The sequence below is a fragment of the Microchirus variegatus genome (genome assembly GCF_963457635.1).
Source record: "Microchirus variegatus genome assembly, chromosome: 5".
Taxonomy (NCBI): Eukaryota; Metazoa; Chordata; class Actinopteri; order Pleuronectiformes; family Soleidae; genus Microchirus; species Microchirus variegatus.
The window spans coordinates 23,383,402-23,496,624 of NC_139806.1; the positions used below are offsets into that span (position 1 = coordinate 23,383,402).

A 113,223-nucleotide genomic window follows, 5' to 3' on the forward strand; every position below is an offset into this window, starting at 1 on the left:
TTACCGTGATAATGAGATAATTTTTCTCCTTGTTATCGTGATAATGAGATAATTAAAGGTGCATTATGTAATAAATCTAAAGCAACTGGCCATAAAATCCTCCTAATATGTCACAGAGACTCAGGAATAATGTTCATATAACAAACTGAACTCACCAATTACAGCCAAAATATTTGCATTAAAAAAATATTTTGCAGACTGCAGATCATGTTTATGTTTTGAAATCATGTTTTGGCATGTGGCGCCACCTACCGCTGTCTACCAATCATTGCAGTCAATAGTCTCAGCTGCCGAGCAACCACGGGTTGCCAGTTACGTCTGAGCTACAATGGCGGAGAAAACAAAACCCAAAAGATCTCAGTATGTAGAATTATTGGCCACATTCTTACATGTGGCACCTTTAATTTGAGAGATAATTAATTAAATGAAACGTGATAGGAGTCATCACTGTACGGCTGCAAGAAACTGCCGTGACTTTGTGTGACACACAAACAAGTGACATGTAAAGCAGTTCTTTTCAGTGCAACTTTCTCGAGATCTTGAAATAATTCAACTCGTTATCATGGCAAAACTGAGGGAAATTATCTCGTTTTCACAAGAAAACGGAGGAAATAAAATGTAGCTATGTACTGTATGTTTCCAAAAAGCGACTAGCGATTATTCTAGTGATTCTAGAATTCTATTTCTGTGATCAACCTAGATACTTTATGAGAATGCACAATTCTGCCGCACGGCTCCTCTGTTTCTACTTGTTGTACCGTGTTTCACCTTTGGGTGTGCTGCTGAGTCATTTTACACCACTTGTAAGTATTCCCTAAGTATTCCCCCTATTTTATAAAAAAACAATTCTGATTGTTTTCACTGTTAAGTGCCTCAAAATGTGATTCTCACACCACTGTGTGAGTGCTCGGGCCCTGACTAATACAAATTAAGTCTTAAAACAAGATTAAAACAGAAACCTCTGCCAGGCCTCTGACATAAGATGGATGTTCAGCTCCAGAGGTACAACACAGCAAAAACAAAGCTCAACATCTATACAGCCACAAGATGGAGCCATAACATTATAATGTCCCATGTTCTCTGCAAAGGTTAACAGATACTGTAAGGAAATTATTCTAGCAAAAGAGCGCAGCCAGTCATGACGGATTAGTTGTGAATAATTGATGATTTTCAGAGTCACCTGCGTACATACTAAAGCTTCCACTCACTACTGCAGATCCCTCCTTTGTTATTTCTACAGCTTGAGTATTATGAGATGCGTCATTGATACTTATAGATATAGATTAGTCTTTTACAGTGAACATATGTTGAAATATTAGTCACATTTACGTACCATTACTTGTACAGTGGGCATACAGGACCTAACTTTGAACTGGCACAACCATCTCTAGGGTTCTTAATGTTGGTTCTCATGGTGAATGAGAATTGTTGATGACCAGACTTGGATAAAATGACAGAAAGGCAACCGTAGCTCAAATAAACACTTGTAACAACCAAGATATGCAGATGAGCGTCCCTCAACACCTATTTATTAGGTGACCTGTGTCCTCAATTAAGTGGCCAGTGAGTGTACATTCATACTTTGCTGAGATTGTTTCCCAACTTATCATGCTATTGCTGCACAAAAAAAAAAAAATGGCTTCAGGTTCCTCTCAAAGAGAATCAATGAAAGACACACATTCACTACAATAGAGCTGTGGACAATTTTACAAGATTTAATTTATTAACTATTATACAGTTCACATAAGGCCTTCATCTTCAAACACTATTTGCAGTCAGACAAATTCCATGGTTTGCTCTTGGTGTACAGTACATAAACGTTCATGTTTCAGCTATTTCACTTCAGTATTTGTTTCATTCTTGTACTGATTTCATGTTTTAAAACAGGAAGAGGTTTTCATCCATCTCCTTGGTGTCTTTTTAAATCATGCACTAAACTTAAGTGGCCTTGAACCATTCACAAAAATTGTAAAAATGGACTTTCAATCATTGAAATACACACTAGAAATGTTTTCTACCATTGACTAAAGGGTGTTGTTCCCCAACATACAAATAAACAACCATAATAGAGTAGTATGCACTCACTTTTTGCGTGTTGAATGGCAGATTTGCCCAGTTTGTATCAGAAGTCTGGTGAATCATTTAAGGAGTTGTGTTATAGTGGGACAGCTGCTTTGTCGGCTCTGTGCCGGTCTTAATGTTTACAGCTCTGAGCAATAAGAGAGGAGCCCTCGGTTAAGTCAGCCAAACGTACAGAATGACTGACATCCAACAGCAATTTGATTCCAAAAGTACCAGAAGTGATGACCTCAAATATTAACACAACCGATGATCCATCTAGTCTGGTCACAAATTCAGCCAAGAACCACAACAGAGCAACACACATCCTGAACTTCAGTGTCTGCTGTTCTACTCTTCAGTCCCATTGTAAGGACAGTGCTTCATCCTGTAAGTCTGATGATTTAAAATGATCAGATCTTCATTAACAGCACTGCCACTGAACATGTGCTGCTTGTTTCTGTGACAATAGAAGACAGTATGTCAGCAAAACAAACAAAAAAAAGAGAGCAGGTAAACGGCCAGAGGTGCTACCTGAAAATTTAACTTCTACTGGTCATTGTATTGTAAAGCAGGACTAGCAGTAACAGTGCGTTGAGAATACTAAACCTTTCAAGTTAAAGGTCCTTAATATTAGATGAATACAAAGAGCTTGGTTTGATAGACAGCCATGGTAACACATCCAGCAACCTATCATGTTTCAAGCATTTGGTTTCCATGGACACCAGATGGCGATGTAGGAGTTTTATGGCATGACTAGGTTACACATTCAAAATTGCAAAATTTCTCCTTCACTTGACTGATCGCTGATATGATGATGGTCAAATTAAATTCAAACTTCCCTAAACATCCACTCTAATCTACTAACAGCTAGAGAGAGGACAAACTCTTGGAAAAAAAAAAAGATTCACATGGCTGGATGAAGGAGGAATATAAGCAGATTCAGATTTCCCACCAATCTCTGAGACCTCTGGATCAACTTAAACAACACAAGTTTTTACAAAAGGATCTTGTTTCACAAGCCCGCGCTGACGCCACATTCAACCACGTAACAAACATCATCGACAATTATAATCGAGGTGGCATTTCTTCAAATGTAACACTACACTATTAAAAAGTGCTTCAGATACGTTTGTGGATACAAAAACAAGTTCGATGTAAACAAAGTTTGATCTGCCAGAGCTCTGAAGAGGCAATGGGTATGGCTGTTTTGAGCTGTGAACTTCAAATAAATGCATGATAACAGTATGTCAACCCAACAAAAAGTAAAAGAAACCCTCCTGAGGGAAAAACAACAGTGATCGTTAAAGTGCATCCCTGGATGTGTACCTACCCCTTCCCTTCCCTAACCCCCGTAGAGTCAATGAGAGAAACCCCGAAGGCAGACAGAGGACCTCTGTGTGCTGTGTGGAGCACACTGAGGAACAGTCCATTAATCCAGTGGCAGTACTTTCATGAGAAAAGAACAGGAAAAAACTAAAACAGTTATACACAGATAAAAACATGGTGGTCACAAATCATCCTTCCAGCTTGGCATAGAAATTTTTTTTAGTTTCTTGGTAGAGTAGGGTAAGTGTTGGCTGTTGACAGAAGAAAGGCTCCTCCACTCATGCCCAAATGTTGATTTCCAGGCGGGATGCGGGGTGGGGTCACTACTACATGTAGCCACTGCAGCTCTGAAGCACATGAGTATGGATACAGATGGCAGGTTGGAGAAGTTCTTCAGACACTTCCTTTCTCTGCTCCTCCATAACCTAGTTTGTCCATGATCAGAAATGTAGTGTGCAAGTGCACAATCATTAATGGGTTTTTTTTTTATTATTTATTTTTTAGCGCGTGTTGGTGATAAGGTCCAGCATCGTCATGGGCACACGTGGTTTCATATCGTCTCTCACAGTGTCTCTTGTTCGGCAGGTGAATGGTGGGAGTGGGGGTGTTGGTGGAGGGGAGGGAGCAGCGACTGCAGGGGGGACTGGGGGGTGGTGGGGGGTGACTGCTGCAGCGGGCTGAAGTGTGCAGTGGTGTGGGGTGGAGAGGAGCGGTAACAGGAGTAGGCAGAGCTCCCACTGAGGGTGGTGGTGGGTGAGGCCGGGAGGCCTGCTAGGCCGGTGGGCGAGTCGATGAGGGGCTGGTTGTAAAAGAAGAATGCACACTGGTGGATGAAGGTCTCGATGATTGTCTGGTAGGTGCGAGTGGCAGTCAGGGCATCCATTGTGGTGAAGTCTGGCCTCATGAGAGTGGGCCAGAAGCAGATGGACAAATTTTCACTGGTCATCAAGTTTAACCGATGCAGCTGGCTCACCCTGAGAAACAAATTAGACACCAGTTTATTCATTCTCATCATACAGTGCAGGAACACAGATGGGGTTTACCGCAGTACACTACCACATCCATGAACTTGATTTAAGTGTCCAGTGTGCAACATTGCTTTACTATTTACTAGAGGTGGGAATCTCTTGGCACCTCACGATTCGATTTGATTACGAATCAGAGGTCAACGATTCGATTCTAAACCTATTATCGATGCATCTCGATGCAACAATTTTTTACTTTAATACTTTGCTACTCATTTAAAAGTAAGATAAAGCAACATAAATATAAATGTGGTAGTGCCCCCTCATCTGGCTCATCTGGTGCAGACAGCCCTTTTATTTCTGCGCACGCCCCTGCGCTGTTCTCTTCTCCCTCTCCTGCGCCGTTCGTCGCTCCTGCGGCTCCAAGCGCTCATTTGATTTTGATTTGATCTAAAGCAGACTGGATCATTTCTCTACGTGTTTTATCCCCACATAAGAATAATGATCATTATGACGAGGATGGAGTACAGTCGTGATGAAGTGCAGGTGATCTGAGTGAAACGCTGGTGACAGACTCTGAAGAGCAGAGAGCACTTTTCATCGTTTTCACTCCGTGGTCTTAATCTTTGTGAAAGAAGACGCTTTAACGCTGTTATTAAGGGAATAACCGATGCATCAGATGAGCTGATGTCTTTAGTTAACTGCTCAAAGAGAGAGAATGTTCTCTGCTGTGAAGTCAATGTCACGGGGAGTTCATAATCTGTGCCGCACGCAGCCAAGTTTCACTTTTGCGCAGAGACTTTCCAGCGTTTAACAGCTGTTCCACTGTGAACTCGCTGTGTTTCGACCGCCGAATTATCGCTGCATCCCTAAATATAATATCTTTATTGACAAGAACGATGTAACCGTAATAATGACGCACTTGATAGTGTGACTTGGGTTTCAATCGGCACCTGGACAAGCGTGCGCTGCACGGATTACATGGGGGAACGTGCGCCCTTGTTCCCCGGTATAGAAAAAGCTGAGGTGTATAAAAAAAATCTATTTTAAATAAATAAACAAGCAACACAAAGCCTGGCGGCCCGCTAGGCTTATAATACATTGGGGGAAACCCTTTTTTTTTTTTTTATTCCGATTATTAACTTATCCGCATCGATTCAGAATCGTTCTAGAGAGAATCACGATGCATCGAAGAATCGATTATTTTTCCCACCCCTACTATTTACTAGGGTTTATTGTCAGAAATGTAATACCGGTATAGTATGTATTGTGTAGGGATGTTATTCCAATCTCAAGTATCGGCTGTTTTTTTTTTCTTTTTAATTGAAGATTGACACTACCCTGATAATTTCCTCCAGTGGTTTTTATTTCATAATAGCTTTGTTTTATATAATTAGTCATATTTTAATACAATTTTGAAGCAGAAGTTACCAAACAAACCAAGAACAACATCCTTTTTCTGGTTTGTGCAATCCCCTGACACGCTTGGAAAAGGGGTGGGTGAGTGGAGGAGTCATCCATTCATCGCGTTCTACAGTCTTACCATTCAGTCACTAATTCTTACACAGTGGATCCTTAAACAGCAGACGGGGAACTTACTTGTGTAAGTGGCTCACAACATATTTGAAGACATCATAATTCTCTCTGGGGAACCTCCTCAGGACATCCTTCATAGTATATAGCCTCTGTTCTCTATCGTTTATTCCTGAAAACACAGAAAGAAGTTACCATTTAATATTCAAAAATGAATATAACACCTAAAATAGAGCAAAGCTCCCCTTCTTTCCTGAAGAAATAGTCTCTCAATCTTGTGGAAACAACCCTCCCAACACAGCAGTGTTTACTTACTAAAAGCATCCAATAGGTCCACCTGCAGAGGACAGGGCACCAGGGGATCAGGCAGCTCAGAGAAGAAGCTTTTGAGGCCTCCAGCCACAGTGTTGATGGAATAGTCTTTCTCCACTAGGTCTATTCCATGGTCTACACACGGAGGATTAGAGCGTTAAAAGGGATCAGAGAAAATAAGTCTGTCAGTAGGCGCTGTCATCGGGACTGAACAATTAGTCGCATGTCACTTTCCTTTAGTAACCGTTAGTGTTTTGATTAGGCAGCCACATAATTACATGTCAAACAGCTGGTTGAAACAAGTCTGATGAGCCACTCACCCTGTTCAAACTGCCTCTGCATGGTTTCCATCTCTGACTTGTTGCCACTTACACGGTACAAACCCTCTGTGTTCAAGCCTGAGGAAAAAAGGGGGGGAGACGTGTGGGGAGCGCACAGCGGGAAACAACCAAAGCACAAACACTTCATTAGCCCATCAGCAAATAGACATGAAAATACAGATGCTGGCAGCTTCTGGAGGAACATTAAACTAAAACTGAAACTTCATCCAAAAGCATACATTTAAGCATAAAATTACATTCATTTTGCAATGTTTAAAAAGGGAATATTCACTACTCAAGGACTTTCACCTTCCCTAAAATGCAGAAGTTTGGAAACAATGATGCACTCGACCACATGTACTTCCTGTTTTATCAGTCACAACTCAAACGAGCAGTAAGCACAAAGCGTTAACACTTATTTAGTGTTTGTCATAGTTCTACCTTCTCATCAGTCCAACATATGGTGAAAAAATAAAGTACCTGTTGTCTCAATGAAGCGAACACACTTCTCGATGAAGAGTGGGATAGGTCTGTCTGGTGATACCACGTTTGCAAGGGGGACCCCAAAGTAACAGCTCTCTATGGGTTTGGGAATAGCTGGACGGGGCTTTGATCGTGTTTTCTGTGGAAAAAAATAATAATACAACAGTTAAGAATATTAAACGTCCTAATTGAAATATAATGATTTCAGCATTAATCTCACCTTGGCTGTACGTCGCAGGCTCTTCAGAATGTTCCTCTTTTTTGGGTCCTCGCTCTCCTCATTGACGAGACTTTCACCTTTCAGGGTGCCGTAGTCGTCTTCCTTAGTCTTGGGCAGAGCTCCCATCTCATCATCACTGCTGATGAAGCTTGTGCGGAAGCTGCTGAACTTTCCAAGCCGCTTGGAGCGGTCACGGTAGAGACGAGGCTTCACCCCCACAGCAGAGAACTTCCTCCTGCGCTCAAGCGAGCTGCTGTCTGCTTCACTGTCTGAGCCATTTCCATTCGAGTGCATCCTGTTGGAGTTGCGGATGGTGATGATTTTGCCTTGTGTGCTATCATGTGGCACTGAGTAGATGATCTCTTCGTTGCTAGGGCGTGGTTTTGAAACAGCATCCATAGGTTCGGCATAGTCTGAGGGATCATATCCCACATCTCCACCTGGAACCCAGGTAACAGCAGAAGGCAGGGAGCGACGATGTCCCAGTGTATCAATATACGGGTTACGGCTGACCTTCCTGAAGTCAAAAGTGACGCCCGGTTTAACTCTCACATGAGGGGGTACTTTGTTGTTGAGTTTGTTCTCAAAGTCTCGGATATCAGAGATGACAGAGATGTCACTGGAATCTAAATCAGGCAGGTTGAAGCCCCCACTGTGAGAAGTGAGTGTACCATCATAATATGGAGGTGATGGCTCCACATCATCCTCTGAATCCAGGAACATAGTGACAGTACTGGGAGAACTGCAGCGTGGAGAGTACACGTTTTCATTGATGCATGCTTCAGCAACATTATCATACATGTGTGTGGCCTCTACGATGTTGCGCTTCTCCACCACCTCCATCAGAAAAGAATGGAACATTTCTATCCTGTGCAGGCCTCCAACCACACCCCCGGATCCACAAACCACAGTATTAAAACGTCCTTCAATTTCATGGGCTAGCTCCTCCCCCTGAATCAGCTGTTCACACGCGTAGTCGCTGTCGGTGAGTTCTGCCTGGCTGTCTCCCACTGCCAACAGCTGAACTGGTATGATGTCTTGAACTTCACATAAGAATGCACACAGAGTCTCCAGGGAGGCTTTTCGGGAGACGGAGTACACTGCAATGTAGCCGTGTACTAACCTGCTCTTTCGCAAAGTGAAGGATGCATGGTATGACAACAGAGACAGCTCTATTGCCAGCTTGTGCCCAGCAACTGTCTGCTCAAGCAACACAGATGTGCCACAGTTGGACATGGGCCTGCAGTGTTGATGCATTATAAAAGGGGCCAGAAGCTGCTCAATGTCATAGGAGTCACCACACATTAAACACATGACGATGCGAAGGTCTGCCTCTGGTGCCGGCTGATGAGGAGAGTCTCTTAGACCTTGAGGTTCAGGGAGGAGTGGAGGGGAACTGCTACTAAAGGATGTACTCCTCCTAATATCCAGGAGGCTCCTCAGCACCTGGTTGATTTGACTCTCGTTGACATTATGACCATAGCCAACACCAGGTGATGCAGGGTCTAAAAAGCTGCATTGTAGCCTCCTTGAAACCTGTTGTCCCTGTGTTATTAGGTTTAAGGCAGTTTCGCCACCTATATCCACGTATGAGCCTACACCTCTTTTTGTGACTAGAAGCAGTGATGTTTGCAACTGTGCCAGCTGGCTATCCCGTCGACCTAAAGTTGATTCCCTCAGTCGTTCCAGGCTTTCAACCACATACGAAAGGGACTCTTTTGAATTGTACAGACACAAACATCCGTGAGGTGTAAAAGTGGGTGTGTGAAAGGAGTTTACAGGAAGACGTACATTTCCCTCAATAGGCCGCAGTGTCAATTCATACATCTTCCCATCCAGCACATACCAGTCATCATTCGTGCAGAGAGCTCTAATCTCATTGGCAAATTCTCTGGCCAGTCCGTCCTTCCCTAGTATGACCAGGTTAATCCTGTCAGCCTTGGTGTCTCCAAAATGAGCTTTCACATCAAAAAAGGGATAACATGAAGGGAAACGTGAAGCTAATTGATGTTCAATCTTTGAGTCTACACAGTGAGGACTGCTCGGGCAGGTCTCCTTAGTAGGGTGATAGACAAAGTGGATATGCTTTAGTACCAGAGCATCTCTTTCAGCTGGAAGCTTTTGTAATGCCTTGAACCTCTGCTCCTCCCCTAAAACTTCCTGAATTGCCCCCATCTTCTCCTTGCTTGGCTTGGCATCCACCTCAAGTTCATAGAAGAGCTCCGAGTACTCCAGTAACAGCTCCTGAAAGTCTTCTTTAGCACGGTCAATGATCTCCTTCTGATGGCGGTTGTATAGGTCCAGGTATTCCATCTCCTCAAGCCACTGGTAGAATTCTTCATTCATGATAAAGCTGCGGGCCTCTTCCCATGGTTTACCAGGTGTGACAAACGGAGAGGACACCAACTTTTGTTTAAACTCCATCCTCATTTCTGCTCGCCTGCACTCGTTACGCAGGTGTTCCAGATGGGCATTAAATATGTCCTCTGCTTCAGCCGTCTCCAGGAGATCTGACGGAATTCGCTCATCTTCCATGTTATCAATGTGTGTTGTATCCTCCCAGGGTGAGTCCTCCAAAACAACAAACCAGTGGGCAAAGTGCTGCTTGGACTCTAGAACCTTCTGTACCCCAGACCAGCTCAGCTGATCTATCTCATCCAGGTCAGGCACCAAAGAACTAAGTGCTAAGGGAAGAGTGCTTAAGTATATTTTACGACGCCTCTCAATATGTTCCTGCTTCAGGCGGTAGACATGCTGCTGAAAAAGCTTCTTGCACTTGGCTGTTCCCTCCAAAAAGACATATTCTTTGTACTCTGGGGAGGCGTTCATGCGTCGACTTGTGTTTAACCAGGTTTCATTATGATTCTTTACTATACGGTTGATTAACCATTCATAGCGATCCTTGGCTGAAGCTATCTGCTGACTCTGTTGTTTCAGGGCTTCAAAATAAGGAATGATCTTGGGCTTGCCCCTACCCTTATCAATAAGCTGAACCAAAGTGAGGAAGGCAAGGTCAACATTTATATTTGAGCGCGCAGATGTCTCAACTACAGGTAGACTCTTTTTTGTGATAGCAAAGGTATGAGCATCTTTGATGTAGCGTTCAACTCCTTCATCACACTTGGTGAGGACAATCACAATGGGCTTCTTGGTCTTGCTGAGCTGCCCATACAGGTTTGTGACAAACTTCAGCTGGTCATCAAAGTTGCGGTTCATGCCCCGGCTGACATCAACACAAAGCAGGAAGCCGTCCACCTGCAGTTTTCCCTCAGGCATTTGTTTTTGCTCAAAGTCTTGCTCCAGACCCAGCTGATCTGTACAGAAGTACATGAGCTTCTCTGCTGAGGCCAGCTTTGTTGCAGCTGCCCGTTTGATATAGGGCTGCATTGCAGTGCTACGATGTGGCTGAAATGTCTGGTCATCAATGAACTCAGTTTGCTCCACGACATGCATCCTGCACTCAGGCCCCTCTTCCAGAAGGCGCGACACCTCCCCCCAAAACAGAAAGTGATCATTGTTAACCACTCGACCCCCAAAGTCACTGGTGCTCAACACTGATGTGTGGTCCAAGTAGAAGTCATCAGCACTCGGTCTCACAAACCTATTACACAAACAGGACTTCCCAACCCCACATTGCCCTTTCTCTTTCTCTGTTCCAGACAAACCCACCACAATGAGGTTGTAAATGGGCGATCGGGCATCTTGCTTTTTCGCCATCATAGTCTGCCGACGTTCATCCTGCCATAAACAGGCACTGTATAAAGGGGTTCACTTTGATGTTTGTCCATAAAGCTGCTGATCCACAGGGGCAATCAGATTTCAATTTCTTCTGTTGATTTTAATAAATAGCAGTGCAGTGATATGTGCAGAGGGCTCTTTATTCATCCCTTACGTGAATCTCATCCTGTCAAAAAAAGAAAGGGAAAAAAAACAAGAAATCAGACAAAACCAACATTTGAATTTAAGAAAAAAGGAAGACAAAACCTTTACCTTAAGGTATATTAGGTGACGATGTTAAAAGTCAAAGCACATCATTAATTGAGAATACTGCTTTATGTGGTAGAGAGGTGGTGTAATTGACAGTATATGTATTTATTAGGCTCCAACTATCCATGGTCTTAAGCATGTATTGTGTCTGATTGTTTGTCAAAAGTAATTGAATGTAAATTCACTGCATTATCATCTCCAAACACACCGAGCTGTGATCAGTTTGTTTTTTCCCCATCATATTCAACCACCAAAACTATAATGAACACAGTGAAACAGTCATGAGTTCTCCTGACAGGGGTCATAGATTTTAGCTCTAAGAATAATTGCCAAAATACAGTAAACTCAAATGAGGAAGTGGGTTTTTGCAACTTTCATTAACTTGTCAGGCAGATTTATTGTCCACTCCTTGGCTGCAGCTTGTATTCACATAGCTCAATTTATCTGCTGAGCATTTTATCTGACCACTTAGTATAAAAATGCCAAAACTGCCCATTACATATTCCATCTGACATTTTCATATTGCTCCTGAATCGGGCAAAACCCCAAGGGTATTAAATTTAATATCACAAGAATCTAGGCTGGCAAATATTCACATATGAGCAATGGTATGTTTCGCTTGAAAACCTGCTCACGTTGATAATCAAAAGTTTGGCCTGTTGAACTTCAGTTATTTCAGCATAAATCCAAATGATTGCATTAATTGAAGGAGACAATGATGATCAGTGAGAAGGGTGATGTTTCCACATGTCTCCATTTTTCTGCTTAGCACAATGAATGAATGAACACTGCAGTTACTCATCCTGTTGACATAATGCAAATACTATAGCACTGATCGATGCTTCCAGTATAATAGTAATAATGCAGCATTGATACACCGACTCACCTCAGATATTCCTATAGAAAATATGACATTTGTCACACAAAGTCATCACACATCACAAACAGCCCATGGTCAGAAGCAGCCAGGCAGTACAGCCACGTAAAGTTTCTTTTCGGCAGGGGAAGATACAAAAATCTGCTATTACAATCACCCCAAACAAAGATAACTGACGAGTTCGATACTTGGTGGTGGACATGAAATTCACTCACTCCTGTTACAAGCAACTCTAAAAACGCTAAAACCCTAAAAACACAGCCTAGAAGCACATCACACCATCTGAAACATCTACCACATTGAATACTGCCTTTGGTCCACTTTGAATGCCCTCTTGGCTCATCAGAAAATCTAAACTGTCCTACTGGCAGAAGACTCACAAGAACAAACAACAAAAAATTGGCGTGCCAACGTATTTCTGGTTCTGTACCGCAGATGGCAAAGTAACAAGCAAACTGCTGTTGAGGTGGCAGAGATGAGCAGAGTGCTCAGCCTCACATGACAAAAAGTAGGAATTTAATAAATAATGTTGTCATGTTTAAGTGTGTATTTGGGTCAAGGGGATTTATCGTGACACATAATATTCCTTAGAGATTGATTTTAGGAAAAAGTTACAGTCCTAGTCTGAGCAGACCTTTCGGAACGGGTCATATATTCCGCTTCGCATCAGTCTAGCATTCCATGCATGCATACTCACATTTTACTAAAAGAGTGGCGATTTCTTTCCAGGAGTTCATTTTGAATGTCTGGAGTTACCCTAAAGTATAGTTATACCCTATGTCTACAAGTTAACCTCGTTTCCTGGTGTCCTAATGAACATGTCTGACATGCTTTGGTCAAAATACCTCAAGGATAAAGCACCACAGCAGTCCAATCAGCGTCACTGAAGCCCAATTTACTGCACGAAATATTTTTTTAAGTGTCCGTCACTCCGTCACTCCGTCAAGGGACAACGGAGACGGCAAGAGCTGCGATTGGTCCTCAGGACAGGCCGAGATAACGCTGCTCTGTGCCGGCTCACAGTGCGCACCGAGCGTCCAGAGGCGGAGCTGATCACCACCGTCAACGTCGCTGCCAAACTATAAATACGTCATATCTTAATACACACAGCACATGTTTAGACTAAATTACCAATTTCTCGCCTCAAATTATCTTAAAACTGCCTTCCGTGACACAGAAAAGTGCAACAACAACAGTCTTCCTCTTGCTTTCTCTCTCGGACGCCATTGCTCACAACAACCTTGCGCAGCGACCCCTACTGATCGGGTGGGAAATTGCAGTGCAGAAGTATGAAGGCTCGAGGGGTCTCCGTGGTTACGCAGTCGGATAACGCATTATGCAGTCGGATAAGTTTAATGTGGCCTTAAGGCTCCAGCAACTAACAGCAGTTAGCATTTGGAAAAGTGATAATTTGCAGACTTTACCCTGCACATTGCCGTCATATGTAAATTGTATCCACTGGACATGTCAATCCTCTGAGGCTGGAAGTGTGTGTAGAACTCTGTGCTGCACTGTGCAGCCAAGAATAGAACACTTGGCAGACTACTGTTCTTCTAGATACTACTAACTATATATATATGATATAAAAAATTATTTAAATGTTGATTTTGCATAGCATGTCTCCTTTAAAACAAAAATCGCTCTTCCAAGCCAGGGTTTACATTAGCTGAGATATGCCGGCTTTTGGCGATTGTCACGTGAATTTGGCTGGCAAAAAAAAGAATTTTACCGGCCAAAAATGCCAAATAATTAAATCAGTGATTAAGAGGCCGTCCACACTCACATTCAGGGATCGGAAGTGGAAAAAAAGCGGATCGTGCATCCCTAATAACAAGTTCATATTTTGTGTTGGTATCACAATCACCTCAAATCTGATGATTGTTGAGAAATTTTGTGTTGTGCGATTTTGACTAAAATAGCTACAACGGCAGTGCGTGGGGCATAGCATTATGTCGAGACAAATGAGTATTTTGAAAAACACTGAAGGCTTGAGACATCCTTATAGTGGACACCAGTGCAAGGTTCCACCTTTATTTAAGTGGACATGTGAAAGGGAGCTGCATACAACAGCATTCTGCAATTGACTGTTAAGGGAAGACAACTCCCGGTAAAGTACTGGCTTCATAAACAGTCTTCTATAGAATCTGTCTTTACACTTACAAAGTTATGGACACGTCGGTTTGTCTGTAGGAACCCTCTCTAAAGTAAGATGTTGTGTTGAGCCTTAAAAATACCAATTCCTAATGCTATGCCACTGTAGCTCTTTTAGTCATATCAGAAAAAAACAGAATTCCTCAATAATCAGCTGATTGACGCGATCGTGAAACCAACACAAAATATGAACTTATTATCCTAAAATAGACCTAGAATATCTGTAACTCTGAACTTCCTCATATGAGCACATTTTCATCGAGAGCCAAGACTTGGCCAGATCAAGAACTGTCTGAAAACAGAACAAAATTGTACCCACTTGTAATATCTCAATAGTCAAAATGCACACATTTGTATACTTTGTGTAGTACATCAGATGGACTTTATGTCCATTATGTCACACTGCATTGTCCCTGATAAATAAAGATGAACTGAATTGAATATACAAAAAGCTGAAATAATTGTGCATCGATGCTGGCCATGAAAGCTGGCCATTATTTTTTATCGGCATAAACTTTCCCATCTCTAACCATCACCACACATTTTCAATGCATTTTATTTGAATAACCTGCGTGCTCAGGCGTAAACATGAAATGTTAAATTGTGGCCCAAAAAAAGGATTAAAAGTGAGCACACAGTGGTGCACAGAGTGAGGCTGACCACGCCAGGCCTGCTGCTGCTGTTTGTCTACAGAATGAAATTAGAGCTGAAATCAGGGGCAGGACCAGACCTTCTCCCGGCGTGTTAAAAAGGGAATTTATTTACCCAGGTGTCTGTGGGTGTAGGCGCAGACACAGCTACACCGGGAAAACGCCCATAAAGAGGGGAAGGGAGAGCATGAAGGGTTCGTACATATATAAATATACACACATATATATATATATATATATATATATATATATACACACACATACATACCGTGGCATTTCTCACCTTCTCCTGCTGCATCTGTCAGGCCAGCGCTGCCGCAGCCCGTGCTTCAGACATAAAAGCCGCAGAATTCACTATAGTCTGGTTCGACCCGATGATCGCAGATGATACCGATAATACTGCGACTACTGCGATGAGGTAATGTTATTTCAATATCAAATAGCCACGGCCAGACTCTTCCTATTTAGCATTACTGTCACAAGGTTGCAATGTAACACGGAGGAGGGGGGTAAAGAGGAATTAAATGTGCCAAATCATGAAACAATCCGATGTCTTTGTTGCAGGAGGGGGTTTTGTTTGACAAGAAATCCGGGCGTGTAAAAAAACAAAAAAAAAATCCCTCAGTCCTCTTCCTCTCGGTTCACCACGTTGCTTTTTTTCTCCTCCTCAATAACGATTCTGTCCATTGTTGTGCCTACATAAAGCTGGGCCGGCCGCGCACACAAACACCACGGCGAGCAGAGTTTGTTGCGATCTTCGTGTCGCTTTGTGTCAAATGTGCCTCTGCTGCGACACGGATCCTTCATGTGCTGCTGGATTTTGGGAGCAGATTGCGTGCGTGAAAGTGATATTTCTGCCAGCTTTTCCGATAATGGCGGCGGCGGCGGCCCTCCCTCTCCTCCTCCTCTTGCTGCTGCCCGGACCTAGCAGCTCGCCTCTTCTTTTCTTTGGGTAAAGGGAGCTGTGGAGACGGAGGCAGTGGAGAGAGGGACTCACCCAGCGGCGTCCTCACACTACTGCAGCAGCAGCTGCTGCGTTTCTCTGTCTGCTGCTGATGCCTGCAACACAAGTATCCACTATTCTGCTTCTGCTGCGGCTGCGTTACTCCAAAGTAATCCATTACTCTCACCTCTATGGAAAAAAAAAATCCAAATATTTATTACTAACTCATAATTATGAGAAAGTATCTCACTATTATGATTTGAGTCATCGTAGAAATTATAAGGTCGTAAGTAATAATTATGACAAAGTATCTTCTTATTGAGATAGTAAGTCATAATTATGAGGAAGTGTCTCATTATTATGAGATGGTAAGTCATAATTGTGAGAATGTATCTCACTATTATGACATAATGAGTCATAAATATGAGATGGTAAGTCATTGTGAGAAAATATCTCACTAATATGATTTCAGTCATAGTTGTACTAATTATGGCAAAGTATCTCCTCCATTGAGATAATGAGTCATAATTATGAGACAATATCTCATTATTATGAGATAGTACGTCATAATTATGAGAGAGTATCTCGTTATGATGAGGTAAGTATGAGATGTTACTAATGTGTAAGATGGTTAGTAATAATTATGAGCACATTTCTCATTATTATGATATAGTAAGTTGTAATTATGAGAAAATATCTTATTATTATGACAAAGTAGGTCATAATTATGAGATAGTAAGTCATAATTATGAGAGAGCATCTCGTTATTATGAAATGAGTCATAATTATCTGAAAGTATCTCATTATTATGAGAAGTCATAAATATAAGATAATAACTCATAATGATGGCTCATTTACTACACATGTTGGCCTTTATCTATTGCACATTAAACATATGTAATCGATATTCATTTTATCTTCTGATTGTTTGTCTTGGTCCACATATTTGATCGTTTATTGTCACCTCTGTTTGTGTTTGCATGTTTTGCAGCATGTTGTAACTTTAGAAATGTCGCCCTCTAGCGGATTTATAGACACAGTTCCTTCTCGAATAGTCTCACCTGAAAGACTGTGTTTAATACAGTCCATTTAAAAATAATACAACATATTTTAACCTTTTTTTTAATATGAGTTTGGGAGAATATAGTAAGTTAGTAAGTTAGTTAGTAAGTTATCTGTTGTGTTTAGAAGAGGCTGACATTACACTGCTGCTGTCGGTGTGCAGGGTGAGGAGCTTCAGCTACAGTCTGTGACAGTGGCTACAACCACATTACTGCTGCTGCTGCTGCTGCTGGGGGTGAAGATACACTCATCATTACCCAGTTTCTGTGAGGTTATGCTCTGAATAGGTAGGTTGTTGCTTGTTGTGTTGTTGTTGTTGTTGTTTAATGTGCATGAATTTCCTGTCATGTTTGCTGCTGTGTTTCAGTTCAAACAATGAGGTTGGAAGAAATGGAAGTTGAAATGGTTAAGTACAACATGCACTGTGAGGGGGGAAACATGCATGCAAATTAGAGTTGTTTTGCAAGTAACCTGATGAAAATGTAGATAATTACATTTCCATGTGTTTTGGATAGTTGAAGAAAGTCAAACAGTAGGCAAAGTCATTAGCATGCAGACTCTGGGGGATAAAATTTAATCACAACCCATCAAGCTGAGTAACAGGAGCCAGTTCAGTGTAATTGATATTATTACCACTAGGAAGAGCCCTAAGCCTTTCTGTATCTCAGAAAATGAAGAGGAGTGGATATATTTCTTTTGCAAATGCTTGTTACCCCAGTAGTGCTGTAAAGGAAGTTTACTGACATTTTATCATTTTTTTGTTGTTGTTGTTTTTTAAACAGACCCAGTTTTACCAGTTTGTTTATGTTCTCCTTCTAAGTATCCAAATATATACAAATGCACATCAACAGTTAGTCGATTTACGGGGATTTGTTTTACACTTTCAATTTGTCAAGTGGTGTAATGAGGATCTGGGAGATGAGAGGTGGTTGAGGTGGTTGGGGTGAGAGCGAGGTGAAAGGAACAGCAGATGGCTGCTGAAGCAGCTCTTCGCAGGTGGACAATAGGAGGGAAATGGTATCTTATAGCGATGGTATATAATGAACAGAAGGGAAATCGGCAGGTGAGTTGACATTTGAATGTGAACTGTATGTCATAACGAGCCAGCAAAGAAAGGGATTGATGGATGATGTGAAGTGTGTGCATGTATTTCTGTCATTCTTCTCAACCTGTTATTGACTTCAATGGGTTTCTTGATGGTTAATGGTGAGACTTGGATATAGAAACAAATGGAGGACTCCTCCACTCCACTTTGTCCATTTAGGCTGCTGTAGAAACACAGATATTATGCTTATACAAGCATATATTTATGGATATTATCTTCAATTTCTGTCATTTAACCATCCTAAGTGTCACACACTGGACCTTTAAGATCCGGTTTTAGGGTTAGTGTGAGAATGAGGTTGGCATTTGGCATTTAGTTGACATGGGTAACTTCAGGGCGGGTCTCTCTCTCTTTCTCTCTGCAGTGCCTTCAGAGGAAAAGCATCTGTGTGTGTGCATTTAGTATTCCTTATGTTGTGAGGACCTAAATCTGTTTACACAGTCACATTATGGGGACTTGTCTTCTGTATGGGGACACAAATCAAGTCCCTGTAACGTGGGTTATTACATTTTATGGTGACAACATGCTTTAAAGTTAGGCTAAGGTCAGGGTTAGATTAAGGTTAGGCTTTGGCCAGTCGTTATTATGATTCAGGTTAGAGTAAGTCTGCAGGAGTCAATGCTATGTCCTCTAAAGTCATGGAAACCAGTGTGTGTGTGAGAGAGAGAGTAGGAGCAACCCATTTTCCACCCCACCCAAATAAGTCACCATTCCTCTGTGCTTCATTGCACTAAATTAGAAAACCATAGCCATTTAAACACAAAATGAGGAAAACCCGTCATTATAGCACACTGATGAATACTGTGCACACACAGGCAGACAGTTTATGACAGAAGGGCTATGCCAGGATCTCTTCCAAATCACTTCACATGCTCAGAATTAGTTTTGGAGTTTTAATGTAATTATATGAAATTGAAATCAGGCAGAGAAAGAAAAGGGACAGGCTTTACTTGCATCTCTTGCTTTTGAAAAAAACTAAATCCTGAGTAGATGTTAGCTGAAATAAATCAGCTGAGCTGCCATACACATTTCAATATTAGTTTCACGTGCGGTATGTTGTAGAATCCATTTAATTAAACACAGCACACTGACTTTCCTGCATGCATACTTACAGTTACAGACTGAACCCAAGAATGTCAGGTATACAGTATGTCAGATAAGAATCAAGTTCCAGCAAATGCTCATGAATGAAGATCCTGAACAATCAGGAAATGGCTAGGAAGGAAATCTTTCTTACAGGAACTGCTAAACAAAGATAGGAACACCAATTGGAAAAACAAGACTCGGCTTGGAAATAATGCAGCTTAGATAAAGAAGATGGCCTTAACAGTGAAACTGTATTATCTTTCTTAGTTTTTGCTGGGTTTTGCCAGATGCTGTTATGCGTAGTATGTACAGACTATGGGACCCAGATGAGCACCTTCCACATGCATGTGGTTGCACATGGTACGCCTTGGATACCCTTCAAAAGTAAATCAAAAAGTCCTGCCTGCATCTGAGACACCTGTGTATGGTTATGACTCCAGTAAATTTGCATTCCATCTTTCTGATGAATTCAAAAGACTCAGTAGGACGGTGTTGGTTTAGAGGAAGAGCAAGTTACCTTACAAATTGAAAAGCTAGGGGGTTTGATCTCTGGCTCCGATGTATCCCTGGGCACTACGGTTAACCCCAATTTTCCCATTATATACAACCACTGTGGATACATAATGAATCCTAAGCACTGATTAGTGAAAAGGTTGTGTTAGGAAGGGTATCGGGTGAAAAAACACACATCAAATCAAAGGAAACTAGAAATACTTTTACACTACAGTTCCAGCACGGCTCGTTTATTTGCTTTTCCATTAGGGGTAGTACATAGTACCTGGTCCTTTTTTAGTAACCTGCTATGGTGAGGTTCCAAGCGAGCACTTGACCAGTCATGAGCGTGATGTCTTACACGGGAATCAAACTGAACAATGCTGAACTGTACATCAATTAAAAAGACTTGAAGGTCGCATGTAATGCAAAATCAACATTTTAATCATTTAAATCCTTATATTTGGGACTCTGGAGGCCCTACCAGTCGCCAAAGTGTGAAAAAAGATGACTTACTCATCAGTCACCTCCTCAGTCTAAGTACAGGAGATGAAACACGCAATGTTGACCTCCGTGCTCCTCGGGACGTCACAAGACTCTAAATTCCTGGAATTGTTGTCTCGAAGAGCTCAGCTTTGTCCTTAAAACACGCGAGAGTCCTGGCGAGGGCAACAGCACACCGGAAGTCCACTTAAAGTTCTATTCTTGGCTCCACAGTGCAGCACAGAGTTCTACACAAACTTCCAACCTCAGAGGATTTATCTGTCCAGTGGATACATGTTATGACGGCAATGTGCCTGCTAGAGCCTGCAAATGATCACTTTTCCAAATGCTAACTGCTGTTAGCTCCCAGTAGCCTCTGCAGCTTATTTCATTTCTTGTCCCTTAAGTTTTGTTTTACTTTTTTGTGTCACAGACATGTTCACTAAGACAGTAGGGAACATGTTTAACTTGGAGAAATAGGATATAATATGGGACCTTTAAAAACCCAGAAAACATCTGTCTGGTCTGGTGTATTAAGCGACAGCTGATGGAGTCTATGCTCCGGTCATGCAGGATGTACTGAACGGATCTTTTTAATTAACCGATCTTAATGGTTCAGTACAACGAAAATGCGCATATGTGTATCGCATATAAAATGTCGTCACAGCAGTTCCATGCAGTCATGCTATGATGACTCTGCTCATGTTGAAGTGGAAGTTGAAGCTATTTTGTAATAGAAATTGATACGAAACTGATTAGGGAGCCAAGCCGAGTCGAGTTGTGCTGGTACTGTATAGTGGAAAAGCACCAAAGTGGACCAGTGATTCCAACAATAGGCATAATCATCGGAAGTATTTGGAAACATTCTGTATTGAAACAGAGAATGCACTGCATCTCGAGGTGTCATCTATAGGCCACATAAACTTTTGTCCACAAAATGTCCCTTATGCATTGTTTGGCTTTGATTCTGCTGCAGTCAACTGTTAAGTGCCAACTAAATGATGGACTTGCATTTCATTGAATTAGTTTCTTTTGATTTGTACCCTCTATTCAAAACTGGCTTTTAATTTTACTGATCAAGGTCATGGAGGAAGTAAAGATTTGTGAAGGGGGAGGACATTGAAATGAGTGACTCGTCCACAGTGACAGTGTCTCTTCTCTGTCTGTTTACAAAACACACATGCAAGAGTGATAAGGAGGGAACAGGAAAAAAAAGAATTCTCCTTCCCTTGGGCAGCATTGTGACAGCCAGAGATTGAGAAAATAGAGCAAGAAGCTTTCTCCATCTGGGTAGCATTATTCAGATTCCTCAGTATTGAATGTTTGGTGATGCTGGCAAGGGAACGCAAGAGAGGCGAGGAGACTGAGTGGGAGAAATGGGGTGAGAGGAAAATTAAGAGATGGAAAAACAGAGGAGGGCGCTGTGCTTTCCCAGAGATGCAGTGGCCTTGTCTGCACTCATTAAAAATGCCTGGAATGAGAGGAAAATATAAGAAACTTTGTGAAGACAACGCATTCTAATTTAAATTGTTGTCTCTTTGGAAACCAACACTATGAGATCTAATTATGAAACATCTTGTTTAATGCCCGTACAATGAATTGCATCCACAGTGGCTGAGGGTAAACAGTCTTGCTCGTGCAACACTTCCATAACTCACATCCCCTGAGAATCTGTCTCAGCTTGTGGGAGAAAAGGGAGGGAGCAAACTAAAAAAAAGGGAGGGATCGAAAGAAAGAATGTACTTGGATCTCATCATGTGATTTTTTTTTTTCCTTTTATATAGCTGTTGCATGATTACAGGTTTGTAGATTGAGGCTCTTAGCAAGTTTTTCCAAACCCTCCTAGCTCTGTTTTCCTGGCTCTTATTTTTTCTAACGGCATACTTTCCCTTGCTTCTTTTTTTTTTTCTTCACTCCAGTTGTATGACGTGTGAGTGGAGTTCCTGCCCTTGTTTCATGCAGTATAGATGAGAGGGAAGGAAAAAGGCTTGTGGAGAGGCAGACATTTATTGTGAGCTGTCAAAGCAAAGATGAATTGAAGGTATAAAGAAGATTGGTGTTTTGGCCTGAGTGTGTTTGTGTGTTTGTCCTCACAGGAGAGTCGGACGAGGAGGAGGGAAGACGTGGAGAGAAGAGGCTGAGAGAAAGTGACTGAAAGTTGCCTTCATCTGTCGCCCATGGGCAAAAGGTGGATGAGAAGTCACAGTTGAGGAGTCTCTCTGACACGGGAGGGGCGGCACCAGTCAAAAGGGGGATCACAAGTTGAGTCTTTTTGCAGCAACAGCAGGACAGGATGAGGTACCAAGGCAGGGTAAGATCACGGCTGCTGTGATGCTATTTGTTTTGTTGTGTTTTGTGAAACGTGTGTGTATAATCAGTACAGTAAAGCACAGTTCTTTGTCTCTCTCATGGAGAGAGAAGCTAAACAATGAGTCACTTTGAGATCCTTTTTTTTCCATTTTCCTGTGGCCGTGTGAGTCGGGGAGTATTTTGGTTTTTGTGTAAGCTTTAACTCCAGCAGTACAAAGAAGAGTAAACTTGGTAGTTTTCCACCATGTTCATTACAGGGACATCAGTGGTAGAGAGCCAGCTGTGGTACCGTTGCAGTTCGCCCTGGGACAGAGTGGTAGGGCTCGCCATATAAGGAAGACAATCCGAATAGAGTCGGCCCAGTGCAGCTTAGTCATGGGGGCCTGGAGCCAAGTCCCACTGTTAGTTTTGTCTCCTCGCTGGTTGTCATTGCAGCTGCTCCTTCAGACCTGAAGCTTTAACTGGATCTACCTTGTACTTGGTGCCAAAATCCACCTAAAGCTGACAAGCATGGTGCCAGTCCTGCTGAAATGAGTTAGCCTCGGGTCAGAGAAACTGTAACACTGCACTGTGGTTAAATCACAATCCAAGATCTGTCGCCCTAAGGATATCTCTGCAAAGATGTCTCTCAAAAGTGTTTTATTTCAAACTCAAACCCAGCAACAGCAGTGTTTACTTCTTTTGCTGTTTTGGAAGATGCCTGTACTTGCTATGGTGATAAAATTCCTGGGATAATAGTGAAAAATGAGACACATGACTGACTGAGATGAAAAACAGTGTTCGCTGTGTTTTTGCAGTCATGAGAAGAAACAGTGTTTTGTTGTTTGGAAAGTCCAACTGTGTTTTTGGTGCACAATTGATGCTGCTTTTCTTACTCTGAAAAACAAGTTAGCATAACAAGATCATTACTCAAATTGGAAATGTTTCAGACACTGTCAACACAGCTGCCCCAGTAATACCATTAACAGATGAACACAGGAGATGTGAGATGGAATGAAAGATTCAGACCAAAGGAGTCTAATAAACCTCTGTGTCATCTACCAGGAAAGGTTCATGTTTATGCTGTAAACACATGGAGGTATTTTCTCAGCTACACAATAATGTGTAAGCCCACCTTCAGCTATATGACAGTATATATGTTAAAGGGGACATATTATGCTAAATCAACTTTTTAATCATTTAAATCCTTATATTTGGGACTCTATGAGTTGGCAAAGTGTGAAAATGATGACTCACTCATGTTTTTGTGGCCCTCCTCAGTCTAAGTATAGGAGATAAAACACGCAATGTTGACTTCCACACTCACTGGGACGTCACAATGAGCTAAATTCCTGGAATTGTTGTCTCACGGAGCTCCACTTTGTCCGTAAAACACGCGAGAGTGCTGGCGAGGGCAACGGTATCCGAAAACCGGAAGTCTGCAAAGTCACAAAGGTCCAGCAAAACGTTCTATTCTTGCAGGGTTAGTGTAGCACAGAGTTCTACACAAACGTCCAGCCTCAGAGGATTTATCTGTCCAGTGGATACATGTTATATATGACGGCAATATGCTAACTGCTGTTAGCTCCCATTAGCCTCTGCGGCTGATGTCATTTCCTGTCCCTTAAGTTTCGTTTGACTTTTTTTTAAGGTGGACTTAAAGAGATACTACTAAACCGTGCGTTCTGAATAGGGCTGTTTTGGCAGGGTGATTGAACTGCTGTGGTGCTTCATCCTTATGGTATATTGACATAATTCATTAGGACACCAGGGAACTAGTTTAACTTGGAGAATTACGGTATAATATGACCCCTTTAACACTGACTTTGCCGAGTGTGGCGCCAGAACAGAATAAAAACAAAAGGCTCACCTAATAAAAACCTTTTGTCTACAGTATCCAAAGAATAAGTCTGCTACTTTATCTCTTCATTCGACAGACATTTCTTGCAGGAAACTGAAGTCACTCACTCACTCTCCTGCATCAAAGTGCACGGCAACAGAGGAGCTGCCGGTGTACTGCTGCAGCGTTTGTTAAATGTGTCTCATTCCAAAATCCAAACAAAGGATTTCAAACAGCAAAGATACCACACCGGAACTGACTGATGGAGGCAATTGTGAGTTAACAATGATGGTGTTAGATCACTGATATTCTCTGTGGAATTCAGTTTTGGGAACGCTTGTTTAATGGTGAGATAAAGTGGTCGATATATTCTTAGGATAGTAATGAACCAAGTAGGTGTTAATTGTGATAGGTGAGCCTTTAGTTACAGTATAGTGAGAGTGAGCACTCTGTACCACCTAGTGGACTGAAACTTTTTCCCTCCACCCCTAGCGTCCGGGTCCAAGAAATGGTGGTGTTCTCTGTTGATGTGTCATTACCTCATAAAATCACACTTCACAAAACTTGAACTGCCCCTTTAAGAATAGAAATGGGTGGTCCCCTGAACACCTGCCCCATATCTGACCCTCACATTTCTGTGTAGTGTCCTTTGGAAAATGTGACTGTAAAGTGTCATGACTGTGTGTTGAAAGGCCACCTGCAGGAGTGGGAGAACAATACTCCGAGGTGAAGCACGAGAATCCAGAGACTTTCCTTTGCTCTCACTCTCCTCTTGGCTGTCGTCCACTGTTGTCCTCTTTTGAAGGGGTTTCCTGCACCTAGTGCTCGGAGATAATGGCCTTCTGTTGGTGTTAACCAGCCAAATGAGGCCCTTGAGACATCCCTGCATTCAAGAATAACAGAAGTCCTGTGGAAGTTTGGCCCCTTTGTTCCACTTCTTGCATGTTGTTTTACGGATGTGTAAACCAACATAGCAAAGGGTTTTCTCATATTTGCATGGAGAGATGGTGCAGATGGTTTAGCTGGCCTTGATTTTGTGATATTTATTACCAGTGAGAACTGACGACTAAAATCGTTCAGGTTTACCTTCGGTAACATCAGTGAATTTCCTAGCAATGCAGCGGTTAAGCCTGAGCTGTGTGTACTGTGCATACGCTCTTCATAATTCACCATCTCACGACTCTATCGTGTCTGTTTATCATTTGGAAGCCTGAAATGTCTCCATTGTTTTATCTTGGCAGGACTTGGTGGAACTGTTCTTACTTTGTGTTTTTACAGTGGGCTGTTGTGCTCGTGTGCTCAGATCATTTTCTAGCACATATTTGTGCTGCTCCATAAATACATCCTGTCTTGTACGTTTTATGTCTCATTTATTGTAATCCGAAACATCAGATGCCTATTTTTTTCCGCCAAAACTGGGTGAGTAAGAATGTGCGTCAGTGAAATTAGGAGTATAGAACGTTTGCACCCCCTGCTTGTCAGATGTGTAGCTACATTAATTTGAGTCTCAGACTTGTCTGTTGTTTTATTGATCAAATTCTGTATAATGTATTTCTACTCAGAGACATAATGTATGTTTATTCAGTCACTTTCTGATTGTTCACCAAACAAACTCTTAGAAAACAGCCTGTTGGTGCAGAACTGTTGATGATGCCTCATCTTCTCTGTCTTCCCATAGGAGGTGGAGGTTCAGGGGAGAGTGCGTCTGGTGATGGAGAGCGCCCTGACTGCTCGGGACAGAGTTGGGGTGCAGGACTTTGTCTTGCTGGAGAATTACAACAGCGAGGCCGCCTTCATAGAGAACCTTCGACGGCGCTTCAAAGAAAACCTCATCTATGTAATGAAGCCTCAGAATTCCCCAGAACTTCAGCTGGTATGGTGAGACACATTTGAACGTATCGACTGCTCTTATATTTTGGCACAGACGTACATTGGCTCAGTGTTGGTGTCAGTGAATCCATACAAAGAGCTGGAGATTTACTCCAGGCCGCAGATGGAACGCTACAGAGGCGTCAGCTTCTACGAAATATCCCCTCACATGTAAGTTTCTTTGATGTCCTCGGACATTTGAGTCCATACTCTGCTGTCACCTGCCATGATGTGGAAGCTGTATATAACTAAACGGATATAATGAATGTATAGAAATGTATTGTTTTGTTTTTTTGCATCAATTTATCAAAATTGATCTCATAGAAATAATGTCATGTGTTTGTACATCAGAAATGCAAATTCTTAATGGCTAATTTATGCAAGTGATTATGTACAAAGTATGTCAAATATAAATGTCAAATTTTGGAAATTTCTTTGGACTTTTTTGGGTCAAATTTTTGTCAAAAAAAATGTTGAACTTATTTTCGTCAAATTTTGGACGACATATTGTAGTATGACTTTTTGGCAAATTTTGGACACATTTTTTAAAACTTTTTTTGTCAGATTTTGGACGACATACTATAGTATGAATTTTTAGGCAAATTTTAGGTATTTTAGTAGTAATTGATAGTTTACATGAAACTGGCACCCATGTGTTCATCAATGCACAGTACATATTTCTCTTTTTAAAGAGATAAGCCGAGGATTTTGAGCATGTGATGCTTTTCTACTTATTGTTTGGAGACATGCACATACACTAGATCGGAAATATGCACCAAAGCGACTGAGAAGGTTTTTCAACTCACTGACTCATCTGCACGTTGAACTCCTTTGCCTCAGCTACGCTTTGTCAGACAACACGTATCGAGCGATGCGGACCGAGAGGAAAGACCAGTGTATTCTCATATCAGGAGAGAGTGGAGCAGGTAAAACAGAGGCCTCCAAGAAGATTCTGCTTTACTATGCCGTCACCTGCCCCACCAATGATCGCATGGCTGCACTTGGTGATCGTTTGCTGCAATCCAACCCTGTTCTGGAGGTATTTATCCTTTCAAACTAGAAAACCGCAAGTAACTTAAAGGGTCTAGTGTGAAACGGTTAAGATGGTTTATTGGCAGAAATTGAATACACTACCGTTAAGTATTTTGGTATAAGGGTCACCTTAAAATAAATGTAGTTTGGTTTTCTTAGCTTTTAGATTAAGTCTATTGTATCGATTTCATTTATTTAAACAAGAGCCTTTATTGTTTTGAAGGAGTAGCTTACTATGCCAACAAAGAAGAACTACATCCAATGTGGTCTGCAAAGGCCACCGTAGTTGCATGATGCACTTGGGAAAGGAAGGGAGTGAGAGATCTTCACCTTAAATGATCTTGTCACAATGTAATGTATGCTGTTATCTGACTGTATTGAAAAATGATTTATCCTCATTGTTTGATTAAGTCATTTTCCCTTTATTTTACTTCCTCTTTGAAATATTGTGGGTCCTCTTCTTCATAATAGGCGTTTGGCAACGCCAAAACACTGAGGAACGACAACTCCAGTCGCTTTGGGAAATACATGGATGTCCAGTTTGACTTTAGGGTAAACACCTACTTTTCTCACAATATTAATCATAGAAGGATGTCAGACATGCTTTTACATCTTCTCCTATCTTTTTCTGTAATCCCTCCAAGGGGGCGCCAGTGGGTGGTCACATCCTGAATTACCTGCTGGAGAAATCTCGTGTAGTTCACCAGAACCACGGTGAAAGGAACTTCCACATCTTCTATCAGCTTCTGGATGGAGGGGATGACGACCTGCTCAACGAACTGGACCTGGAAAGAAACCCACAGAACTACCACTATCTGGTGAAGGTACGTGTGCGTACTTATATTATTATATATATATTATATTTTTCTGAGGTTCCAAAAAGTCTATCTTTTGTGAGGACATTATGCCTGGGCCCTACAACTTTAAAGTCCCTTTTCAGGGTTAAGATCTGGTTTAAGTACAAAATTCGTGTATCTGTACTTTACTAAATTTATATTTCTAGCAAATTTTACTCCACTACATGTCCTCTAACTATCTATGTTACTTGTTACTACAAAATAAAATCAAAAGAAGAAGATTTGGTAATGGTCTGTATTTATATAGAGCTTTTCTAGTCTTGATGAGCTATTTTACACTATAGTTTTGCCAGTCACCTATTCACATACTTCCACATGGGGTTAAGTGTCTAGTATGTTTAGATACTTTATGCAAGACTGTGGGTTAGAATTGGGTTTAAGCACTAATTTGTGATGGTTACAGTTAGGGTAAAGGAATAGTGCATGCATGATATCAATGATGGGTCCTCAATAAGATATAAAAACAAGTTTATGTGTTTGCATGTGGTTTGTTGTTTAAAGTCGTTTGTAGGTTCTTGCATTATTTGATTTTCGTGTTCAGGGCAACTGTCCCAGAGTCAGCTCCATTAGCGACAAGAATAATTGGAAAGTCGTGATGAAGGCCCTGTCTGTTATTGGCTTCACTGACGAAGAAGTGCAGGTCAGTAACAATCACAGCCATGTATATATTATATGTGAATATATGTGTGTGTGTGTGCGTGTGTGTGTGTGTGTGTGTGTGTGTGTGTGTATGTATGTGTGTGTGTGTATATGTATGTATGTATGTATGTGTGTGTGTGTATATGTATGTATAAATTGTGTGTGTGTGTATATGTATGTATGTATGTGTGTGTGTGTATATGTATGTATGTATGTATGTGTGTGTGTGTATATGTATGTATAAATTGTGTGTGTGTGTGTATATGTATGTATGTATGTGTGTGTGTGTATATGTATGTATAAATTGTGGTTGTGTGTGTGTGTGTGTGTGTGTGTGTGTGTGTAATTTTCAAAAAATAAGTAAAAATAAGTAATTCCATTTATTAATTTTTAATTCTGACACTATTTAATCCAGTTTTTAATAGTCTAACAGAGTTTCTTGGCTTAAAATCCTGAATTGTTTACACTAACTGTTCAGGTTTTATGTCCTTTCTTATCCAGACTATTTTGCTGAAGTTTACTTTTTTAATATCATCATTGTGTTTATATATTATATTTTCATTAATGATCACATTCTCAGCAACTCCTGTAATAACTTCCAGACTTTTATGGACTTAACAAGACACATTCGTTTATGAGGTCGATGTTTACTTTTGTTTATTGGGTCTGAACTTAGAAATTGCTGAATATCACCGCCGGCGTTCTCCATCTGGGAAACACTCAGTTTGGAGAAGGGGAGGAAGGAGAAACGTATATCACCACTGAGACCGAGATAAACAATCTTGCAAAGGTCAGAACAGTCCCACTGGTATTTCTACGTGCTCAAATGTGCACAAACAGCCACATTAAGGCATTAGCTCGTCACAGATGTGCTGGTGTTTTTGTTGTTTTCCAGCTGCTGGGTGTCAATGGCTCGGCTCTGGGGGACGCACTCACTCACAAGAAACTCACAGCCAAAGGAGAGGAGGTGACCATGTTTTTGTCCCTGTTTCATGTGTTTACAGCTGGTTTTGGTGCTCTTTTTTTTTGTTATTATACATGACATCAAGTAATGATATTATCATCAAACCAGATAAGGAGAGATAGACAAATAAAAAGGTAAAGAAAGAAATATGAATTGACATCATTACAAAAGCACCTACACTCTCCTCTGTCACAGTACTCCTATACAGGCTGGGTGTACTTGTATGTGAACTTTTTAAGATTAAAAATGAGAAATAATAATGATGAAACATACATGCACAGTATATGCTCTTTGGTTATCATTTATTATAATCATGTGTTGTTCATGCCTTTGTGCATTACAGATGATCACCCCGCTGAGTTTTGAGCAGGCGGTGTCTGCCCGTGACGCCTTAGCCAAAGCCGTGTATGGTCGGACGTTCACTTGGTTGGTGGAGAAGATCAACCAGTCGCTGGCTCTGAAGGTGCAGAAGCAGCTCAGTTTATTTTCAATTTAAAGCCAAGGATGCTAAGGATGAAGGACGTAGATGCTTTCAATAAAAGAAGAACAAACCTTAATATTGTATTTAAGGTCCATACAGTCACTGCTGGACTTTTTTTTTCTACAATAGCATCAGTAATTTCACTCTATCTCAGGCAGTCATCACATGTGTGTTTCATGTTATTTAGGATGAAATCTACCACAGCAATAAGGCTTCCTCAGTTATAGGACTCCTTGATATATACGGCTTTGAAGTCCTACAACACAATAGGTATGTTGATTTTTATTTTTATTTTTTGTGGCTTTTCCTCATTACTCTGAAATGCATTTGATTTGATCTCCCTCTCATTTTTCTTCCCTAAGCTTTGAGCAGTTCTGCATCAACTACTGCAACGAGAAGCTGCAGCAGCTCTTCATTGAGCTCACCCTGAGGTCTGAGCAGGAAGAGTACGAGACGGAAGGAATTGAAGTGAGTTTGCATTATCATTGGCTTGTTTATTGTTATTTAGGTTTTCAACATCATACAATCATACAATTCTTCCTTCTGATGTTTCCAGTGGGAAACGGTGCAGTATTTTGACAACAAGATCATTTGTGACCTTATCGAAGAGAAACACAAAGGCATCATCTCCATTCTGGTACATATGACAGCCTGTCGTTTATATTTGTCTCCGTATGTGATTCTTTATGTAATTTGTGTTAAACACTGTCTCGGTCTTTCAGGATGAGGAGTGTCTGAGACCTGGAGAGACTTGTGACGTCTCCTTTTTGGAGAAACTGGAGGACACACTGGGCGGTCATCCCCATTTTGTCACGTAAGCATCATCTTATGATACTATGTGACCTAGATCTCCTACACAATAGCTCCTAAATAATAATAATAATGATGATATTGACACTACTACCAATACCACAGCTTATTTCATCTTAAATACAAATAAACAATTAAACAGAAAAAAAACAAAAAAACAACTTTTGGCATTATAAATGAAAAAACAAAAGCAGATCACAGTATAATAAAAGAAAAAACCCAACAGAGCCATATTGAAAACATATGTACCAGACAATAAATACTGTATAATGTTTACAGAACTGTGTACAGTTGCACATCTCAATAAGTGTCTATGTTTTTTAGTCACAAGTTGGCAAATGGGAAAACTCGCAGGGTGATGAGTCGGGAGGAATTCCGGCTGCTGCATTATGCTGGAGAGGTCAACTACAATGTCAATGGTGAGCTGTAAAGTCAACCAGCTTAGCTGCGTGTCATATAAAGAGGTGACGTGTGTGACAGAGCACGACCCATAACCCCCTAATGTTCCTTTAGTGACGACTGTCTCATGTGTTACTTTCAGGTTTCCTGGAGAAAAACAACGATTTGCTGAACAGGAACCTGAAAGAGGTGGAGTGGATAAAGTCTCACATCTGTGTTTCTTGTCAAATGGGTAGCGGTGTGATAACACGTGACTGTGCGGTTTGGTTTCTGTTCAGGTCATGTGCCAGTCAGACAACCAGATACTGAGACAGTGCTTCCGCAAAGAGGAGGTGATGGACCAGAAACGTCCCGAGATGGTACGACACAAGATTTCTGTTATGAGGGAATAAAAATGTAACACATGCTTTGAGAATGTTTCAGGGTTAGCACTTGACAGCACCGTACAATAAGGAATTGTTTAAGTGTAATATATGTTTTAATATGGAGGTAATATTGTGGTACCATCTTGTTTCTACCACCTTAATACCTTCATAATAAAGTGTTTCGGAATCAAAATGACAAAAAAAATTTTAAAAAAGAGAAAAACTCCCTTATATCACATATCTATCTATTGCAAGCCGTTTTAACATTTTAATCGCTAAATCACCAGAATGTTCATTCTAGATATCAAGAATGACATTGTGGATATCTGAAATGTTCTTTTTGATGAGGAAGAATCGAATTACAGATATCTGTAATACATATCCAGTCTCGCGATTAAATGTTAAAACGGCCACTTTTTACATTTTTAGATATCTTAAATGTAGTTTTGACTAGTACAATCAAAGTTGTAGATATCTTGAAATAACATTTCTATTGTCAGCTACATTTTGAAGTCAGAAATATTACTGTGGTTTACAGATAGTGTAAATAAAAAATAGAGCCCAGTATAAAACCTTTCTTCATAATGAATGTCCACCCCCTGTTTTCTCTCTCACTTCCTCTCAAAAAAAATCAACACGTACACAAACCTTTTCAGAAAAACCTTATTTGCTTGTTTGTTTGTTTTTATTGCTCACACAGGCTGCCACACAGTTTAAAAACAGCTTGATGAAGCTGATGGAGATCCTCATGTCCAAAGAGCCGTCCTACGTGCGCTGCATTAAACCTAACGATGTCAAGCAGTCAGGTTCGCTGAATTCATTTGTTGTACTGTGTGTTACAGTCTTTTTACGATCAAGAGCTTCTTTTTATGTTCATGCCCAGATGCTAAATAAAGAGCAAGGAATAAAAGGGGAAATACTTCAGCAATTATAATAAAACTTGTTCACACATTTATGAGTAAAACTTAGTCACACTATATTGAACACTGCATAATTACATCCATTTAAAAGAAGTTACTTATAAATGAATTTAAGTGAGTTCTACTTGAATGATAATAATACTGTCTGGGGTTTATCTTCCTGTTAATAAGGCTCAACATTTCCTAAAGATGTTTTAACAACTGCTTCCAGTGGAAGAATAAATCATGCCACCTTTTATGTTAAATACATTAAGAAATGTGTTTGTTTGCATTGAAAAGACAGCAACACCAAATACACACTCGGAAAACAAGATGAGAAAGTTTGTAACAAAGAATTAGATAAAACAAGGTCAAGATCATTTATAAATATATAATAAATGTAGGTAGGCCTCAGTAGGGCTGAACCATTTTGAAGAAATATCTCATTGCCATTATTGTCTGTGGTATAAAATCTCTTCAATTTGCTCTGGGATAATAAAAGTATTCTGATTCTGATAGGTCATGACAACAATGAATCTACAATGATATTACAACTATTGCGCCTCCTGCGATTTGAAAATTGCAGTAGGCCGGATTGCGATTTTGATAAAATTAATTAAAATTTTAACTAGAAAAGCACTCGGAGAGTGCAGACCTCCGCCAAGGCAGCTCAGCCGTAGCAATGAATGATAATTCTACTTGCAGAAAGGTTTGATGAAGTTCTGGTCAGACACCAAGTGAAGTACCTTGGACTGATGGAAAACCTGCGGGTCAGGAGAGCTGGCTTTGCCTATCGACGTCGATTTGAAGCCTTCCTGCAGAGGTGACTGACTTTACCTGCAAATACTTATATCCTCAATGATCGTCCATTCTATTAACCCTGTGTTATTATGATTATCTATAAACTTCCTTTAGGTATAAGCCGCTGTGTCCTGAGACGTGGCCCAACTGGCACGGTAGACTAGATGACGGCGTGTCCACACTGGTCAACCACCTGGGCTACAAACCAGAAGAGTACAAATTGGGCAGGTGAGGTATTGATGAACACATTACAGTGTGAGATTATCCATCCTAATTGTGTGTATATACAAACATCCCTTGCATGGTTGCAGTGTCACCATTTTGTGCTCACCTCGTTTTGTTTTTTTTTGTCTTCTTTCGGCAGATCAAAAATATTCATCCGTTTCCCCAAAACTCTCTTCATGACTGAGGATAAACTAGAAGAAAAAAAGCCGGAGATAGGTGAGTATCAGTGGTTAAAGGCTGTGGAAGTATTGGGATATCGTAAATGACTGTCTTAGGGAATCAATGTATTATACAAACATATCTTTGTTTCTACCTCAGATATAAAGCCTTAACTAGATGATACACTACATAGGTTATGGTTATTATCAGTAGTAGTAGTGGCTAGCATGGTTGCCTCACAGCAAAAAGGTCTGGGTTCCTGAGGGCCTTTCTGTGTTTGTTTACATTATCTCAAGGCACTGTATATCGTAAGGCTGAAGCTTTTACAATATTATAGAGACTCAAAATAGTGCGGCCATCTGCCTCAACCTGTTGGGGTGAAAGGAAAGATGGGGAACGGAAAGGGAAAGAGGTAGGCTATAGATGGATAGATACTTCATTGATCCCAAAGGAAAAATTCAGTTCCTGTCCTGGTGGCCTCCACTGCAGGTTCAGTCTTTCTTCTTTGTTTTGATGCAGCGCTCACTCTGCAGACATCTTGGAGAGGCTACAGGGAGAGAGCCAAGTACCAACGCATCAGACGTGCAGGTCAGAGCTCCTCCCACTGCAACTCACACACACTCTTCTGGTTTTGATGCGTTTTGTTCATTCAGATTTATCTTGGTGTTTATATTTGGTTTATTTAAATGTATTAAACCTGCAGTGCATACCTTTACATGTTTTTTTTTTTTTTTTTTTTTTTAAATGCTGTACTGTAGCAATAATGGTATGCTGCATCCTTCATCGAAAAATACGCTTCTCACTGAGGGAGCGTTTCTGTGTATACAGTGACAGAGTAGGGGCGGGCGGGGGCAAGAAGCAGTTATTTAATTACAATGCTGTTGAGCTGTCTTTTATAATTCGAAATCAGTTTTTGCAGGCACTTCCAACCTGATTACAACCCTCTCACTTTACTAGCACAATGTGCTTCCGTCTGTCTTGACAAAAAACTTCCTGTGTGCAGCACAAGAGTGTCACGGGACAATATTTTTAAAAAGGCCACTTGTGCTGAAACACACAGAGAGTCATGTGGGCTTAATCATGCACCATTCTTATGTGTGTTCTTGGGATGTTCTCTTTGGCTTGGTGTAAGTTATCTCAGTGTTATTTGATGTATGCATGTATGTGTATGTATAGTGATCATGATCCAATCTGCGTGGCGAGGGATGAAAGCGCGCAGGAGGGCTAAGAGACGTCGACAGGCTGCCGAGTTAATCCGCAGGTGCTTGACTGATTCTTTCTTTTTGTTTTTTGATGTATTTTTCTGAAGCTTTTTTGACATGTGTGGTTACTTTTCTCTGGTATCAGGTTCATAAAAGGCTTCATCTACCGTCATGAGGAATACTGCCCCGAGAATGAGTATTTCCTGGATCATGTTCGCTACTCCTTCCTGAAGAACCTACGTAACAACCTGCCCACGAATGTTTTGGACAAAAGCTGGCTGACACCTCCTCCTTCCCTCGTAGAAGTAGAAAACACACACAGAACGCTGTTGTCCTGCCTCTTACTCTTACATTGAGAGTTTCGTTATGTAAATTCTGCCTTGTCATTTCCACCCAACAGGCCTCCGAGCACCTGCGAAATCTGCACATGAGAAATATGGTCATGAAGTATTGTAGGAGGGTCCAGGCTGAATGGAAAAAACAGGTACTGCCATTCTTTCATTTATTTATTTGTTATACATTATTGTATTCCTACTCAATTCCATGGCATTCCGTCACAATTGAATGTTTGCTTTATTGTTTTTCTTTGCGTAGATGGTACAGAAGGTTGTCGCCAGTGAAATCTTCAAAGATCAGAAGGACAGCTACCCTCAGAGCGTCGGCAGGCTGTTTTTGGACTCTCGGCTTGGTATGCTTTCAAAATTGCACACAGATTACCGCCTGCACATCCATGCTGTAGATGTACCGATATAATGCTCATTTTCCCCATTTGCCTTCCAATAGAACGTGAACAAATCAATCTCAAAGTCACCCAGACTCTCGGAAGTGAGAAAGTGCAGGTAGGATTGAACATGGGACTATATATGCATTTCCTGAACAGAATAATTGTGATTCATGATATTATTGCCACATCGTATTTATTATATTTATTTCGTATTTGTCTTTGTCTATGTGTTTGAATAACTGAAAGATGCAGCCCCCCCCCTTGTGGGATTTCACTTTGGCTGTATAGTATGGTGGCAAATTAAGAAGCTGTTTTAAGCCACTCACATGAAATCTTTGTGCCAGTATTGGGAATTTAACACAATCAACTTATTGTGGGATCTTAATATCCCATCCCTAGGATGAAACATTTTTGGAAAGGATGATGACAATGATGCCTAACAGTAATGTGCATCCCTGTGCTCCTCAGTATGGTGCATCAGTCATAAAGTACGACAGAAGGGGTTTCAAGCCTCGACCTCGCCAGCTGCTCCTCACAAACTCCTTCGCTGTGCTGGTGGACCGGACCAAGATCAAGCAGAAGATCGACTACATAGCTCTGAGAGGTAGATCCAAGAGATGGTGTGACCGTCCCACTTGTTCTGAAGTTTCTGAAGTACGATGCTTTGGTTTGAACCAGGTTTCAGCTGGTTTTCTTTGTCATGTCTACATGTCTAAAAGAAGGGAGTTTCTGCAAAGTGTCAGTGGTTCATGTACATGTTTCTGAGAAGCTGTTATTTCTAAGGGTGGCTCAATATCACTTTTTCTTGTCCGATACCAATACTGAGATGACAGCCTTAAATCTACCACATCACAGTCATTTAACACCATTAAACTACAAGCTACGTCAAAGACATAATTCTCCAACTGTCACAAATGTTCTCCTCCCTCTAAGTGTCTAAACCATATGTTTGCTAGAAAAGATGCTTATATCTGAGAGGATGACCATTGGCAATAGAATTAAATCAGGACATGAATTAATTCTGATTGTTTTCTTGAGTTCAGTTAATCCAAACCCTCCATATTTTATCTTTAAACAGGCATCTCTTTGAGCTCACTCAGCGATGGGATGTTTGTCCTGCACATGCCCACTGCAGACAGTAAACAGAAGGTACAGTAGGGACACATCTGTCATGACTGTTAGATGTACAGCCACTCTGAATCCAGCTCTCTGTACCTCAGGGTGATGCTGTGCTGCAGTGCAACAACGTGATTGAGCTGGTGACAAAACTGGCCATGTTGGCTGACAAGATGGACTATGTCAACATCAACCCTGGCAGGTAAGTAACTTGTCTGCAGTAGTTCCAGGAACTGTTTTTTGTGTGTGTTTTATTTCTATTTCATGTTTCTGTATGTCGTGCAGCATTAGGTTTGCTATGGCTCGTGGCAAAGAGGGAATCATTGATTTTGTCAGAGGCACAGAGATGAAGGTGTCAAAAGGCAGGCGAGGACATCTGCTGGTGGTGAGTCAGTTGGAATGTTTTGAATGGTCCTTTCTCACAGAGAGGTGAAATGATCATTGGCTTCTATTTAACTTTAAAGCTTTTATTAGAAAATGACCTTCACATATGACATATTCGGTCTTCATTTAACATGATTTGATGGCCTGTAGGTTGATGATGATCACTGAAAATGAGGGTTTCCCACAATTCACTCACAAATTACTTAGGTGTAATTGCATAGTTGGTGGAAATAAAAATAAAAACACACACATGTATATGTATGTATATATGTATATATATATATATATATATATGTGTGTATGTATGTATGTATGTATATATGTATGTATGCATATATATGTGCATATAAATGTGCATATATATGCATACAAATACATATATATGTACATACTTATGTATGTATATATATATATATATACGTGTATGTTTGTATGTATGTATGTATGTATGTATGTACATATATATATATATATATATATATATATACGTGTATGTTTGTATGTATGTATGTATATATTTATATATATATATACGTGTATGTATGTGTATATATATATATATATATATATATATATATATATATATACGTGTATGTATGTATGTATCTATATATATATACGTGTATGTATGTATGTATCTATATATATATACGTGTATGTATGTATGTATATATATATACGTGTATGTATGTATCTATATATATATACGTGTATGTATGTATGTATATATATATACGTGTATGTATGTATATATATATGTGTATATATATATAAATGTATATATATATACATATATATGTATAATAATTCCATCAGATTGCCCTTAAAAAAAGGGTATAAGACACACTTCATATAGCATATATTGGGGCGAAAAAGCAGCCTAAATGCTCTGTGTAAAGCATTTCAGCCTAATCATAACTGATTTCTGAATTCACTCTGCAGACTGTCCCTCGCACCAACTCCACATGAAGAAACAGAAAAAACAGCAGCCACACAAACAGCAATACTTTGAGCTAAATGGAGGATCGTCACTCAGACGTCATCGGTGCTATTCGGTAGTTTGCAGCTGACTGCAAACATGCGCAACACGCTCAACGTAAAGAAGATCCTCTATCACTAAACAGTATATATATATATATATATATATATACATATATCCTCATTATTCCAAGAGTGTCAAGGCTCACTATTGCAATGATCTTTTTTAAAGTAAGGAAATCATATCATGAAGTCATCGCCTTTTCAAATGCTTTATTGTCAGTCACAAACAAATATATTTATCTATCAAATACAAAAAGTCTGATGTAAAACACTGTATCTCTGTGTTGCAAGAGAAATAAAACATACTTTGAAATAAATAGAATTCAATAAATATGTCAATAAATAGCAAATAAGTCCTGGAAAGTCCAGGAGCTGGAGAGCTGGGGTGTACCTTCTCTCTGATAAGTTACAGTTAGATGTAAGACAGAAACTGTGGGGAATACCCAAGAATGCCCTCAAATATTAAAATATACCTATGAAAAAAAAAGTGGCAGTTGCTTTTTCAGTGGAAAATGCTCCATGTAAAGTTTTTGATCACACTGCCAAAGCTTAATTAAAGTCATCACAACTGTTTTTCAGTAAAGGGCTGATTGTCATTTCAGCTTTTTCCTCTTTTTGGTCGTCAGTGGGTTACGTTGCTCTTTTCCAGCAGTGAGTCATAAGTGTGTTTTGGAAGCCAGAATTAGGAAGTCTCTTGCCAGCTTGGTGAGGTAAAGGTCTAGATCCCGGAGAATGATGTAACCCTCCACCCGGTGGTCCCACATGGTTTTAGAGCTGGTTTCTGAGTTTGCCACAGGTTGTATTAAAGGAGAGGTTGTTCTCTTCCCAGAGCTCTTTATGCAACTCATCTGGTAAAAAGCAAAATAGGTTTTATTATTTACGGTGTCACTTCCCCCACAAAACATGGACACAGTGTCTGTATATGTCAGACTATGCATACCTGAGTGCGGATTTGGCTCATCAGATCCCTCAGATCCAGCTGAATATACTTGATGCTCTGAGGAAAAGTGTTGTGGACGGCCATGTGCTCGTCCTCCTTCTCCAGCTGTTTCCTCTTCCTGTCCAGCATGTTCCAGTAAGTCTGCATGTCCCCGAAAGCTGCATGCAGTCGTTGCCAGTCCTGCAACCACAACGCGAGACAATTAGGCAATTGTGCACAGACTCAGACATTGCACAACCCCCGTCTCTACACTGTAAAAACAAAATGGCCTGAGATAGTTTAAAAAGAATACATCGTTCGATCTAAAGTTTCTTTTAACTTGCAAACTGTGAGTGCTCCCAGACATTTTTGTAGGTTTTTCAACCATTTTCCCTTTTCAGTGTATGCTTAAAAGGGGAGATTCCACTCAAAGTTTTACAATCTGCAACAGCAGAAACTCTTGTCAGTGTCATTAGGTTTCGTTTTCTTTCCGAGAAGATTCTGAAGATATTTTCAGAAAACTCAGAGGATGTTTTGCAGAAAAACAAAACAAAAAAACAAGTGAGTAATTTTATATAGAACTAACCGTCAGCTTTAGCCAGTTGTAGAAATCTGTAGAAAGCAATGGCAGGCCCTTCATCTGTCGGCCTCTGTCCTCAAAATGCTTATTTCCCAAGTGCTGTTCCTTCTGTTAAAGCAAATAGAGTAGTAATCAGAGAGGGAGTTGTGGTAAATAGCGAGAAAGAAGGCAGCCACAAGTGGGAGCAGGGCGCTTTTTCCGGTACTCACGTATTTCGTCAGCAGCTGCTGAACACGGGCTCGGGTGGACCTGGTGAGAGAAAACCAGTTGTTATATTTATTCCTCTGAGCGGCTGGCGACGGAGCAGAGTCCACGCAGCTCAATAAGCAGCAGAGAAGGATGAGAGCCAGCCACGTAACAGTCATCTGAAACAAAAACAACAAAAAAAGAACAAATATTGTAAGAGACTTCCAACACGAACTACAGCCTTCTGTTATACACATGCTGATTAACCCTTTGAGCTACTACTCAACCATTTGGTTGACCAAGTCACTATATCTCTTTGAAAAATGCTTTAAGCTGAACTTACTAACACTTAATCAATGTCACTTGTTCTGAATCTTGTACTTTATGAATTATGCAAACGAGGTTTATTATGAACAGACGTCTCAACCGTTTGGTAGAGGCCTGTATCTGAAATACTGTAGGGTTTAATTAAAAAAAAACAAAAAAAAAACAACATATATATATATTGATTGTCATTATTGTTATCATAAGTAAATAAAATAAAATAATACAAAATGCAAAGAAATCATTTTTCCTTTGCTTTTTTCTTGGTGCGTACCTTAAAGGTCCACTGTGTAAGAGTTAGTGATATCTAATGAATGAAACTGCAGCAAACTACAGTGCCCTGACCACACATGGCATCACCATACATGTGGTCTTTCTTGTGTAATTCTGTAATATCACAGTTGTACTTTCATGTAAACATTCCTCTGAACAGTTTCAGAGAGGATGGAAGCGCTACATCCTTCGCGTGTTGTTGCTTTGCATCCTAACCGGTCCACGCAAGGTCCTGAATCCTAATCACGCAGTTGGTAGACCGCTGCATGCAATTAAAATTAGAAATGCAGAGTCTGTGTTTCGTCACGTATTCTGCCAGGAATATGATGTGGAAAAAAAAAAGAAGAAGCAAATCTTCCTTTTAATTCCTGCTGCATCATGTGTTGCTGGTGGATTACCGACTTCTTGGTAAGTCAGTCATTTTTTTTGCACTTACTGAAAACATATGATCTATCAAAAACTCTGAATTGAACTGAATAAATATGAGTTATCATCAAGTATATACAGTATATATACGGAAACCCTAAAGGGTCATACATACATTTTATTTCTTCCTATTTCTTTTCATTTTCATTTTCCATTTTCTCATGATAACAAGATAATTTTCCTCCGTTTTCCCATGATAATGAGATCATTCATTTGAGATCTCAAGAAAACAAAACGATACGTTCGTGAACGACGCAATACTACTTCAGTGCAGTGACTGTGTCAGACCGAGTCTGTGCTCCGGTCATGGAGGAATATACTGAAAAAATCTTTTGAATGAACTTATTCTAATGATTCAGTTGCACTGAAAACAAATGCTTTACAAGTCACTCGCCACTCGTTTGTTGCTTCTTGCAGCTGTGCACTGATGACTCCTCTCACGTTTGTATGACCCTTTAGGGCTTCCGTATATTTACTGTTACTGGCCACTTCTTTAACTACTTGTTCACACAAATATCTAATCAGCCAATCACGTCGCAGAAACCCAATGCATTAAGACATGTCGACATGGTCGATACAAAGTGCTCAAGTTAGTACTGAACATTGCGCTGTTTTTTAAAGATTTAACCCTTTTAAGTTAAAATGATTTCTTTGCATTTTTTATTATTTTATTTACTGATGATAACAATAACCATAATCAATTTTTATTTATTTTTAAATTAGACCCTACAGTATTTCAGATACAGGCCTCTACCAAACGGTTGAGACGTGTGTTCATAATAAACCTGGTTTGCATAATTCATAAAGTCACATTAAGTGTTAGTGAGTTCAGCTTGATGCTTATATTTATTACCTATTTTATTACCTATTTACCTATTATACCTATTTTTCAATGAGATATAGTGACTTAAAGAGTGCTCGACCAAATGGTTGAGTAGAACCTTAAAGGGTTAACTGACATTAGAATGTTAAAAACTTGCTGATCATGTGGATTTTCAGACACAACGATATCTCTGGTTCACAGAGAATGGCTCGAGGATTACTTTCTGAACTCACGACATATAAGCGTTTTAAAGATAGACAGATCGACAGAAAACAAACGATCAAACGTTAGATACTTGAGGTCTTCTGCTGAGTTTCCTTAAAACTGAACACCTGACCGACCATAAATGAACAGCGGATGTGCTCATAATAATAAAGAAACGGCATCAATCGGCATCATCATCAACATAAACACACTCTCTGAGATGAGCTTACCTTTGAAGAGTAGTGAACACCAGTCTATGCAGACAAAGACACACAACAGCACATGCTTCAGTGAGGCTCACATACAGTATATATATGTGTACATGAGTGTGTTTGTTTCAGTTTCTGGCAGATCTGGAGTTTTTTCTTTTCTGTATCTGTCTCTCTCTCTCTCTCGTTCTCACTGTTTCAGCATATTGTGGTCACCAGTGATGCAGAAAAAAAGGGAAGTTCTGTAATAAACAACAGCAAAGATTTATGTCATCAAGCTATAAATAAATTGCATAGTAAAAACCTTTTTTTAACCGGTGTATAGGAAACTTTTTGAATAATAAATAAAATTGTGACATAATATGAAAATCTGAATTTGTGTGTAATATCTTACATAATAATTTTCTTACATGATAATTGAATAACACCTTCATTTTACAAATGTGTTAAACCTTAAGTGTAATCTCCAATGAACCATCAGTGAGTCAATAATACCTGTCATTTAAGGTGATGTTTTGGACTCAAACAGTATAATAATATTATATATAGCATTTATATAAGAGTATTTAATGTCACCCTGTGTTTTTAACCCTTTAAGGTTGTACTCAACCATTTGGTCGACCACCCTTTAAGTCACTATATCTCATTGAAAAATGCATCAAGCTGAACTCACTAACACTAAATTAATGTGACTTGTGAATGTTGTACTTTATGAATTATGCAAACCAGATTTATTATGAACAGACATCTCAACCGTTTGGTAGAGGCCTGTATCTGAAATACTGTAGGGTCTCATTTAAAAAATAAATAAATATTATTTGTCGTTATTGTTATCATAAGTAAATAAAATAATAAAAAATGCAAAGAAATAATTTTTCCTTACCTTTTTTCTTGGTGCGTACCTTAAAGGGTTAATCTTCAAGGATGACACAAGAAATTCACAGACATGATGTAACGGGATTATGACAAAACTAAGTTTCTCTGTATTTTCTCACTTGACGGAGACGGCGAGACTCAACAAACGGGTGAAAAAAACGACAAAAAATCGGAAACTTCTGTTTCAGTGAAGTCTTGACTGTGCATCTAAGGGGAATATTTCACAAGTCTCATGATAATGATGAGTAATGACAGGACACTTAAAAAAAAAAAAAAAAAAAGCCCCGGTCATTGTCCCTGACATTACTATGACACATACTCGAGCAGAATTTGACTTCTGATGCGCAAACATTAATATTTTACAACTTTTAATGAAAAAAATCATGAAATATTTATTCTATATTTTGTCTCATTTGCATCTGTGTCATTGTTATTGTTTCACTGGGTTTTCAGTATCTTTTAATAGCTTGAAAGACATTTTTACATGATTCCTCGTCCAATATTTAAAATTTATTTTATATTTTTCCACTAGAAATAGTTATTATTGTTATGATGATGATAATGATTGTATTATTAGTGTTGTTAGTAAGCTGAGATGGAAATGTCTATATATTCTTTAGCCTTTTCTATATAACCTTTATGTCTTTTATTATAGATCCTGCTAACAAATACTGCTGCTGTCACTGAAAGTGCTATTTAGGTTAAGGTTCTACTCAACCATTTGGTCGACCACACTTTAAGTCACTATATCTCATTGAAAAATGCATCAAGCTGAACTCACTAACACTTAATGTGACTTATGAATGTTGTACTTTATGAATTATGCAAACCAGGTTTATTATGAACAGACGTCTCAACCGTTTGGTCTGTATCTGAAATACTGTAGGGTCTAATTTAAAAATAAATAAAAATTGATTGCCGTTATTTTTATGACGTTATAATTTTTCCTTCGCTTTTTTCTTGGTGTGTACCTTGAAGGGTTAAAGTACACAATTCTGGGTTGCCTCATGGATAATAATTTGTAATTTCTTGACCATGGGCTGACCTTTCAGATGTCTCCTGAAAAAAAAAGTTTCATCAGACTATCTTTACAATTCAGCATTTGTATTTAAGATCTGAGAAAAATATGTTGCATAGTGCACAGTATTAACTTATTACACCCATATTTCAGCTTTCTGCCAGAAAGCAGAGCATTTCCTCGGGCTTTGGAAGTTATGCTGCGTTTCAGTGCATCTCCAAAAAAGAGGACAACTGAGCTTAATTTTTAAATGTAATGTTCTGTGTGACAGTGGTTTGAATGTTATAGGCCTTTGATTACATGTAAAAGTTAATCACTACATCAATCAATGCAAAATTATCCAGTAAAACGTGATTTTCTTTCATCTTAATTTAGAGTAAAAATGATGGATATGCATCGGTGTGTCACTGTCCACATCTGACCGCTGAAAGAACCTGATGGGGGTGGATGTGTCAGTATGTGTTAGAATAAAGACCTGCATAAAACCATAAATATACTATATTTAAAGGTGCATTATGTAATAAATCTAAAGCAACTGGCCATAAAATCCTCCTAATATGTCACAGAGACTCAGGAATAATGTTCATAAAACAAACTGAACTCACCAACAACAACAGCACAGACAAAATATTTGCATTAAAAACATTTTTTTTGAAATCATGTTTTGGCATGTGGCGCCACCTACCGCTGTCTACCAATCATTGCAGTCAGTAGAGTCTCAGCTGCCGAGCAACCTAAATGACCTCGGTATTTTGAATTTGAGTGTAGTAACCGTTTTTGGCCACATTCTTACATATGGCACCTTTAACATAAAGATTTTATAGATCATGTTACCACCGCAGCAATGAAATGGTAAATAAAGTCACCATTGTAGCAATGTTTTACAGGAGATCACAGCTGGACAACATCAACCAAAGTTAAGAAAAACACCTAAATTATTTGTAATGAGAGATCTATTTGCAATTGTCATTTTTGTAAGTAAAGAGATTCCATGTGAAAGACACACTGAGATCGCTCACTTTAGAGTCAGGGTTTCGTAGAGAATTGTTATTCTGAATTCAACAGACCATGATAAAGTGTCAAAAAAAAGTGTGCCTTTTGACAAAGTTTTTTGGTGAAAATTCCTGAGCTGAGATTATTATCCCTTTCAAAATATCCAAAAGTTTCTCCTCACTAGAAACACACTCACCACTGGCGGTTTCAACCTACCTCTTTGTGGTGCGCCAGTTTCACTTTGCCACAGCGGTGGTGATACGTTTTTTACTTGACAGTTGATCATCTGCTGTAAATTTGCTTCTCAGAACTGCACTTGTGCACAACTGAGGCCATAGGTCACTTGTTTACAAGGGTTCAAAGCTCATTTGATTATACAGTTTCATGTATGTCAATGAATAAAGATATAATAATAAGATTTTGTATGGCATTTTCTTCATTGTTCCTTGGTGTTGTTCCTGTTTTTAAGAAAACGGTCACAAAATACTGGCTTCAGAGATGTCCTCCTCCGCTGGATATTTGTATAGGAATAGTTAACTATGTACATTCTTTTGAAAAAAAAAAAAAAAAAAGAAGACCTTTACCCTTTGCCTAGAGAAATGGATGGGTCTGTTATTTTGGAGGCCAACCTGGCTTGACTTTGTCTGCTTCTCCTCCTTTATTCAATTATATATATATGTTTATATATATATATATATATAGATGTATTTATATATTCATTATCATTATTATTATGTAACTATTGTGTATTTTTTTCTTAACAATGCTGGACCTCAGGTTTCCCTTTTACTTTTGTTGTGCTCAATAATGTAATTGTAAAAATGTACAAATAAATAAAGATATTGTAATTAAGAGTGTCGTGTATATTTAAAGATATAGTTACCATATGTTAAATCTGTATTTTTATTTTAGTTTGCCATTAAGGGTCGTACCTTCCTTTTCCTTAAGCTCCAACATAAAACTTGTATCTGTCACACTGCAAGCATATTAATAATAATAACTTAATGTGTTGATACTTAGATGCTGCCATTTAATGCACCAAAAGGTAGATATATTAAAAGTAAATATGTAGATTGGCGCCAGCTGTATATTTAGTTTGATTGGATAAAATAAGACCATGAAAACCAAAAGTGAGACTATAAACAGTGGGTCAGTGGGTGAGACACAGTTCATAAACACGCTCACTTCCTGTCAGAAAGTAACAACTCCTGCGGTGTCTCGGACATAAAAAGAAGGGCTTCCCTCATTTTCATAACCTTCTCCGTGATTCCCTTCACTGAATTCCCCATATGACAGTCAGACCTTCACTCTCAGACCATTTTTTTTTTCTTGGTCTCATTCATTTTGTGGTTTCATGCATCCCCATTAGTTTTGTTATGCATTTCCTTCCCATTTTGACACTTCAAATCGACAGTTCTCCTTTTCCTGCTTATGGTAAATGACTTATCATGTGTTTTTTTTTTCCACTTGTGCAGCCTTGAACACCCACACACACAATTTCTTGTGATAGAATACGTGACATGCAGTGCAGAACAACAAAAGGCAGCTGCACAAAGTGTAGTTGTAACAACAGCACGATTTGAAGCAAATGCATGCAGATGAGCAGATATAAACATCCCAGGCTTTTTGTTTGGCTTGGATCGCTTTTACCAAAGAAAATATCAGAACAAGACTGAAGCAGCGAGGGAGGTAAAAAAAGTGTCAGTCTGTTACATTTGGAGACATTTGCCATACAATCTTTCTTTCTTTCTTTCCTTCAGTCCAGCTAATCTGACATTTTGAAATGTCACGTTCATTCTCCAAATATACATGTAACTGAAGACCTCTGTAGTAATGCTCAGAGGTGGAAAGAGTGGAAACATGTACTCAAGTTAAAGTAAAAGTTACTTAGTTTAGTTAGTAGTTAGTTACTTTTTAACAAGGTTGGGGTTCTTTCTTGTGAGTGCAAAAAGGACAAGGGAAACAAATCTCATAGTAATTGTTATTAATTAAAGCCAAGCTAACAAATGAAAGTGCTGATAAAATGGGTCAAAAGGTCACAAATGCTTCAACTTTCATAGTTCACTCACTCAGGGACCTTAATTAATGCAAATTCACCTGTCTTCATCATTCTCCTGTCCTCATCATTCACCTGTCCTCATCACTCACCTGCCCTCATCATTCACCTGTCCTCATCATTCACCTGTCCTCATCACTCCCCTGTCCTCATCAATTCACCTATCCTCATCCTTCACCTGTCCTCATCATTCACCTGTCCTCATCATTCACCTGTCCTCATCATTCTCCTGTCCTCGTCATTCACCTGTCCTCATCACTCACCTGTCCTCATCAATTCAACTGTCCTCATCATTCACCTGTCTTCATCATTCTCCTGTCCTCATCACTCACCTGCCCTCATCATTCACCTGTCCTCATCATTCTCCTGTCCTCATCATTCACCTGTCCTCATCAATTCACCTGTCCTCATCACACCTATCCCCATCATTCACCTGTCCTCATCACTCACCTGTCCTCATCATTCTCCTGCCCTCATCAATTCACCTGTCCTCATCACTCACCTGTCCTCATCATTTTCCTGTCCTCATCATTCACCTGTCCTCATCACTCACCTGTCCTCATCATTTTCCTGTCCTCATCATTCAACTGTCCTCATCACTCACCTGTCCTCATCACTCTCCTTCCCTCATCACTCACCTGTCCTCATCAATCTCCTGCCCTAATCATTCACCTGTCCTCATCAATCTCCTGCCCTAATCATTCACCTGTCCTCATCAATTCACCTGTCCTCATCACTCACCTGTCCTCATCATTCACCTGCCCTCATCACTTACCTGTCCTCATCACTCACCTCTCCTCATCATTCACCTGTCCTCATCACTCACCTGTCCTCATCATTCACCTGTCCTCATCAATTCAACTGTCCTCATCATTCACCTGTCCTCATCACTCACCTGTCCTCATCACTCACCTGTCCTCATCACTCACCTGTCCTCATCATTCACCTGTCCTCATCAATTCAACTGTCCTCATCATTCACCTGTCCTCATCACTCACCTGTCCTCATCATTCACCTGTCCTCGTCACTCACCTGTCCTCATCACTCACCTGTCCTCATCATTTACCTGTCCTCATCACTCACCTGTCCTCATCATTCACCTGTCCTCGTCACTCACCTGTCCTCATCACTCACCTATCCTCATCATTTACCTGTCCTTATCATTTACCTGTCCTCATCACTCACCTGTCCTCATCATTCACCTGTAAAATGACCGATGTTACATGAGATGAACTGGTCATTGTGACAGTTAACTACAGATCTCATGCATACAGTGCAGATTTGTCCCCACTTCACCTCCTGTGAACCTGTGTGGAAAATCTTGCAGCATTGCACAAAAACATCTGAAGACAGCTGGTTAATCACAACAAAAACACTTAGAACATAACAGAAATCTGGTTACCCCCCTAGGACAGAGGCTAACGTGTTTACACAGCTTGATGTTTGAAGTCTTGTGTTCTGTCATGGTAGGTCTTTTTGCGCATGTCTTCCTCACTGCACCAGGCCTTATAAAAGCAGCGATAATTTCAACAGAAGGTTAGATGCACTGAAGGTTGTTGTGTTTTGCCATCTCATAATATTTTGTGTCTCTCTCCGGACCAGGAAAATGTATGTGGCTGTATCGCTCTTCGTCCTCGTATGCTTGACTGCCTCCACCCATGCAGAGCAACATTCTTGTCGTAAGAATCTGTGGTTTTATTAGTCAGAAGTGGTTATACAAACTTTAAAGTGTGTCTTATTAAAGCTTTAACTGACTGCTGTCTTTCAGATCCACCTAACATGACCGGAATTATGAGTGTGGTGAGTGTTTTTAAACACTTTCACTTTTCGTTGCACCAGGACAGGAGTTGTAAATATAGTCTAATCATCTCTCTTTCTGTCTGAATGCATGTGTGCTGAATGACACCAGCTGTCCATGAAGGGCGATGTGAGAACATTCGGTACATTCACTTACGATTCAATGGGCAAGAAACTACGGTTCAGATCAAACGAGACCGCCATCCCCACGTTTAACTCCTCACTGTGTTTGGACCTGCTGGTGTTTTTTGAAGAGGTAAGTGGTGCCTTGCTGAGATAAATGTCACAACTCATTTGAATATGGCTTCAAACTCTGTTTGTTTACATCTGGCAGGAAGTATTATACGAGATTGACAGCAAAAATCAGAGTTGTGAGAAAAAGACCTTGCACTCCACCATGAATTCACTGGACATTCCTGACGACGCCAAGTTCCTGACTACAGTACATGCTGGAAGTGCATCCATCGAAGGAGAGGGAATAAAAATCAATGTATGGATGGGAACAGAGACGGTCACAAAAGGTGGGGGACATTCTGAGAAATTAAAGGTGCCATATGTAAGAATGTGGCCATAAAACGGTTACTACATTCAAATTCAAAATACCAAGGTCTTTAAGGTTTCGTTTTCTCACGTAACTGGCAACCCGTGGTTGCTCGGCAGCTGAGACTCTACTGACTGCAATGATTGGTAGACGGCGGTAGGTGGCGCCACATGCCAAAACATGTTTTCAAAACATAAACATGATTTGCAGTCTGCAAAAGCTGTACTGTTGTTGTTGGTGAGTTCAGTTTGTTATATGAACATTATTCCTGAGTCTCTGTGACATATTAGGAGGATTTTATGGCCAGTTGCTTTAGATTTATTACATAATGCACCTTCAAGTGTATACATTTATGTGACAGTGTGTGTGTGTATGTGTGTGCGTGCGCTGACATCTGTCTTTTGATTTTTCAGGCTTCTACTCCATGAGTGAAACCATGGGATGTTTGCCTATCAGCACATTCTACTTCTCTGGGTCAACAACACTCGTATTCAGGTACTTGGCGATTCATTTAGTTATTGATTAATAATCCATTCATTGTTGCAGCTCTGATCGAGGTTTTGTCCATGTGGACCGTTGTGAAATCACTGTGTTTATGCTCCAGCACCCTGTGAATGTGTGTAATGTTTGTGCCTATTATTTGCAGAAGTGATCATGATTACAGTGATTATATATTGCTCTCTCTCTCACAGCCACCTCGACATTGAAACGGAGATCGAGGATCCCGATGTCTTCACGGTGCCCTCCTTTTGCCAGGGACTGCCAGTGGAAGAAACACCTGAAGGGACAGTAAACAGTTTCTTCAGTGAGTTCATGTAGATGCAGCCTCATCAGCAGAAAATCCAAAAACCCTATGTAAGCATGGCCTGCCAGAACTTTAGACCTTTCTCTCCTTTTCACTCATAACTCAAGATTTTCATGTGACACTGCAATGCATCACAACTTCTACTGCCCTGTGAAGATATGGCTTTGAATGGATCACATTGTATACATGCTGTAAAGGAAAAAAACAACAACATGGATTGTAGATGTAGTTGTGATTACTAACAGTTGGCGGCTTTTCAAGATGGCACTGCTTAAGAAAACCTATGAAATATGATTAATGAAAAATAAAATGTCGAAGCTGTCAAAGAGCAGTTTTTCTCCAGATTATTTCTGTGCAACGAGTTTCATTTGTCACGTGGATGTTTTGCAGCAGGAAACCATACTTTACAATGTGTGCATTGTGACCTTTAAACACCAGGACAATTCAATCACTATACACATTTGCTTCTTCTACACTGCAATATCATTAACCTGAAAACAATGTTAAAGTCAGTGTAATTCTTTTCGTATTTTGTTTCAATTGCCTTATACTATTATATGTCCTATCAGAAGCTCTTTCTGCGCAAAAAAAATAGGCCTAACTTTTATAACTTTTAATGTATTTATTTTTATTCTTATCACCGGGTACAAAATCTACATGGACAACGTTTCTATATGCACATAAAATGAGCTGAAAATGACCACATCACATATACATTTTATATACATATATATATTTATATATTATATATGTTTAGGTCTTCACCAAAATAAATTTGAGTTAATAATTAACTTTAATTCTTTTTTTTTTTTATCGTACAGAACATAAGAAGCTGTACACATACACTGTAAGCATTGTTGTTTTTGCTGTTTACAACTCGCTGTAAATCTAAAACCTTCACATATATTGGATTACATCAAATGTTTCTCTGTTAACATACACATGACAAGAAAACAATTATTCAAAGTTGCCTCAATAACAGTTCGGCGAACAACTCAGACTCATTGGATTGTCTCTGATATTCCTCTGCACAAATCATAAAAACAATGGACAGTTCTTCTAAGACTCCTAGATAGTGTTTCACAGTGGCAGATTTAAGTATTTGCTTATGGGAGCCCAACTTGTTCTAAAAATGTCAATTTTCAGATGCAGATATGCCGTTATCTTCTTCATTATGTATACTGCCTTCACTCTTTGAGGTATAGTAGGAGGAAGTGGTTTAAGCCACGATAGGGTTATCGTCTTCCTAGCTATTAATAATAGCACTTGTAATAGATACAGCTTCCTGCAAAGAAAAGGTCAATCTGCACACGAGTGGTCGTAACTGGAGAAAGACTCAGAGCATAGTGAGCCCTCAACATTTATACCTGGGGATCATCCTTTTCAGATCTCTTTATCTGGGAAAGGGTCTGCCCCCTCAGGCCGTGCTTTCACACCTCTTTGTCTACTGCAGGTAGACAGGAGTTGACTCCCCTGCAGGATGTTGTATTTGGATGCAAGTTGAGTCTAGACAGCCTAATTGGAATACACAAAAAGACCTGGTATCTTGTGTTAGGAAAGGAGTGTTGTGCAGCTGTAGCTCTGAGACAAAGAAATTGAATTTACCATGACAGGAGTGCTCCAATAATATAAAACTTTGGGGTCAGAGATAAGTCAATCCTCACACACATCTTCCCAGCATGTATCTTCGATACTGACATATATTTCTGACTCCCACTTCCCTTTTATATCAAATGCTTGATATAAAAGGGCATCGAGCATTCCCTGGCATCATCAAATTTAAACATTTATAAATTTGTAACACAAATGTATGGCGTTTAAGTAAACGCCATTCCTTGTGTGACATCAAGTAACTTCTCAGTTCCAGACTTTTTGGGTGCACTTGATCCACTCATTTTTAATCTTACATTTGCTTGGAGTTATCTTGTCCAAAAGAGGTAGCGCCTCAAGCAGCACTGCTGCATATGAACCTTTTTCTAGCAAGAGCCAATTTCTTTCTTTATTTTGCAATAACTTGCAATAATTTTGCACATGTGCAGTATGAAGTTAAATGTGTGATTCAGGTCGATGCGGGATATACAGAGAGATGCCATGTGTAGATGTTTACAACAGTGAGGTAACCGAGCCTCAAGCAGTGACCAGCACCGACTGACAGGATATGGCCTCTTACCAGCAGTTCGCGGTGTCACCGACAGGTGGTGTGTGTGCGCTGCATTTACAACGCAAATACAAACTGTACCTTGCTATGTTCGCCACTAAGGAGCCCTCTAACGCCAGTTGGCAATTAAAAGTATAGTTTTGAGAATTGGAAAATGACATTTAGTGCAGTAAATTAACGAAAGCAGCCTCTCTGTATAGTGCGACACGTTGGGATTTTGCGGTTTTAGTCCCTCTTTGATTTAAAACAAGGTAAGTTGTAAAATGGCGGATAGCGAATGTTAACATCCAATGAGTTTGACAGTAATGCTGCTGCTAGTTAGCTTAATTACCAATTTGACATTATTGTTTGCCGAAATCCGTGTCAAAATTGTTCTTTGCCGAAATAAATTACAATCGACATGACTGCTAAGGACGCTGTCATGAACGCTTCCAGTTTCTGTTAAGTCGTAGTCTCGTTAGCCAGCTAACAACTGTGCTAGCCCAGTTAGCAACACATCTGATGCTGTGTCGGTATCAAACCCCTAACATGGATCCAAGTTCGTAACTCGTGCGAATTAAGAAGTTAAGGATGGTGCCTGCGTTTAACTACATAGGTGCCTCGGCTATTGTCACGTCGTAAAAGTAAGATGTGCTTGCGTTAGCCTGGGACTGAGCTGCTTAGCCGTCGTAGCAATGACAGCACCTCAGGGGTTGACGAGAGGAGAGAACCAGTAGCAGCAGCCTCGCAAACATCTGTGGTGCTGTTTGTAGTTCGGAAGTATACAACTGCGCCTGTCTGAAACGTTCTGGGCTCGACCTATTTCATAATAGAAGTCATGTAAAAGTGCAGTGTAACAACGACCAGCCATAAATAACTGAAACACTGCATTATTTGTCCATCTAAATATCGTCACGCATTATTTTGTACTATAGATTTCCATATGTGGACTCAGGAAGTTCAGAGCAACACCTACCGTGTTATTACGTGCAGTACATTTTGGAGTCAGGAATTTATTGTTATTTGTGTCAATCGGGAAGAATAAAAGTTATAATTTTTTTTAGTGTTGTTCCTTTATTACAGATGTCATACTGTGACATTACAACCGGACCAATGGTAAGGCCAGTATGCCTGTCAGGGGAAAACCATTTTGACAATCCCTTCAAGTTAAGGTTAAAGAGGTCAATTCAAGCCCATCTGTAACGTAGGGATAGTTTTCTTTGAATTGTATAGCAAATTATGAAAAATAATAATAAGAATTTGCAAAAAAAAGTTCATATGTTTCAATCCACTGTTGTTAAAGTGACAGCATCAGGGAACTATGGTGGCCTGTACACACCAAATACATGTCGTATTCCTTTGTTTGCATAGTAAGCTTCTGCTTCTGCTCTGGACCTTTAGGCAAATATTTGGGTTTAGTTTGCTGAGATAAGCAGGAGGTGGTGCAAACTTATATATATTATACATATTACTAAATGTCACATTGAAATGTGGAAGCTAGAATGTCATTTCAGTTATTTTTAAAACTAATGTTTGCATTGCCCTTATATTTTTATATAACTCTCTCAAGCGTAAAAGGTATATGCAATATTTTAAGATTGTTTCATATTTATTTTTTTCATTCAGGTGTATTAAAAGCAGGATGAGGGTCAGATTGCCCTATGTTTTCTCAACGGTCATATTGATCAGAGTTATCAATTGTTCCTAAGTGTAGCTACCATGTTTAACACTAAACAATATCACCATGCTGATATACCCCACACTTTATGCAAGAGGTCACCTAATAAAATTAAGACACAAATTAATTGTCACTGCTCAGTTGCATCAAAAAATACATAAACACTCATTGCCCTCATATAAAGATGTGCTTGATTAAAATAATAAAATAATTCAGTGCCATACAAATAAGCACTGCTTCATTCTGAAGTACCTTTCTTTTGCATTTGACTGTTGCATGTCATATTTAGCAACATTGACTCTACTCATTGGTGCCTTTTACTAGGGATGTATCGGCTCAATAGTATCGGCAATAATAACAGTATTATATATTAAATTCACTGCAGAAGAGACTAAATGACCTCTGTGGTTGGGCACTAGGATAATATAAGTGTGTATACATATAAATACATGTGTGTTAATCGGTTATCACCCCAATAAGAGTGTACTTTATAGGTCAGAATTATTAATGATAATTATTTTCCACTGTTTATTTCTCCGAAATTATGATGGCGTGTCAAATTGTACAATACAAGAACTGTGAATTATATATAACAGAATAAACACACATAGTGGCACTGAAGTGCCTGTGTCAAATGGTAACTGGTGAGCTTGTCTCACATTATGTGAACAAACATCAGTCACCTACAAGGGCGTTATTTTCTTTTTTGTATCTACTGGAAATCACTGCTTTCACTGTGTCCAGGGATTTTTTTGTGTTTCACACAGGGACTTGACTTATTCCAGTTTTAGTTTTTGGTATCAGTATAGATATTACTGTGATGACTTTAGGTGATCCACATGGTTATTATCATGTAAAGTGGACAAACCGGCTGGTGCATCTAATGGCCTGATGGGCTCTGTCTGATAATGTTAACAAACAGTGTTCACTCTGTACGTTTATTGATATTAAACTTCGCCCTAGATCTACTTTGATAAGTGAATTTCTGTTGGTTATGTTTGTGGAGTCCTAAATTAACTTATTCTTCAAATGTGACTTCTTTTTCAGGTGCAGTTGAAGAGATACCTCTTGCTTGGTGTCCAGAGCAGTTGACGCACTCACTTCAGCAGATCCAGAAAATGTTTGAGAAATGATAGCAGAGCAGGAATTGCACTCAGAGATTCCATTTCCTCAGTAAGCATTGCATCACACAAATGTATTGTCAAATTTAACTTTATTTGTGAATGCTTTTTTTGGTGTTTGTGTCCCCTTCTTTGGAACATAAGAATGTCCGTAATGATACTGAATGTATGTGTTGTTCACAGAGAGGCAGAAGCTCAGTTGTCCTCAGATACTGACCTCGAGGACCCTGATGGCAAAAATGCAAAGGCAGGAAAGGGCATGGTATGTCTTTCAAACTATTCATGAATCTCCTTTCCATACAACAGTCTGGACAAGTCACTGCAAATGATTCCAGTAACAAGATAAGGTATTACACATGAATTACAGTTGGATCATAACTCGGCATCCGACATCTTTCTCCTTAATAGGCAGGAAAGAAAGGGAGGAAGGCCCTTGGAGACAAGGCCAAAGGTGGTGGAGCAGGCAGGGGCCTTGGTCTTGGCCTTGGCTGGAGGAATGGCCATCATCAGGAGAACGGGATGGAGAATATGACCCTTTTTGAGGTGGTTAAAATGGGGAAGAGTGCCACACAGGTGGGTGCACCCATATTTTTTGTTCCTTGTACCTGAAAGTATTTTGACATGATTTTGATATGAGATGGCACATATATGATATCTTTGGAAATTGATTATGCTGTACTATACTGTTTTGGTTATGTCTTTGAGCAGATGATCACATTTTTAGTATGGAGTTAATTCATATATCAATGATCTGTGCGATGTTTTTTATTTCAGTCTGTTGTCGATGACTGGATTGAGGCCTACAAACATGACAGGGACGTTGCTCTCTTGGATTTAATAAACTTTTTCATTCAGTGCTCTGGCTGTAAAGGTGAGTGTATGGCAGTAAGGTGGCAGCTGTTGGCTGTTTAACGTGCTTTATTGCTCTTTATTGTCATTGTGTGATTCTTCACATAGGTGCTGTGAGCGGAGAGATGTTCAGGCATATGCAGAACTCTGAGATCATTCGGAAAATGACAGAGGAGTTTGATGAGGTGATGCAACCTGTGTTTAAAAGAAATGTTTTCAATAGGTGTGATATGTTTGACCTTAATCTTATTATCTCTCTGCTAATCATCAAACAGGACAGTGGTGACTATCCATTAAGTATGTCAGGGCCACAATGGAAGAAATTCAAAATAAGTTTCTGTGACTTCATTGCGGTTCTGGTGCGTCAGTGTCAGTACAGCATCATCTATGATGAGTATATGATGGACACACTCATCTCGCTGCTCACAGGCCTGTCTGACTCACAGGTCAGGGCGTTCAGACATACAAGCACACTTGGAGGTACATTTTCATTGTGCACTTTTGGTGTCGTACATTGTGCTGTTGTTCCGTCAGGTGTTTATCTGTACTTTGTCGTCTTTGCCAGCCATGAAGCTGATGACAGCTTTGGTGAACGTCGCTCTGAACCTGAGCATCAACATGGACAACACACAGAGACAGTATGAGGCGGAGAGGAACAAAGTTGCTGCAAAAAGGGCCAATGATAGGCTGGAGCTCCTGTTACAGAAGCGGAAAGAGGTGAGAGGAAAAATAAATTGCAACTATACTTTGACTCTCATGCCAGATTCCGTTATTGGTAGTCATCGTCTTCCACCATACAGAAAATGTATTTGTGCTCTTGAGTAGGATTTTAAGAACTCACTTACTTGTGTTTTTAAAGTTCGTACAATGTATGAAATAGTTGTGTTAATATTAAAGAGCATTACAATCATTGTAATATTAATTGTTATTAATGTTGGGATATGTGTGTTTATTTTTTTGACTTTATTTATTTACTTGTGTAATTGTGCATAATGTTCATATAGTCAAAATGCCCATGAACAAATAGTTTACAGGGTTTGATTTAACCTCTTCATATCTTCATGATGTCGTCATTTAGAGTTGATGCAGGAATAGGGATTTACTGGTTTTGTTTTAGCATATATTTATATTATATTTACATATTAATTGAGCAGAGTAGAATTTTGGGGGAATTCTGTTCTTGCATTCTCATGCAAATTATTAAAAAGTGCCACATTATGTTTTCATTTCAGCTTCAAGAAAATCAAGACGAAATTGAAAATATGATGAATGCGATTTTCAAAGGAGTGTTTGTTCACAGATATCGGTATGTGACTCTTAAGACCTCTCTACACTACATACAGTACAGTTCATCCGGACAGAATTCACCGAGGTGCCCTCAACATAGCTCAACATTCAACAATTTGGTGCCATCTAGTGTGAAAATGATGTCAGCACCACTATGACTGCCTGTTTTATTTTGTAGATTTAAACACAGATTAACTGTGAGGTTTACACATTGCAACAGTCTACACCCACTGACTAAATCCTAATCAGTTCTCTTGTGTTTGCCAGTGATGCTATTGCTGAAATTCGAGCTATTTGTATTGAGGAGATTGGAGTGTGGATGAAGTTGTACAGCGATGCCTTCCTCAATGACAGTTACCTGAAGTATGTTGGCTGGACGATGCATGACAAGGTGAGCTAACGTTTTTCTAATTTGATAAAACAAATTGAAGCTGCTGTTGGTGCAATACTTTCTTCTCTCTCTCTCTCTCTCTCTCTCTCTCTCTCTCTCTCTCTCTCTCTCTCTCTATATATATATGCTTTATTAGTATAATAACATTCTCTTATAGGCTTGCTAGTTCTATTTGTTGAAAATAAGCAAGTGTTCTCTACTTTGATTCAAGCAAGGTGAGGTGCGACTGAAGTGCCTGACTGCCCTGCAAGGCCTCTTCTACAGCAGAGATCTTGGTATTCGACTGGAGCTCTTCACGAGTCGCTTCAAGGTCAGTTTTTGAAAGAAGTTCCTAAAGCATTATTAAATAGTGAAATATTCATGGTTGTTTCACTTATTTCCTCCATATATGCACATGCATTATGATCAATTTTTAACTTATTATCATTGACAGGACCGCATTGTGTCCATGACTCTTGATAAGGAATATGATGTCGCAGTACAAGCCATTAAACTTCTGACACTTGTCTTACAGTAAGTAATTTCTTCTCTTGAATGGAAACATAATATCTTAAGATATTAAATCAAATAAAGTCAACATAAGAAACACTAGGGATGGATGTGGCAGGGATGCAAAGGGTAGGCTTTGGCCAGACGGCCCAGGTTTTTGAACCTGCGCTCGTTAGGTGTCCACCAGAGTGCAGGATCTTGACTGGGTGAGATTCCCCTGCCCTAAACAAGCGCAAGCTCGTTCGCACTGCACGCACGTGCGCACACACTTGGACACACACCGCCACTCGAGATGTTGTCACCATGGAGTGGAGAACGTTTCAGGCCTCATACTGCAAACCAGCCTTTAAGCACCACGGACAGCGGCCGAAGCTCCGTAGAGTTACCTTACTGACCCGCCACCATCTATTCCAGGGGTGTCAAACTCAAATACAGAGTGGGCCAAAATTTAAAACTGAACAAAGCCGCGGGCCAAGGTTGAACAAATTAACCTTTTAATAGGGACCCAAACAAGTTTTGCATTGAATATTGAACAAGCAAGGCTTATATAACTTTATAGTGACATGCAAAATCGAGTTTCAAATAATAATAATAATAATTAAAAAATATCAATGGCATATCAAATAAAATTTAAATAAAAATTGAACGCACCCTAAATACAGGCTAATAATACATTTGAAAATAAAATAACAATAATGAATGAATCAAACATTCAAGCCTTGAAGTAGCAAGAGAAAGTGCATGAATAAAATGTTAATTATTGCTCAGTTTGCTACACTGATTTGCTTTAACACTGAATATGGAACAAGCAACGCTTATATAACTTAAAAGTGCAAAATCAACTTTCAAAAAACAAACGAAAAAACATCAATGGCATATTAAATAAAATTTAAATAAAAAATTGAATGCCTCTTTTCTATTTGCAGCCTTCTGAGGTAAATATCAACATTAACTTTTTCCACAAGCTAATAAATTTGAAAATAAAATAACAATGAATAAATCAACCTTTCATGGCCTTGTTACTGCTCAGTTTGCGACACACTGATCTAATCTGATGTGCCCAAGACAGATACCTGGCATCTTTTCTTGGATGCTAGTTCATTAATGTTGTGGTTCAGGCTTTGAGCTGAGGCAACCTTCATTATCGAACGAAGGTGTTCATCAGTCAGACGTATCCTGTGAGACGTTTACGTCATCTTCATTGAGGAGAAAAGTTGCTCACATAGATAAGTGTATAATAATTCCGGCAGGCCAGCTCTAATGTTAATTTGATATTGCCTCAAGGGCCAAATGAAATTACACGGCGGGCCAAATTTGGCCCGCGGGCCAGAGTTTGACACCCATGATCTATTCCATTCACAAAAACGGGCCTGTGACTCATCCTCCTCAATGTGCGCACCATCATCTGAGACTGCAGGGAGCCTGGACAGCAGGCTCAACTTTTCGTGCACAGCTTCCTTAACCTCGTTGGTCGTGAACTTTAGGTGTTTGGGGCATGGATCCAAAAAGGATGCGGTATTTAACAAATACACATAAAAATCCCACAAGCCCTGCCCTCTAACATTTTGACTTTTTTTGAGGTGAGCATGTGTTGATTGTTAGTCAATTTGTTGAAAAAAAAATCCCTAATAAACACAAATAATCTTAACCAGACATTGGAGTCTCAAATATTTGGGGACAAATTCAAGACTTTCCCATCATTGAATGTTACTAAGTATGAAATGGCAGTTTTCCTATGTTTCGAAAATGGTATTTGCAAAGATTTAGCTACAGAACTGTCTACCTTTAACATCTAACTAACTACTTCTCTTCATATTGATTCCACTTGCTCTTAAACAGTGTGTGTCTCGTCTAACAGGAGTAGTGATGAGGTCCTGACTGCAGAGGATTGTGAGAGTGTATATCACCTAGTATACTCAGCACATCGACCCATTGCTGTTTCAGCAGGAGAATTTCTTTTTAAGAAGTAAGTCTAACTGTGCATCTAAAAGTACATTTAATGTGAATATACTTTTCCCATAAATTGCTTTGGTAACAGTTAGCAGCTTGACACAGTAATTACACAAAATTAAGACTGATTGTATCAGTGTTAATAATTAGATGTTAACAATGTTTTTGTACTGTTATTTAAGACTCTTTAGTCATAGAGGTCCAGAGGAGGAGGGGTTACCCAGGAGGGGCAGGCAGAGCCTCAATGGCAGCCTTATCAAAACGACTGTCTTCTTCTACTTGGAGAGTGAGGTAACCAGATCTTTGTGTTCCTTAACCCGATGCTCAACATGGGAACAGGATTAGATCACTTCTATTTTTTAAATAATTTATCTAAGTGAAGAATTTTGTTTGATAACATTTGACATACAGCTCCATGAACATGGCGCATACTTGGTGGACAGTTTATGGGAGTGTGGGTCAGAGCTGCTGAAGGATTGGGAGACTATGATTAGCCTGTTGCTGGATGAGCCCATGCAAGGGGAAGAAGGTAAGAGACAGCATTTCTGATTTTCAACTGCAGTATGATTGAAATTGATTGTTTTAAACTTCTCTTTTGTCTGCTAATTTTGTTGTCAGTAACTTTATGCGTTTGGGATTTTTAGCGCTGTCTGATCGGCAGGAGACGGCTCTGGTTGAAATCATGCTCTGTGCTGTTAGGCAGGCATGTGAATGTCATCCTCCTGTGGGCAGAGCCTCAGGGAAGAGGGTGAGTCCTTGGTTGCTATGCTGAACAGAGAGAGGATTTAAGCATTTCTTCAATTATTTTAATTTGGTTAAAAAAGTGAAGTCTGGAAAGTAGGACACAATTAGCAGTTAGCCACCAGGGGGCGACTCCACTGAAGGAACTCCATTTGAATGTGTGTATGGGAAAACGAGCTGTTTTTATCTTGACAAAAAAGGGTGAAAAACACAAATAGTTTTCATGTTTTATCTGCCACATCCAGTTGAAATACCTCCCCAAAAACTATTAAAGTACTACGTAAAATTGTTTTATTTTATTTCAAAGTCGTTCTTCTACACTTTAGAGGTTGGGTATCAACTTGCGTACTGTAGTTCTTTAAATAGAGTATATATGTATTTATGTAACTTTACATTTTATCTTAATTTTAAGTATCAAATAGGTTTTGCGGCTCCAGATTTATTTTATTTGGGTGAAGAGGGGACAAAAATGGCTCTTTTCATTTTAAAGGTTGCAGACCCCTGATCTAGAGGAAAATAGACATAAAAGCACAACACAAAGGCTTCACTATATTTTCCGAGGAGTTTTTCGTTTTGAAACTTGAAGACTATTTCAGTATTAATATAGTCTATGTTGTTAACATTTTTGTGGTTTTATGTATTTAAAAGGTCCTGAATGCTAAGGAGAAGAAAACACAGCTGGATGATCGGACACGGATCACGGAGATGTTTGCCGTTGCGTTGCCTCTGTTACTGGCAAAGGTGAAGACTTGCATTTTAGAAACAGCTGGCAGTTAACTGTCTGCATATTCTCGAAAACATAATTATTAACCATCAATTCAACCCATCTATGCCTCTCTGTTTTTATCATAGTACTGTGTTGATATTGATAAGGTGACCAATTTGCTACAAATACCAAAGCACTTTGATCTTGACATCTACACAACTGGTCGGTTAGAAAAGGTTTGTCAGTTTTTACACTTGTTCTTAATCTTGCAACTAAAATTGCATTCAATGCCACTGAAACAATTGTATTTTCTATTCAAGCATTTGGATGCCTTGTTGCGGCAAATATGGGAAGTAGTGGATAAGCACACTGAATCTGAAGTCCTGGAGGCCTGCTCTACCACATACCATTATCTCTGTAATGAGGAGTTCACCATCTACAACCGTGTGGACATTGCCCGCTCCCAGCTTCTCGACGAGCTTGTAGACAAGTTCAATATGCTCCTCGAAGACTTCCTGCAAGAAGTGGGTGCACTGAGTTGGTTCTTTGCATGTATTGTGTGAAAGAATATGGACAGAAGCAAAACCAATAGCAAAAGTCCAGTATTTCACAGGTTGGATGTTTTCTTTGTCTCTTATTTCTTAGGGTGAAGAACCAGATGATGATGACGTCTACCAGGTTTTATCGACACTCAAGAAGATCAGTGCTTTCCACAAGTAAGCCTTTTGTGTGCTCATGATTGCAATAGTCATTTTTGTGATATGATAACGTGTGAAGAATAACAGTATAATAGCTAGAAAGTGCTGTGAGTGCATGTAGGTTTGCCAATGCTTATAAACCCTATTTAACACATACATTTTTGAATGTAACCATTGTGTAGTACAGGGGTGTCAAAGTCAAATGACTTGGGGGCCAATGAGCGTCTAGTGTGGTCAAGAGGGGGCTGGCCTAGAGAACAAAACTTGGCGAAAAAATTATATCACACATATACTTCCTAATACTATTTATGATGCAAAATGAATCTATTAATATGAAAAACAGAGACATTTATTACAAATTACATAAATAATAATGTGGACAACTGTAATTAAAACACCAAACTAGGACTAGGAGTGCAGCAGTTCCCTGACCTCACTTTTGAATCACAAAACCTTTTGAAAATTTTCGACTTTGATGTGTCCTGCGCATTTATGTAGGTTGCAAATTGCCAAATTAGGCTACGTGCACAATGGAACTTCTGCCTAGCAACCGTGGCTGCTGGTACACTGGGCTGCTTCTGGGAAGTTGTGTTGTTGTTTCCCAAAGATGCTTTGGGACTATATAAATAGTATAGTCAATTTTATTAGTAAAAATGAGCAGGATACAAGAGAGAAGGTTATCGGATTAAAAAGTCAGAATGTCAGCCCTACATAAGCCCAGCGTACCAGCAACCACAGTTGCTAGGCGGAAGTTCCATTGTGCACGTTGCCTATCGGCACCAAAATTCAAAAAGGTTGACTTTTGAGTTGAGGCCATGGTCTTCCCGCCAAGATATGGGAAATTCGGTGGAACTCAACCTATGCTGAAGTTATAGGGCACTTCCTGTTTCATGGCGAATGGTCGAAATTTGCTAAAACGCAGAGATTTTGCTGCGGCCACGCCGCTTTGAATGCGCAAAACTTTCCCACAACTTTTCACCTTTGATGTGTGTAGTACAAATTGGACAAGTTTGCTCATTTATGTGACCAGAAAGCCTTGGATAAAATAATAATCTGAAGGATAACAATAAGTTTCTGACACAAATTCGTGGCTCGGCCCGAACAACACGGGCTGCCATTTTGACACCTGTGGTGTAGTATATTTACTTCCATTTTCTTGCCCCCTACAGTGCACATGACCTTTCCAAGTGGGATCTCTTCACCAGCAACTACAGACTTCTCAATACAGGTCTGCAGAATGGGGATATGCCTGAACAGGTATCAAAGTCCCAACTGTAGAGTCCTCTCTAAATTGTAACTAATCACTAAGTGGAACATCACAACTCATATGATTTGCTTGTTTTTCCCCCCTCCCCAGATTGTGGTTCAAGCAATGCAGTGCACACATTACGTCATCCTGTGGCATCTAGCAAAGGTTTCAGAGGGCAGTTCATTAAAGGTATTTCCGTATTATTGGTCCTGAACCATTTGTCTTTGCTCATTATGAATCTTTTTTCTGAGTGGCTGAAGACTGTTTTTCTTTTTTTTAATATGTTTAAATTAAAATCTGTCACTGATTCAAAAGGATTGTACTTGGTTTACCAACAGGACTGCTAAGCTAAACATTTGCTTTTTACAGGGAGATACAGTCACCTTGAGGAAACAGATGAGAGCCTACTCATTAATGTGTCAGCGTTATCTAAACAGTGTCAACACAGCAGTCAAGGAGCAGGTGGGTATGGATGGAGCCACCCTAGGGTCAGGCTGGGAAATCTTTTGCATTTGCCTCAATACGTTTGCGTTCCCTCCAGCTCCAGTTGGAGTATGAATCCTTTCCTGGGGGTGGGGGAAAGTGCCAAGCCACCCAAGGCCCAGGGAAAGCCTGGGAGCACCGGGGAGCAAGTGCCAGGCAGGGCTGCCTGAAGGCTGAGGAGGGAACAGAAAAGTTCTTGCGAGAGAATGCAAAGATTATTGAGAGTGAACGCAAAAGCATTTTGAAGGAACACAAACGTTGTTTTTTTCCACATAGCCAGTCCTTACCACCTCTGAAATTGTGGCTGATCTATGTTGTCATAAACACTGAGATGTTGTGTTTATTCCAGGCCTTCACTATACTGTGTGACCTTCTACTGATCTTCAGTCACCAAATCATGTCTTCAGGCCGGGAACAACTTGAGTCCCTGGTCTATATGCCAGACTCTTCTTTGCAGGCAGACCTGCTCAACTTTATCCTCGAACAAGTGTTCATTGATCAGGATGACGACAACAACAGCACAGGTCAGTCATGCACTGGAAACTGAGGCCTGGACTGCCACTTACTGTACATATGAACATGTAAATATTTTAATGCTTGGATTCTTTTTTATTTTTCAGATGGACATCATGACGATGAAGCCAGCAAAATCGAAGCTCTGCACAAGCGAAGGAACCTTTTAGCTGCCTATTGTAAATTAATTGTTTACAATGTTGTAGAAATAAACACTGGAGCAGACATTTTTAAACAGTACATGAGGGTAGGTTTCTAACCATTGTCAACTAATTGTAGAGTGGTGCCATCCCTTCACCTTTTATGAACAGTACCTCATCCCTTTTTCCTTAGTATTACAACGATTATGGTGACATCATCAAAGAAACGATGAGCAAAACACGGCAAATTGACAAAATCCAATATGCAAAAACACTCATACTCAGCCTTCAAAAGGTAAGATTCTTGGTCCTTGGGAGACATCCATTTGTAAAAAAATAACCTGTTTATTGTATTTTAGGGAATGCGGATTAGCAGTGTACATATTTATAAAATAATGACTATGACTTTCTTGAGATAGTATAGATCTCCAATGACTTAAGTTGAAGATTTTTATCTGTTGAATGTAGAAGCACCTGTAAAGAATCTTTTTTGTTTTTTAGTTATTTAATGAGATGTTGTCTGAACTTGGCTTCAATATCGACCGCTCATCATCAGCCTTCTGTGGCATTAAAGAGCTTGCCCGACGCTTCTCGTTAACTTTTGGGTTGGATCAGATTAAGACCAGGGAGGCGATTGCCATGTTACATAAGTAAGTACCAGTCCTGATAAAAGATTTTGTGACCCTTAAGACTTGCATGTAACTAAATTCTCACAGTAATGCATCTGTTCTTTCTTTATTGCCCTTTTGTTTGTTCTAGGGATGGGATTGAGTTTGCATTCAAAGAACCTAGTCCCCAAGGAGAGGGGAGTCCACCACTTCATCTACCATTTTTGGATGTTTTGAGTGAATTCTCAAGCAAACTACTTCGACAGGACAAGAGAACAGTGTACGTTTGTGCTGTTAAAATGTAACTTCATCATGCTGGGCAAAGAGCTTTCAAGATTGTGTTTGAATTTTTTTCATTCTGATTGCTGCAGTCACATGTACCTGGAGCGATTCATGACATTTCAGATGTCTCTGCAAAGAGAAGATTGCTGGTTGCCCCTCATCTCCTACAGGAACTCCCTGCAGGCAGGTGGAGATGATGACACCATGTCTGTTATCAGTGGCATCAGCAGTCGTGGGTCCACCATCAGGAGTAAAAAGTCCAAGCCAGCCACAGCTAGCAAAAGGAAACCTCCTGAAGGTAAGTAATCTGTGTTTCTGATGGTAAGAAACTAGGATTCACCAAATGTATTCTGTAATATCCAATTTGGTGATGACTTGCTTCAGCAGAAGAGAACAGCTGCAGCAGTAGTGATGGGATGTGGATGAACCGTGAGCAGAACGTGCAGACGCCAGTGATGATGCCTTCTCCCCACCTCACCTCTACGGTACTGAGGGATCCAAAGAAGATGAGGCCAGACGACAGCTACACAACTGCATACACCATGCCAACAGATCAGCATCCTCATCAGCCTGTGCCTCCCCAGCAGCAGTCGCACCATCACCACCAGGCTGCCATTGATTACAAGTAAAAAACCTCTCTGCAAACATACATTGGCTTCAGAAACAACCTCACATTTTACCCATTATTTTGCTGTTTATCTTATTTTAAATAGATACAATAATCTCAGAACCAGCTGTACTTTAATTTCACCTTGAAACTGGTGTTTGCAAATGTTGCTTTTAACAATATCTTGTGCTGTTTATGTTAAACTAATCTATGTTGACACTCTGAAATACTGGACACTGTCTCACAGCACACAGGTTACGTGGATGTTGACACAAAGGCAACAAGCTGAGGCCCGTCAGCAGCAAGAGCGAGTTAATATGCAGTATACTAAGATGAGGAATCACATGCAGCAAGCAATGTGAGTTTAGCATTTTTCGTTTCATATCTCACCAGTTTGCAGTTTGTGAAATAGTAAACATCGGTATTTGCTCTCCTCAGTCGTAGAGGCTCTGGACTCATGGAGGATGATGAGGAGCCAATAGTGGAGGATGTGATGATGTCATCTGAGGACCGCTTAGAGGACATCAACGAGGGCATGGATTTTGACACAATGGACATCGATTTGGTAATTCAAAAAAATGTTAACCTGTATTCTATAAAGCAAATGCAAACAGTAACATCTGTAACAATTTTCTGAAGAAATTGCCGTTGCAGTCTGCCTAAACATAAGTTACTCTGGCATGCTGTATTGAATTGATATGAATGAGAATTTGAAATGATATGTTTTCCGATTGAATTGCCTGAAGATCTGATGTGCTGCAACAACGTATTGTGTCACCAGCCTGAAAATGCTGGGATAGGAAGAATTTTAAAAAATGTAGTGGGTTTGTTTGCAGGAATCCCACGAAAAAATATTACAAATGTCATCAACTCTGCTCCCTCTTAACTTCAGCAAAAACATGTCATTTCATGGTCCAGTTGTTTTTTAAGTGTCCGCCTTTTTCACATTAAGCATTTGTTTTTTTTGCTTTTCAGCCGGCGTCAAAGAATCGCAGAGAAAGAAGTGAACTAAAGCCTGATTACTTTGATCCTTCTTCCATCATGGATGATTCGGTACGAATGTTTTTTTATTTGGTATTGTAGAGAAGCTGTGGGTAGTGTTCATTCACCTTTAAGCCTCATATCTTGAGTAGGGCTGCAATGATGAATCAATTATTAATTGATTACTAAATATTCATCAATTATTTTGATAATCAGTTAGATTTTTTTTATTATTATTGTTATTTAAAATAAGCTATAAAACCAAAAAAATCATTAAATCATTAAAACTGAATATTTTAGGTTTGTGGACAAAATAAAACATTATAATATCGAGTTTTGGGAAACAACCAGTCCAGTATAAACAGGGCCACCAACAATAAAAAACAACAATGATGCAAGATCGACTGGGGTCTGCGTCCATGCGCGTACACGTGACATTACGCATCTTGTGACAGCGAGCGTGCTCTTTCTGGCACGAAATAAAATCCGAAATCACACAAAATAAACTTCAAAATCGTCAGTGGACTCCTGGTTGGAGAATCCAGGAGGCTTTTTGTATATATTGGTTGTGCTCTATAGATTTAATTGCAAACTAAAACTGTTTTGTAAGTTAAATATGTGTTGCTGATTACAGCTTGAAGTGGCGATGAGGTCTTGAAAAAATCTTAAAAAGGTATTGAAATTAACTTCAGGATTCCTGCATATACCCTGGGTACGCACATTGGGGGAGGATGGTGGCAGATGGCAGTTTGATTGATGCATCACAAGCATTTTAATTGAAGTACTTAACTAACTTAACTGATTATAGACTTGAAGACATTTTGTTTAAACCTATCATATCTCCTATCAAGCATTTACTACATTGTCGGTTGGGAGTACTACACCAGAAATCAATTTTGAGTTTCAAATGCCCATCTCCTGTAGGAATATCAGGCCATCCTAATAACATAAACAATGTAAAGTCAATCAAAATGTCTGTAATCTGTAAAATCACTGTTAACCTAAATAGTTTGAATAAAATATTGAGTAAGCTGTGTACAAATCTCCAAGTGTGGAGAAAAACAATGTTTTCAAATGTTGCCATAATATTGTCATTTTAATGCATAATTTATTATGGATTTTCTTTGTGTTTGTTTTTAGGTTCTCAATGTTTCGATGTACTAAAAGAAGGATAGGATCGTTGGAGAATCGACAAAATTAAGAGCTGAGCAGAATGGACTGTTATGAATGGTTTTGTGAGACACCAATGTTTGCCTCGACAACAATTTGCTAACACTTTGAGGGAGAGCTTGGATTTTAATTTTATTCTGATACTTTCACACACCACACTTCAGTCACATGTTTTTTTTTTTAGTTGCTCTAAAAATAACTTGATGTTAGCTTTAACTGAGGTGAAGCTGTTTGCATTAATGAAAGTGCCAGTACAGACACTATGTCGCGGGTCACAGAAAATCAGATTAACAGTTTGTACCTTAAATATTTTTATTCAGCTGACAGAAATTGTGTGATGTACATACTGTAACATAGTGGCCAATATATAACTGAGGTGAACACAGTTTTATGACCACCAATAGATGGAAATCAAATATCCATGCAAAAATAATACTACCTTTATGAAGCTTTTAGCATTCACTAAAAACACTGCACTTTGTCAGATTAGGGTTAATTCATCTCTGGTAATTCAACAGCCATATTTAAAGAAAATAAAACCATCATGGGCTCAAATCAATGCCTCTGTGACACATTCTAAACATAAGACAACAGTGTAAACTTCAGAAATCAGCAACAATTTCAGGGCTTTTAAATTTGACTGCATTACATTGTAAAGCTGTTAATTAAATTGTGTTCACTTGATGTATTTTTAAACTGTAGATTTACGCACGGCATGTAGCCATATATTGGAACATGTACACGGTAAAGTATAATGTGAACTGATGTCTCATACTGTTCAAAGGCCTTGCCACAAATGATATATGGCATTTTCAGATTTATTTGTGATGGTATTTTTTAGAAACGTATGTGCTCTGCTTTTATACCTTGTAGATGACTTTGATTTATAGATATTTTGTAATGACAATCAAATGTAAATGAATGGTTTCTAATCGTGTTATTTCACACAGATGCTAAAATAATGATTTTAAATGGAACTGATTGTGTTTTGAAAAAGTAACTGCTTACTCCAATTGCTCAAATGTAGTAATTTGAAAAAATTGATTATTTTTTAACATGAGACATATTCACAATGTCATACATGAAATTGGGTCTCATCTTTAAAAATGTAATATCCTATATCTTGAATATTTTTCTTCACTGTATATTATCAAATATCCACTAACACAGATATGCCATAATTGCAGTCTTTTAAAGAAAGGGTTTGAAAAATAGACAAGGTTGTGTAGTGTTTTTCATTTTTCTCCCCTTGTTTTCTAGCGTGTAGAAAAAATTATTTCAAAAAGCCAATAAATTGGTTTACCACTGTTGTGTGTAAGACTTAAAGGATTATTATAAATTAAGACTTTATATAGTTATTCAGTCAAAATGATTGTATCAGAATTATATATGATACAGATACAAATGTATAATATATTGTGAATTGGTGCTCATTTTATATTTGCAGTTTGTGATTGCTTGAAATTCTAGGAAAAGAAAGAATAGAATGTCACTTTTCAGAGTTCTACCAATTGCAAGTATGGATACAGTCAGTTTTTTTTGTTTGTTTGTTTTTTGGATTTTTGTGATATTTCTTTACATTTGTGTTGGCCTGGTTGGCAGATTGGGATTTTATGAAACCTATTGTATCCATGTTGCAGTTTGTAATCCCTACACAATCTCACAATCACCTTGAGAAAGTGGTTACATGGTCATAAACATTACCATATACATACTTACCCTGTGAGGCAGGTGGGGAGAACCAGGTCTTAAAATTGACCTGTGATCATTTGATTATAAATTTTTTCAGTTTTTTTGCATTGAACTGCTGAAAATGTGCATACGTCTGTATGTTAACACATATTTAAATATATGTCTATATTAAATTTGTGTTTGTGTTCTATTTACAAAGTGCCCTTTGCATCCTTCTAAGATTTGTGTTTGTCTGGAGGTGTATCATGAAAGAATAAACCATCTGTCACCAAATGATTTTAAGAACATGGTTGTCAATTAATTCCTTTAACTTAGAATTTGAACGATGCACAGGTAAATGCAGTATATCTACTTTTATTTTGATATCACGATGTAGCTGTGGTATTTATACAAAGGTGGTGATTTGAATTGTGCTGTCATATTGTACTTTGACGTCGCCGAATGGGGATCTCTTTCAACCTAGCAGTGACGTATCGTGGCGCGGGTGTGCCACAGTCTGAACAAAAAGTTCCTATTTAACAAAGCCTTCGGTTACGCTGTTTAGCCTCCCACCGTGCGTCGCTGCGCTAAGCTAAGCTAAGCTAAACTAGCAACGGCGGTTAACCGTCCACCACCACATTTGACCCTGTGTGTGCCATGATGAACTAGTCATCCGGGCTGTGTGTATGGAAGATGGCGACACTCATCATCCCCGGTGAATGGTTCAAAAACTGGGACAAATCGGGAAAACACGAATTGTGAGTATAACTGACTGTTCGAAATCGTATAATGGCGCTCCACTAATTGCACACTGATGGTTGAAAGAAAAACATAAAATTGTTGTGGGCAATTAAGACTAAGGCCAGTCTGTCAAGTATCCGTAGGAGCTAACATAAGCGCTAACGTTAGCAAGCTTAAATAGTTTAAGAGCCGTCAATTTACACTCTTGGTTAAAAGAAATCTGGAAAGATCCTACATGTTATTTGATATGTGAATGGGGCTCATTTACTCAATTTATCTGAATATCTGCGTTGTAAGTTGCTAACGTTAGCTGTATGCTACCAATGTAGCATTGTCCCATTTACTATCATTTGTAAACACGATGGACATCAGAGCTAAGCTAACTAGCGTCCTTGTAGCTCACTCATTGTCTGCATAAATGGCGTATTAGGTGACCAGTTGTTTTATGCCAAAGTTCGAGTTAATAAAATGTGTGTCAATATACTTGCAGTTAATAATAACTGTATTTAAGTAATTTAGGAAAATCTTAGGTAACATGGGGAGTTAGCTACAGTGTTAGCTAGGCTAACTCGCTTTGAGACCATTGTCGACATTGTTACGTTACTGTGTGCGCACGATGAAGTTACATTTAATGCTTAAGAATTTGGTCATTTTGATTTTTTGTTTTTATACTTAAGACTAAAGACTAGCTTACAACCTATGTCGTAACATGTTAACGCCCTAACTAATCACTCTACATTTTGCAAGGTAACGAGCTTGAATTAAGTACATCAGGTAGATGGTTAGAGATTAATTTTACAATACGAAAGCCTTAACTTTAAACTCACAGTGTGAAATGCTCTAATCCTAACGGCGACAGGGACAGAGGACAGCGGCTGCTCAGTCAACACCTGGAAATCGGTAGTCAGGACAGAACAGTGGTACTACATGTATCCTTATTAAAGGTCAAAAGATTGCATGATTACAAATTATTTAATTATTAGTATCACAAACAAGCAACAGATGGAAAGGGCTCATCCATGTTGTCAGCTGCAGTTTAGGCATAGTATGTTAAACCAAGAAAGGCAGTGTAATGTAGTACATAATAATAATATTCAATCCAGAACATAGAGCTTGGTATATGGTCTCTGTAGTGTGCCGGACACACAACAAAAATTACGTCATATCCTGTGTTGGACCGGGCACGTCAGCTCCAAAAGGTGATGTGGCACCGTAGGATGTGGAAAAACATGAGCGATGGCTTTGTGAAAGTTGTTTTTTTACTACGGTTGCTGGGCAGCGTAGTTTACTTACACCATCTCCAGTGTACTTTACTTAGGCCGTCTCTATTGTCGTTCATTTTGTGTCTTTATAGCACATGTTCTGTATTACTTACTGATAGAAAGGCACCATCATACAGCGTGTCGCCATATTGGATAATGATGACAGCACACAGTCACTTCCTGCTTATTCACTGAATATTTTTGTTGTACGCCCCCTGTCACTGAGATGGAGACGGTCCATCTCCATCTCCATCTCCATCGCTGCTCTGTGCCGGCCACAGTGCGCACCAAGCGTCCACAGAGGTGGAGCCGGTCACCGCCGAAAACGTCGCTGCCAAACTATAAAAACGTCATATCTTAATACACACAGCACATGTTTAGACTCGTGGCCAATTTCTCGCCTCAAATTATCTTAAAACTGTGTTCCGTGACACAGGAAAGTGAGAAACGTCCACTGTTTCAACAACAGTCTTTCTCTCTCTGACGCCATTGCTCACTGTACCCAAAAGCACAACAACCTTGCGTGGCGACCCCTACTGATCGGGTGGGAAATTGCAGTGCGTATCCGTCACCACGAGGGAGAAGTATGAAGGCTCGAGGGGTCTCCATGGTTAAGCAGTCGGATAATGCATTACGCAGTCGGAGAAGTATAATGTGGCCTTAAGTTTCATGCACTTTTTGGAAAGGGTGGGTAGTGGCAGTCTGGATATATGGGTGGAGTGGAGAATGTTTTTGACCGGAGTATGGAGTGTTCTAATTTTAAAAATACGGGTCTGTCACATTTTCAGTCACTCTGTGTTGCTCCAGTTTTGCTCACACCATGTGTCTGATGATTGATTGTGAAAGAGAAGGATGAGGGCCAACCTGCACTCAGACAGGTCCAAGTAAAGTGTCCTGTCCTGGGTGATCTGATTACATGCAGACAGTGATAGGTACCGGTCTGCACCCAATCTGTTATGCATTGTTCCCAGTTCTGACCCCAAAAACCACAGTGGTGCTTTGGCGATGCACATGGCCACACTGAAGAGACACAAGGGGGCCCCCTTTACACCTGGCATTAAATTGTGTTTTCTGTGATCGGATTGTCATCAGATAACACTTTGGGAGGTGGTCAGAAACGCATGGTCACCATAGTGAACAAAAGTGTAAATGCTAAGGGTCTCCAATGTATCTCCATTGCATCCTCACTCCACCCACAACTACTAATACATTGGTGGCTTCGAGCACCGCTAAAGTGAAAGCGTTGGTTTCCTGCTTGTTAAAGATGTATTCTTCCCCTGCTTAGAAAAGCGCAGGAGTCCATACAATAGCGCAACTATAATAGGCTAACGTTGTTGATATTTCAGCACACAGGATGTGATGCTGTAGCCTACGCATGTTAATACCATGTGTGAATGCATGTGGTCAAATGCTATCCGATTGCCATCTGATCAAATAAAATGCATTTCAATGCAAAGGGGTCCAAGGGGTCTGATCAGGCAGCCTTTCTCGTTCTTGGTTTAATAAATTCAAAGGCCCCATTCAGACCTGGTTTTAACATCCGTCATCAGTGATCTGATTGTACATGGATAGGACAAAGTTGACTGTTGATACCTTGTATTAAATGTGCATTATACTTTCTGTGTAGGAATATATTACAAAATGTGTGTAGTGGATGTTAAGCAATGGTAATTCAAGAGACTGTCTACTGCATACTGATCGTTTTTTTTATATATTCATAGTGTACAACTCTGCAAAGAACGTACGGAGAAAACGGATCATGGCAGTGAGGTTAAAGGTATGTTTCAATTTTCTTATTTTTTTTTATTTGCTAATTTTTAATTAGTATATTTAAGCTTCCCCTTTGTACCAGTGCGCTCGCACCTATCTTGGCAACTGTGCTAGGTTTGTTCAGCTATGCAATGTGCAATAAATATTTTCAAATCATTTAAATTGTATCAATTCAATAGAAATGTTCCAATTCATTTGTTTGTAATGGATGGAAATTATCATAAACTATTTTAAACATCATGACGGCAAAGATAAATGCCATATTTGCATTAAAGTCTTTAGTCGTGTCTCTGTGAAATACATAGTAAATAAAACATTTTATGTATATAATTTTTTGACTGCAAAAAGTATGCATGAATGTATTTATTTTCCTCCCAGGGTTTGTTAAAAACAACGGTGTGCAGGCATCCTCGCTCTGTAAGATTGACTCAAGGCCACGCATGTACACGCAATGTTATTTTGCGACAGCGAATGCAAAATAATATCCGAAATTGCTCGAAATAAACTCCAAAATCGCCACACATAGGAAAATGTAAGTTTGCGGATTCCTGGTTGAAGATCCCTGAATTTCAGCAATGGCTGAAGACTGTTGCCGAGAACAACCAGGAGGCTTTTTGTATATTTTGCAGAAAGAACTTGTTGTGCTCTATAGATTTAATTGCAAACTAATTCTGGTTTGTAAGTTAATTATGTGATTACAGCTTGAAGTGGCGATAAGGTCTTGAAATATTTTGGGAAGGTTGTAAAAATGTATTGAAATTAACTTGAGAATTCCTGCATATACACTGGAAAGTCTTTTTTTTGTCAGTACAGATTAAGATGAAGTGTGTCTTTTGTCTCATCTCTTTACTCCAGCAGTTTTACAAGCTGCCTTATACGAGCTCTGCTGGCAAGTTGTACGAGGGAACCTGAAGTTGGACCATGTAGCCAGTGTCCTTGGGGACATGATGGTACACTTGCTTTTTTTTTAAACTTTGAGAGCTTAATGTACATGTTCTATGTCTATTCATTGTTTTCATTCAAGTATTACGGGACTTGGCACAGAAAATACAGAACTACGAACTATAAAATCTCACATGTGATTCATCATTTTTGTTATTGTGTATTTTGCTTTCAGGAACTCCGAGATGACATGCCATCAATTTTAGCAGATGTGTTCAGTATACTAGGTAAATATTTTGTTAATATTAATGTGTATATTATGTAGTTTAATAGGTTTTTGATGAGCAAAGTCATATGTATGTCATATGTTCAATCTTTTTTTTCAACTTAATGCAGATTTGGAAACTGGTGCACTGGAAGAGAAAAACAAGCGCGATAATTACACACAGCTGGTGGGAGCATGTTTGGTAAGAATAATATTTCTTAATTAACATAAGTTATTCAAACTGGTGTGATCAGTAGATGTGCTCGACTTTTATGCTGTCCGAATATAGCATGTAGGGCTGGGCAATATGGCCTAAAAATAAAATCCTAGATTTATTTATAAAAAAAATCGATATTTTTTTTAACTTCTAAAGACAAAATAATTATACATATGATGTACTATGTGTATGCATAGTACATCATATGGGACAAAATCACACACTTTGATAGACTTAATGATAAATGCACCATTTGGATTACAGCCCTTCAGTGGTTGTGGGTTGTCCTAGTCCGATTCGCATATTAGAAGTTATATAACACTTTTGGTGGTATAGATATGTTGCTGATATTGATACATTGGTCTGTAGCAAACTCCTATCAAAACAAATTAATGTGTTCATTTTTTTGTATTTCAGTTTTTTATTCCAGAGGCTATCCTGAAAGAGAGGTTGGATCCAGAAACCCTTGAATCTCTTGGACTCATAAAACAAACCCTTCAGTTCAATCAGAAGATTGTAAAAATCAAGACTAAACTCTTGTAAGTAGAGATGAACACTTGTATATGTAATAAGTGTTTGTGTACATAGTGAGCTCGATCAATATACAAGGACAGAACAAGATAAGATCCACGACCCTCTAAGATTCAGCTCAAATGTGTTGTTCACCATTCAGATACCATGTGACTTGTGACTAGAATAGAATATCTTTATTTGTCATTGTAACAGTGACCAGCTGAAAAAAGCTGATGTTTCCTGTGTTAGAAAAGTAGCAAAAGCATGAGGTATATTTCATATGACACATTTTTATCATGTTTCGTAATGCACATTAACCTTTTTTCCTGTCTTCTCAGTTACAAGCAACAGAAGTTTAACTTGCTAAGGGAAGAGAATGAAGGCTATGCCAAACTTATCACAGAGCTTGGCCAAGACCTCTCAGGCAACGTCACCAGCCATTCTGTCCTCGAAAACATCAAGTCCCTCATAGGTAAACATGTCTTTTCAGGATCACTGCAATTAACATGTTACATGATATTTTTTGGGCGACAGTCATGAGGTGTTTTTTGAGTTTTGACAATTAGGGCTGTAATCAACCAAAGAAACTCTTGGTCGACTAAAGCCCTGAAATTTCGTCAAAAAATCGACTAATCGACGGGGGGTACTTTGCGGCTGCGGCTCTTTTATTTTGAAAAGACTCGCAGCCGCGGCTGGAGTTCAACAGAGTCTGAGGGCTCTGACAGCGCTTTGCATTACGTTCATCTGCGCAATATCATAGCCCGTGATATCCGAGAATAACTAGTAATATCAGCACAATAAGTGTTGAGGAATACAGAGCGAGACTGAACAGTGCAGCGCAGCTTCACGGCTGAGACACAAAAGACCGCTGGACGTTGCTGCTGCTGCGCGCAGGTGCGCCCGCAGTTATAAATTAGACTAAAACATTGAAATATGCTAATAATTCTGTTATGTTCATACTCAAAACAGACGGAGCAACCTTAGCTTAGCGTTTTTAAATGATATGTCATGTTTGTAGAGATGTGAAAAGCAAACTGTTGCTTGCAAAGTTTGTGTTCCACTTTTTTACCGTCATCTATTTTTGAAAAATGCTGCCACACTGCTGATGTCTTTGACATGGATGTGACAGGAGGACTGTAGCCTCAAATGAATAGCTCAAAATTCACGTCTAATTAATGGCAACGCTAATCTGTGTCGCTCATGAGCCACGGAGCGACAACAACCCACTGGGCTGGACTAAACCAAAATAGTGGAAAACAAGGGGGGTGTTCCCTAAAGACAGACTGTTACCTGTGAAGCACGGGTGCTGTAAAACACCCCTATTAGCATGTGGTACTTTCCTCCTAATGAAATTCACCATAAAAAAAAATTTAGTCGACCAATCACAATTTTGGTCGAGCCAGAGCGTGTCGACCAATTAGTCGACCAGTCGACTTTGACTTTACAGCCCTATTGACATTGGATACAGAGGGGTTCAAATTCAACAACAGGAATCACAGGAAGGTTTTTGTTTCCAACTGTGTTTTGTTGCCTGCTTATTTTTTTCCTTTCTCACCTTGCAGGATGTTTCAACTTGGATCCTAATCGTGTTTTGGACATCATCCTGGAGGTGTATCAGAGTCGATCTGATCAAGATGAGTTCTTCCTATCTGTCATCAAGTCCTACATGTGTGAGCCCCTCACATTGTGCCACATCTTGGGCTTTAAGTTCAAATTTTATCAGGTGAGGACATTGAGTCTGCTCCTTGTTGAATTAAAATGGTTCCATGCAGTTGTTTTTTTGTGTGTGCAGCTGTTTCTGCTCTTGAGAAACCTGGTCTTAAAGGGGACATATTATGCAAAATCAACTTTTTAATCATTTTAACCCCAGGTACTACTCAACCATTTGGTCGACCACACACTTATAGTCACTATAGCTTGAAAAATGCTGAACTCACTAACACTAAATTAATGTGACTTGTTCTGAACGTCGTACTTTATGAATTATGCAAACCAGGTTTATTATGAACAGACGTCTCAACCGTTTGTTAGAGGCCTGTATCTGTAGGGTCTAATTAAAAAAAAAAAAATAATAATTATATATATGTATGTATATATATATATATATATATATATGTATGTGTATATATATGTATGTGTATGTATGTGTATGTATATATATATATATATATATATATATAATTATTTTTTTTGTTTGTTAGAGGCCTGTATCTGTAGGGTCTAATTTAAAAAAAATAATAATAATTATATATATATATATATATAGGGACTCTGGAGGCCCTATAAGTTGGTAAAGTGTGAAAAAAATTACTCACTCATGTTTTTGTGGTCCGCCTCAGTCTAAATACAGGCGATAAAACAAAATGTTGACTTCCGCACATTGCTACGTCACAATTATACATTCCTGGAATTGTTGTCTCACGGAGTTCTGCTTTGTCCCTAAAAAACGCGAGAGTGCAGGTGAGGGCAATAGTACCCGGAAAAGCGGAATTATGCAAAGTGTTCTATTCTTGACTGCACAGTGCACCACAGAGTTCTACACAAACTTCTAGCCTCCAGTGGATACATTTTATATGTGATGTCAATGTGCTTGCTTGAGTCTGCAAATTATCGCTTTTCCAAATGCTAACTGCTGTTAACTGCTGCCGGAGCCTCAGTGACGCTGACGTAATCGATTACCTCTACTACAAAAATTTGGCGACCTACAATTTAAGTGGCGCCGTGTTATTGTTGCACACCGGCTGCTCCATGCTCATCTGTAACTGTGGTGCAAACAAACACTCGAGCTATCTAGAACTAGCTACAAGAAGTGCTAGGAGCAGTATTGCTCGCTGTTTACATCCCGCAAGGAAGCAGAGAAGAAGAATGTACAAATTTTGGTGAAAACGGATGAAACGGCTCAAAAACTCCACCCCAAATTTTCCTGTTTGGGAACATTTCACTGAAAATAAACCAGCGAAACTCGTTAGATGCAATCTCTGTGAAGCGCAACTCTCATTCCATGGTAGCACTACGTCAAACACGAACACATTGAACGTTGACACCCCAGAGCCGCTGTATCATCACGTGCCCCAGAGATGTGTCGTAGATATTTTTAAATCACATGCTCATGTATTACATAATCATCATCATCTGTTGTACGTCTATCAGTCGGAAAATCATGGTAAAAGCTAGCTTAGCGAACGCTATTTCACTTACGTTAATGCGTACTTTACGACAGTTATCGGTGAATTTCAGCTCCTGTCGATACTACGGCTTCAAATGAATTGTAAACCTCTTTCATTTATCAATTGTGATTTGGAGCATATTAATTCTATATTTAAGCTGTAATAAATCTGTGATCATTTGTTTCAGGTATTTAACTGTGTTATTGAAGCACGTTTGAGTCCACTGTATGTAGGTTAAACAGAAGTCCAAAATAGGTGCTAATGAAGGTAATCCTTATTAATGGAAAAAATAATCAATAGATTAGTCTACAACAACAATAATCAGTGTTGCAGCCCTAGATTGTACTGCTATGGTGCTTCATCCTTAAGGTATTTTGACCAAAGCATGTCAGACATGTTCATTAGGACACCAGGGAACTAGTTTAACTTGTGGGAATGGGGTATAATACGTCTCCTTTAAATGTCAGAAGGCAGTGCAATATATTTTCTGTTTGGTTATTGACTTCTCTATTCAATTTCCCTATTTTTTGTGTTTCCGCAGGAGCCCAATGAGGAAACCCCCAAGTCCCTTTATCACATTGCTGCTGCTCTGCTTCACCACAACTTGATAGAGCTGGAGGATCTATATGTGCATGTAAGGGAAAGGAATGATTGATTGATTCTTCCTATTATTATAATTATGAAAATATTAGCTGGTGTCCAAATTGTTGTAAATTAAAAGAAGTGTCGATTTATTTAGCTCTTCAGTCCACCAGTCATTTGTTCAGATGAACTATAGGATCTGCAATCCTGTACCTAGTTCCTATTTTACTACCAGACCTTTTGGATTACTTAAACATTTTTGTCATATTACTTCAAGTCAAAATTCAGTTTAAAGCCGAGCTCCTTTTTTGGTTTTGTGTCAATCCAGCTTATGCCCGTGGATGCTGCCATCATAGAAGAACACAAACGAGTCATCTCAGACGCTAAGCAGATTGCCCGCAAGTTGGTTATGGTTGTGTTGCCCTCTGAGAAGAATGAAGACAAAGAAAAGGAGAAAGAGAAGGAAGAGGACAAAAATGAGAAGGTATCAAAGTGTTTGTCATATTGTGTAAATGTAGTGCCTGTGAAATTTGTATATCCAGATTGTCTGTGGTGCTGGTTTATTTATTATTAACTGTGAATAACTATATTTTTCCAGCTTTCAAAGGTGATCTTAAGATAATTAATTGTAATTTACACAGTTCTTCACTTTGAATGAAGGCATCTGTGTGTGAATTTTCATTTCCTGTTATTTGAGCATATTTATTGATTAATTGACCCTAAGTTATTGCACTTATTTGTTCCCACAGCCACCTGATAACCAGAAGCTTGGTCTTTTGGAAGCACTACTCAGAATTGGAGACTGGCAACACGCCCAGAGTATTATGGACCAGATGCCTTCCTTCTATGCTACATCTCACAGGGAGATTGCACTGGCACTATGCCAGCTTCTGCACCTAACTGTGGAACCTCTTTACAGGAGGTGCCTATTTATTTAATTTTTACTTTGTGTCCACCATACATGGAATGACCAAAAATATTCATTTTTTCCACAGTTTGACCTCTTGATGTGTAGTATTTGAAACATTGTTCAATTTCTTCACAGGGCTGGTGTCCCAAAAGGAGCTAAGGGATGTGTATTGCACCCACTGAGGAACAAGCAAGCCCCTCGGCTTGCAGAGAGCTTTGAGGACCTTCGCAGGGACACGTTCAGTATGCTCTGCTACCTGGGACCTCACCTCTCCCATGACCCTATCCTCTTTGCCAAAATTGTGCGCCTGGGCAAGGGCTTCATGAAAGAGGTACAACATGGTAACCTGCAAATAAATACATCCTAAGTTTAAAATCTACTTCATCCTTCGTTTATTTTGTTTCCCTAGTACCAAATTGATGCCAGGTCAGATGTGAAAGAAAAGGTAAGAATAAAATAATATTTAATGTGTTTATATTTAACATTCAGTTTTGCTTTAACTGATGTTCCAGCTTATCTTGGCAGGACAACTGTGTGGATCAGATATTAATTGGATTTTTTTTTTTTACAGGAAATACTTCTGAGTTGTTTCCTGTGCATTGCAGACCAGGTGCTACTCCCTTCACTCTCCCTCATGGAGTGCAATGCTTGCATGTCTGAGGAATTGTGGGGTCTCTTCAAACTCTTTCCTTACCAGCACAGGTAAGATACTCTCACACTGACTTCCTTTGTCACTCTGTAATTGAACAGTTAAGCAGCAAACGCCCAACTCACTTTTGCTTGATTATGTGAATGATTTTTCACGTTATTTACCACGTTATCACTTTATTTATTTATCATTTCTACTGTTCCAGAGCATTAAAATGATTTAGCTTTAATCAAAACTTGATACAGTTCCCCCAGTCACTGAAGATTGTAAAGATATGTTGACAATTTAACTGTATTCCTTTAAGTGTAGTCCATTTAAGTAGTCCATTTAAGTGTCCAAAGAGTACCACTCAAATATTTGAGTTTACCCTCTGACACAGGGTTGGGCGATAAACTGAAAATCTACATTTACTTTTTTTTTTTAAGAAAATAAAAGTTGTTTTTGTGTTTTTTGACGGTGTCTAGGTCGGTATGTTCATGTCCCTTTAAGACGCTTAGCTATGTACAGTGTCTGTAGTCGACTTTCCAACTCCTTTTTTGTGTCAAAAGCGACTAGAGACAAATCTAGCGACTTTTTCTGGTGTTATTGGAGACTTCTGTGGTGTTTGGGGAGCTGCTGGGATCCCCGCCCCCTCCCAAAGCACTCACTGGCAGTCAGTCGTCTTAGCGACTTCCAACCTATTGTTATCTAGGTGAGCTGCTCAATATATTGTGGTATAGATTTGAGGCCATATCGCCCAGCCCTACTCTGACATCTCAGTCCTGTATATGTCCAAAAATTTGACAAGCACTTCAGTGTTTCTTAGAATTGCTTTTGGCAAAGATAAAATCCAACAAATGACTTGTGATTTTTCAAGAAAAATGGACCATTAAATGGCAGTTCATTTTATTTTACAGTTTAAAAGGGAAGAATCAGGTAGAAATTCCTGCTCTTATGATAGTAAACTTCTGTTGAATTGTGTCTTTTCTATCTTATTTCCTCAGGTACCGGTTGTATGGACAATGGAAGAATGAGACGTATTCCAGTCATCCACTTCTGGTTAAAGTCAAAGCGCAGACTGTGGAAAGGGCCAGATACATTATGAAGTAAGTCACTTTGCAAAGCCCCATATATTGTTGATAGCTTTTTTCCCTACAATTGTTATACAGTCTGCGCTTCCTTCTAAAACACAGAAACCATATTTGAGTTTCTGTATACTATTGCGTATGTGGTTATTTACCTTGCGCGCATTTTACCAGCTAGTTCAGACCTGTTCTTTACTACAGAATATTACAAGAAGAGAAGTAAAAGTTGAGTTGATAGAGTGCAAAAAAAACTGTATACAACCTTCACTTTATAGTTTTGTTTTGGAAACATACTGGTCACATAACCTTGATATTTCCCAAATAAGTGAGACAGCAGAGAGGTTCAAATGTTTTGGACAAGACAATTAGCCTCAACCCACCACACTCTCATCTGTCAGAACACCGAGATCATCAAAAAAAAAAAAGAATCCCCCTGCTGGTCAGTAGTCCATAATACACATAAGACTGTTTCAACAGGTTTATTTATTAATGTTTATTTCAGGAAAAAGAAAGAAAGGTTATAGAAGGTTGAATTTGGGTTGGAATTGCTCAGATTCCATATTAAAATGTGTGAACTGTGTAAAGCTTGCAGAAGTGTTAAGTCTTTGCATTGTCTTGTCTTTAATTTGCCGTTTTCTGTCTGTGCTCCTACCCCCGCACAGGCGATTGACCAAAGAGAATGTGAAACAATCTGGAAGACAGATTGGCAAGCTGAGCCATAGCAATCCTACCATCCTCTTTGACTATGTAAGTGTATTTTCCTCTAATTTAAATAATTTCTGGTTTGAATTATATCAAGAAGACCATATCAAATTTGTTTGACCATTTATTGGAAGCATGTGTTTAGCATCATGTTCTGCTGTTGTATATTTGGCACACCTTGTGAAGCTTGTGATAATTTATCTCCCTGTCTGTTCTGTTGAATTGCAGATGCTCTCTCAGATCCAGTGGTACGACAACCTCATTGTTCCAGTGGTGGACTCTTTGAAATACCTCACATCCCTCAACTATGATGTCTTGGCTTGTATCCTGAACAGTTTGTTTATTTACTAGTGTGAGTGTGTAGTGTGGGTTTTAGGCGCGAGTGGAGCTTCTTCCTCATTTTTCGTGTCATTACCCTTAATTCCGTGTTCAGATTGCATAATCGAAGCTCTAGCCAATCCAGAGAAGGAGAAGATGAAACACGATGACACTACCATCTCCTCATGGCTCCAGAGTATGTCTCCTTCACACATCACTTTACTGTCATGTTGCTGTTCTCTGCCCAAGTCGCAGTGCCATGTCCTGAGAAAAGTGTAGCTAAGATGTTCAGTGATATTTTCCATTTGTGTATGGTAGAAAAAGCAAATAATGATACTGACATAATGGCATACAATGAATATGAGCTAGAGTTCAGTAGGGTGACAGCTGCAGGAAAGCTTCCTCTGAACCTGCTGGTTTGGGTGCAGAGAGACCTGTAACGCCTCCAGGAGGGGAGTCGTATGAACAGTCTATGGTTGGGGGCACTGCATTACTCATCTAAACGAAGATTCAAACTTGGCACTACACTTACTCGTGTCCGTAGCAAGACACCTGTCAAGTTTGAAATCAATCGGACCATTGGTTCGAGAGACGTGCAAGTGACACACAGACAGACAGACGTTCCTGGAATTTGTAGATAGATTTCACAATTGTTTCCATGCATTTTGATAATATAAGCCAAGTGATAATTTCTTATTAGGTTAAATTCTTAACGTCAATTAACCAACTTGCAGTTCATCATTAATATCTATAGTTTGATGTTTAATATTTGTCTGTTTCTCTTTTCAACCAAGGTCTGGCAAGTCTGTGTGGAGCCGTGTTCAGAAAATACCCAATTGAACTGGCTGGTCTTCTTCAGTATGTCACTAACCAGCTAAAAGCAGGCAAGAGGTATGTAGCTCCAATTGAGAACATGGAATGACTGGTTTGCAGCATATGCCAATTTGCGTACACACTCCCAGAGGTTCGATTCTTATTATTACTGGGATATTCCTGTCTTTTGGTCAATGTTATATCTATACACTATAACAGAACGTTCCTTACCTTAAGGTAATAATGACATCAATACTATCTGAATCATATTTTAATGGTTATTTTTCCACGTGTCCCTCCTCTCCCTGCAGTTTTGACCTGCTTATCCTAAAAGAGGTTGTGCAGAAAATGGCTGGTATTGAGATCACAGATGAGATGACCTCAGAGCAGTTAGAGGCCATGACTGGAGGGGAGCAACTTAAAGCTGAGGTATAACATTTAAAGTCATGGTTATGAAATAGTCTTGTGAGCAAAACGCGTATTGTGTGGACCAGTGCTTACCTTATTGCTGTTGTGGTTTTGAATTTGTCAACAGGGTGGCTATTTTGGCCAGATCAGGAACACTAAGAAGTCATCGCAGCGTCTGAAGGAGACGCTACTCGACCACGAACTGGCCTTACCACTGTGTCTACTCATGGCCCAGCAACGGAATGGTGTGGTTTTCTTAGAAGGTGGAGAAAAGCACCTCAAACTTGTTGGCCATCTCTACGATCAGGTACAGACCTCCTCCAAATATATAAACCTCTAATCAATCTTGTTTTTTTAGCAATAAAGATAAGATAAGATAAGATAAGATAAGAAGTCCTTTATTCGTCCCGCAGTGGGGAAATTTACAGTGTTACAGCAGCAAGACAGTAAGGATAAGGATAATAAATAATAAACATGCATTACCAAAAAGAAATAGAATATATAAAGTACAATATATAAAGATATTAACACTGACTATAAAAATAGGTTTAAAAGTAGAATGTACATTACAACCGGTCTGCAGAATATACACAGTATGCACATGGTATTTATAGTGTAAGGAAACAAGGCTGAGCTTATTAAATAAGGATAATAAATAAGGATAAGGATATTGCACTGATGAGAAAACTACAGTATAAAAAATTTGACAGTATGAAAAATGACAATATATTGCACTTCAAAAAAAAATTTACATTATGAAAAAATATATACAGTATATTACACCAATGAGAGTTAACAGTATATTGCACATGGAGAGTGGAGTGTGTGTGTGTGTGTGTGTGTGTGTGTGTGTGTGTGTGTGTGTGTGTGTGTGTGTGTGTGTGTGTGTGTGTGTGTGTGTGTGTGTGTGTGTGTGTGTGTGTGTGTGTGTGTGTGTGTGTGTGTGTGTGTGTGTGTGTGTGTGTGTGTGTGTGTGTGTGTGTGTGTGTGTGTGTGTGTGTGTGTGTGTGTGTGTGTGTGTGTGTGTGTGTGTGTGTGTGTGTGTGTGTGTGTGTGTGTGTGTGTGTGTGTGTGTGTGTGTGTGTGTGTGTGTGGGGTCTACTTAGAGCAGTACTTGTTGTACAGTCTAACAGCTGCAGGGAGGAACGACCTGCGATAACGCTCCTTCAGACATTTTGGATGTTTTAGTCTGTGACTGAAGGAGCTGCCCAGTGCTGCGATGGTGTTCTGCAGGGGGTGGGAGAGGTTGTCCATCAGAGATGATAGCTTGGTAGCCATTCTCCTCTCTCCCACCACCTCCACTGGTTCCAGGGGACATCCAAGGACAGAGCTGGCTTTCTTAATCAGCCTGTCCAGCCTCTTCCTGTCTGCGGCTGTGATGCCACTGCCCCAGCAGACCACTGCGTAAAAAATGGCTGATGCCACTACTGAGTCGTAGAAGGTCTTCAGGAGTTCTCCCTGAACTCCAAAAGACCTTAGTTTCCTCAACAGGTAGAGTCTGCTCTGACCCTTCCTGTAGAGCGCAGCAGCATGATCAGACCAGTCCAGTTTATTGTTAAGGTGAACACCCAGGTATTTGTAAGATGTCACCATCTCTATGTCCTTTTCCTGGATGCACACCGGCGATGGAGGAGAGTGTCGTCTTCTGCGGAAATCCACCACCAGCTCCTTAGTTTTCCCCGCGTTGAGCTGGAGGCGGTTCCGCAGGGACCAGTCCACAAAATCCTGAACAAGTTCTCTGTACTCTCTGTCGTCATCGTCTGTGATGAGGCCGACAATGGCAGAGTCGTCAGAGAACTTCTGCAGGTGACAGGAGGGGGAGCTGTAGGAGAAGTCTGCAGTGTACAGGGTGAAGAGGAACGGAGCCAGAACTGTTCCCTGTGGGGCCCCTGTACTGCAGACAGCCATGTCCGACACACAATCCCGAGTCCTCACATACTGGGGTCGATCAGTCAAATAATCCACAATCCAGGATGTGAGGTGAGGATCAACTCCTGCATGCTCCAGCTTGTCCTTCAGAAATGCTGGCTGGATGGTGTTGAAAGCACTGGAGAAATCAAAAAACATGATCCTCACAGTGCTCCCCGACTTCTCCAGGTGAGAAAGAGCTCTGTCCTGCAGGTAGATGACAGCGTCATCCACCCCGATGCTGGGCTGGTAGGCGAACTGCAGTGGGTCCATCGCTGGTCTCACCACAGGGCGCAGATGAGACAGCACCAGACGCTCCAAGATCTTCATCAGGTGGGATGTTAGTGCCACCGGCCTGTAACTGTTAAAGTCTTTGGGGTGCGGTGTTTTTGGCACTGGTACCACACAGGACGTCTTCCATAAGTGTGGTACTCTCCCCAGTTTCAGGCTCATGTTGAAGATGGTCCCCATTATCCCACACAGCTGAACTGCACAGGATTTGAGGAGCCTGGAGCTGATGCCATCAGGACCTGCAGCCTTCTTCGCCTTGATCTTTTTGAGCTCTTTTCTCACCTGGTTAGGTGTGAAGGACAGATTGGAGCAGGGGGGTTGTGTGATGTTGAACGAGCTTGGAGATGAAGGGAGGGGGGTGGAGGTCGGGCGGTTTACTGGTGATCCAGATGAAAGAGGTTCCAGCAGGGCTGTCGGGGGAGAAGTGGGGGCCTGATCAAACCTATTGAAGAATAAGTTCAAGTCGTTAGCCCACCTCTGGTCCCCTACAGTCTGGGAGTCCAGCTTGTTGTGGCCGGAGATGGTTTTCAGGCCTCTCCAGACTCCACTGACATCTCTCTGCTGCAGCTGCTCCTCCATCTTCTTCCTGTAGCTGTCCTTCCCCTCCCTGATCTTTCTCCTCAGCTCCCTCTGAACAGTCTTCAGCTCCTCCTTGTTTCCTGACCTAAAAACTCTCTTTTTCTCCTTAAGGAGAGCCTTTATGTCAGGGTTAATCCAGGGTTTGTTGTTAGAGAAACATCGTACTGTCCTGGTGGGTACAGTGCTCTCAACACAGAAGTTTATGTAGTCCGTAATTGTGTTTGTGAGACTGTCGATGTCCTCCCCATGTCCCTCACAAAGTTCGTCCCACACAGTAGACTCAAAACAGTCCATCAGAGCCTCATCGGTCTCCTCAGACCATACTTTCACTGTGCGGGTCACAGCTGGCTGCCTGTGTACCAGAGGTTTGTACACAGGAAGGAGATGAACCAGGTTGTGATCAGATCTTCCGAGGGGGGGGAGAGGGGTTGATTTATATGCCTCCTTGGTGTTGGCATAGAAAAGGTCCAGTATTTTATTGTCTCTGGTGTGGCAGGTGACATACTGAGTGAGTGTGGGCAGAGAGGTGGAAGGAGAGGCATGATTAAAATCCCCAGAGATCAGGAGGAGAGCCTGTGGATGCTGTGTCTGCAGCCTGCTCACCACTGAGTGCAGGACGTCACAGGCTGCATTAGCGTTAGCAGAGGGGGGAACGTACGCAGCTATCGCGATAACATGCGAGAATTCCCGCGGCAGATAGTTCGGTCTCCTGCTAACGGCTAACAGTTCCAAGTCCTTGCAGCAGTGTTGCTCTTTAATAGTGATGTGCCCAGAGTTACACCATCTATCATTCACAAACACTGCCAGTCCTCCTCCTTTCCTCTTTCCACTCTCTTTCGTCCTGTCCGCGCGAATCAGCTGGAATCCGTCCAGCGCGGTGTCCGTGTCCGGGGCAGCAGCGGTGAGCCACGTCTCGGTGAACAGCATGATGCTGCAGTGCCGGTAATCCCTCTCGTGCCGGGTCAGCGCCGCTAACTCGTCCATTTTATTAGGGAGAGATCTTACATTTCCCATAATAATGGACGGGAGAACAGGTCTGTAACGTCTCCTTCCAGCACGACGTTGGACTCCAGCGCGACACCCCCGTTTTCTCCTCCTGAGCCCACGGGGAATATCGGGTCGCTCCTCCGGCAGCACAGCTGTGCAGCGCAGCGCTAACAGCTGATCCCTACTGTAAACAATGGAGCCGTGACTCCACACGGGATCCCCCGACACGGTTGAAAAGTGTAAAAAACTCACCAACAGGGCCACAACAAGCATGGTGTACTTGGTGCCCATGGTGACAGTGCTTAAACAAAAAGACACACTTAAAAGAAGTTGGAAAAAGTAGGAAAAAACATAGTTTGAAGAGAAAAAGGCTAGAAAATAGCGAGAGCTGCTGCAACAGGCGACCACACGGGAGGCGCCATCTTGCCAAAGTGAACAGCTAATGTGCCAGCACATGTTTCTTTTCTCCTAAGATATCTGAAACATAAATAGTACAGTTTGGTCTCTTGATTATTGTTATTATTTGTCCTCCTACAGTGTCATGACACGTTAGTGCAGTTTGGTGGCTTTCTGGCATCCAACCTCAGCACAGAGGACTACATCAAGCGTGTTCCCTCTATTGACATCCTCTGTAACCAGTTCCACACTCCACATGATGCTGCGTTTTTCCTGTCTCGGCCAATGTATGCCCATCAGATTTTGGTGAGTACACTGTTCTCTCAGATTGTCAATGCGTCATGTCTGTTTTTGGGAGATTCTAGTCTGTATCATAAACACAAGGCTCAGGTGTACATTTGTTTGTTGGTTTACTCCAGGTTTATTATGTATAGTGATAATGTGATAGATTCAAAATCTGTTATATTGACTTGGAAAATCCATTTTAATCATTTTGCATCTGTTTTTTTAAGAATGATTGAGCTTTTCTATACCAAGAATTCACAATAAAAACATTAAATGATATTCTTTGTTCTCACAGTCCAAGTATGATGAGCTGAAGAAAGCAGAGAAAGGTAACCGGCAGCAACAGAAGGTGCATAAGTATGTTGCAGCCTGTGAACAGGTGATGACTCCGGTGCACGAGGCCGTGGTGTCTCTCCATTCTACCAGGGTCTGGGATGATCTCCGCCCTCAGTTCTATGCCACCTTCTGGTCCCTCACCATGTACGACCTGGCTGTGCCTCATTCTGCCTATGAACGCGAGGTCAACAAACTGAAAGTCCAGATCAAAGCCATCGAAGAAAACCAAGAGATAGTGAGTAGTTTATCCACAATTGTTGCCCCATGTTAATTAATATTTCACACTTCACTGAAGCATTTGTGTCAAGTGTCGCAGTACCTCAAGGTGTTTTAATTAAAAAGCAAACGATGTGAAAATTAGCTAATTCAAAGGTGTTAACATGCATAAAAACTCTTGAAATTTGGCAAGGAGGTCAGGTCAGCAAAAAATGCGATGGTGGTATCGGGCCCAAACCCGTGCCTAGCCCCAGAAATGCTAACATGCTATTTTTTTTGTGTGTGTCTAAGTCGCACATAGTTGTTCCAATTTAAACCAAACTACAGTTGTTGCTCTCATGATCCAAACAAATTTCAAATGTACTGCCATTAGCTCTGCCCACTTAGAAGTCGCCATTTTGGAAAAATGAAAATGATGAGTCTTTACATTTGTAGTAACTCCTCCTAGCACGTTTGAGCTAGCCCTGCCAAACTTAGTGCATATGTTCAAGACAAGTTAATGATTCAAATTTTGTAAAAGCTTTTATATAACTAAAAAAGGCATGGCCTCAGTGGTCCAACAAATTTCTAGTTCCATCCGTCCACCGAGAAGTCTGCCATTTTGGAACAACGAAAAATGACTCTTCGTTAAGCTGCTGCACTCCCCCAGTTGCCTGTAGCGAGGGTCCTTTCATGACGAGCGGTCCTAGTTATAAGTTGTTATTAGTGTTGCATTTTTGTGCATATATGGTGTCAATATTGCTTTGGTATTCTTCCATTACAGCCCATGAATAAGAAGAAGAAAGAGAAGGAGCGCTGTACTGCCCTGCAGGAAAAACTGCAAGAGGAAGAGAAAAAACAGTTGGAGCACGTACAAAGGGTTCTGTACCGCCTCAAATTGGAGAAAGACAACTGGTTGTTGGCCAGTAAGTGTTCTAATGCTAATGCCAGTGACACTATTGATGCATCTTGAAGAAAAACAATTTGTCAAATCATGAGTGTGTAACCTTTTAACTCTCATTTAATTTCTACCTCAGTAAACCCACTTAAACAAATCAGTGCTCCACAAGATGTTAAATATTCAAAGCAATATGTCTGTGGGGTTTTTTTTTTAAGTTTAATTTAAATACATCTAAATCTAAAATGCTGATCCAAGACTTTTCCATCAGTACCTGTGTCTCTACTAACACATCTTAAATGCTTATTGACAGAATCCACAAAGAATGAGACCATTACAAAATTCCTGCAGCTCTGTTTGTTCCCACGCTGCATCTTCTCCTCCATCGACGCCATTTACTGTGCCCGCTTTGTCGAACTGGTCCATCAGCAGAAGACACCCAACTTCTGTACTCTTTTGTGCTATGACAGGGTAAGACTTGTGCACACGGCAATCCTCCAAAGTTTAACAGGTACATTATGAGAACAGAATGAATATAATATAAGGGTCTAATCCATCCATCCATCATCTACCGCTTTATCCTCCACCAGAGGGTCACGGGGGGTCAAAAACAATGCAGACTTTATAGCTCTTTTCCTTTTGTTATGTAAGAAAAAATTACTGTGTTACTCTCCAGGTTTTCTCTGCTATCATATACACCGTGGCCAGCTGTACGGAGAACGAGTCTCACCGCTACGGACGTTTCCTGTGCTGCATGCTGGAGACGGTGACCCGTTGGCACAGCGACCGCGCAATCTATGAGAAGGTGTCCTCTTCTACCATTCTGTGTCCTCTAATGCAGGATGCATTTATGTTACATTTTTAGACCCAAGATAAGCTCTGAATTAACAATTATCTTCTTCTTATATGTTCCATAGGAATGTGTGAATTACCCAGGCTTCTTGACTATCTTCAGATCCTCAGGCTTTGATGGAGGAAACAAAGCAGATCAGCTCGACTATGTGAACTTCAGGCACGTGGTGCACAAATGGCACTACATGCTGACTAAAGTGAGAACACCATCTTGAATATTGTTCCTTACAAAAACTCTGTTTATTGAATGACTATGTATTTATATATACCCCTGTTATCTGGGTCTTTTACTTCCAGGCGTCAGTTCACTGTCTGGAGACCGGAGATTACACACACATCCGGAATATTCTCATCGTGCTTACCAAGATCCTGCCCTGCTACCCAAAGGTTCTCAACCTGGGTCAAGCGCTTGAGTGCCGCGTCCACAAGATCTGCCTCGAGGAGAAGGACAAGAGACCCGACCTCTATGCCTTGGCAATGGGGTAACACAGCGTTGTGTGCTGTTCAGCTGCTCTGTATTTTATGAAATGTCACAACGACATTGAATTATTGGCATTGAAAACATATATGTACACTGTGTATTATCAGTTTAAGATTGTAAAGACCCATGACGACAACATTTTAGTGTTTTAATCACATATTTTGCTTGAAATGTCATCTACACACCTATATACAACCTAACGGAGCTAAGAGCCATTCTTTCCAGTGTTCTTACTGGATTTAAGAGGTTGCTATACCCTGAATCCACTTTTATATTTTTCATGACTTCTACATGATGAATTGGCATATACAGTAATATTTTGGTTGCATAAGTTGCATTGCAAGGGGTGCAACGGATCAAAAAACTCACGGTTCGGATCGTTCCTCGGATCAGAGTCGCGGATCGGATCATTTTTCGGATCAGCAAAAAAAAATTAAAAAAAATTGACAAATAAACATTTGTCTTTTCGTTTAACACTTTTAAATTATTCAATTAAAATATATAAAATCAACTTAAAGTGCACAAGGCATAATATCTTCTTTTTCAACACAATTAATGAAAAACAACTTAAAGTTGCAACATCAAAAGGTATATCTCCTTCCTTTTCAAATTCACTACATGTGCAAAGCACCCTATCTGTGGGCCCAGTCCTGCCTCATTCACTGCATTTATTTGTATTGTATTGTATTTATTTTTTGGCATTATCAGTTGTGACTGGGATATTAGTAGTGGACCTCTTTATCTTCCGTTCCTCCACTGCCTATGTCAATACCTGTGCCTGTGTGACTGTCATAGAGGGGGTGTGTCTGCAGCACCGGACTTCTGTTGTGAGCGCAATAGACGGTGCTCGGGATAGTTCATCCACAACTTTTTTCTTCTCCTTCTTATAAAGATCGCTGAAGTGGGTGCGCGACGTGATGTTGTAACGTGGCTCAAGCACTTTCAGCATGTGTTCAAAGCCCTCGTTTTGCACAACTGCATTTGGCCTCATGTCTGCACCTGTAAACACACCGATGGCGTTTGTGATAGCTTTAGCCCAGTCGGATTGTGTAGCAAGGGGCTGCCTAAATGCTGAGGTGATAATTGGTTGTTGAGCAGCTTTCGTTTTCACTCATGTCAGTGAAACACGGGGGTGATGTCGCTTCAGATATGGCTTTCTTGTGCCACAGTGCCTACACACCGTCACGGTTTTCCCCCAAAACAGGGGATTTAAATGACACGGGGCGTTCAAGCTCCTCCGTTCCTCCGCTCGCCATGACCACACTGCGCGTGCCGAACCGAAATAATTGATCCGAACGGTTCAATGATGATCCGTTGCACACTATCCATTGCTGTTGCTCTTCAGTCTGTATTTAAGCATGGGCAGTCTTTTGGCCATGATCATTTTAGCTAAATAGGGGTTTGTATTTGCAGGGAAATTCAATATTGACGTCGCTCCAATCCTTGAGTATTGAATGCAATTTCTGCCATTTCCATGTGCAAACCCTTTCGTGCGTCTTACAGTTATTCAGGTCGGTTGAAAAGCCAGAAGGTGCACATGGTCCCTGAGAATGAATTTCATGACAAGGAGCAGCCAGCACGCAGCGCCACCCCTGCCAGTCAACAGAACGGCCCCGGCAACATGGGCAAGCCTGCTGCCAGCACGAGCAAGACTGAGGAGGGAACGTCAGATGATGGTGGTGAGTGATGAGACTTATTCATTAACTTATTCAAAACATGCATGTTAGTAATATTCATAAATTCTAGGCTTGTACACTCATTGCTTTATTTTTATGCAGATCGTGGAAAGGATAAATCTCAGGGGACCACGAAGCCAGTGAATAAAGCCAACAGTGCAGCAGCCAAAGTCACCACCAGCAACGGGAACGGTGCTCTCAACAGGTAGGTCTATCAAGAGTTGCTCTAACATGGAAGCTAAAAACAGAACTTGTCTACTATGAGCAGTGGCATTTTGTGACATTGGCTGCAAGTCTTGTAATACTCTACGTCAGAAGGGATGCTGTAGGATTAGAAGAAGCAAAACACTTTTTATAATTTTACTAATTTCTTTTTACAGCACCAAAGCCAGCAAAGAACGGGATGATAAAGAGAAGAGTGGGAAAGACAAAAAAGAGAAAAAGGAAAAGACGCCAGGCAGCACCCCCGAGGCAAAGGGTGACAACCGTCGGGAGAAGCAAAGAGACGAGAGGGCTGGAAAGGATGAGCGGGCTGTACGTGAGGGTAAGGAGAAGACCCCCAAGGCAGACAGGGAGAAAGCAAAGGTCGAGGAGAAGAGCAGCAAAGATGACAAGGCCAAAGCCGGCAATGGGGAGCCTATGGAGCCATCCAGGGAGCGTGATGCCATCAAGGAGTCCAAGAGCAAGGAGAAGGGAGACAGAAGTACAGTGGCCGGATCCATCAAGTCAACAGTTCCCAGAGCGGAGTCAGCAGAGTCTGAGAGGGGTAAGGAGCCTCTCTGGTTCTCTATTCCACCTCAAGTTTTGTCTCTTTCCTTATCTGTCAATCAAAAAAGGATGTACAGTGTATAATCAATATTAACGATAGAAATGACTCTTTACTCTTTGTCCCCCTTTTTCCTTTTCCACAGATCACAAAAGACGAAAGCTCGACAGTCACGCTTCTCCATCCCACTCCTCGACACTTAAGGTTAGTATGGCTTGAGGAAGGCTGTGCCCGTTTCTTCTCTATCTGCCGGAGCATTCCCTGCCGTTGCACATTCCAGCAGCCTTGAAGATCACCAAGGGAGAGTTCATGCAGGCGTGGCATATGGAAATCCTGATCGAATCTTTTGGATTTGGAAATCATTCCATGGACATCAGCGTTAATATTTTGCAGAAATTGGAGAAAACTCCCCAAAGACTTAGCCAAGAGAATGTTGTATATATTGAGTATTTTCATATTGAAATATTTATCTATTTTCCTATTCATGAAAGCAGTCTGTGTGCCTTGTGAAGAATGAAGATTTTTTTTTTGCACTTCGATATTCCTTGTGGATTATTTGATTTTTGATTTTTTTTTTTGTCCTTTTTTTGAGAGTAATATTCCCTTAAAGAAAAATGGCTTTCCAGATCTAGAGCTGTTGCCCTTTTCAATGGCAGAATTGTTTTTCACCATCAAGAGCAATGTTTTACTTCTTGAAATGAAGATTTTTCTCTCACACCCCCCCACACCATTTTTTGAGAGCAAAGAAGATTGCCTGGTTAAAGTGGTGCATCCCCCCCCCCTCAACATACCTGGGTCCAGTGTGGAGTCGAAAGGTATCCAGCAAAGCCGTGAAGAGGTACCTGTCTGCGATAATGGAGTCACCTGTCCTGCTGCCAATGCCACCTGCTTAACAAGCCTGCATGCAGTCTTCACATCACTCGATGCTGTCCAGTCTGTCCTGCTGGCCCCTTCTGCACTGCTGACATGGCCACCGTCCATCGGCATCGGTCATACTACCTCGTCGCAAGCATTCGGCGGAAAATCAAAGCCACCAGCAACCGAGATCGAAAGAGAAACAGAATGTCAACAGTTTTGAATCAGCCAAAAAATGAGGATGAAATTAAACCTGCCCCTTCAAAGAGAGAGAGAAACAGAGGCGGAAAGAGAGGCGAAGCCTGAAGCGTCTGGAGTGTTGCCACAACCACTGGAAGCTTGTGATAGGTCTTTATTTTACTCTTCCACCAGAGAAATAGCCTCCATGTGTCTAACCCATTCCTGAACTGTAAGTGACAACAACAGTTACATATGTAGGGATGCAGTCAAGCACATTAAGATCTGAGGGATTTGTCACACACGCAGACATGCATTCATTATATACAGCACTTGCACTTTAGATGTACTGAACACCAGCTGCACTGTAGAAATTCTATCAAATGCTGCCTAAAATTGCAGACATGTCTGTAGTAATAGGAGTAGCAGTTACTTCATATATGCTCAGGGTTTTTCTATATTTAATATTGACATTCCAGATGTTGAGACGATGAACTCTCCTTTATGTAATAACCTTGTCAAAGCCTTAGTCCTAGAAGGTCGGATGTAAAGGGAGACGTATGCTGTTGGTCCGGCCAGCCCCGACTCCCCGACCTCCCACCCAATTCTTCCGACTCTATTGCTGCTGTCTGACAACCCTCCTCCCAACCCCACCCCCTCCCAGCTCATCTGTCATCTCCATTCATCCCTACAGGACAATAGCAACGAACCCAAGGAGCCCACATCCAAGGTACGAACTTACTCTGTTTCCTTCTCTCACAGTCTGTTTTCTTTGTTTAGGTGGAGAAGGGACTTGTTTTACAATAATCCCACTTGTGTCCTTTTGGGGGCAACAGAATTATCTAAAAAAACATGACTTTTTCTTGCCTAGTTTTCACTTGGCGTGTTGTTAATCCTCATCATGTCTGCTGTTATGTGTCACAAGATGGATTTGGACAGAATTCCTTCATTCATGATTGAGAATTGAGACATGAATTCATGGCTTGGATGCCAAATCATATCTGTTTTTCTGTCACCATATTAAATTATTGTAAATTTATTTGAGTTTTATAAACATTTAATTGAAATTAGTGCTGTGCAAAAGGTTAACGCACGACACGTTTCCATGACGGCTAACCGTAAATGGACGCGTATGTCGTCATGTTTACGTGCCGCGACACTGGAATCCAGGTACCGTTTACCAGTTAGCTCCGTTAGCTGCATTAGCTCCTTTAAACGCTGTTAGTGTGCCTACAGTCGAACTGGAGCGGTCTGTTTATTAAATAAAAAGCAGTGCTACAAATAACCAGCATACCTGTGGTACAATACACTTTTAAGACTAGTTTTCCTCGGAATGTACAATTTCTATTTTTACCTGTCTTCTACCTTTTCGTTCAGTTTTATTTTATTTTTTAATCTTCTGGAATGTTGTCGAGGAACTTGGAGAATAACCTGTTCTTTTCGACTGCTTCAACAGCCCTGATAAATTTAAAATTTTGAAATTCAGACTTTCTGAAAGGCACAGTCACATCAGTATCGGTGCACCATACTTTATTTACTGGACCCTGGCCATGTTGAAGTCTTTTGTGTTTTCTGCTAATGTCACAACAGAAAATCTGTGTAGCTTTTTTATATATATCTCATACGCGTTCACACACTGTCTGCACTGCAGCTAGGAGCAATTTAGGGTCAAGTGACCTGCCCAGGGACACATCGGTATATAGACGTGGATTCTGGTACCCAATCCCCAGCCTTACAGAGGGAAGATGAGCTGTACGACCACTAATTAACAATTTATGTCACCATATTCAACATTTATAATCAGTTAAAGTGATTTTTTTTTCTCCTTTATTTAATCAGTACCAGTGGGGAAAAGAGAATTTAGTTTGATCGTGTTTCTGCAACATAGTGTTTCCCAACTGCTTCCTCCAGGTGAAAATAGCATTAAATGTTTCAGTGTGTGGACTATACTAAATATTGTCTATTTGTCTTGTTCTGTTCATACATAAATATCTTTGCAGCATCACATCACCTACAATTCAGTAGCCCGATCCAAGAGCAGAGAGAAGGAGACGGAGAAGAAAGATTCAGAGAACGCACGGGGCCGATCTAAAGAGAAGAAGGAAGAAAAGGATCGGAAAGAAAGGAAACGAGTCAGTATTTTACAAGACTGATGCATTTTGGGTTTTTTTATTTTTGTAGTTTAAATGTTGCTAACATGGTATGTCGTTTCTCTGTTAGGATCACGCAGTCAGTGACCGTGACACAAGTCAAGAATCCAAGCGTAGAAAGGATGAGAATGGTACCAGTAAGTTTGATCTTTACAGTTATGGAATAACCATTAACTCAAAAAAAAAAGTAGCATAGTACAGTGTTGTTAAAGATCGAATAAAATCTTGTCATCTCAGATTCCTCAAAAAACAGCAAGAGCACAAGTCCTTCCTGTGACTCGCCACTTTCAGCTGAAAAAGAGAAGAGCAAAAGATCCAAATCTTCCAGTAAAGAGAAGACGGTGTCTGTGAAACCTGAGCGAACGTCTTCTGGTGGCAAAAAGGTCAGTTCAGCTTGTCCTTTACCGGTTTTTACACTCTTCTGTCTGCGCCCAAGATCAAGATTTTTTTTGTTTACAATTAATGATGTACTACATTGTGCTCTTGTGTTACAGGAGTCCAGACATGATAAAGAGAAATCTGAGAAGAAGGAGAAGAGGGATAGCAGTGGCGGAAAGGAAGAGAAAAAGCAATATCCTTAAACATGTAAAACACCAAAACCATAATTAAGGATGTGGTGTTTTTTTGTCTGTTTTTTATTTGAATATATTATAGAAAAGGTTTGCAGTCTTTTTACTTTTGCCTGCCAGTTTGCAACACAAATTTCGACACGCTTACCTGTTTTAAGGCCCCATCTTGTTAATTGGCTGTAACACCTTTTTTAAGTATCTTAACTACTACTGTTTCAACATTAAATTAGTTTCCCCTGTCCTCTGTCTCGAGTCTCAACTGTTTACTCTTCTTCCACCTTTATCTATTAGACCAGCGGTGTAAGGGGCCGTTCACATGCATCGCTTTTTTTTTGGCGTGCACAAATCTTTTCCTGCGGAGTTGAGTTTCAGCGTTTCCTCAAAAGCACATGATGTCGCCCTTTAGAGGATATCGCACAGCACACATGAGTTGTGGTTGGTATCATCCAGTCGAAGTCAAAGTGCTGTGGATTTCTGTTTTGCGAAACCTAAACATGGCACCGGACAAATTGCAAATCTCAATGGATTCATATGGATGACATCACAACTGATTGGCACGTGGCAAAATACACGTGTGTGTGAGTGCATCTTTTGAATTATGTCAAAACATGCATTGAGGGGAAACAAAGCTGTTTTTTTTTTCTTAGTCAAATGTGTTAATTAATCCAGTAATTCTGCATCAACTCCTGAAGGCAACAGAATAACCTACCTCCATGTTTTTAGACACAAACCAGATGATACAATCTTACACTGTGTGTGAACGCAAATTCTGCATTTACTCATTTCTGCCTGTAGCCATAATCCCTTCTGACACAAACTCAACCCGATCATGTGCTTTTGTAACTTAGGAAGAGCAACTGCAGGCATTTATTTTCAATCTTTGCAACTATTAATATTACTTGACCTATTTCTGTAGAAATAAGCCTTGTATTTAGAAGAGCATAATGTGTCTCTTCCAGCACCAAAACATGTTAATGTAGTTTTCATCTTTGATTATCCACCTTTTCCCTTAACAATCTCACCCATAAATCCTCTGACAAGCACAGATAATGTGCACTCATTAGATCTAATCTGTTAAGGTAAGATGCCTTTTTTTAGTCATTGTTTTTTTTCAGCTCTTTGATTTAAAAACAAAATCAGGGCCAGTGTTTGATGGACTTTCTCTCTGTGTTTCACAGCAGAACTGGAGAAGCTGTGCTTTTATCTGCCAACATCATCTGTACTACATTGTTAACTCTCATTTCTGCCTGTTTTTCTGAACTCCCTGCCCTTGTGTTGTTATCTGTAGTTACTTCAAATGGTTACTTTCCACCTCAGTACACAGTTAATCAGCTACAATTAAATATTTGTCTTTTATTATTATTATTATTATTATTATTATTCGGTATGGGCACAATGTGTTGCTCGGTTCATTGATATTTTTCTCTAATTGGAAATGTATGAAATGTCTGGAAAGGGATCTGGTCATAGATCCAATTATCTTATGCTTGAAAGTATGTTGTTTTTTTTGTTTTTTTTTGGTGTACGTTGTCAGGCTTTGCTCTTTGCTCGTTTTATTGCCGTTAACATGCTTTCCATACTCACTTACCTCATATTCTTTTGAGACGCGCAGATAAATATTTATTTATCTCCACCTTTTAATCTGAGTGAGACAGTAGGCACAAGTGAGGAAAAATTACACAAAGGACCAGTTTGTATATTATGTACAATAATAAAGAGGGTAACATGAAATTGACATGTTATTTCTTTTTTTTCTTTTTTTTGTTTCCCTTTATAGATGTCACTTACAGTCCTTTTTGTGATTTTGTGTCAATCTGGTTTTTACATAATTTATAAAAAGCCTGTTCAACCTTCTCATGTAGAGTTGAAAAAAACAAAAAAACAGACCAAAAAAAACAAATACACACACACACACACACACTCTGTACTCCAAATGCAACTGTTTAAAATGACTTTTGGAGATTTTATCTGCTGTACTCAATGAGTGTAAGCTTTTTTTAAAAAAAACAAAAACCAATAAATAATAGTTTTCCTAGTGTGTGACTTTGATATTGTCTCTTTACCTTTGTTTTCCTTCTTTTGTTCCATGAGGCGTCATTAAGTTCTCATCATGGGGATTTATTCACAGTCGGATTAAGTCTTTACATTTTCACACCAGCGTTTCTCAGGAAGAACTATAATATTTACTGTATTTGATACAAAAAGTTTTTATTGAATCCTTTTGGGTGGTGGTTAGGTGATCACCCAAGTATGTCCCCCGATGTTGATGATGTCCCAAAATCATTGCCCATCTCTTATAATGGGCAAAAGTCATTAAATGTATGTGCAGGATCAGACGCTTTACCATCAGACTCAATTTTGCGGCAATTTCAATTTAACCACAGAAGTGAAAGGTCTTAAAAATCTATTAACGTTACTTTTATTTAAAAACATGCATAAACTTCAGTCTCGCTTTGAAATGTTTCTATTTTTGAAAACTTTTTTTTGTCGTCCAAAATTTTACAAAAACGTCAGACTATACTGTGTTGTCCATGATTTGACAGAAACGTCATACTATAGTATGTGGTCCAAAATTTGACATTATTTTTGAAAAAAACTCTTTTGTCCAAAATTTGACAGAAACGTCAAAATTTTGGTTTTTTGACAAATGTGGTCCAAAATTTGACATTATTTTTGAAAAAATCTTTTTTGTCCAAAATTTGACAGAAACGTCAGACTATACGATGTCGTCCAAAATTTGACATTATTTTTGAAAAAAACTTTTTTGTCCAGAATTTGACAGAAACGTCATACTATAGTATGTGGTCCAAAATTTGACATTATTTTTGAAAAAAACTTTTTGGTCCAAAATTTTACCAAAACGTCATACTATACTATGTCGTCCAAAATTTTACAAAAATGTCAGACTATACTATGTCGTTCAAAATTTGACCATTTAAAAAAAAAAAAAAAATTACTTTTTGGTCCAAAATTTTACCAAAATGTCATACTATACTATGTCGTCAAAAAAATTACAAAAACTTGTTGTCCAAAATTAGACTGTTTTTTTAAAATAGATTTTTGGTCCAAAATTTGACAAAAGCGTCATACTATCGTATGTTGTCCAAAATTTGACGAAATTTTTTTGAAAAAAACTTTTTTGTCCAAAATTTGACAGAAACATACTATAGTATGTGGTCCAAAATTTGACATTATTTTAAAAAAAAACTTTTTTGTCCAAAATTTGACAGAAACGTCAGACTATACGATGTCGTCCAAAATTTGACATTATTTTTGAAAAAAACTTTTTTGTCCAAAATTTGACAGAAACGTCATACTATAGTATGTGGTCCAAAATTTGACATTATTTTTGAAAAAAACTTTTTGGTCCAAAATTTTACCAAAACGTCATACTATACTATGTCGTCCAAAATTTTACAAAAATGTCAGACTATACTATGTCGTTCAAAATTTGACCATTTAAAAAAAAAAAAAAAAATTACTTTTTGGTCCAAAATTTTACCAAAATGTCATACTATACTATGTCGTCAAAAAAATTACAAAAACTTGTTGTCCAAAATTAGACTGTTTTTTTAAAATAGATTTTTGGTCCAAAATTTGACAAAAGCGTCATACTATCGTATGTTGTCCAAAATTTGACGAAATTTTTTTGAAAAAAACTTTTTTGTCCAAAATTTGACAGAAACATACTATAGTATGTGGTCCAAAATTTGACATTATTTTTGAAAAAAACTTTTTTGTCCAAAATTTGACAGAAACGTCAGACTATACGATGTCGTCCAAACTTTGACATTATTTTTGAAAAAAACTTTTTTGTCCAAAATTTGACAGAAACGTCATACTATAGTATGTGGTCCAAAATTTGACATTATTTTTGAAAAAAACTTTTTTGTCCAAAATTTGACAGAAACGTCATACTATAGTATGTGGTCCAAAATTTGACATTATTTCTGAAAAAAACTTTTTTGTCCAAAATTTGACAGAAACGTCAGACTATACGATGTCGTCCAAAATGTGACAATTAAAAAAAAAACAAAAAAAACTTTTTGGTCCAAATTTTTACCAAAACGTCATACTATACTATGTCGTCCAAAATTTTACAAAAATGTCAGACTATACTATGTCGTTCAAAATTTGACCATTTAAAAAAAAAAAAAATTACTTTTTGGTCCAAAATTTTACCAAAATGTCATACTATACTATGGCGTCAAAAAATTTACAAAAACCTGTCGTCCAAAATTAGACTGTTTTTTAAAAATAGATTTTTGGTGCAAAATTTGACAAAAGCGTCATACTATCGTATGTTGTCCAAAATTTGACATTATTTTTGAAAAAAACTTTTTTGTCCAAAATTTGACTGAAACGTCAGACTATACGATGTCGTCCAAAATTTGACATTATTTTTGAAAAAAAAAATTTTGTCCAAAATTTGACAGAAACGTCATACTATAGTATGTGGTCCAAAATTTGACATTATTTTTGAAAAAAACTTTTTGGTCCAAAATTTTACCAAAACGTCATACTATACTATGTCGTCCAAAATTTTACAAAAATGTCAGACTATACTATGTCGTTCAAAATTTGACCATTTAAAAAAAAAAAAAAAAATTACTTTTTGGTCCAAAATTTTACCAAAATGTCATACTATACTATGTCGTCAAAAAATTTACAAAAACTTGTCGTCCAAAATTAGACTGTTTTTTTAAAATAGATTTTTGGTCCAAAATTTGACAAAAGTGTCATACTATCGTATGTTGTCCAAAATTTGACGAAATTTTTTTGAAAAAAACTTTTTGGTCAAAATGTTACAAAAATGTCACACTATACTATGTCGTCCAAAATTTTACAAAAATGTCAGACTATACTATGTCGTTCAAAATTTGACCATTTAAAAAAAAAAAAAAAAAGACTGTTTTTTAAAAATAGATTTTTGGTGCAAAATTTGACAAAAGCGTCATACTATCGTCTGTTGTCCAAAATTTGACGAAATTTTTTTGAAAAAAACTTTTTGGTCAAAATGTTACAAAAATGTCACACTATACTATGTCGTCCAAAATTTTACAAAAATGTCAGACTATACTATGTCGTTCAAAATTTGACCATTTAAAAAAAAAAAAAAAAAATACTTTTTGGTCCAAAATTTTACCAAAATGTCACACTATACTATGTCGTCAAAAAATTTACAAAAACCTGTCGTCCAAAATTAGACTGTTTTTTAAAAATAGATTTTTGGTGCAAAATTTGACAAAAGCGTCATACTATCGTATGTGGTCCAAAATTTTACGAAATTTTTGAAAAAAACTTTTTTGTCCAAAATTTGACAGAAACGTCAGACTATACGATGTCGTCCAAAATGTGACAATTAAAAAAAAAAAAAAAAAATACTTTTTGGTTCAAATTTTTACCAAAACGTCAGACTATACTATGTCGTTCAAAATTTGACCATTTAAAAAAAAAAAAAAAAAAAAGACTGTTTTTTAAAAATAGATTTTTGGTGCAAAATTTGACAAAAGCGTCATACTATCGTATGTTGTCCAAAATTTGACGAAATTTTTTTGAAAAAAACTTTTTGGTCAAAATGTTACAAAAATGTCATACTATACTATGTTGTCCAAAATTTTCAAGTGAATGCAATACGCTTCCGTAATTATGGTCTTAAAAAAGTCTTTGTCTTGTTGAAACCTGCAGAGACCCTGTTAACCCTTTAAGGTACTACTCAACCATTTGGCCGAGCACACTTTAAGTCACTATATCTCACTCAAAAAAAGCATCAAACTGAACTATATAGGATATATGATTGATCTCGGTTTAACAAATCCAAAACAAGGGGGCGTCCAGGCTCAATTGACGAAACAAACCAAGCCATGATGAGCAGACTCAGATTAATCAAGCCTGGTGAAACCAATCCTGGATCATTGCACGCACACGGCTTCCTCAAATAGACCTCGATGTCGATTGCAGATTCTCAGATTCACCATGGCAACGAGAGCGCCGTTCTTTTCCTCCTCGGAGGCTGAAATCCTCATGGAGAATGGAGAAAAGCATCACATTCACATTTCAAAAAGTTAAGAGGTGTTCAATTAGTTGAGTTGTGCAGACATGCAGGGTGTATTATTTGCAGAGTTCAGTTTTGAAAGGAGCTGATTTACTTGCTTTGATTTATCCTTGGGTATAGTTGAATGCAGAAACATTGTGTAGTGGGCAGTAGAATAACTACTGGTTTCCATTTGTGGTGACTGCTGGCTGAGACGAGGGATAATATTTAATAAATCCTGGAATTTAGCTTGGTCTGGAGCAGGCGAACTCAACAGGATAAATCTCCATGGTAACTTACTGTATGTCATAACATATCCTGCTTTTGTACAACCAGATCTCGGATAAATTAAGCCAGGATAACCAAGATACCAAGATACAGCACAGTAGCCTAAGATGATGACTAAGTATAATGGCGTAATTAAAGATTAAAAAGATCAATTTAATGTGTGTGTTGTTACAGGAACTATGTGGGTTTTTGCCTAACCTACCTTATATAATTGTATAATTATTATTAGGAATAATAACGTGTTAAAAAATAGTTTTACATCTCCAGATTCCTTCACAGAATTCCATGTATTTTCCATTCCAAAAACGAACAGCAGGTGGCGCGACTGAGCAATGTCTCTCTTTGCTGGCCTGTATCTCAGAGGGATGGGTCTCAATGAATGATTGACATCCTATTGGCTTTATTACAGCCAATAGAAGGAAGCTGTCGTCTCAAAAAAAATTGATTGACAGCTTCGTTGGCCAATGAGAAGCAGCAGAACGCCCGGAGGTGGGTTGGAATTTATCAGCATATCGTTTATTTGTCTCCTTAAATACATTATAATGAAACGTAAAACTAAAAGAAAGACGACCAGAGTGCCATGAATCAAATATTCCTCGACATGTAATATCACGTGTGTGTCTCATGGATCCATGGTGTGTCTGTTTTGTGTGCGTGACACGCCCCTTACCGGCACCTGTAGTACAGCCGCCGATAATGAGGGGCCATTTAAAAAAACCCGCAGTTGCTCAGTCTCCTTCTCTCCTCTGCCTAGGCGAGTGCTGCCGACGTGCAGCTCCGCCGAGCCGCAGTATCCCGGCGTGTCCGTTTTGCAGGTATGTAGCACAGTCTCATGACGTGAAGAAGAAGTAATAAGATGCTGCTGCTGACAATCCTCTGTTTTAGGTTGGCGCGTAGGGCCGAGATGGTGTGTGTCCCTGTCCGGTTAGCTGCTAGCAGCTACAAGCACTGATGCGTTCAGGACACATGTAACCAGTACTATTAGCTAAATGCTATTGTGTCTGCTTAGGGGTTGTCACTAACGGTGGACTTTTTATTCTTTTTAAAGCTCGTCTGGCGTTAGGCTGATGTTTGCCCTGCCTTGCCGCCAACGTCTTACTTTTAGCCTAGCTCTGTTTAGTTAGCTGGACTGTAAATAGTTTCGCTACTCTCGTTTGTACAGACGCCATTTTAAGTTTACGAGAGTTCAATCGCTCCAATCAGACTGTAAGTCGTCAGTGGGGGGTGAAGGGAACGTCAATACAGTGGTTATAGTGGAGGATCTGCCAGAGTTAGACATGTTGCATGGTTTCTTTTTGCTTTTCTTTCGTTTGCAGTTGATTTGTAATTTTATATTGTGTGTAATTTGAGTGCAGTGAGCTGGGGTAGTCTGCCCCTTTTTGCTTCCTAACTGAACCACTGCAGATAGGTGTAGGTTGAGCACCATGTGTTGGAGATTTAAGAAAAGAACTATATAAATGTTTTAGCGATATAACTTGATAAGTGAAATTGTCGTTGTGAGATTTAAAAATTGTTAAATTGTAATACAGGTCTATACACAAATGAATACAGGCCTGATGTATTACAATTTAAAAATCTTTATTTCTCACAATGAAACAATTTTACTGATCAAGTTTGTTCTAAAACGTGTATATAGTTCTCCTCTTTAATCTCAAATGCACACATATGGTGTTCCACCTACACCAATCGGCAGTGCTTCAGTTGGGAAGAGAAAAGGGGCAGACTACCCCAGCAAGCTCTAGCAGAGGTCACTGCACTCAAATCAGACACAAAACAATATATTTATTTACAAATCAACTGCAAACTCAAAAAGAAACCATGCAACATGTAAAATTTGGCAGGTCCTCCATTATAACCACTGCAATAACGTTCCCCCCCACTGACTACATTCGCTCTGATTGGAGCGATTGAACTCGAGTAAACTTAAAATGGTGTCTGTAACCAGAGCAGCGTGACGGTTTACAGTCCAGTTAACAAACAGAGCTAGGCTAAAAGAAAGATGTTGGAGGCAAGGCAAACAGCAGCTCAAAGTCAGACAAGCTTTAAAGAGAAACAAAGTCAACTGTTGGTGACGACACCTGAACATAGTAGCTTTTAGTACTGGTTACCTGTGTCCTGAACTCATCAGTGCTTGTAGCTGCTAACTGGACAGGGACACACAATCTCAGCCCAACCTCCAACAGGATTGTCAGCACAGCATCTTACTATTGCTTCAGGTCATGAGACTGCGCTACATATGGAGGCAGAGTTGTCTTTATTGTTCAATCAAAATATATATTTTCAATATTAAAAAAACCATTCAATCATAAAAATGTATACAGTTGTGGAGTCAAAAACTACATCATGTTAATGTAATGGTTTATGGTGGTCAGGTATGAAGGGTGGGTGACAGTGCTGGTTCATATACCCCCATGGGCTAGGCTCTTCCTCCTCTGCAGAGCCATAGTATCCCAACATGTGTTCTGCACATACGTAGCGCAGTTGTGACGTCAAGAGGTAATAAGACGCGGTGCTGACAATCCTGTTGGAGGTTGGGCTGAGATGGTGTGTCTGCGTGGCCATGTCCAGTTCAAGCACTGATGCGTTCAGGACACAAGTAACCAATGCTATAAGCTAAATGCTATTGTGTCAACACAACAGTTGACTTGTTTCCATTTAAAACTCATCTGGTATTGAGCTGCTGTGTGCCCTGCCTTGCCTCCGTCATCTTTCTTTTAGCCTAGCTCTGTTAGCTGGACTGTAAGCAGTCACGCTGCTTTCGTTGTACAGGCGCCATTTTAAGTTCACTAGAGTTCAATCGTGGTCCGCTCCAATCAGATCGTGAGTCGTCAGTGGGGGGAACGTTTTTGCAGTGGTTATAATGGAGGACCTGCCAAAGTTAAACATATTGCATCGTTTCTTTTCGAGTTTGCAGTTGATTTGTAAATATATTATTGTGTATGATTTGAGTGCAGTGACCTCTGCCAGAGCTCACTGCAGTAGTCTGCCCCTTTTCTCTTTCCAACTGAACCACTGCAGATTGGTGTAAGTGGAACACCATACGTGTCTGAGATTAAAGAAAAGAACTATATACATGTCTTAGAGATATAACTTGATAAGTGAAATTGTTTTATTGTGAGAAATAAAGACCGTTTAATTGCAATACATCATGCCTGTATTCATTTGTGTATTGCAATTTAACAATCTTTATTTCTCACAATGAAACAATTTCACTCATCAAGTTATCGCTTAAACATTTATATAGTTCTTTTCTTTAATCTCCAACACCTGGTGTTCCACCTACAATCTGCAGTGGTTCAGTCAGGAAGCAAAAAGGGGCAGACTACCATGCACTCAAATCACACACAAAATATTCATTTACAAATTAACTGCAAACGAAAGAAAAGCAAAAAGAAACCATGCAACATGTCTAACTTTAGCAGATCCTCCACTATAACCACTATATTAACTTTCCCTTCACCCCCCACTGACGACTCACGGTCTGATTGGAGCGATTGAACTCTCGTAAACTTAAAATAGCGTCTGTACAAACGAGGAAAGCGCGACTGCTTACAGTCCAGCTAACTAAACAGAGCTAGGCTAAAAGAAAGAAGACGTTAGAGGCAAGGCAGGGAAAACATCAGCCCAACGCCAGACAAGCTTTAAAAATAATAAAAAGTCAACCGTTAGTGTGTTAATACAATAGCATTTATATTATAGTAGTGGTTACCTGTGTCCTGAACGCATCAGTGCTTGTAGCAGCTAACCGGACAAGGACACACACACCATATCGGCCCAACGCGCCAACCTATAACAGAGGATTGACAGCAGCAGCAGATTATTACTTCTTCACGTCATGAGACTGTGCTACATACCTGCAGAACGCACACGGCACAGACGCCGGGATACTGTGGCTCTGCGGAGCTGAACGTCGGCAGCACTCGCTTCAGCAGAGGAAAGAGAGAGACTGATGAACTGGGGGATTTTAAACAGCCCCGCATTAGCGGCGGCTGCACTACAGGTGCCGGTAAGGGGCGTGTCACCCACACAACACGATCGCCATTTCAAATCAAATGTAGTTCAAGTCTTTGGTTATTTAGAATTGTGATGATTTTGGCTCACATTTAACAATAACCTAATATTCAGTACCTCAAAAAATTGGTGAAAAAATTAATAAGTAAATACAATTGTCCAAGTATAGTACGTTGAGGAAAACTAAAGTGTTCGAATGTAAACTGGCAAAATGTCCGAGTATAGTATGTCTATAAGTATGTATGTGTAAAACATCCAAGCATAAACTGTCATAAAGGAAAAATATAAATGTATTGTCACAACTTTTATTGTTGGAAGAGCTAAAATGGGATGCTTTCAGCAGCTTTTATAAGGTGAGGGGGGAGTTTGTCCAGCAGGTGGCAGCATTTCATATAGGGGGCAATTTCAGCTGCCATTTGTCTTATTATTTGTCCAGTGAGGACACGAACGTTGATTAATTACAAGTGGAGCTGCTCCTGCACAAAGACACGCTGATTTAAAGGGCTTTGTGTACTTTCCGTGATTTGGTACATTCCACTCCTCCCCTCTGTTTTGACCTATTTGGAATGTTCCGCTTCCCGTCAGAGATTCTCCCACCTAAAAACAGGAAGAGGACGAGGAGTAACGGGGACAAACATGTGGTAAATGCTGCTTAAAAATGATCCACACATTTCTTATTTGTTCTGTTGACGCTCTGTTTACACCTGCTGTTAATATCCGACCTGAGTGATCACAGGTGTTCAGATTACACCTGCTGCTTGTGACGTCACTGCTCCACAGTAAACACAAGGTCAACGTGTGTGTGGTCAATGCGATAGTATTTCGTCACTACTGTGCTAGTGTAGTATGTCATCACAAAATATATTCTTGAGTAAATTGTCCAATTATAAACTGTCAAACAATGACCAAATATAGTATGTCAACAAAAACTGTCCAAAATGTCCTAGTATTTCAAACAAAAAATTTAAATATACAATTAAAACTGTTAAGAATGAGTATCTCGTCTGGCCAGTAGGGGGCAGGTTACGTAAAAAAACAGTTCAGGAGCAGTGGTTTGGTTGAATTCCAAAATAAAAGTGTCAGTGTTGATATGGACAATATATAGTTCACAATAAAAAAAAGTTGTAATATGTTTTACTCACATTTATTAAATTTAAACATTTTAAAACTTTAAACAGGATAATACTTTGTCTCATCATGTCCCATGACTGAATACCTACAAACAGCTGCCGTTAAAGGCAGAGTTCATGTGTTTTGACGCATTGGTTGAATGAGATCCTTATCATCAGAATTTCGGGCAATAAGAAAAAAAAAAACAAGCCATGACTTTACAGTGAAGTGTGAAAAGACACATGACACAAAAAAAAATTTCAGAAATGTTTTCAGGATTTGTAAAGTCTTTGTCACTGATCTACAGTATTTTCTGGACCGGGACGACACCACCCTTGTGAATAATAACAATAATAATAATAGTACTAATAATAATATTAATAAAAACAATCAATAGATTATTAAAGTATCTGACAATTCGATTTATCACAATATTTGGGATATCATATTTTGTTCTTTTTTTAATGCTAATCCACAAAAAGAATTGACGTTTATTTGTAACATCAGTTAAAAAATATACATTTAAAAAAATGAATACTTCAATCTCAAAAGCGATACAATAATTGCGATATTTCACTGTATTTGTTTTTCCCACCACCACCGCGACTAGTAATTAACTCAAATAGCGTCACATCCTGTGTGCAACCATAGCAACCACAACAACATTAGCTGTAGGTAAAGTTGCACTATTGTATGGACGCAGGTTTGTCGCAGCTTTCACGTTAGACACTGGAGACGCATCGGAGAGTTGCACATTTTGGATGACATATTTTACGTTTTCACAATATAACCAGAGAGTTTTCACGATATAACCAGAGAGTTTTCACGTTAACCAGAGAGTTTTCACGTTACCCAGAGAGTTTTCACGATATAATAGAGGTTTCACGTTATAACCAGAGAGTTTTCACAATGAAAGAGGGAAGCAACTTGGACTCCAAAGGTGAAGGAGTCCCTACACCACTAACATGTTAGCTAACAAGTTACTGCACATTAGCATATCTTCTGGTGCTGGGTAAAACATTATTATAAACATTATTAATCGTTTACTAAATTAATCACCAACTATTTTGATAATCGATTAATCGGTTTGAAGCTTATTCCAGAATCATAATACTTTATTAATCCTGGGGGGGAATTGTTTTTGTTCCAGATGCTCCGTGCAAAGTAGGAAGAAATACAGCATGAGGAAACAAGAGCTAGATATACAGATATAAATAAAATAAAATAAAACAGTAAAATAGGCAATAAGCTAAATTAAATAAAATAAACAATAAAATAGTTCAATAATAAAGTAGACAATGTGTAAAAATATACAATATACTGTGAATGTAAGTATAAACAAATGAAAAGAAGTTAGATGAGAATGGGTAATTATAGCTTGTATTGTTTGTTTGTTTATTTATAAAATTAAGATTAAGAAAACAAGATTTCTGATTGTTTTAGCTTCTTAAATGTGAATAATTTCTTTCTTTGCGCCACATAACTAAGAAATCATTAAAACTGAATCATTTTGGTTTGTGGACAAAACAAAGACAATCGAGAACATCATCATTTCCAGCTTTGACAAACACTGATCAACGTTTTTTAACATCATCTGATATTTTATGGACCAAACGATTCATCGATGAAACGAGAAAATAATCGACAGATTAATCGATTACGAAAATAATCGTTAGTTGCAGCTCTAACATAAATAGTAAGCTCGTCTCACCAATTTGACTACATATTATGTAAATTAAACATTTTCATGCCTCTGCACCAGAAACAGTGATATATTTTCAGATTGTCTGACCTGTTTTTTGGGTTCAAGTATAAATACATGTGTATAGTTAGCCAGTATAAACAATTTTACTACGTATTACAGAAATGAAATAGGGTTTTTTTTGCCTATGCCCCAGCAACGGTTATATATTTTTTAGGAATTTGTTGGTCGGCTTCAATTTCAGTTTAGAAATGAGTGAAGTCCTGGGTTTTTCATGCGGCCACTGAACATGTCAGCTAACAAGCTAGTTTACATTTGCATACCAGACATTTTACATAAATTAAATATTTTAATGCCTCCAAACACATTTGTTTGTTGTCACAAGAACATTATAGTGGACACAATATAACAAATGTAACATTTTACTTTCTAAATATATTAGAATTAAACTTAGTTTAAAGATTATTTTTTTAACTTAACTTAAGCAGGCTTTGATTTCATTATGTGAGCCTTTCATTAAAGGTCCAGTGTGCAAGAATTAGAAAATTGAAATCTCCAGCCCATAACTTTGTTTGTATTACTCTAATATCACTTAAAATAAAAAAAACAAAACGTTTTTTGTAGACTTAGAATAGGCCTCCATTTTAAAAACCACCATGTTTCTACGAATGATTCCAGACAAAAACAACATGCTTTTTGAAAAATGACTGGAGGAAAGTAATCTGCTGTTTCACCACCAGATGGCACTAACTCTCATAAGACATCAAATGTGTAGCTGATGATAAAGATGATATTTTGAGTAGATGCTTCAACCATTCAATCGTCAACTGCTTTGGTGATCGATGAGCGTTTGTTTTTCTTGGAACTCTTATTTCTAAGAGTGTATGTTTGGCATTATTATGGGTGGTGGAGTATAGATCAATGGTCTGATTCTAGCTCAGCATTATTAAGTATTAAAAACCTGCACTTTGAATCCAGACAAGATATTGTTGATGATATAGTGCAGGTTGTGAATAGATTGATAAAATCAGGAGCTTGCATTGTGTTGTGTTGGGCCCCAGCCCATGTAGGAGTCATGGGGAATGAAATTGCAGATAAATATGCTAAACAGGCAGCATTAATATCCAAGTAAAATAGAGTAAAGCATGATTAAAGCGTGAATGGCAATATTTATGGGACAATGAAGATACAGGCAGACATCTGTATAAAATACAAAAGAATGTTGGTTTGAGTTCTAATGAGGAAACATGCTGATGGTAAGTGTGAGTGTGCTCATCCAGAAACCATAGAACATGTTCTAGAGCAGTGTCCTCAGTACAATCAGGAACCACAAACACTGAGAGAACAACGAGCAGAAGTCAAGATAAATCTGAAAAGTACAGACATATTGCAGAGAAATTCTGGAGAACAATGTTTTCGAAGTATTTTTTTATGACTTGAAAAGTTATTTCATAGACTGTAGTGTTGTAGAATTCAGAGCCACACTCCTATCCAGAAGGTGGCGGTAGTGCACCGAAAAGCACTTTGTCAACCGCCAAACAGGAAGCGCTGCATCATGGGAAATGGAGCAAACATTTGATTAGCAGGTCAGGTATGGCGGCGGCCAGGTATAGGAAGAAGACCGTGCTACAAGCCGTCTGAGAGGGCAGAGATGTCGGGGAGCTGTCGGCCGTGTCGAGCCAAAGCGAAGAGTTCCAGAATGTTCTGCTGAAGAAGAAGACGATGGATGAAGAAGACGAGCCGCCATGAAGACACTGAAGACCCGGTCCGCGGTCTGCGGTCAGCCGCCATGAAGACCCGGTCCTCCGCTTCTTCTCCTCCTCTGACACGAGGAGAAAACAGTTTGTCCATTTTGTTTCTAATCATTTATTTTGACCAATTCTATACAAAAAAACAGTGTACATTAAGTAGACGTATTATTGTGACAACAGAAAAAGAACTCAATTTAAATGTAATTTAAGTCTAATTTCAGCTCTTCAATGTAAAGTGATGATCATTTTGGTCCATTTTAAGAAGATAATAGACCAGTGTCTTCTCATGATTTGTCTAATTTAACAGAATTGTCCACTTTTTAAATATACTTTTACACAACAAAAAGAATCTCTATTTATTTGCTCTTTTAACAGTGACGTCGATAGAATTACAATTTAGTGTTAAACTTCTAACGCCATTAAAGATATTACTCTCACAATCTCCTCAAAGAAACATTAAATTCCTGTTTTTATTAACAGCTAAAACAAAATGATCAATTTTCCTGCCTAACCTGGCAAATCAAATTATTAAACTAATATTTATTTATAGCATCTCCTTTATATTTTAAATAACTGAATTGTCACTTTTTACAATCTGTGACAAAATATAACATTTTAATTTTACTATGTATTTTATAACATTATTTTTGTTGTATCATTTTGCAACAATCAAACATAATAATCTTTGTGCAGTTGCCAAATTTTACAATACATGTAATCCAATAATCCT

At 39.5% G+C, this 113,223-nt stretch overlaps 5 protein-coding genes across 11 annotated transcripts; 4 read left to right on the forward strand and 1 right to left on the reverse strand.

The window, feature by feature from the left end:
- Positions 1-3,440: 3,440 nt before the first annotated feature.
- On the reverse strand, positions 3,441-11,091 carry arhgap35b (Rho GTPase activating protein 35b). Its single transcript, XM_083890253.1, has 6 exons — positions 7,221-11,091; positions 6,998-7,139; positions 6,518-6,595; positions 6,201-6,332; positions 5,952-6,057; positions 3,441-4,361 (listed from the first exon to the last, which is right to left on the reverse strand). The coding sequence occupies exons 1-6, from the start codon at positions 10,938-10,940 to the stop codon at positions 3,950-3,952; spliced, it is 4,590 nt and encodes a 1,529-aa protein (XP_083746379.1). The 5' UTR covers positions 10,941-11,091; the 3' UTR covers positions 3,441-3,949.
- A 10,757-nt stretch (positions 11,092-21,848) lies between these two features.
- Positions 21,849-42,577, forward strand: myo1ca (myosin Ic, paralog a). 2 transcript variants are annotated; one of them, XM_083889779.1, is made up of 33 exons: positions 21,849-21,986; positions 22,153-22,367; positions 25,864-26,022; positions 26,110-26,225; positions 26,895-27,093; positions 27,558-27,638; positions 27,731-27,910; positions 28,485-28,583; positions 29,259-29,372; positions 29,478-29,549; positions 29,890-30,009; positions 30,215-30,297; positions 30,390-30,495; positions 30,584-30,664; positions 30,750-30,841; positions 31,162-31,256; positions 31,379-31,425; positions 31,515-31,595; positions 32,302-32,407; positions 33,206-33,323; positions 33,416-33,529; positions 33,666-33,742; positions 34,205-34,273; positions 34,862-34,946; positions 35,033-35,192; positions 35,288-35,371; positions 35,482-35,575; positions 35,671-35,726; positions 36,080-36,215; positions 36,690-36,760; positions 36,832-36,929; positions 37,013-37,112; positions 38,054-42,577. In XM_083889779.1, the coding sequence occupies exons 2-33, from the start codon at positions 22,350-22,352 to the stop codon at positions 38,078-38,080; spliced, it is 3,138 nt and encodes a 1,045-aa protein (XP_083745905.1). In that variant the 5' UTR covers positions 21,849-21,986; positions 22,153-22,349; the 3' UTR covers positions 38,081-42,577. The 2 variants fall into 2 exon arrangements, with proteins under 2 accessions (XP_083745905.1, XP_083745906.1); XM_083889780.1 differs by having other exon boundaries at positions 21,952-22,067.
- A 6,023-nt stretch (positions 42,578-48,600) lies between these two features.
- On the forward strand, positions 48,601-50,325 carry epd (ependymin). Its single transcript, XM_083889051.1, has 6 exons — positions 48,601-48,718; positions 48,808-48,839; positions 48,949-49,092; positions 49,171-49,357; positions 49,791-49,872; positions 50,070-50,325. The coding sequence occupies exons 1-6, from the start codon at positions 48,646-48,648 to the stop codon at positions 50,194-50,196; spliced, it is 645 nt and encodes a 214-aa protein (XP_083745177.1). The 5' UTR covers positions 48,601-48,645; the 3' UTR covers positions 50,197-50,325.
- Positions 50,326-52,453: 2,128 nt separating this feature from the next.
- On the forward strand, positions 52,454-70,157 carry stag2a (STAG2 cohesin complex component a). 5 transcript variants are annotated; one of them, XM_083890583.1, is made up of 34 exons: positions 52,454-52,591; positions 55,045-55,170; positions 55,302-55,380; positions 55,527-55,691; positions 55,893-55,989; positions 56,076-56,152; positions 56,243-56,447; positions 56,533-56,684; positions 57,200-57,273; positions 57,522-57,645; positions 57,857-57,955; positions 58,079-58,158; positions 59,993-60,100; positions 60,267-60,375; positions 60,496-60,613; positions 60,729-60,832; positions 61,474-61,566; positions 61,678-61,767; positions 61,852-62,055; positions 62,177-62,247; positions 63,399-63,486; positions 63,587-63,667; positions 63,848-63,940; positions 64,311-64,485; positions 64,582-64,721; positions 64,808-64,909; positions 65,116-65,264; positions 65,374-65,502; positions 65,594-65,802; positions 65,889-66,129; positions 66,359-66,469; positions 66,550-66,676; positions 67,087-67,164; positions 68,233-70,157. In XM_083890583.1, exons 2-34 carry the CDS (start codon positions 55,127-55,129, stop codon positions 68,254-68,256), a joined length of 3,840 nt encoding a protein of 1,279 aa, XP_083746709.1. In that variant the 5' UTR covers positions 52,454-52,591; positions 55,045-55,126; the 3' UTR covers positions 68,257-70,157. The 5 variants fall into 5 exon arrangements, with proteins under 5 accessions (XP_083746709.1, XP_083746706.1, XP_083746707.1 ...); XM_083890580.1 differs by having other exon boundaries at positions 65,892-66,129; XM_083890581.1 differs by having other exon boundaries at positions 56,076-56,447.
- Positions 70,158-70,552: 395 nt separating this feature from the next.
- On the forward strand, positions 70,553-97,609 carry thoc2 (THO complex 2; the record flags this gene model as incomplete). 2 transcript variants are annotated; one of them, XM_083890495.1, is made up of 37 exons in its annotated part: positions 70,553-70,691; positions 73,658-73,713; positions 74,565-74,656; positions 74,824-74,875; positions 74,985-75,055; positions 75,488-75,609; positions 75,922-76,055; positions 77,146-77,306; positions 79,292-79,384; positions 79,661-79,816; positions 80,082-80,254; positions 80,378-80,573; positions 80,652-80,687; positions 80,814-80,944; positions 81,875-81,976; positions 82,618-82,702; positions 82,886-82,979; positions 83,091-83,171; positions 83,770-83,866; positions 84,100-84,217; positions 84,324-84,503; positions 88,499-88,663; positions 88,938-89,213; positions 89,958-90,099; positions 90,385-90,542; positions 90,748-90,876; positions 90,989-91,120; positions 91,221-91,405; positions 92,908-93,083; positions 93,183-93,285; positions 93,461-93,846; positions 93,992-94,050; positions 95,543-95,608; positions 96,879-97,010; positions 97,099-97,165; positions 97,266-97,411; positions 97,523-97,609. In XM_083890495.1, the coding sequence occupies exons 1-37, from the start codon at positions 70,627-70,629 to the stop codon at positions 97,607-97,609; spliced, it is 4,704 nt and encodes a 1,567-aa protein (XP_083746621.1). In that variant the 5' UTR covers positions 70,553-70,626. The 2 variants fall into 2 exon arrangements, with proteins under 2 accessions (XP_083746621.1, XP_083746620.1); XM_083890494.1 differs by lacking the exons at positions 95,543-95,608; positions 96,879-97,010; positions 97,099-97,165; positions 97,266-97,411; positions 97,523-97,609 and having other exon boundaries at positions 74,562-74,656; positions 93,992-94,579.
- Positions 97,610-113,223: the final 15,614 nt, after the last annotated feature.

What these genes read in the sequence shown, in the direction of transcription:
- arhgap35b (XM_083890253.1), bottom strand. Translation starts at nt 10,940, where the DNA reads ATGATGGCGAAAAAGCAAGATGCCCGATCGCCCATTTACAACCTCATT. An exon ending in TCGCTTCATTGAGACAACAG is followed by an intron (nt 6,596 to 6,997) that starts GTACTTTATTTT and finishes TTTTTTCCTCAG; the next exon opens with GCTTGAACACAGAGGGTTTG. An exon ending in GGACCTATTGGATGCTTTTA is followed by an intron (nt 6,058 to 6,200) that starts GTAAGTAAACAC and finishes CTGTGTTTTCAG; the next exon opens with GAATAAACGATAGAGAACAG.
- myo1ca (XM_083889779.1), top strand. An exon ending in ACCAGTCGCTGGCTCTGAAG is followed by an intron (nt 30,010 to 30,214) that starts GTGCAGAAGCAG and finishes CATGTTATTTAG; the next exon opens with GATGAAATCTACCACAGCAA. An exon ending in AGGCTGAATGGAAAAAACAG is followed by an intron (nt 35,372 to 35,481) that starts GTACTGCCATTC and finishes TTCTTTGCGTAG; the next exon opens with ATGGTACAGAAGGTTGTCGC.
- epd (XM_083889051.1), top strand. Translation starts at nt 48,646, where the DNA reads ATGTATGTGGCTGTATCGCTCTTCGTCCTCGTATGCTTGACTGCCTCC. An exon ending in TGCAGAGCAACATTCTTGTC is followed by an intron (nt 48,719 to 48,807) that starts GTAAGAATCTGT and finishes GCTGTCTTTCAG; the next exon opens with ATCCACCTAACATGACCGGA. An exon ending in AACAGAGACGGTCACAAAAG is followed by an intron (nt 49,358 to 49,790) that starts GTGGGGGACATT and finishes TTGATTTTTCAG; the next exon opens with GCTTCTACTCCATGAGTGAA.
- stag2a (XM_083890581.1), top strand. Translation starts at nt 55,127, where the DNA reads ATGATAGCAGAGCAGGAATTGCACTCAGAGATTCCATTTCCTCA. An exon ending in TCAGAGATTCCATTTCCTCA is followed by an intron (nt 55,171 to 55,301) that starts GTAAGCATTGCA and finishes TGTTGTTCACAG; the next exon opens with AGAGGCAGAAGCTCAGTTGT. An exon ending in TCAGTGCTCTGGCTGTAAAG is followed by an intron (nt 55,990 to 56,075) that starts GTGAGTGTATGG and finishes TTCTTCACATAG; the next exon opens with GTGCTGTGAGCGGAGAGATG.